The following is a 142,788-nucleotide window of genomic DNA, read 5'->3' on the forward strand; positions in this document are numbered from 1 at the left end:
ATATGTGAAGTTGATACTTGGGTGTACAGAGTTGAAGTGCTGCACAAACCGCATCAAGCTCTCTCTGCCGTGGGTCCATAGCAGCAGGATATCGTCGATGTAGCGTTTGTAGAGGAGCGGTACTAACGGAGAATCCTGCAGAAGCCTGGCCTCAACCGTATGCATGAATAGAATCGCAAATGGGGGTGCAAGATTGTTACCCATTGCAACCCCGTCCACTTGGTGATAGATCTGATGGCCGAATCTGAAATAGTTGTGGCTGAGAACAAACAGCAGCAGATTCCGTACCCCGCTCACACTCAGCCCAAACATGTCAATCCGCTGGGAATACTGCTGCAGCATATCCACCACTGCCTGAACGCCCTCCCGAATAGGTATGCTCGGATATAACCCGACTACATCCATGGACATAACAATGGTGCCATCGGGGGCGTTCAATCCCGGACATGCGTCACAGATGTGGGTTATTGCTTCCGTCGTGTTAGCCAGGTGGGCCGGGACAAATTGAATGAGCTGCTGTAGGATGCGCTCCAATACAATAGATACTCCAGTCGTTGGGCTGTCGCACGCTGCTACCACGGGTCGCAATGGTAAGTTCTGCTTATGGTCCTTTGGAAGACCGTACCACTCGGGGAACTTCGTACTGCTTGGTAGGATTGACTTCAGGAGTACCCTCACTTCCTAGAGTACAACGGCGCGCTCTTCTTCTCCGTGATGTGCACAGTTGCACCTTCTCTCTCCCCCCCCCCCCTCTGTATAGAGGTGACATAACTCGCATCATTTTATTTTTTGGCGCTACACTCTGCGTAACGCCATTCACAGAGCACAATGCGCGCTACCTTCTGCTGCTTCTCCTCCGTGATGTGCTAGTTGCGCCTTTTCTCTCTCTCTGTCTCCCCCTTCTGCATGCTAGGTGACATAATTCGCATCTTTTTTGGCGCTACACTCTGCGTATATACTGCTCTTGTGTGGCTTCCACGGTATTCATTGTTATTACCTGACGATGGCCAAGTGCCGAAACGTTGTAAAAATAACGGAACTGGTTCGGATGTGATGTGCAGCGCTATGGGAATGGGTGTGTCCACCCGAATTCTTTCACAGATGAAGCTGCAGGAAGCCTCAGCCCTTCTTCAAACATGACATTCGGTGCTGAATAAAGTGTTTTTGTTTTGTTTTTGTTTTTTTACCTCAGCTGTAGTCCCCTTCACTGATAGTCGATGTTAGCGCTATTAGCTGAACTCTTTTTCGCGCTGCTTCTCACACCCTCTTATGACAGGGGAGATGTTGGCCTTTATCAATGCTGGTTTGGGAGCTTGCACACCATTGTTGAAGGCAATTTGCCGAAACGTTGGAATGATTATGGTGAAATGTGTTGAACTATTGCAATATCAATGGAATAGAGCGTGTAGGCTCTACTCTGAAATGTATATATTTTAAATAGAAGAAATCAGATGAAAACGAGTTATGAAACTTATGAAGCAACTATCCACGCATACTATGCATCTTGTTACAGTCGTGGATAGTTGCTTCATAACTCGTTTCCATGTGATTTATTCTGTTTTAATTGTATACACGTATGTTCATGTAGGAGCGGAGCCATACCGGTCTAGAGAAGGGCAGGCACCTAAAACATTCCCGGAAAACGATCATCCCACAGCCCACACATGTCCAGTCTTTCCACTGTCTACCCGCACCGAACGCAGAGCGGCTGTACATGTACATGTACATGCCGTGTTTCTTATGACACTCTAACAGCATGACTGACAGCAACGAGAAGATGTCATTTACTTGAAATGTATGTGTCACTTTTATCCGCAAAGTAATCATCACTGACCGGGATTCCCAGTAATCCAGGTAAATGCCAATGTGAAATAATGACAACAAGGAAATGAACGTCATGAGGGTAACCGGGGGGGGGGGGGGGTAAGCTGGTTTATGTTGACAGTACTAGAATCTTAGGACTACGGATCCGCTTTAGGAAAGTGCAGTTACCTGTATACGGTATAATTATGTTTGGTGTATTTTATTCTATTTCGCAAGAATGAACAGGCATTGCTGCCTTCTTGCCCGGAAAAGTTAATTGTTCCAGCTCTCAAAGAATGACGAAGATTGTATGATAATCTACATATAATTATATTAATTTTCAAACTTTGTTCGAATGGCCAATTCAATAGGCATATGCGGATAATGCCGGGAGAAAAATTGGCAGAATTCGGTACTTTTTCAAGTAAGTTTCATGTAGATGTGTGTTTGGTATGTGGCTAAAAAAATTGATGAGAATTCGATGAATTGGCCGCCATAATGTTTGTATGGTTCTGCCAATTTAACTGCTTTTCGAGCAGAATCTGCCATCTTTTCGAGCATCATCCGCACACCCCTACAATTCAACATTGGCACGTGACTGGTGCCAATTGCATACTATTGTTAATAAAGCCGTGGGAATCCATATGTGTTGTGAACCCTGCAAGATTCTCTAAATTGTCAGGATCGTACGACCACACGGCACGAGGACAACTCTTTTCCTTTACACAGTATATTTCACTTCATCTGATAATTAACAATGAACACTAATAACACCAGCTATTTATAGCATGCAAAAACAGCGTACATGCAAAACATAAGCAGATAAAACTGGACATAACAGCGTATACAGCAAAACGCACACAACGCATATAGCGTATGCCATGCAGCAACATCAGCGGTACGGCGGAGTCGAAATACAACATTTCAACGAATACAATGCCATAAGCGCGAAGGCCTTTCCCAATTGAGAACTGGTGGTTTACAACAATATGGCTACTCAGTGTGATCCTGCAGCGTTGATCACACCTCTTACAATGTAACATGTACAGTACATTATAGGATACTCGTGAGTATGGTTAAGGAATGCAAAATCACCACACTGTTAGAATACTTTCTGGGGGTTTTAAAAATGACAAAATATTCACTGTGCCATTTACAATTGTTAAGCCCATGGATCCTTCCATGAGTGACATGCGAACTGTAACTATTGTTACCGTCAATCAAGATCTTCAACAATTTCTTGAATGGATAAATTATAAGAATAATTTATGATATTGATAGTTCATTCCTCGCATGTTCGAAAGCTTCTTTTGAACTTCGTGACATGATTTTGAGTGTATTAGCTACATGTTCAAGTAGATAGGATAAATATTGAAAAAAACTTTTTCACATTTCAAAACTTATTCAGGACTTGATCAGAAAAATGGCATGTGCATAAATCACGTCTGTGAGCAGCTTTGTCACTTAAACTTATTTGCTATGATCTGTTTGCATAGTGTGGTCGAGCCGTTCGTGGTGTTGCAGCCGGGTGGGGCAGTTTCGTTTGCGCCTCATTGACGGTGGTGCGCCGACCATCAGCTAGTGTTGCAGTGTTGTCCACGAATCCACTATGGCCATTGAATGTTGGCTGTTTGAGCTGTGCCGGCTGGGCATGTTGCTGAGGACATTCAGATGTTTGAAAATCGTTCTTCACATCCACCGGTGCAGTCATATGTTGACCTAGGTGGTACTGGTCGTACAGATATGGTAGAACAGCTGCCCGATTGAAATATACACTGGGATGGATGTTGCCAGACATTAAGTTGTACAAGGCTAGATCAGAGAACTGCGGTCGTTTCTCTTCTCCTTAGATCTTTTATTCTGAAACCATACTTGCACCACTCTCTTCGTCAAGCCAGTTTCCTTGGCAACCCTTTCCTGAACATGTTTGGGGGGCTTGGGATTGCATTGAAACGTATTCATGAGCACTGAAAGCTGTTCTGGTTTGATGTGTGTGCGAGGACCTCGTTCTTTGTTCGCTTCATCTGACCGAGATCTCTCCGAATTTTGAAGTCCAGGGGAGGCGCTGTCACTCACTGTGCGAATGTGTCCTTCGCTGGTTGTTTGGCCCTTTGGTGAAGATGCTTCTGGTGATAAATCGAATTCCGCGTCGTTTGTGTGACCAGACCACAGATCTGCAATGCCCATACCCAACTGTGCCGTCTGGTTTTGAGGCAGAGGTGATGACACATGCGTTGAGGAGTGTTGGTGCGATGTCGGACTTAACTCCAATGGCGGAGACATGAGCATGCCTACACAACATAATGCAGAACACAAAATTAATATGCAATAATAATTAATATGCAATGATAATTAATATGCAATAATAACGCGGACGTGTGATCAATGCACCATGATTGTAATGTGTTCTCCTGTTATTGTAGCAGAGGTGACTCTCATTCAGACGCATAGCGACCCAATGCGTACATGTAACCATGGCGTGAGATCAGATTCCACAACCGCGAAACGGGTGCTCAGCATCAAAGATGGAGCAATGACACACAAGATATGGAGCGATGGATAGAAATGTGTGATTTTTACACTAGTATAATTATATCTATCGTCAATGTCTTACTTTGTAAATCTTCTGTTGTAGCAGGCATTGTTGAATGAGGCACCACACCGGAATCTCGCTCAGTGGCTGGTGTTGTTGTAGTACCACTGGCACACCAGAAGCATTTCATCACGGCGTTGGGCTGCATAAACAAGGCGTCCGTTGCGGCTGGCCGCGTGTTACACACTGCACACATGCAGCACTGCTGATGGATGGCGATATTGCCGAATGTCTGACAGTACGAGCCACCAGTGATGTCCTTGCTGCACAAGCTGCAGCTGTGAGGATTGGACCAGAAGGAAATAATTATGGGACACAAAATCGATTAACTAAATATCCTGGCAGATACAGCTACAATTGAGTGATTTTATTCGGTTACATGGTTGATATGAGTATATGGTTGATATCGTAGTTCTGATGTTTCATGATGTTTCATATCTGCATTTCGGTCTTTCCTAGTAGCTGTTTGTCACACCACTACCACCCGTCCCCTCTTCCTCCCGAAGCCTGCGCCCAATACGTTTGCATACATGCTTATCTAGCAGGCAGTACACAACATGACTGGTTGGATAACTTATTATGGACAATGATTGCTGTTTTCCGGGATGTACGTGACACATGTAATCATGCGGAACACTCTGCCGAACCGGAAAACTGAATATCTCTCGTCGTAACGTCTGTCAGGACTATACGGAATTCGTATTCACTACCTAATCACCTGTCAGGACATATTTTGACATCGCGTTACTTCACAGTTGGTTTCTGGTGTAGCATCTCCCTCTCTCTCTCTCTCTCTCTCTCTCTCTCTCTCTCTCTCTCTCTCTCTCTCTCTCTCTCTCTCTCTCTCTCTCTCTCTCTCTCTCTCTCTCTCTCTCTCTCTCTCTCTCTCTCTCTCTCTCTCTCTCCTCTCTCTTTCTCTCTCTCTCTCTCTCTCTCTCTCTCTCTCTCTCTTTCTCTCCCTCTCTCTTCTCTCTCTCTCTCTTTCTCTCTCTCTCTCTCTCTCTCTCTCTCTCTCTCTCTCTCTCTCTCTCTCTCTCTCTCTTCTCTTCTCTCTCTCTCTCTCTCTCTCTCTCTCTCCCTCTCTCTTCTCTCTCTCTCTCTTTCTCTCTCTCTCTCTCTCTCTCTCTCTCTCTCTCTCTCTCTCTCTCTCTCTCTCTCTCTCTCTCTCTCTCTCTCTTCAGTCATCTCGCCCCCTCCTCCTCCTCCCCTCCCCCCCCCCCCCCATGGTGCTTGCTGTGTACGCCGATCCCGAGACCCTTGGTGAGGGGAGTCCACCGCACCTCACCAGCGCAGCTCATGTAGCGCCTGCAAACCCATTGTGTTTTTTTTGTTTTGTCTTTGTTTTGTTTCCCTTATTCCGTAGGTATGTGCACTGTGATAAAGAAATAGAAAAACGAATGCCCGATCTTGCAGTACAAACCCTCACCTCTTGTTGCATTGTGCAGGCGCCTTCACCACTAGTCCTTTGATTCCCATAGGTTCACTGATTGCCTGACCATTTTGCAGCAGTGGATTGGGCTGATCGAAGCCTGATTGGGAACTGGGTACACGTACATGTTGGACATGTGTTTCAGACGTGGTAGAGGAGCTGTGTGAGACAGTAGCGTGGACACGGTGTTGTAATGCATGGCTGAGAAGCGCTGCACCTGTGTCGCTGGGACTCCAGCCGTGGCTCTGCCTTGCACCATGCGTCGCGCCATTTCTCAGTGATGATGTCGGCGGATTGTGCTTGGTTTGGCGAAGGTCTTGAAATACATTCCCATGCTGATAATGCGTACGCACACTACCCAGTTGTTGCCCATTTTCTGGAAACACAAAAAAGGAAGCACAAATAAAATTTGTTCCTAAGCATACTTTATATAGTCAGAGTGGGTTTAGGTTCTACGTACACTACAGTACAGTAGGTTCGGGCCTGGTTGAAATCTGGCTTTGGAAATTTTTATTTTTCATCGCTATCAGGTTCGGGCTCATTTCCTCTGTGCTGCGCTGATGAGTCCACAAAGGACGAAACAGTTCTGTCCGTAGATTTAGTACATACAGTACAGTACGGCAAGCTACTTCAGTGCGTATTGGAGGTGATGAAGCAGGCGCAAGCACGAACCTACACCGGCTATCGAACACATTTTAAAGTGAGAAAGAGGGCACACATGTGTGACTGGTACGAACAAAACAATTAATGCCAGGGCTTTGCATGCAGTATGAATTTTCCTGGAGTTTTCCGCCCTTGTCATAGTGGTGGTTGAGGATGGCAACTGAGATATCTAACGGTCATAAATACCATACATGTAGCTTGACGTTCTCAATATAATGTTGAGGGTACTCATTTACAAATTGGTGGAAATCGACCTTAGCCCCGTCTAAAGTTGTTACTTCCGTTGCAAGTGCAAGAGAAGTTGAAGAAATCCTGAACGACAATGAAGCGCTAGTTTTAAATTGTTAGGTCAGTTATCCATCTGTTCTGCATAGCTGAATGCGTTGTTTCCACTTACTCTTTATCTTAGTTCTCACTTTTTGTAATACTTACGCGTCATGTGTCACACTTCTTTGGATTTTTAACCTTTGTTTTTCCCTTGATCACATACCGTCGTCAAATCATCAGTCTCACTACTTTTCACAGATATGTTTTCCATCATCGTGATTACCTTGCTGATTTCCATTTCAAGATTACGAATAGTGAGCGACGACCAAATAAAATCATTCTTCCCAAATTTAAATCATTGTCTAAGTCTCTCTTCATGTTCCGAACTGCTATTCTATGGAACTGTTTACCCCCCAGTCTAACATCGGAAGCCTCGCTCTATAAGTTCAAAGCTGCCCTCAGGAAATTTACAGCTGACTATGCTTATGCAATCAACGGAATTCCGCCACCTTGCAGTTGATTTTCCCCATTTCTCTCCTCATCAATCCCTACTTCTCTTTGTACGTACATCTACATCTACTGTTCTTTCAATCAAATGAACCCCTCGATAGGCACATTGCCTTTGGGTCATTTCATAATAATAATAATAATACATGTACATGCCAGAAAGTACAGCCTTATCTGGGCGGGGACATAACCTAACACTGACCTGTAGCCCGGTCCAGGGATCCCCATACATACCATCACTCATACATACCATCACTCATACATACCATTACTCATTCATAGCATTACTCATACATACCATTACTCATACATACCATCACTCATACATACCATTACTCATACATTCCATTACTCATACATACCATCACTCATACATACCATTACTCATACATACCATTACTCATACATACCATTACTCATACATACCATTACTCATACATAGCATTACTCATACATACCATTACTCATACATAGCATTACTCATACATACCATTATGTGTGGGGTTCCCTAGTCCGGACTCAAACTGGTCCTGCAGTAGTACAGGCATCCAGACACCAACTATTCTATTGCCTGCCTAGTTATCTTCTACCTCGGGCTCCTCCCACAGATGCACTATCATCTTATTAGCCCAATCTGCTGTGCTGCAGTTCCATGGTAGATTTTGCCTGATGATTGCATGATGCATGAAACTCCGAGTTGTTGTTGTTGTTGATTTTTATTTTGCTTCGCAAGGCCAAACGGGCAATGGTGCCCAATTCTATGGAAGCGAATTTCAAAAGGGAGAAAGCTACGGGGAGAGAGAGAGAGAGAGGGAGAGAGAGAGAGAGAGAGAGAGAGAGAGAGAGAGAGAGAGAGGGGGGGGGGGGGGAGGGAGGGAGGGAGGGAGATGATAAGCAATTTTGGAGCGTCAACAGAGCGATTTTGCAGTGTCAATAGAGCGATTTTGAAGCGTCAACAGAGGGAAGTGCAAAATGAGATCTTGGTAGCTTTGTTGTTGAACGGTTTTAGAATTAATAGCTCCATCGAAGATGGTATTGAGCACTTTTATCCAGTGGATCGCTACCTGCTTTTGTACATACTTGTATATGTGCGAAATAGCGTACGCATTGTGTGCATGAAGGGGGTTACATCAACAAAGTGCGTGGTGTCACGTTCTCTTTCTGTGAATCCGTGTGAGTTATTATGGTAGGGTTATGGATGTCTGCGCGCGAGTGACCAAAGAAAGAGAGAAGGTGAAATCAGCAATGGAGAGTATGCTCAGATGCTACAGACAATCAGTGCCCCAGAGCCAGTTGCTGTGACGCAAGTGGCATTGGACCTTGGTCTTCGTCTTGCAGACATAGGCATTTGACATGCCTACATGACATGCTTTGTCGCGCTTGTACTAGATATGGAGTTAGGGCTTTCCGTACTGCCGCTCGCAGCTGGCTGGTTGCGCCACGTGATGCGATCTGCCAAACAGGTGCTATGGTTTAGGTACATTGAGTCACAAGCTTTGAGATGCAGGACTGGTGGACTGGTGTAGCTCAGGAACCATGTGAGCTAGTGGTCTATTCCATTCGTTCACTACTCCATTTGTACGCGATGGGCGGAGAACGTTGGGGGACGTGGGGGCAAGTCAGACAGCAGCTGATGCTGGTTTGAGCGTCGTGTTGTGATCGTGGGGACGAAGCACAATTCTGCTTCCTGCCTGTCGGCATGAGGTCACAAAGATCCGCAGGTTGCCGCAGGCGTATAAGATTGTACGCATTTGTCAGAGCAGACACATATGATGGCGGGCGGCTGGCCTCCCGAGGATACCTTTTAAAGAGGCTCAACACCAGCCACGGCCTTCTGCTGTACCGTGCGGAGGATTAGCAAGTGGGAGGTGGCTGCACCTACCCGCACTACTGCTAGTACTGGTGCCTACTCAAGTACGAAGCCTCTGTACTTTGGTATGCGACCTTGGAGACCAAGGAATCGCGATGCCCGCCGTGAGAATGCCAATCTGGTAACAGCCCGAAGAGTTACAGAACACTATACATCTCACAGTACGATGAATCAAGGCCTTTTACTAGATCAAGGAGGTTTCCAATTTCGTGAACATTGTCTCCAGATGATTGCTTCAGCAAGCATGAAACTCGAGTAGAGACTGAACGTTCTAATTCACTGGAGTTTCGTTAAGTTTACTAACTCCACAACGATAAACTGAAAACAAATGATAGCTCAAAAGTCTATAGATCCTGTTCTTCTTGCGCAGAAGCAAGGATCTAGTAATATGCTACCGACCCGGTCGGCATTTGGAGAGTTGTCGACAAGCCCTCCGAGAATTTATTTTCGAATCCTTGGAGGGCTTGTCGAAAACTCTCCACATGCGGAAAGGTCGGTGGCATATGTGTGTCTGCATGTTCATGGTCCGGTACCTTTACAATGGTATTCGCCTCCCTGTATCGCCGCAGTCGCACCAACCTCTTCTTCACATTCGTCTTCCTGTTGCGGAATTTTGGTCTTTTTACACCACTCAGCCATGTGTAGGGTGAGGCGTTTCTGAACAAATTGTAACATTCACCGGTCGTGTCATTGACTAATGAACTCACTGTGATCTTCCTAAAGCTGCATTCTATAGTATTGTTTAATAATTGTGCTTATTGTACTCGACTGTCTCTCTCTCTAGCTCCCTCCAGCCTCTCCCCCCCCCCCCCCCTCCCCGATACTTGCCACCTTGATTCCCACTACGCACAATCCCCATCACAATTTTTACCACCCTAGCCCTAGGTCACAATGCAATGCAGCACAAATCTATACTGATGTGTTGCCAGAGAATCGCACTATTCCTCTACCCTATGCTCTATACTCTCAACATCTCTTTCCTCTTATAATCACGCTGATTTTTGTCGCCTCCTTTTCCTCGCGCTATTGGGCGCTTTCGATTACACGCATTTCGGTCAATTCTAGAATTAGTTATTGTTGATGTACAGTTCGATTTAATACACAAAAAGTGACAAAATCCGTCGTTAGAATTGATTTTATCCAATTCCGTCGAATCCGTCAATTCTGAAGAGAGGGCGGAATTTCTCTAATTCTGGCGCCAGAATTGCACAGTCCGTGTGTTACTGGTCTGGTCATGACTCAAGCGCGCGAAGAGCCTCCCTGGCCGGCGTGTGCGCGATGCTGGGTCCACGTGCGCGCGAGGGTGTACGTGATCTCTTTTTTACGATTCATCAATTGTGTTTGTGACATGACATGAATAAAATGCGTTGTGAATTTCAGTCGTTCGTTTACAAGGCCGGAATCCGCTCATTCTGGTCATTCCAGAATTTAAAAAAACCAGTTCCAGAATTGTGTAAACGTGTAATCGAAAGCGCCCATTGAAATGTTGTACCCCCATCACAACTGCCCTCTTTTCTCAAGACCCTCCGTATAATAATTATTCTAGTGATTGTTAGTCTTGGTCATATGCTGTCTGATGAGTGTTTCACATGAAACTCCGAGTAACAGCGGCAAGAGATTTTTTTGCCTCATTGCTGTGTAATCATTGCATATCTTTTTTAAGTAAAAGTGGGGAGGCTTCCTGCGGTTTCATAAGCAGTTCGGAGTAGAGCCTACACGCTCTCTTCCATAGACACTGCAATAGTTCAACTCATTTCACCATAATCATTCCAACGTTTCGGCAAATTGCCTTAACAATCAGGTTCACAATGGTGTGCAAGCTCCCAAACCAGCATTGATAAAGGCCAACAACTCCCTGTCAGTAAGAGGGTGTGAGAAGCAGCGCGAAAAAGAGTTCAGCTAATAGCGCTAACATCGACTATCAGTGGAGGGGACTACAGCTGAGGTAAAAAATAAAAAATAAAAAACACTTTATTCAGCGGCGAATGTCATGATCCAAGAGCAAGCTCTACCTGAGTCAGACCTACCAGCAACTTTCTCACAATACGCAGACAACACTACTGCCCATCAGAACGAGCGATCATCGGTGGAAGAAACCGTCCGTGTGTGTGAACCCGTTTCTCGGATGACAATTTGAATCTTAACGTGTCAAAAACTCAATAGTCAATACTTCACTGTGACCAAGGAAGATGATTCCTGGAAATCGGTGAAGCTGCTGGGGAGTATGCTAGGCACAGCAGAAGACATCGCAGCCAGAGTGTCTGCTGCCAATCGGGCATTTGCAAGCATTCCATGGAAACGCCACAACCTGAATTCCAGGCTGTGTATGTTTTCCTGCCTGATATTGCCTGTCTTGCTGTACAATTGTGCGCTTTGGACATAATAATTATTATTATCATGACATTCGGTGCTGAATAAAGTGTTTTTGTTTTTTTTAACCTCAGCTGAAGTCCCCTCCACTGATAGTCGATGTTTGCGCTATTAGCTGAGCTCTTTTTCGCGCTGCTTCTCGCACCCTCTTATTTACAGGGGAGTTGTTGGCTTTTATCAATGCTGGTTTGGGAACTTGCACACCATTGTTGAAGCAATTTGCCGAAACGTTGGAATGATTATGGTCAAATGAGTTGAACTATTGCAGTGTCAATGGAAGAGAGCGTGTAGGCTCTACTCTGAACTGTATCTTTTTTAAATAGAAGAAATCAGATGAAAACGCGGTATGAAACTTATGAAGCAACTATCCACGCATACTATGCACATTATCTTGTTAGAGTCGTAGATAGTTGCTTCATACATGTAACTCGTTTCCATGTGATTTATTCTGTTTTAAATACTTCAAGTACACGTATGTTCATGTAGGCGCGGAGCCATACCTGTCTAGAGAAGGGCAGGCACCTAAAACATTCCCGGAAAACGATCATCCCACAGCCCACACATGTCCAGTCTTTCCACTGTCTACCCACACCAAACGCAGATCGGCTATGCACTGTACATGTACATGTGCATGCCGTGTTTCTTATGACACTCTAACAGCATGACTGACAGCAACGAGAAGATGTCTTTTACTTGAAGTGTGTGTGTCACTTTTATCCGCAAAGTAATCATCACTGACCGGGATTCCCAGTAATCCAGGTAAATGCCAATGTGAAATAATGACAACAAGGAAATGCACGTCATGAGGGTAACCGGTGGGGGGTGGGGGGGGGGGGGTAAGCTGGTTTATGTTGACAATACTAGTATCTTAGGACTACGAATCCGCTTTAGGAAAGTGCAGTTATCTGGAGCCGGTATTTGTTTGGTGTATTTTATTCTATTTCACAAGAATGAACAGGCATTGCTGCCTTCCTGCCCGGAAAGGTTCATTGTTCCAGCTCTCAAAGAATGACGAAGATTGTATGATAATCTACATGTATATTAATTTTCCGAAGGACGTACCCAGAGTGCTGACAGTGCTCAACACCACAAAGGCAGAGCGTAGTACACAACAGAACAACAAGGACTTCAAGGAGCAGAAAACAAGCCTTGATTGTCCTTGTTGTTCTGTTGTGTATATTCATTTTCAAAATTTATTCGAATGGCCAATACAACATCGGCACGTGACTCGTGCCAATTGCATACTATTGTTTATAAAGCCGTGGGAATCCATATGGCTACTCAGTGTGATCCTGCAGCGTTGATCACACCTCTTACAATCTACATGTACATCTACAGTACAATATAGGAATCTTGTGAGTATGGTTTGGGAATGCAAAATCACCACACTGTTAGAATACTTTCTGGGGTTTTTAAAAATGACAAATATTCACTGTGCCATTGTCAATTGTTAAGCCCATGGATCCTTCCATGACTGACATGCGCACTGTAACAATTATTATTGTCAATCAAGATCTTCAAACTATTTCTTGTATGGATAAATTATAAGAATATTATATTGATAGTTCATTCCTCACATGTTCGAAAGCTTCTTTTGAACTTCGTGACATGATTTCGAGTGTACTAGCTACATGTTCAAGTAGATAGGATATATTATATTGAAAAAACTTGTTCACATTTAAAAACTTGTTCAGGACTTGATCAGAAAAATGGCATGTGCATGATGTGTGGCGTAAGTTGACTATAGTGAACTGGCACTCAATGGCAGATTGTATGATGAATGTAGTCTATGAGCAGCTTTGTCACTTAAACTTATTTGCGATGATCTGTTTGCATAGTGTGGTCGAGCCGTTCGTGGTGTTGCAGCCGGGTGCAACAGTTTCGTTTTGATGAATCTAGTCTGTGAGCAGCTTTGTCACTTAAACTTTTTGCGATGATCTGTTTGCATAGTGTGGTCGAGCCGTTCGTAGTGTTGCAGCCGGGTGCAACAGTTTCGTTCGCGTGTCCGTGCCGGTTGTGCGCCGACCATCAGCTAGGGTTGCAGTGTTGTCCACGAATCCACTATGGCCATTGAATGTTGGCTGTTCGAGCTGTGCTGGCTGGGCATGTTGCTGAGGACATTCAGATGTTTGAAAGTCGTTCTTCACATCCACGGGTGCAGTCATGGGTTGACCTAGGTGGTACTGATCGTACATATATGGTGGAACAGGTGCCCGATTGAAATATACGCTGGGATGGATGTTGCCAGACATTAGGTTGACAAGGCTAGATCAGAGAACTGAGGTCGTTGCATCATGCGAATTCTCTTCTCCTTAGATCTTTTATTCTGAAACCATACTTGCACCACTCTCTTCGTCAAGCCAGTTTCCTTGGCAACCCGTTCCTGAACATGTTTGGGGGGCTTGGGATTGCGTTGCAACGTGTTCATGAGTACGGAAAGCTGTTCTGGTTTGATGTGTATGCGAGGACCTCGTTCTTTGTTTGCTTCATCTGACCGAGATCTCTCCGAATTTTGAAGTCCAGGGGGGGCGCTGTCACTCACGGTGCGTATGTGTCCTTCGCTGGTTGTTTGGCCCTTTGGTGAAGCTGCTTCTGGTGATAATTCGAATTCCGCGTCGTTTGTGTGACCAGACCACAGATCTGCAATGCTCATACCCAACTGTGGCGTCTGGTGTTGAGGCAGAGATGATGACACATGCGTTGAGGAGTGTTGGTGCGATGTCGGACTTAACTCCAATGGGGGAGACATGAGCATGCCTACACAACATAATGCAGAACACAAAATTAATATGCAATAATAATTAATATGCAATAATAACGCGGACGTGTGATCCATGCACCATTATTGTAATGTTTCTCTTGTTTTTGTAGCAGAGGTGACTCTCATTCAGACGCATAGCCACCCAATCCGTCATGTAACCATGGCGTGAGATCAGATTCCACAACTGCGAAACGGGTGCTCAGCATCTAAGATGGAGCAATGGCACAGAAGACATGGAGCGATGGATAGAAATGTGTGATTTTTACACAAGTATAATTATATCTATCGTCAATGTCTTACTTTGTAAATCTTCTGTTGTAGCAGGCATTGTTGAATGAGGCACCACACCGGAATCTCCATCAGTGGCTGGTGTTGTTGTAGTACCACTGGCACACCAGAAGCATTTCATCACGGCGTTGGGCTGCAACAACATGGCGTCCGTTGCCGCTGGCCGCGTGTTACAAACTGCACACATGCGGCACTGCTGATTGTTGGCCATCTTGCCGAATGTCTGGCAGTACGAGCCACCAGTGATGTCCTTACTGCACAAGCTGCAGCTGTGAGGATTGGACCAGAAGGATATAATTATGAGAGACAAAATCGATTAACTAAATATCCTGGCAGATACAGCTACAATTGAGTGATTTTATTTGGTTACATGGTTGATATGGGTATATGGGTGATATCGTAGTTCTGATGTTTCATGATGTTTCATATCTGCATTTCCGTCTTTCCTAGGAGCCGTTTGTCACACCACTACCACCCGTCCCCTCTTCTTCCCGAAGCCTGCGCCCAATACGTTTGCATACACGCGTATCTAGCAGGCAGTACACAACATGACTGGTAGGATAACTTATCATGGACGATGATTGCTGTTTTCCGGGATGTACGTGACACATGTAATCATGCGGAACACTCTGCCGAACCGGAAAACTGAATATCTCTCGTCGTAACGTCTGTCAGGACTATACGGAATTCGTATTCACTACCTAATCACCTGTCCGGACATATTTTGACATCGCGGTACTTCACAGTTGGTTTCTGGTGTAGCGTCTCTCTCTCTCTCTCTCTCTCTCTCTCTCTCTCTCTCTCTCTCTCTCTCTCTCTCTCTCTCTCTCTCTCTCTCTCTCTCTCTCTCCCTGTCTCTCTCTCTCTCTCTCTCTCTCTCTCTCTCTCTCTCTCTCTCTCTCTCCCTCTCTTCTCTCTCTCTTTCTCTCTCTCTCTCAGTTCTTTCAGTTCTCTCTCTCCTCTATCTCTCTTTCTCTCCCTCTCTCTTCTCTCTCTCTTCTCTCTCTCTCTCTCTCTCTCTCTCTCTCTCTCTCTCTCTCTCTCTCTCTCTCTCTCTCTCTCTCTCTCTCTCTCTCTCAGTTATCTGGAGACGGTATTTGTTTGGTGTATTTTATTCTATTTCACAAGAATGAACAGGCATTGCTGCCTTCCTGCCCGGAAAGGTTGATTGTTCCAGCTCTCAAAGAATGACGAAGATTGTATGATAATCTACATGTATATTAATTTTCAAAATTTGTTCGAATGGCCAATTCAACATCGGCATGTGACCCGTACTAATTGCATACTATTGTTAATGAAGACGTGGGAACCCATATGGCTACACAGTGTGATCCTGCAGCGTTGATCACACTTCTTACAATGTAACATGTACAGTACATTATAGGATACTCGTGAGTATGGTTAAGGAATGCAAAATCACCACACTGTTAGAATACTTTCTGATGGTTTTAAAAATGACAAAATATTCACTGTGCCATTGTCAATTGTTAAGCCCATGGATCCTTCCATGAGTGACATGCGCACTGTAACAATAATTATTGTCAATCAAGATATATAACTGGTTGTTTTAGTGATTCTTATTATGTGACGATGTCCCACTGATGATAGTCACACGAAAACGTTCTGGAATTGTTTCATTTTAATTGTTTATACATGGTTATGAGTGCACAAATGATATTTTTCATTTCTATGTCAATCAAGATCTTCAAACTATTTCTTGTATGGATAAATTATAAGAATATGATATTGATAGTTCATTCCTCACATGTTCGAAAGCTTCTTTTGAACTTCGTGACATGATTTCGAGTGTACTAGCTACATGTTCAAGTAGATAGGATATATTATATTGAAAAAACTTGTTCACATTTCAAAACTTGTTCAGGACTTGATCAGAAAAATGGCATGTGTATGATATGTGGCGTAAGTTGACTATAGTGAACTGGCACTCAATGGCAGATTGTATGATGAATCTAGTCTGTGAGCAGCTTTGTCACTTAGACTTATTTGCGATGATCTGTTTGCATAGTGTGGTCTAACCGTTCGTGGTGTTGCAGCCGGGTGCAACAGTTTCGTTTTGATGAATCTAGTCTGTGAGCAGCTTTGTCACTTAAACTTATTTGCGATGATCTGTTTGCATAGTGTGGTCGAGCCGTTCGTGGTGTTGCAGCCGGGTGCAACAGTTTCGTTTGCGTGTCCTTGCCGGTGGTGCGCTGACCATCAGCTAGGGTTGCAGTGTTGTCCACGAATCCACTATGGCCATTGAATGTTGGCTGTTCGAGCTGTGCCGGCTGGGCATGTTGCTGAGGACATTCAGATGTTTGAAAGTCGTTCTTCACATCCACGGGTGCAGGCATGGGTTGACCTAGGTGGTACTGATCGTACATATATGGTGGAACAGCTGCCCGATTGAAATATACGCTGGGATGGATGTTGCCAGACATTAGGTTGTACAAGGCTAGATCGGAGAACTGAGGTCGTTGCATCATGCGAATTCTCTTCTCCTTAGATCTTTTATTCTGAAACCATACTTGCACCACTCTCTTCGTCAAACCAGTTTCCTTGGCAACCCTTTCCTGAACATGTTTGGGGGGCTTGGGATTGCGTTGAAACGTGTTCATGAGCACGGAAAGCTGTTCTGGTTTGATGTGTGTGCGAGGACCTCGTTCTTTGTTTGCTTCATCTGAACGAGATCTCTCCGAATTTTGAAGTCCAGGGGAGGCGCTGTCACTCACGGTGCGTATGTGTCCTTCGCTGGTTGTTTGGCCCTTTGGTGAAGCTGCTTCTGGTGATAAATCGAATTCCGCGTCGTGTGTGTGACCAGACCACAGATCTGCAATGCTCATACCCAACTGTGGCGTCTGGTGTTGAGGCAGAGATGATGACACATGCGTTGAGGAGTGTTGGTGCGATGTCGGACTTAACTCCAATGGCGGAGACATGAGCATGCCTACACAACATAATGCAGAACACAAAATTAATATGCAATAAAAATTAATGTGCAATAATAACGTGGACCTGTGATCCATGCACCATGATTGAAATTTTTTCTTGTTATTATACCAGAGGTGACTCTCATTCAGACGCATAGCGACCCATTGCATACATGTAGACATGGCGTGAGATCAGATTCCACAACTGCGAAACGGGTGCTCAAAGATGGAGCAATGACACACAAGACATGGAGCGATGGATAGAAATGTGTGATTTTTACACAAGTATAATTATATCTATCGTCAGTGTCTTACTTTGTAAATCTTCTGTTGTAGCAGGCATTGTTGAATGAGGCACCACACCGGAATCTCGCTCAGTGGCTGGTATTGTTGCAGTACCACTGGTACACCAGAAGCATTTCATCACGGCGTTGGGCTGCATAAACATGGCGTCCGTTGCCGCTGGCCGCGTGTTACACACTGCACACATGCAGCACTGCTGATGGATGGCGATATTGCCGAATGTCTGGCAGTACGAGCCACCAGTGATGTCTTTGCTGCACAAGCTGCAGCTGTGAGGATTGGACCAGAAGGAAATAATTATGGGACACAAAATCGATTAACTAAATATCCTGGCAGATACAGCTACAATTGAGTGATTTTATTCGGTTACATGGTTGATATGAGTATATGGTTGATATCGTAGTTCTGATGTTTCATGATGGTCCATATCTGCATTTCGGTCTTTCCTAGTAGCTGTTTGTCACACCACTAGCACCCGTCCCCTCTTCCTCCCGAAGCCTGCGCCCAATACGTTTGCATACACGCGTATCTAGCAGGCAGTACACAACATGACTGGTTGGATAACTTATCATGGACAATGATTGCTGTTTTCCGGGATGTACGTGACACATGTAATCATGCGGAACACTCTGCCGAACCGGAAAACTGAATATCTCTCGTCGTAACGTCTGTCAGGACTATACGGAATTCGTATTCACTACCTTATCACCTGTCAGGACATATTTTGACATCGCGGTACTTCACAGTTCGTTTCTGGTGTAGCGTCTCCCTTTCTATCTCTCTCTCTCTATCTCTCTCTCTCTCTCTCTCTCTCTCTCTCTCTCTCTCTCTCTCTCTCTTCTATCTCTCTTTCTTTCCCTCTCTCTTCTCTCTCTCTTTCTCTCTCTTTCTCTCTCTCAGTTCTCTCTCTCTCTCTCTCTCTCTCTCTCTCTCTCCCTCTTGTCAGTCATCTCGCCCCCTCCTCCTCCCCCCCCCCCCCCCCCATGGTGCTTGCTGTGTACGCCGATCCCGAGACATTTGGTGAGGGGAGTCCACCGCACCTCACCGGCGCAGCTCATGTAGCGCCTGCAAACCCATTGTGTTTTTTTGTTTTGTCTTTGTTTTGTTTCCCTTATTCCGTAGGTATGTGCACTGTGATAAAGAAATAGAAAAACGAATGCCCGATCTTGCAGTACAAACCCTCACCTCTTGTTGCATTGCGCAGGCGCCTTCACCACTAGTCCTTTGATTCCCATAGGTTCACTGATTGCCTGACCATTTTGCAGCAGTGGATTGGGCTGATCGAAGCCTGATTGGGAACTGGGTACACGTACATGTTGGGCATGTGTTTCAGACGTGGTAGAGGAGCTGTGTGAGACAGTAGCGTGGACACGGTGTTGTAATGCATGGCTGAGAGGCGCTGCACCTGTGTCGCTGGGACTCCAGCCGTGGCTCTGCCTTGCACCATGCGTCGCGCCATTTCTCAGTGATGATGTCGGCGGATTGTGCTTGGTTTGGCGAAGGTCTTGAAATGCATTCCCATGCTGATTATGCGTTCGCACACTACCCAGTTGTTGCCCATTTTCTGGAAACACAAAAAAGGAAGCACAAATAAAATTTGTTCCTAAGCATACTTTATAAAGTCAGAGTGGGTTTAGTTTCTACGTACAGGACAGTATGGTACGTTCGGGCCTGGTTGAAATCTGGCTTTGGAATTTTTTTTCGTTGCTATCAGGTTCAGGCTCATTTCCTCTGTGCTGCGCTGATGAGTCCACAAAGGACGAAACAGTTCTGTACGCAGATTGAGTACGTACAGTGCAGTATGGCAAGCGACTTCAGTGCGTATTGGAGGTGATGAAGCAGGCGCAAGCACGAACCTACACCGGCTATCGAACACATTTTTAAAGTGGAAAAGAGTGCACACATGTATGACTGGTACGAACAAAAAATTAATGCCAGGGCTTTGCATGCAGTATGACTTTTCCTGGAGTTTTCCGCCCTTGTCATAGTGGTGGTTGAGGATGGCAACTGAGATATCTAACGGTCACCAATACCATACATGTAGCTTGAAGTTCACAAATATGTTGAGGGTACTCATTTACAAATTGGTGGAAATCGACCTTAGCCCCGTCTAAAGTTGTTACTTCCGTTGCAAGTGCAATAGAAGTTGAAGAAACCCTGAACGACATTGAAGCGCTAGTTGTAAAGGGTTAGGTCAGTTATCCAGTGTTCTGCGTAACTGAATGCGTTGTTTCCACTTGCGATGGTTCTCGAAGTCTGCTCGAACCCTGCCCCAGCATTCCATGCACCTGTTTGGAATTGCACTTGCTTGCAATCGTGTAGAATGTTACGGCTGATGGATCACATTCTGTCTATATGGCCGCGTATCCTGTCGCTCTATGCGATCGATCAACTATCATAGCAGGGGCTCGGGAAGGCCTTGCATTCGCTAGCCTACACTCGCAGGCAAGATCACAAGACGCGCGCCCGGATCAGATCGAATAGAATCGCTTCTTGTGACACGATTCGATTGCATACACAGTTTGTAAAAACACGGAATGGCACAAACTAAAACCCTGCTGCTTCGCAATTTGTACCTACTTTGTTTCGTTTGCCCCTGTGTATGTGTTCGGCTACACGATGAGGCACAGCGGATGAGATTATTGCTGTTCTGCGCGCACGCTGCTCGTAGCGCAGATACTCACAATCGACTTTGAGATAAAAATTATTATACTGCCCATTCACGCATCCACTATTGCACACATCTCTATACTGGACATTTCAAGTACAATGTCTCTGCACTAAAGCTACATCTAAGTTGACAGGCTGTTGTGAGTCGGATGACAGCTGACATGTACGTCTTGGGGTCTGTTTCGCGGAAGTGCTGCCAAAGTGACAATGCTAGCTTGTCATGTAACACATTATTTTCAGAGTGTCTGTGGAGGCCTCGGACGGCTTGGTGAAAGCCCAGTGAAGGAACTTCCTTCAGATATTGAAGGAAAACAGAACGGCTGATGGCTCTACCCCGATCCCAAGCCCCTTTGGAAGCCATTACAATTCTTACCTTGGTAATGCCCGTCAGTCTGCCCGGCCAAATGGGGTGATATCGGTGTGTGTGGAGTGTTACCGATGGTTAAGTCCTGGCTGCCGTGAGAGTGATTCAAAGACAGTTGAGACGGGAACGGTGTGACATTACCAGTCGCATACTGCAAGTTCGAGTAACTATGACCGAGTGCCGAAATGTCAGCACTATCCAACAGCGATGATGCCGCACCTGTGCCTGAACTAGCATCGGTCAGGCTAAGCAATGAATTGGTTGTTGCCACTGAAGTTGAATTTCCCTGTGAGGCATACACTGGTGAGGCATGGTCACCCTCGAAGACACTATTCAATAGCTCTCTAGGCTGCATTTTTATCTGAAAAATAGAAATTTCTTCTCAAAGGGTAGAAGTAATAATTGAACACTTTCAGAGCACGATATTCGCACCGCCTCTAAAGCAGAACAATATCCTTCCTCCGCTCAGAACTCAGTACGCTTTCAGCTTTGTTCTGCAGTCAAAGTGCAATATAATCTTTCAAGTCTCTGATGTCAATTATTGGTCGTTTTCAAGTTGGTGCACAAAGTGACCATCATACCAACCCAAGATAGACTGAAAGAAACGAGCAGAGACGGGCAATATGAGACCTAGATTGGTGGCCGCGTCGAAATTTCTCGTTATTGAAACTTGAAATTATGCTTCTCCAATTGGTGCTGCCGTGCGGCGTCCACTGCCTCATATAGGTTATGTGATGTGGCAATGATGAGTGTGGCCACGGTGCGGGGTAGCCTGTCTAAACAACGCACGGTGGACCCGTGGCCTGTACTAGAACAGTGCGTTCTCTTTCCCGTTCATGATGCTAACCCGGCCTTGGAGTGTTACTGCTGGCGCTCCTGCTGCTGCTGATGCTACTGTTGCTGTTGCTCTGGGAGAAGGTGAAGGTAGATTCTTTTGTGATTTTCAAGTTCACAGAGTCAACGTCACCAGCAGAAGGAAAGTTGTTTGAGTTATGACGCAAGCGGCGGTGCTTAGGTATTGGCAATTTTCCGCGGGACCACCTTAGCCCTGCACTGGTTCGTGTAGGGTCCACTTAGACACTACACGTCCTATATCGCGCTTAGCTGCGCACAGACAAATCATGCCTTTTTCCAGGCCTGTGGAGTGTAAGATAAGTAATGTCAGCCCAGGTCATGCTTCTCCAAAATGCCTGTGACTGTGATCTTCTACTGCTATTCTCTGAGCAGTGTGTACTTCAAGTAGTATTTTAGTAATGTAGAGCTGTGCAAAGTTGGAGTGACATTTTATGCAGTCTGGGTGAAGGCGGAGAAGGCATTACTGTACAATGAATCATTGCGCGATCTCTGGGTGTAGGCGGGGAAGGCATTACAATGAATCATTGTGCGATCTCCCTGACTATACCACTGAGCAGTCTCATGGTTTGCCACAAGAGAAGCTCTTGTTACTACGCAGCAAGCACTCACGGAGTTGTGAACATTGGGACTGAGGTCGTTTGAGTACGGGTGATGCGGGGGGGGGGGGGATCTCTGCGAGAAAAACGCAGAAAGAATGGAACTTCCTCAGACAGTCACAGGAACACGCCTATGCATACCGAAGCTCGATCCGATGAGACAATAGATAATTGCCTATATTTCATATTCCGTATTTCCTATCCTGATGTGGTTGCGTCGTCTGTCAGACAATATCACGGAAACCCCTAGCATGACACTTTCTTATGATTATTCCATTACCTTGTACATATCACGCCTGTCAACGCTGTCTCGCTTCTGCTCGCAACAAACAGTGGAGTTGTACTAGCAACGGCTCCAAAGTACATGTATCTGGAGGGGGGGGGGGAGGTGAGTAGTGTTATGTGATTGTGTGGTGACATTCATCCACACGATGTGGTTTGATTTGGTGTGCACATAAGCAGACAGTGTTGAGCAGTGGGCGATTGCACCATACCCTTCGCTGACACCTGTATTAGCTACAGCATTGCAAGTGCAACTGATAAAAGATGACCGCGTCAAAAAAGTAAGCTCTGTGTGCTTCATACATTACCGATGCTGAGACAGTGGTAAAGAGGGAGTGTGAGTGTATGTGGGAGTGTGTGTGTGAGAGAGAGTGTGTGTGTGAGTGTATGTGGGAGTGTGTGTGTGAGAGAGAGAGTGTGTGTGCGTGTGGGTGTGTGTGTGCGTGCGTGCGCGTGACTGCGTGTGTGTGTGTGAGAGAGAGAGACAAAGAGAAAGGAAGTGAAAGTACATATAGTGTAGATGTACTCGTACGAACATGTACATGGTTATTGTAGCGAGGAATTTGATATCAAGTTCTCATCAAGTCTCTGTTCGATGGCACACCAATACATACCGGCCGCTCCTATCAAGTAGGATATGACATGGCTGTTAGCTGTCTCAGCATTCACTCGCTTCCTCAGAATACTTATGATTGCATTTGATGAGAGGCACCAAACCTGGACGGCTAATCGCAGTGGGGATGGGACGATACCAGATGCCTAAGAACATTTGTAATAATTGCAGACCTGGTGTTGGAATCGTTACCATGTTCCACGACACCAACAGCACCCATTCCAATTTATCACGGAATGAAGAGAGTCGAAGCGATAAAGTACCAATAACGATTACTCGAGTACAGCCAATGGTATCCAAGACACGTAATTTACGGCTGTGGTCGGGAGGCATAGCGGAGAAATTTCTTCGCAACAGAGAGCTACTAACTATTGCGTCGTAGCATCGCAACATTGTCAGCATCGCGGGGTAGGGGAGGGAAGAGCCTGTCCTGTGGGTCCTAATGGCAGGCTATGCATTCTTAGGTGCCGTAGAGTCGCAATCTTCACATCAATGATCCATATCACACAGGGCGAAAGATAATGCACGAAATCTGAAGAGCTTGTTCCACGCATATCTGACTGATGGTTGATGGTTTTCTTCTTTTTCGTATCTACTTGAGAGCAGGAGACCACTAAGAAACATGAGTTTGAACAGAAGCAAAAGCTTAATAGGAAGTGAGATACGAGGGCAGCTGGGTCAGTGAAGGAAAGAACAAACATTGAATGGCCCTCGGTTGGTACTAGAACATTCTACCTCTCCAGAAAGAACATGCATTGCTACCTTCTTGCTTAGCCCAGTGCATCTCGCAAACCCTCACCCAAAGATGGCGAAGAAAGGAAGGAGGAGTTACTACATGGTATTGTGAAGTAAGCAGGCATAGATTAAAGCAGCGGGTGGGAAGTATGAATAGGATTATATCTCTGGTGAATGCAAAGTAGGTTCAGTCTTGTCCTATGGTGAATAGAGTAAAGATACGGAGGGATGAACACTTAGGACGATTAAAACTGTCTATCATCTTTCGAGATATTGAGTAGATCATAACCGCTATGAATGGTCGTGGACCGAGCAAGAGGCTCCATCACACCGCTTTATGATGGGAGTTTACGTTGTTGTTGTCTTGTATGGACATCTTGGTTATGAAAGGGGCATATGATGACACAAATAACATATTTCCAAGTCTGTGTTCCTCTGCTGAAAGTATCGATGGCAGAGCTCTGAGGTTCATCCGACTGGTGACCATTGCTCCTGGGTTGTGCAGCGGGTACTGAATACTCAGTCACCTGTTCATGAGTGGGTACGGTAACACTATCCAATCGTATTTGTCCCTCCGACTCCCATCGGCATAAATGTGATGCCGATCATGCCCTTCCCAAGTTCCTTTTGCTTTCCTTACCCTTCACATGCATCACGTAAAACTTAGCATGCTCCGACACGTCTGCCTTGAACTAAATTGAATTGGTTTGTTCGCCTTCTATGTTTGTGTGTAACCCTTTTATTGATAAGACATTTGTTCATCTTTTGTAGAAACCATGGCAATGGTCTGACGGGAAGACGTTGTGACTTGTGCATTAGATGAAATAAAAATCACATGCGAAAGCATCATCATCATCATCATCATCATCATCGCCATGGCTTATTCTCGCCGCCATTCTAAGACGATCATAATATTATACTATGACGAGGTTCTGGAGAAGTCGAACTGTGATGGAAAAGATTTAGGGCCACTATCTTTCCAAAAATAACCATCGATTTGGACAAGATCTAAACCATCCTGGCTGACGGATATACAGTGTATCACCAATGCCAAGGTAATTTGTAGTGATTGAAAACAGGATACGTAACTATATTGAAAAGGATTTGGACACAAAAGTACAAGTGATCTAACCACTTGTGTAGTTTGTATTAATCGGAAGAGAGCCAGCTATAAATAAGACAGTTAGCAGTCTTCCAGTGTCCAGTAACGGGTTCAGAGTGAATCAATACGAAGCGTTGGAGTGAATGAGACCAGTCGATCCCCTTCGCCTCATCATTTTGATCCAAAGGGACTGCGCACCCGTCCACCATGACTCCCATCACTCTACATCATCTCAACTTTACCCAATGGAAATGGACTTCCTTCCGCTCACCCTCACAGGTCTCGGCCACACAGGAAGTACGTGTGTATTCTGAATGTATAATATTATGTATGACTGTGTTGAAGTTGAGAACATGACAAAGGATTTGCAGGCGTGTGATGTCTTTTGTCTGAGACTCAGTGAGAGGAAGTACTCGAGATAGATACAACGACATATTTATGTTTGTTGGAAGCGCGCAAGCAAGTCGGTACATTCCGCACTGGGACAGCATGCTAAATATCTCTCTGACATATCCTTGTCACAACACGATCCCGACCAAATCTGTCCAGTGCGTGGCCAGGCTATTTTGCTTGCTTGGACGTTAACGCCTACGCATTTTCCCCATTAAATGCACACCATGTCTCCAATACTATTACGTCTCCAATGCTTCACGCTGGCGGGCTAGATCTGCAAACTCCGTGAATTCTCCCGCCTTCTGTGTTCACAGTCCCATACTCCCCTTGGAATAGTCTGCACGGCGCTGCTGCTGCTGCTGCTGTTGTTGTAGTTGTTGTTGTTGTTGTTGTTGTTGTTGTTGTTGTTGTTGTTGTTGTTGTTGTTGTTGTTGTTGCTGCTGTTGCTGTTGTTGTTGTTGTTGTTGTTGTTGTTGTTGTTGTTGTTGTTGTTGTTGTTGTTGTTGTTGTTGTTGTTGTTGTTGTTGTTGTTGTTGTTGATGATGTTGTTGTTGTTGTTGTTGTTGTTGTTGTTGTTGTTGTTGTTGTTGTTGTTGTTGTTGTTGTTGTTGTTGTTGTTGTTGTTGTTGCTGCTGCTGTTGCTGCTGCTGCTGCTGCTACAGCAGCTACTGCTGTGGCTGTAGTTACAGCCCCTCTCGTTGTCAGGAAATGTTTGCTTGTGCTACTTCTCATCCAGTTGACTTCTTATTATGACTTTGTACGTTATAATTTTGTTGAGCTCCGGTTTTCCCGTTCATTCTAACTCAAGTGCAGTTTAGCGTGTATTGGCTTGTGATTTCCTTTCTTCTGTTTGCTTGGCATTTTATCGCTCCACAGGTACCCTCGGTCTCAGGTGCTCTCACATTTGTGCAATTGTTGATTTTGGTCCTGAATTGTCCTCCCTGTTGCTTTGCTACCGTCCTCCTCCTTCCTCCACCTTTTTTTTTCTTAATTGGCCTCATTATGGCATTCGCTTCCATGTAATTGGGCTTGTAGCCCGTGTGTACTTGCGAATTCAAATACAAATACACATACATACAATTGTACATGTAGTACATGTTGAGTGTAGAACGAAAATATAAAAGGACAAGTCTCTAATAATAGTACATGGCGGAATGATGTGATGGCCATTACCGGGGTACAGGTACCAGGATCCACCTTACTTCGTTTTTCTTACCCGTTTATCACCTTCGTGTCTTTCTACACTGTTTCTTACCATGGCTGGATGTATTTACAGCCTTACAGTATCATTATCACGAGTTGTTTGCCACCCAACTCAGGCAATCAATCTTCCCAGAAACTATAAAAGTACACGTCTCCAATACCAGTACAGTCTCCTTCTATAGTAGTAGAGGTCTAACCGCCTTTGAAAAAATAGATGTACTGTACATTTCGAAAAAGTGGTTGCGACTTCGGCGATGAATTTTTAGGATTGAATTTGCTCCCACACCTTCTTGCAGGCTTGCCGAGTCGAAGATTCGATGGGCTTCGCGTGTGCTCTGGATGGCAGTCGTGAGTCAGTCAAGTGTCAAGTCAAGCGGCGGAATAGCGCGAGCTCCAGTGTGGGAGCAAATTCATTCCTGTACATCTATTGAGGAAAATACGATATGTTGCCCAGAAGGGTACTGGAGTTCCCGGATGTACCTTCTGGTAGGCCCATGCAGGTGAGTGTCGACTGCCATTGTGTAGCTCAATTGCCGTCTGTACACGGATCATGTAGAAATCACACAGGGGTGAGATGGTGTGAAAGCAATGGGGAAGTGTGGGATAGACCATGCGACGACTGCATGTCGCTATCAGTCATGTTCACGCAAATGAGCGCATACGGCATAGCGTGTGAGCAAAGCTAAACACAGCAGGGTGGGTCTGGAACAGGGTGCTTGAAAGTGTGCCTGTGTGTTGTATGCACCTTGTCCTTACGTGGAATAATGAAAGACAGGCAATGCATTGTCTTTACACAAAGAGTAATTCGACCGGCGTGGTTTCAGGCACCAACATGGCCGACTCCTTCCTTGCATGGTCACGCTACCAGCACTGTGTATGCATGTACATGTACATGTTATGCCAGACGTGTATCTATTAACACAGACGTGCCCTGAGGTGACGATGGGGAAGGAGGCGAAGAAAACAATCTCCCACTTCCTCACCCGCAGGCTTTGAATTTTCAGGCCATCAGAGAGCGTGTGTAAATGATTTGAGGAGGCTTTTACTTTTCCCCTAGAGCTCCTGACATTTATAAACACGGCAGTGAGGATCTGCAAAAGGAAGCCAAAAGGGCCGTCAACATCCCATAGGAAACCTCAGAGAATACTTCCGTTCTAGATTCCTATGCAGCAAGGGAATGCCTTCTCGCCTTGGCATCCCATAAAAGTTACAAAAGAGATTGCGGTCCCTTCCCTCCTTATGGCTGGACCTTCTGCAGCCGAGTTTATTTTAGGTCTCATGCACTAGCTCAGTAGATACTGGGTTTGATAGCGGTAACAGCAGTCCTTGAGAGGAAGGTGAAAACTTGTGATACAGATAGCGAGTCGGTAACAGACAACCCAAGCCGGTGGAATCCTGCCGTTCTCTCGTCACATTCTCTTAAACGAGCGATACGAGTACTTAGCCGTGAGCAGCTCATGCAGCAATTAGACAGGCTCGCAGTGTTCCATGCACAGGAGGGAAGCGGGGGGGGGGGCACTCATCAACTGAATTCATACCCACTTTTTTATGCATGTACTCGTATGGGGCATGTGGCAACTTCCTCCCGTCGGTGATGTTCTAATTACTTCAGGATACACACATACATCTTGTGTACATGCCATGGAGAGAAGGAGAGGGAGAGAGAGAAAACGTGTGTGTTTGTTTGTGTGTGTGTGTGTGTGTGTGTGTGTGTGTTTGTGTGTGTGTGTGTGTGTGTGTGTGTGTGTGTGTGTGCTCCATTAGTGTCTCCCTTCCCCTCCTCCTCCCTCACATACAACACGTTCATCTTGTAGGTAAATATGGATACTGAACTTGTAAAAACACGAAATGGACTCGACGCTCCAAGGTCCGCATCAGTACTGCTGTATTGGTACAGTGTTCCTTGGAGTTCACTGATCCGCACTACAGCTCGTGCACTCATAGCCCGTGAACTTTGATACCACCACCTTGGTAAGCACAGCATAGACGTATGTATGGACAATGGTCTTTTTTCACCTTCACGCCTTCACGCATGACCAGTACGAGATGATGTGAAAGAGATGGTCACTTTCCAGCAATCTAGTGCCAGGCACACTTGTACATGAAGTCCCTGAAACATGACCTCGCAGCATGGCGTTAGGGAGTGCACCATTTCCAACATAATGTATTTGCCCTTCTTCAATAATGCATTTGCAATCTTCTAACACGGGAGCACCGTGTAATGTTACATTGATTTGCAGATGTTCTCACTTCTCCAACAGGTGCCACGCACAAACCCATTTCCTTGTCGGCCCCTGGACTCACACCAGCTAATTGGTCGTACATCAGTTCTTGCCCAACACAATGTCATGTATTTCTCACGGGATCACGATGGAGCAGAGGGGAACGCGGCTCGTTTTCCGCTTGCAACTGCAGCACAACGTGCACATGTACATGATCGCTGCTTGGGGCACGGCTGTCCAGCAGTTTGGGGCACGGCTGCCCAGCAGTTTGGGGCACGGCCGGCCAGCAGTTTGGTACACGGCTGCCCAGCAGTTTGGGGCACGGCTGCCCAGCAGTTTAGATTCAGTTTGTGTGCCTCGCAAAGATGCTCTACGGAGGGCCACCCAGTGCCTTTTCCGATGCAGCCGACCCCATAGCCACAGTAGCAGAAGCAGAGGGCAATTTCGATGAATCCATGAGCTCTTTCTTGATCATCCAAATTAAGTTGAGTTTAGTTCACACGATCGCGCTACCACCTTTCGGTTCCCAGTTCCTGATCATTGTGTCTGCTGACTGTTGACTGTTGATTCACCAACCCGGTTTTAGTCGATTGTCTTGGGCACTAATTAAAGGTATGAGGTATAGTCACGAGCTCTCCCGAATCTCTCTTACTCGGACTTGTAGATGTCCAGAGGGAATAACGGCTTCAATATCTCAGCTGTTGGCCTGTGGACAATGTGGCGTTACCCTTGCAGCATCCGTACGTGCAAGTCAGAGAAACCTCCTTCACTTCACGGCGATAGCGGCAGCAACGACGAGTTTGGAACTACATGTACTTGCTGTCATCCCGAGAACGAGCACAGAAAGTGCCAGTGATTTTCAAATCTACATGACATTGTATTTCATTGGACTTAGAAAGATTGCTACAGGAGTCTGGAGTCTGTGTGGTACACTCTACCTTCATACTACAGGTGACACAATTTTTTAAGTACTAGTATGTATCAGTTTGGCTTGCATTTTTCTCGCTTTGCGCACGTAATCGTAATTATGCATGTACAGGAATGAAAACATACACGAATAGGCGCACACGGTCGTACACGCACACGCGCGCACTGCACCACTCCTGTGCTGGGAGTGCGAACATGAAAACGCCGTAAATGCACTTGAAAGTAGCGCTCAGTACACGCGAGGTGTGAATAGTTGTAACCAATATACTGAATAAGTACATGAAATTGCATGAAACCGCTCACAGGAACACCACACGTTTGCACTCAATGGCTGTCCTGTATGCGCAATATCTGACATCAATAACTACATAGAACCAGTGAGGGCTTTACGACGGTGTCAATGAGAACTCTTGTGCGAGCTTATACGAACGATCCTGAGGGGGTGAGAGAGGTTCTTTCTTTTTCTGACCAGTGATACACGAATAATGCGTATCTTTCGCCGTTCCTTCGACATGTTACGATACGGAACTCAGGGGAGGAACGTATTTGATGAACAACGTGCCGATAGGATCTCCGGCCATCCGTCGCCTTCTGGTACAGGTGTAACCATGTTCTCGCATGGCCTACGATTTTCTCACCCACTTGTAAAAACAAAGTAGCTTTGAACTTGGAACATTGCAAGAATCGTGCGTATGTCCCTGGGGTCACACAAAAGGCACGATCTTGAAATGCCTGGCTCTGTTCTGCAGAAGCTGCCGTTTATGAAGCCAGAAATGGCCACCGGAGAGGGTTTGCCAATTGAAGTTTCTCATCGGGCGGAACACAACGCACTGGAGCCTGTTTCCCTCTCCCCCTGCAAAACACTCAAACACTTTCGCTTTCTCTCTTCTAGATCTATTTACATTCGCCCTTATTCGCCCGATATAGACGAGGCTCGGTGTAAATGGCAGCCAGTTCGACAGTTCGACAAATCCTGACTTCATGTCTTCTCTTCGGTCGCGAAGCCGGGAATGTTCTCGTTCACTTCTCTGAACCTGAAGTCACTTGTGTAATATATTATACTGCTGTGTGACTAACTACTGAACGGTCACATGCCTTTACTATCCCTGACGACACCAACTTACACCTTCCGTACTTACCTTAGCTCGGTGAAGCTGTGTTCAGTACCGTCCGTGCATGTGATTAATTACAGTGGGGATGTGACGATACCTGATGCCTAAGAGTAAGAACATTTGAAATAATTGCAGACCTGGTGTTGGAATTGTTTCCATGTTCCACGACACCAACAGGTTCCCCTCCTATTTTTCACGGAATGAGGAGAGTCGAAGCTATAAAGTAGCAATAATCATCATTCGATTACATACAATGGTATCCAAGACACGTAATAATTATAACTGTGGTCGGGAGGCATGGCGCCGCCATGCCTCCCTAGAAATTTCTTCGCAACTGAGAGCTACTGACTACCATCAGCGATCTGAATCTTCCGATTCGCTGGCCACTCGTATGTTATACCGCTTCTGTTTCCTCGCTTGCTATTGCGTTGTAGCATCGCAGCATTGTCAGCATCGCGGGATAGGGGAGGGAAGAGCCTGTTCTGTGCGTCCAAGGAGCAGGCTACTAGTATGCATTCTTAGGTGCCGTAGAATCGCAATCTTCACAACATCAATAAGTTAACCCATATTACACAAGGCGAAGGACAATGCATGAAATATGAAGAGCTTCTTCCACGTCCACAATATGATTGCTGGTTTATTTCTTTTTCGTATTTACTTGCGAGCAGGGGACCACTAAGAAACATGAGATCGAACAAAAGCAAGAGCATAATAGGAAGTGAGATACAAGGACAGCTGGGTTAGTGAAGGAAAGAACAAACATGGAATTGCGCTCGGTTAGTATCAGAACATTCTACCTCTCCAGAAAGAACATGCATTGCTTAGCCCAGTCCATCCCCCAAACCCTCACCGGAAGATGGCGAAGAAAGGAAGGAGAAGGAGTTACTACATGGTCTTGTGAAGTAAGCAGGCATAGATTAAAGTAGCGGGTGGGAATTATGAATCGGATTATATCTCTGGTGAATACAAAGTAGGTTCAGTCCTGTCCTCTGGTGAATAGTGTAAAGGTACGGAGGGATGAACACTTAGGACGCTCAAAACTGTCTATCATCTTTGGTCATATTGAGTAGACCTTACCCGACATGGATGGTGTTGGACCGAGCAAGAGGCTCCATCACACCGCTTTATGATGGGAATTTACGTTGTTATTGTCTTGTATGGACATCATGGTTCTGCAAGGGGCATATGGATGACAAAACAAGACATTTCCAAGCCTGTGTTCCTCTGCTGAAGGTATCGATGGCAGAGAGCTGAAGCTCGTCCAACTGGTGACCATTGCTCCTGGGTCGTGCAGCGGGTACTGAATACTAAGTCACGTGTTCATGTGTGGGTACGGTAACGGTATTCAATCGTACTTGTCCCTCCGACTCCCCATAAATGTGATGCTGGTCATAACCACTCCCTTCCCCTGTTCCATTTGCTTTTCTTATCCTTCATATGCATCACGTACTTGGCATGCTCCGACACGTCTGCTTTGGACTAAATCGAATTTGTTTGTTCGCGTTCTATGTATGTGTGTAACCATTTTATTCATCTTTTGTAGAATCCGTGTCAATGGTCTGACGGAAAGACGTTGTGACTTGTATATTTGATGAAGTAAAAATTCACATGCCAAATCATCATCATCATCATCGTCATGGCTTGTACCCGCCGCCACTCTAAGACGATCATAATAATATTATGATCGTCTTTTAAATTAAGATAGTGGCACTACATCTTTTCCATCGCAGTTCGACTTCTCCAGAACCTCGTCATAGTATAATATTATTACTTGTATATCTTTCCAAAAATAACCATCTATTTGGACAATATCTAAACCATCCTGGCTGAATTGTATTGTCAACAATGCCAGGGTAATTTGTAGCGATTGAAAACAGGATACATGACTATATTGAAAAGGATTTGGACACAAAAGTAAAAGTGATCTAACCACTAGTGTAGTTTGGATTAATCGGAAGAGAGCCAGCTATAAATAAGCAGTCTTGCAATGCCCAGTAACAGACTGAATCAATACGAAGCGTTGGAGTGAATGAGACCAGTCGCTCCTCTTCGCCGCATCATTTTGTTCCAAAAAGGGACTTTTCTACCCGTCCAACATGACTCGCATCACTCGACACCATCTCAACTTTACCCAATGGAAATGGACTTCCTTCCGCTCACCCTCACAGGTCTCGGCCTCACAGGAAGTACGTGTGTATTCTGAATGTATATGTACTTCATGACTGTGTTGACGTTTTTTGCGAACGTGATAAAGGATGTGCGAACGTGTGGTGTGTTTTGTCTGAGAGGAAGTACTCGAGATAGATAAACCTACATATTTATGTTTGTTGGAAGCGCGTAAGCAAGTTGGTATCTTCCGCACTGGGACAGCAGGCTAAATATCTCTCTGACATACCCTTGTCACAACACGATCCAGTCCAAATCTGTCCAGTGCGTGGCCAGGCTATTTTCCTTGCTGAAACTTACTTAACGCCTACGTATCATCCATTCACCTACATGTACATCTAAACTGTCATGCATCCTGAGTGAGGTTATTTCGTATTTGGAATAGATGCCTTGGGCACTGCTACATGTAAATATTAGTCCCTTTCCAAGAACACCGATCAATATTTTAGTACATGCATTGGCTACATAGCCCAGGAGTGTACTGGAGTTCCCGGATGTACGTTCTTGAAGGCCCATGCAGGCGAGTGTCGACTGATTTGTGTAGCCCAGTTGCAGTCTGTCCACGAATCATGTAGAAATCACACAGGGGTGAGATGGTGTGAAGGCAATGGGGAAGTACAGTGTGGGATAGACCATGCGTGGTGTGAAGGCAATGGGGAAGTGTGGGATAGACCATGCGACGACTGCATGTCGCTATACAGTCATGTTCACGCAAATGAGTGCATACGCATACGGCATAGCGTGTGAGCAAAGACAGCAGGAATGGGTCTGAAACAGGGTGCTTGAAAGTGTGCCTGTGTGGTGTATGCACCTTGTCCTTACGGGGAATAATGAAAGTGACAAAGCACTGTCTTCAGGGTACACAAAGAGCAATTCGGCCGGCATGGTTTCAGGGAGCAACATGGCCGACTCCTTCCTTGCAAGGTCACGCTACCAGCACTGTGTATGCATGTACATGTACATGTTATGATAGGCGTGTATCTATTACAGGCGTGCCCTGAGGTGACGATAGGGAAGGAGGCGAAGAAAACAATCTCCCACTTCCTCACCCGCAGGCTTTGAATTTTCAGGCCATCAGAGCGTGTGTAAATGACGCGAGAAGGTTTTTTCTTACCCCCTAGAGCTCCTGACATATTTATATACACGGCAGTGAGGATCTGCAAATGGAAGGCAACACGACAGTCAACATGCCATAGGAAACCTCAGAGAATACTTCCGTTCTAGATTCCTCTGCAGCAAGGGAATGTCTTCTCGCCGTGGCATCCCGTAAAAGGTAAAAACTCGATTCCGTTCCCTTCCCTCCTTATGGCTGGACCTTCTGCAGCAGAGTTTATTTTAGGTCTCATGTACTAGCATAGTAGATACTGGGTTTGATAGCGGTAACAGCAGTCCTTGAGAGGAAGGTGAAAACTTGTGATACACTGTAACAGATAGCGAGTCGGTAACAGACAACCCAAGCCGGTGGAATCCTGCCGTTCTCTCGTCACATTCTCTTAAACGAGCGATACGAGTACTTAGCCGTGAGCAGCTCATGCAGCAATTAGACAGGCTCGCAGTGTTCCATGCACAGGAAAGAAGCGGAGGGGAGGGGGGGGGCACTCATCAACTGAATACATACCCACGTTTTATGTATGTACTCGTATGGGGCATGTGGCAACTTCCTCCCGTCGGTGATGTTCTAATTTCTTCTGGATACACACATACATCTTGTGTACATGCCATGGAGAGAAGGGGAGGGAGAGGGAGAGAATGTGTGTGTTTGTTTGTGTGTGTATGTGTGTGTGTGTGTGTGTTCAATTAGTGTCTCCCTTCCCCTCCTCCTCCCTCACATACAACACGTTCATCTTGTAGGTAAATATGGATCCTGAACTTGTAAAAACACGAAATGGACTCGACGATCTAAGGTCCGCATCAGTACTATTGCATTCGAACAGTGTTCCTTGGAGTTCACTGATCCGCACTGCAGCTCGTGCACTCACAGCCCGTGAACTTTGATACCACCACCTTGGTAATCACAGCATAGACGTATATATGGACAATGGTCTTTTTCCACCTTCACGCCTTCACGCATGACCAGTACGGGATGATGTGAAAGAGATGCTCACTTTCCAGCAATCTAGTGCCAGGCACACGTTTACATGAAGTCCATGAAACATGACTTCGCAGCATGGCGTTAGGGAGTGCACCATTTCCAACATAATGTATTTGCCCTTCTTCAATAATGCATTTGCAATCTTCTAACACGGCGGCAACGTGTAATGTTACATTGGTTCGCAGATGTTCTCACTTCTCCAACAGGTGCCACGCACAAACCCATTTCCTTGTCGGCCCCTGGACTCACACCAGCTAATTGGTCGTACATCAGTCCTTGCCCAACACAATGTCATGTATTTCTCACGGGACCACGATGGCGCAGAGGGGAACGCGGCTCGTTTTCCGCTTGCAACTGCAGCACAACGTGCACATGTACATGATCGCTGCTTGGGGCATGGCTGCCCAGCAGTTTGGGGCACGGCTGCCCAGCAGGTTGGGGCACGGCTGCCCAGCAGTTTGGGGCATGGCTGCCCAGCAGTTTGGGGCACGGCTGTCCGCAGTTTAGATTCAGTTTGTGTGCTTCGCGAAGATGCTCTACGGAGGGCCACCCAGTCTCTTTTCCGATGCAGCAGACCCCATAGCCACAGCAGCAGACCCCATAGCCACAGCAGCAGACCCCATAGCCACAGCAGCAGACCCCATAGCCACAGCAGCAGAAAAAGAGGTCAAGTCTGTGTGGTACACTCAAGCTTCATAGCACACTGTACACTGTACACGTGGATTGCAAGCCAATTTGTTTAAAGTACTAGTAATTATCAGTTTGGATTGCATTTTTTCTCGCTTTGCGCATGTACTCGTGATATGCATGCACAGGAATGAAAACATACACGAATTGGGTTTTTTTACACGAATAGGCACACACGGTCGTACACGCACACGCGCGCACTGCACCACTCCTGTGCTGGGAGTGCGAACATGAAAACGCCGTAATTGCACTTGAAAGTAGCGCTCAGTACACGCGAGGTGTGAAGAGTTGTAACCAATATACTGAATAAGTACATGAAATAGCATGAAACCGCTCACAGGAACACCACACGTTTGCACTCAACGGCTGTCCTGTATGCGCAATATCTGACATCAATAACTACATAGAAGCAGTGAGGACTTTACGACGGTGTCGATTAGCACTCTTGTGCGAGCTTTTACGAACGATCCTGAGAGGGTGAGAGAAGTTCTTTCCATTTGAACAGTGCTACATGAATGTAGCGTATCTCGCCCAGTTCCTTCGACATGTTACGTTAAGGAACTCAGGGGCAGAACGTGTTTGATGAACAACGTGCCGATAGGATCTCCGGCCATCCATCACGTTCAGTTGAAGGTGTTCTCGCATGGCCGACGGTTTTCTCAGCCACTTGTAAAAGCAAAGTAGCTTTGAAATTGGAACATTGCAGGAATCGTGCATATGTTCCTCAGTCACACAAAAAGCACGATTGTGAAATGCCTTACTCCAATTTTGCAGAAGCTTCGATAGCAATGGCGACCGGAGAGGGGTTGCCAATTGGAGTTTCCTATCGGGCGGAACACAAAGCACTGGAGCTTGCTTCCTTCTCCTCCACAAAACACGCAGACACTTTTGCCTTCTCTCTTCTAGATCTATTTACGTTCGCTCTTATTTGACAGATATAGACGAGGCTGAGTGTGAATGGCAGCCAGTTCGACAAGTGCTGTTTTTCTGTCTTCTTTTCTGCCGGGAAGCCGGAAATGATCACCTTCATTTCCCCTCAGCAATCGACCTAAACTGTAAACTTGAACCGACACCACCACCACTATGCGTGTAACATACTTCTGTGTGACAAACTAACTACTGAACGCTCGCCGGCCGTTACTATCTCTGACGTTAACAACTTACAACTTCATTACTTACCTTAGCTCAGTGAAGCTGTATTTCGCACCGTGCACATGCTTGCATGGGATATATTGTTTACATGATTGTGTTGTATTTCGTGTCGCTACTCCTCTTAGCACTGCGTCAGCGTCTTGTCTCTTCATCCTCGGTGAGCTATCCGCAGGTGTGCAGCGCTGTGCATGCACGTTTACAAAACTCTAGTATTGCCTGTATGTTCCTGCTTCTCAACTGGTGCAAGACGCAGAAGACATCGCTGATAGGAATTGTATTACGATTCTTCGTTCCCCTGTCTTCAGATGTATAGCTGATTCTAAAGTATGCAGAAGCTGAAAAGCGGGCGTCTTTCTCAAAGAGCAATGACGAAAGTAAATGGTGGTAATAGTATACACTGATACGTGCACGGGCTGCAATGGGTTGCGTGAAACATAGAACAAAGACTACTATTATTCGTAAATTTGCACTTTGTCGGGAATAATAGATGATTGAGAACACTTTCAAACCAATTTGTTGTCAGTGCCACGACTTCCTGTCGATGCCATACATGCCGCGATGGTGAAATCATCTCATTCTCACTGCTAATTATTATCAAACTATAATGAGTGGCAAGCCTCCACACCAGTCTCCAGGTATGCAGGTGCTAACTTTACACGTATTCCACTTCATGAGTCCTGCACTGCACATTTCCTCCCAGTGTTTATTCTCTGTCACCTAGCTATAATCCCGTCAGCTATGTCACTGAAGACTACCAAGGGAGTTGGGAGGAGAGATGATCTTAGACTTAGAGGTGTTGGCGATTTTACACCATCGATTCACTCCCACTCAGTGTGCTAATTTTGTCATCCCCGCTTTCACTCTATAATATGCGTTCTAGGACGCAGTCCCAGAAAGTAAGGACGCATTGGTGAGAAATAGTTTGTGAAAAAGGTAACCAGAACCGTCTACCAACTTCGACTATTCCGCCAAGTCAAGGGCAAGAAAATCATGCTGGCTCCGGCACCTGACATTCCTGGTGTTAAGGTCACCTCTGTGCTTGGTCGAGGAGGTTTCGGTGACGTATGGTTAGCAAAATGGGATCAGCCAGCTCTGGGATACGGACCTCCACTCAACGTCGCCGTTAAAGTCCCCAACATGGGGGCACGATCAAGCAGTCGATTGAGAAGGTCATTCCTCCGAGAAAGTCTCATTGCCGTCAATCTCAAACATCCTAATATCGTGGAAGTACATATGGCATCGGAGTACCAAGGACTTCCTTTCATCATCATGGAGCTAGTTGATCAAGGTAGCTTCAAGGAGTACGTCCGCCGACTCCGAGGTCGAGCCATCGTGTCAGGCGGTCAGCGACGATGTAAGATGTGTGAAGGAATAGCGGAGGGCATGAAGTACTTGGAGTCCAAGCGGATGGTGCACCGCGATTTGGCAGCGCGCAACATTCTCGTTACACGTGACCTAGTGTGCAAAATCACTGACTTCGGCCTAACTCGACAAATGACTGGACAGGTGCTCTCGGCTACGACTGGGCAAGCCAGCAGCTCGCTAACACGCCGTGTATATTCTTACGTAGCCGGTAATCCTGAGACGACTGCCGTACCGCTGCTGTGGAGCGCACCAGAGAGCTTCTTCGGTTTTTCCACCACCAAGTCTGATGTCTGGAGCTTTGGCGTGGTCTTGTGGGAAGCCATGACATTCGGGGAAGACCCGTATTTGGACATGGCGGGTATCCGGGGCGCACAGGGCCAGGTCAGTCCAGTGGAGTTTCGCAGACTTCTCGACAACGGCGTGCGACTGCCGCAGCCTCCCGGTTGCAGTGAAGCCATCTATAAAATAATGCGAAGCACCTGGGAACTGGAGCCACACAAACGGCCAACCTTCAGCAAACTCTCAGATCATCTGCGATTCCTCACAGATAACTGGGCTCCTTTCGTCCGACCTGATGGATGGAACCATCTAAGAGATCAACAGGCATAATCTTGAACATGGCAGCGCACTCTAAATTCCACACTTAAAAAAATTGACAACAGAAAGGTTATGATCAATTGCCATATCGATTTCAACAGAGAATACCCCCCCCCCCCCGTTCCACCGATAATTGAATTCCTATTGATTCCGACGTTGATTTCATACTGACTAAACGAATTATTTTTCATCTTTCACGCTACCTGTTGGTGACTAATTGCATGCTTTCTTTCCCTCCGCCTCATTTCTTTCCACGAAATTTGCGTTGGGAGTAGTCACAACACGAAACTTCACTACAAGTCATGATTCGTTTACTTGCTCGCGAGATAAGAGAGATTGCGCTCTCCAGTGGCGTTCCAACACATGGCCGAAATGCGAGTAATAGGCATACTAGTGATTGGCGGTGATTTCCGGGCTGAGATGTTCTTCTCTCTTTCTTTGTCTGTGTCTGTGTCTGTGTCTGTGTCTCTCTGTCTGTCGGTCTGTCTTTCTCTCTCTCTCTCTCTCTCTCTCTTTCTCTCAACCCTCTCTAACCCTCTCTAACCCTCTCTCTCTCTCTCTCTCTCTCTCTCTCTCTCTCTCTCTAACCCTCTCTCTCTCTCTCTCTCTCTCTCTCTCTCTCTCTCTCTCTCTCCCTCTCTAACTCTCTCTCTCTCTCTCTAACCCTCTCTAACTCTCTCTCTCTCTCTCTAACCCTCTCTAACTCTCTCTCTCTCTAACCCTCTCTAACTCTCTCTCTCTCTCTCTCTCTAACCCTCTCTAACCCTCTCTGTCTCTCCTGGGCAAGGGCAGGTTAATGCACGTAAACTGTAGGAAAGCAGAGTTCGTGTTCTTGAACAGCCGCTGTCTTGAGTACTCGAGTAGCATGGACTTGTGAGACTGCGTCTAATGTGTTATTGGAAGTGATGCTGCCTGTTGGCCAATGTGTCGTCCATCAGGGCCAGGATTCGATCACTTAGCAAACATGTGCTGAATGGAGCTTCTTCGGGAATGTGATGACCATCACGTACGTAACATCGCGTATGTACGCGTATGTATGTATTATTAGAAAGTTCCAAGTGGTACAAACCTTGACCTCCCCAGTTGTCCTCTAGCTCTGTTCACTGCAGGTACACACGAATATTGATTGTACAGTGTGAGCATGCAGTTCTCGCCTTCACACTCCATTTCACGCGGCATGGCGTCCACTTATCACCAAGCCATGCTACAGATGTAACATAATCACCACCTTCACACCGCTCACACTCGCTGACACTCTTCACACGGCTCACACTCGCTAGCAATCGTTCACAGCACACGCCGACATATTTAGAGACCCCATAGATCTTCTTCGGGGCACTGTGCAGATGTCCAAAGTCAGCAAAAGCCAAACAAAGAGATGCTACTCTCACCACGACGACCACCACCACGGCACTGGTACAGTCATAATCATGCAGGGAGTCGCGAAAGCCAGGTTTTCATGACTTCCTGGTCATACCCATCATGACAGGTAAACAGCAGTTATTTTTTACTATGTTCACATTCCCAGCTCGAAAATAATAAAGGAAGACAATGGTACTGAGTTACATCCAATCATATGTACATGTACATCCTGGGGAACCCTGGAACAGTACAATCATAACTATAGCGGGCTCAAAACGCAAGTGATCAAAGAATGTAAAGCTTTCCTTTTGATCTTGTCTCTTAGTGTTGTGACCTTTCCACAATATTGTGTTGCATTGTTTAAAAAAAAACCTTTGAGCAGGAAAAAAAATCAAAGAATGAGTAGTACCCAATACATCGAAATAAGTATGTGTATGCACATACACAAACGCATGTGTGCCAACACATACGCACACGCACACATGCAAACGTTCACACATTCGTATATATGCCAGTGGATCAAGTAAACACACACACACACACCATGTAGTGTATGTACCATGTTTACACCCATCGCAAGAGAAGCACGCAAATCTGCAAATGCACTGGATGTGCACCCACAGATTTCCTCTTATAGCAACGATAGTGAACAAGATCTGAATGAGACAGATCAAGACTTGCGCCACATAACTGTCTAATCCACATCACTGGCGAAGCCATGTGAATCGACCACCAATACGACAAAACCATCAAAGTTTTTTCTCCAAAAACAACAAAAATAACTCCAAAGCACGAAAAAGGCCAAAAACTAAACCAAGAACATATGCAATAACATGTTATTTAGAAAGACAGGACAAGTGAATAATTAGTCAGTCCATTGTTCATGATGGTCTCCGACGGTTACGTCGGCAAGCGAGCCTCCGCCACTGCCAAAGCAGCGTGGGACCACCAATGCACACCTGGTCTACACCACACGGAGTACATCGGCATAAAACGGCCAAGACAGTTACCTATGCACACCCTACACTTGCTGGGGTAACCAGTATAGACAGCACGCTGTTTGATAGAAGCAGACACTAGAGGCACTGGTACCTTGAAGTGAAATTGGAGTTACTTTACCAACCAGCCTCGGCTACTGAGTACTGGGAACCCAGAGCCAATAGACATACCAACAACCTCAGCCATGAAAGCTATTATAGTAACGACACACTGGATTGTGGAGCCGAAACCAGTCCAACACACACACACACACACACACACACACACACACACACACACCTTGGAACCTTGCAACTGCCACCTAAAGGTGCTGCAGTGCCTCAAAGAGACAAGGAGGGCAGAGTTACTTCTTGCATTTGTGTTGAGCCAGGTACTGGAGACGTGTGAACTTCCCAGAGCAGGTCAGGCATGGGATGGTGCGGCGCTCGGAGCCAGAGCTGCATGTTCTGCAGTTGCAGTTGTGCCGGCGGTGCCCAGCTTTGCTTTGCTCCGGAAATAGCGGTCACAGGTGTGGCAGTGGTACTGACATTGGCTGCAATCAGGTGGGCGAGGTGCAACTATCTCTGGAACTGGAGCGTCACCAAGGCTGGGGGAGCAGCTGTGCACAGCAAATCCACCTCGGCTAGCAAACCAACGATGGCACGTTTCGCACAACACAGCACCGGCCTGTTCATGGATTGGCTTCAGTCGCTCTTCCCTGCATTTGTGCCGCCGAAGTCCGCTTTCACTGGCGAAGAGTCGCTCACAGATCGCACAACACACTGACTTGGCTGTCGTTTCAAGGCGTAAGCGCCGTGCAACAATGGCATCCGAGATGGACTTGATCCACTCGCCACGTTCAGCTACGAGGTCGTAGAGTCTACCAACCGGTTTATAAACCGAACGCCTTGAGGTCATCGCGTACCACATCACGCCATCGACGCAAATCCACCCTTGCTCCGGAACCATCTGTCGCACTGGTCGCAGTGACAACTTGCTGTTGGCTTACGGGTAGGGCACGCATAGCTGTACACTTGTGTCGCTTCCTGTCACTTACACGACTGAAGGAGCGGTGACAAGTTTGGCACACAACCGGTGATGGTCGAGGTCTGTTCTGCTTGTCTGGCAGACAACGGTAAGCCTTGCGCCATTTGGAGCGAGAAGAGGTGGCCACTTCATACCAGTCGTCAAGTGGTTTGACGTCACTCCGAACACAGTCTCGCCACCTTTTCCGCGGACCATGGGCAGGTCTCTTGTTTGGCAACGAACCGAACAGTAGAGCCTTCGGGATGCGCTCATCCTCCATCCTTGCCACATGACCAAGCCACTCAAGGCGACGTCTGCTGAGACGACACTCCATGTCCAAGTTATCTCCCCAGCGCTCCAGAACTTCAACATTAGTTATCCTGTCATTCCATACATCATCTTGACGACTGATGCCCAGAATCGTGCGGACACAACGGAGATGAAAGACAGACAACGCATGAACATCAGCCTTTAGCGGTACCCAGCATTCGGACCCATAGAGCAGAGTCGACAGCACAAAAGCATTGTACACTGACCGCTTAATGGATATTGTCAGTGTTACATCGTGGAGTATCGGTTTCTTCAGAGCGCCAAACGCTTTGGCAGCTTGTGCAATCCGGGATGTGACATCATCATGACATCATCATGACATCATCATGACATCGGCCGTTGCTGTGTATATGTATGTTGGATCCAAGGTAACAAAAAGACGACACATGGGCAATATCCATAGTTCGAATCGCGAGCGGCTCTAGATCGTCGTTAGAGATGTTGGGGCCAGAGACCATGAACTTGGTTTTGGTGGCACTGACGGTGAGGCCAAAATCGCTGCATACATCCACAAATACCTCCAAGGCTGAAACTGCGGACTGGCGTGTCGCGGCCACAAGAGCGGAATCATCAGCAAACTGACACTCTGTCAGCTCCAGGGATCTATCACGGCGGCTACGGTGGTGGAGTAGCTTCCCATCTGGCTCGAAGAAGACCTATGCGCCTACCCCATGGATAGGCTGCACGCGCTGGCGCCAACAATGCATCACTGCCCACATAAAGATGTTGAATAGGACATGGGCCATGCAACATCCCTGCCGCAAGCCGTTCGTCACAGGGATGCCATGGGGTCAGCTTCAACATTCGACAGACGGAGAGTTGCGGTCATGCCGTCATGGAATGCACGGATAACAGTGATCAGCTTCTCAGGGACGCCAGCTTTTCGCAGTACTAACCACAGACACTCTCGCGGAACTGAGTCATAGGCTTTCTTCAGGTCAATGAAGATAAAGAAACACTTCTGCTCCTGCTCGTAGCTCTTTTCGATTAGTCGCCTTGTCGCAAAGATCATGTCAGCACACCCACGTCCTGTGCGGAAGCCACATTGAGAGTCTGGTAGCACATCATCTAGTTTATCAGCAAGTTGATGATGTGCTACCAGACTCTCAATACACACACACACACACACACACGCGCGCACACGTACACACACACACACACACACACACACACACACACACATTATTCGAATAGCAGCTGCATGCTTCGCTATGAATGTAAAAATGCTTTTCATTCAAGACTAGTAGTGTGTAGGCTTTGACAAGAATCATCAATCAGCCGATGGGATACTGGTCTTCGTGAGCAAGCTGGCTATTGGTGTTCGAGATTCAACATGCATAATACTATAAATGTGAGTAAAGTGGAGCCAAATACACCACCGGAAAGGACGTACGTGGATACTTGCATCTAAACAAATCAGAAATGAAAAGCCAGCAATGAATACTTGTAGCTGTATGAAATCTAACAGGGAAAAGCATCTCGTGGCATAACAAGGTTCACAGACCTTGCCGCAAGCACAAGCCAAATAGGAATCGGAAAATATCTCTAATAAACTTGAATGAAAAATCAAGAGCCTCATACAAAATGGCAGGGAAATTGTAAACATTTTCTCACGATGAATACGTCTAGGAATATTTAGAAAGGCGGCGAGAACGCTACAATCTATTATTATCATAGCTTTCTAGGAATATTATCTAGAATTATGCTACGATAATTGCCAAATTAACTTTTACAGGGCAAGGTAAACACGGAGCAGCGAGTCAATCCGGTTATCTATGATGAATATTCACACCCAGCAACTTCTCCTTCCCTGCATCGTGAACCATGCATGAGGTGAACATGTAGTTGAAATGTGCTCCCATGAATACGATTACAACATTGCTTATGCAAAACAAACAGCCCAAACACCCAGGGATGAAAAAAAGTTTGGCATGAAAACTGTCATGCGCACACACGTCCAATACACACATCCAGTGCAGGTGGCCGTGAGAAGGTCTTTACCACACTCGCACTCACATACATGATAATTTTATGTAGATAGGATAAAAATGTACAGAATTCGAAAACAGGACGAAGAAAATACTATCTTGACATCCACCTTACTTGGTGTCGCACAGAATGGCAACACCACGCCTAGTCCAGTGGTCAGGCGACGCAGTGGTACGTAGGTACAACGTAGTGATGTAATTCAGATCGGTGCGATTGGGTTTCTTGTACACTGGGCATTGATACAACTTGCCATCGCGCTGTACGCTACCGGACTGCTCCGCGTAGATGTGAATGATTGGCATGGGTACAAACAACACCTGGAGGGAAATGAACAGAATGGTAGTGCTGTCAGGATGCTGGCTGAACCTGTGGAACATGTTTTACAGAAGGCATGAATATGTACTGGTTAATCCTGCTGTGTAGCCTCTTTGCTCAGGAGTGACAAAAGCAACACGTGAACATATCCATCGAGAAGCTGTTTTTTCGCCTTACTGGCTAGTAATGTGTTGCACTCACCTTATTCTGCTGTTCACAAAGACGTTCGTGTCTCCTGTCCCAGCCGGCTCCATCCAAGAAGAGTCCACGCACGTACACACCCTCCGCTGGGACTTCCGTCACCTCGTTCTCGTTGTACATCTTGGTGACACGGTTGTTGAGTACCACACTGTCCAATGCCCAGTTGGCGGCCTTGTGAGCGCGGGTCACGTCCTACACAATGCATAACACAACAGCCGCAATGATGCTGTAATCATGTGCTCATCGGATGAAAGCAATATCTAAGTAAGCCTCCCATGTGACCCTGGTATTCCATCGCTCCTTATGACGGGGAAATCCCACAAGCCATGAGTGTGAACTTCCCGTGGCTATTTAACTCTGCTCATGCTGCCACAAATAAATCAATCAGAGTGCCCCGGACAGAAAGAGGCCAGTAAGGCACAATGCACTGGAATATAGTGCAAAGAACGTTAGCTCTGCCTGCCAAGCCTAGGGGAGTGCAGCATGCACCACCATCAACCAACACAACAACTGTACTGGAAGCACAATACCGAGATCCACACCAGCACATCAGCGAGATCCACACCAGCACAATACCGAGATCCAAACAAGCACATCGGCGAGATGAACACAAGTAAAGCACTGAGCTCCGCAAACTTGCAGTTACTGGAATGGTACACACCTGTCTCATTGCCGTGAGGAACCCTTGAGGATTGAAGAATCCTGTCATCCAGAAGACATTCGGTCGGCCTTCAAAACACCAAGATTGTAACTGATGATGCCGTTCGAGTAACTCAGTGAACCAGAATCCCAGGGTTGATGACCGCCAAGAAATCTTTAGGAAGACAAAGTAATCGACAGCAAGTCAAAGTCTAATCTCTGATACCAGCAAAACACAGGGCAATGAACTTAGAGAGAAACGTCCTCAAGAGTGACAGAAATGAACAGGCGAGGACAAAAATTGTATGGTTGAGTAGATTTTGGAAGTACTGCCTGTTCACCACAAATGACATCTGCCATCAGGCTGCAGACTTGAAAGACTTCCATAAACTACTTGAGTGCCCACAACAATTTTTGGAGAGGTTTTCCACACTGGAAGGAGAAAAGAAAGCCTGTAGAAGTCAGAATCCTCCTTCATATATTATAACTGACAGATGCTGATGATCCGTCTTGGACAAGGAAAGCGTTTCCATTATACATTGGGGTGTCATAGTATCTTCTTAGAAGAATGGTTCCTCGCACAACCAGCATCATCCTCTTGACCACCACACCATCACTTCATGTGACGGAAGGCCTACACCTGTTGACTTACCTTGCTCCACGTAGCAGGCACCCTGGCATCATACATACAATCCAGGGCATCTCGCAAGTTCTACACACCGAACAAAGCAGATCAAAATAGTCAGTATACAAAATACACCACTAGTTTTGCCCCTCATCAATCTACCAGAGGAAGATAGCAACATGTAACAAGCTCATAACGCAGTATGAATAAGCATAACATGTAAAATTGCCCCAGTGATTTTGAATATATTCGTTTTGGTCAGTGATACAAAATGAAATCAACAAAACAACAACAAGATCAAGACAAAGCAAGTGACTGGTGGATGGAACTACCCTTTCCATCCCTTTACGATCCACATCAAAATTGCCAGCTTGCCAGTGCAGTAATCACCTGGTCCACAGCACGAAACCCAACATGTGCTGAAGAGGTCATCCATGATCATGATGTCGTACTCAGACTTGACTCACCTCACTCATGATTATAGTGCCGTCGATCGCCAGTTTAACGTCTTGCAGTGTTTGACGCACTGATGTGATGACACGCTGCAAGCGGTCAATTTCCTGACGTAGGAAGATGTTCATCGGTGCCAGAATGCCCATACGTCTCAAGCACGCTTTCACCTAGTGAAAACAGACAATAGAACACAATTTACATGTACATGTACATCATCGATATTCTGCTGTCAGTGGCAGGACTAATCTGCAATGTGTTGGATGTGTTCCTCTGTGGCTGCGAGCAATGCTATACAGTCTCACGGTAATGCGATTATTTTTCTGCAGCGAAATTGCAGTAAACTGACTACACCGCCAGCAGTGTGTTCTGTGGTCGACCACACATACTTGTAGATTACATTCACAAACTAACGAACGGTTAAAACCAGTGTACACACATGTACACATATGAATGCATGCACACAGCCGCTACTTTACTATTCTGCAAAGACACACCTCGTGTGAAACAAAGTTCCCTGGCAGCTTCCCCAGCATGTCGTCTGCAATCTTCTGCACAACGCTCTCTCGTGTTTCTCCACCGCCACCACTGCTGTCTTTAGGTTGTATGCTGAGCATGGTGTCAAGGACATCACGGGCACGGTTTGTTTGATATCTGCAGCAGCAGGGAAGCAAAGGCAAGCATACCTGCATGTTTACACAATCTGGACAAAAATGGAGCAAGCAATTTGCTGTGACTTCAAGTTTTACGACACAAATCGATCACTCAGATAACAATAGAATGGTTTCACATCTATCACAGGACCGTACGGGACAATTCCGCTCAACCCCTGCATCTATGGGTCACATGATGTCGGCCATGTTGGTTCCACTGTCCACATGCCATGATCACTTCCTACACAGATTAAGTCACATGACCAAGATGTGAACACCATTAGTACTTATGGTTTGGTTTTGGTTTGGTTTGGTTTTTATTATTTCAGTTCGTTGCCTCAACAGTACAAAGTACAAATATCAAGAGGGACGAACGAAAAGAGAAAATAAAACAGAGCAGAGAGGAAGATGCAACTGAAAGGAAAGAAAAACGGAGAGAAACGGAGAAGGAATGTGGACTGGGCGGATTCATGAACCATTACTAGAGAGAAACGGAGAAGGAATGAACTGCAACTCATTTTCAGCCTGAGTTTGATTAGCAAAAATGCTGATTTTCTATGTGCGTGATGGCCTGCGATTGCTGGCTATGGAAAACACATCACATGTGAGTGATTCTTACTTAAAAATGCAGCTTCGCTTAAAATGCAGCCTCGCCAGTGGCTTGAGCATATCGATATAGGTTACGTTGCGGGCAACATGGCAATTATGAGAATCTCCTGTACGCAAAAGCACCCTGGACTCACGTTATGTCAGCATTGGGATGCAGGCCGAATGCCTCAGGCGAGTCCTTGAGCGGTAGCTGATCAACAAAGTCAACGTAATTAGCAACACTCTTGCAAACCGGTATGCTGTAACCTTTGAAGAACTGGAATGATGTCTGGAAGATATGCTCACCAAACCAAACCTGATCACACGCATACACACATACACGCACACACATACACATACAAGTAAACGCACAAACTTACATGTGTGACACCAACACGCATGAGGAAGTATGTGTGAGATGCCAAGATAGAATGAGTCATTGACTGCAGCTGAGTGCCCTAGATGTAACCAACTACACAAGAGGCGACCTCAACTGCTCGCGCATTGCTCAATAACCAGACGGGGGGGGGGAGTAAAGCTTTCTTAAAAAGGCATAATGATTTGGTAGTTGCAAGTCGGAATTTCACTCACAGCGATCGTCTAGCAACATGTCTACCAACAATGGAACATCAACAAACAATGATAAGTGAAAACATCACAACACATGCCACACTTGGTCAACCCACCTTGCAGAATGTATTGAGCAAGACTTTGTCGAAGTCATCCGTCACACGCCCTCCATAGTGAACCTCTCCCAGCATGTACCGTACTGTGCTCCATGAGACACCCTAATGCAACCACGGAAATACATCATGGCAGAGTAATAATATTATAATACAGTGATTGCCAGTGCCAGCATAAGGGCACACTAGATATTGCAAATGCAGCACCATGGGACATGAGCAGTGTACTCAATAGGCAAAGTCTGACATCATCAATCAATCATCTCTTCAACACCTTCACACACAAGGTCTTCTACTGCAATTTCAATTAATTAGTCACCAAATTTTTATCCTTGGTGCTTCATTGAGGAATCATCAATCAGTGCCGAGACAAAGGTTGGACATTTGGAAATGTCAAAGTGCATTACTCATACATTACTATGCAACCCATTCTTACCTTTTTGATGTCCATGTCATCCAAGTGATTCTGAAAGAACTGAACGCTGGCTGTGTAGTCCGCTTGGTTGAACTCATACGGGATATTCCAGCCAAGGGCACCAAACTTGCGTCTCTCCTGTACAGAAGCAGTCCGAAAGAAGATTGCCAAAGTTGATGGAATCAGAAAGTATCTCATACTTTTGGCAAACATAAAAAATGACAGTAGATGGATGATTGGTGGAAACAACATAGCGGCCACAGCCGCACCTGCATAGCGACAGCGGCAGTATGAGCAGCGATGGGAACAGGAGCAGCAGCAACAGCAGTGGCAGCAGCGGCAGCAGTGGCAGCAGTTAAGTAGGACCAATCGCCTGTATACGAGTATGGACTTTGTCTGTTAGTGCTTACCTGGACAGTTGTGTGTAGAAATGCAATAGCATAGAGCACAGGCTTCCACTGCGGCATGTTACTGACATCCAGTTGCTCTTGAGTCATTCCTGAGCCGGCAATGCATTACACGAGTACAGTAAATATCAGAGATAGAGAGCAAACTTAGCACTGGCTGCGGAGCCTTGTTCACTAATACCATACACTGTATATGATTGCACCACATTCACTTCTGACTGCGAGCCCAGCCTTAAGATTTAGCCCGCATTACCCAATCCAAGTATATACCTGGCTTCATTGCACTCATCCCACACACATTTCACTCATCCCAAACACAACTCACTCATCTCACACAAAAACTCACCCATACATTATAGTATGAGATGAGTGCAAGGAAAAATCACCAATGCATATTCTTGGCAGTGATGAGAGTGAAGACTGAAGAACAGGACTGCTACAATAGCGCTTTATGTAAACTTCACGCAAAACAAAATAATACATGTACCATGGCACATGCTACTAAATTCTTACCGGTGTAGGTCCTCTTCAACCCAGCCTTGACACCCTGAGGTGGCTCATTGGTGAACTTGATAGAGATTTGCAGAAGGCTGATGGAGAATTTGTCATGATACTGCAAAAGATGGTGCATAGTGCAAGAAAGATTTGATATCATAAAACCAGTGATACTACGGAAACCCACTTGAAAATTGAAGAAACAGAAGTCTTACAGCAAAAATCTATACTGCACCAAAGGAGTTCAGATATAGCGGGTGAAATGGGAGTACAATGGGTAGCCATTTTGTATACTTTTGTACACCATTCCAGGTGTCCAAGGTTATCTCGGTGCGGAAATTTACACCAGACAAAAAGCAGGGCAGACCTTTGCCCACCTCTATCCAGTATGACATTTACTTCCATACACAATTCTGGTCTTGGTCAGTGCATAAAACATGTCGTGCACAAATATACTTGGTGACTTACCTCCGTTGTAATCCAAAGCCTGAACTGTGGATCAATGTTGGGAGTGGTTATGACCATGTCGAGAAGCTCATCAAGAAACTCCAGGCCAAGATGGCAGTTTTGAAGCATAGCCCAGCCACCCTACAAATGAACATCAATGCAATCTTGCACAACTTATCACCATAAACCACTACCCCAAAAAATGGAGAGGGACATATTTCGCCTGATGTCACTTATTGGATGGCAAGGAAAACCAAATTGAATACTTGTATGTTGTGGAGGAAAACACATGGCCAGACTCTGCACTTACACCAGCCATGAATTGGTTGAGTAGCCGTCTAGCATGGACCTCCTGGCCCTGGCCCATGGACACTGTGCGGCATTCTGGTAAAGCAGAAGAACGAGAAAACTCAGAAAGTACAAACCAAAAGGACGAGTCTCACACTCCAAAGAAGAGGAGAAATTTTCTGTTGAAACTCCAAGTTTCACCCTACTACAATCATGAGATGTATCTCACCGGATTTGATCTTACGATCCTGACTGATCATTAGAATGGTACGTGCGTCTGCAGAGTTTTCCTGCACATAGATTACATGCTCATATTCAGACCTTATATGATTCACAAATGTCCTATGAAAAGTTCCCTTTACATTCCCTCAACTAGTGAATAGAAGCTCTGGTACACACGATAGAAGTGCTAAATGCATGGAAACTATGAACGTCTACTTACCGATTTCTTCCTTCTTAGCAAGTGCTTCAATGGCATTAGTTGGATCTGATCCCAGGGACAGCAGACACACCATGGGTGTTCGAACCGTGCTCTCTTCGACCATCTCCTGTAAATCCAGAATGACACCCTCGGCATACGCTGGCCCGAGTGATTGGCTGATGTACTTGAATGCCTGTGGCAGAGTTCTATCTGGACACCAACACCTGCACAGAAGTAGAAACACGAAAATCTATGCAAACATTCCCATGGGAGTGTGTGGCTTATGATACTAGAAGGCTCTCCATGAGCCAATCCGACCTGTAACTGATAAAGCATCATTCAGAATAATGGAATCATCAAGCTGAAGAAGAAAACAGTCAAACTGTCTAAACGGATCACCACAGAATACGGCTGTAATGGTTTACATCCATAAGAACAATGTGAGCAGACTGTCAGTGGTGTGTTGGGCATACAAGCATACCTGATGAGCAGCAGTCTTCGGAATGTGTCCAGTGAGAGCTCGTAGCCATCGGGAATCTGAGTCTCCTCCGGTGCATCAGTGTCAAACCATGTCTTCCATGCCTTCTCGTTCCTTGTGACCTACGCACACAGGAGAAGAAGAAATCACATCTTCCTTGTAGTCATGGGACAACTGTATCAGTAAAACCTGATAGTGGAACTCGATCTCAGACACAGCAATAAACATAGACCTGTAAAAGAGAGCAAGGGCTGGCTCTGTCAGCCTTTGATCAGTGTTCTCAATGCACAGCGCTTTCGCACAATATTTTTTTCTCATTTAGATACGAAGTGGATGGCTGCTCCTTCCCCTTACCTGAGCCAGAACATCTTGAAATTGCGACAGCTTACTCAACTCAACCAGGTTAAGCCACACCATATCGGTTATCCACTTGAACGGCTTGGGCTCAACAGCATTGTAGTCAAGCGCAGCACCACCTAAACACAAGAAATTAACACTTATGTGACGTTGACTGTTGTGGCCATAGATTATGGCAGACATATGCGACAGGTGAAATGCCCCTAGACAAAACAATGTACAATGTATCTGGTCCTTCTTTGTAAAGCATTTCACTATATTTGTAGTGACGCAAAATACCAGAATCACAGCTTCGCTTATGCCAAATGAAAGCAGAGAGACAATCCTGCAAGGAAACAATAATATACCGTGCAAGGAGAAGCAACTACATTATTTTAAACTGAAATCAAAAAGACAATAACTACTTTGGAGTACACCACCATGTTGACACAACTATTTGTACAAACTACAGAGTCAATACATGGAAAAGTGGAAAAGGAAAAACAAGTAATGTCGCACTTTGGGATTGCATTCATAAATCTGCTAAAACGTATCAACTGAGACAATACCCAGATGTAGACGTTACCTTTGATGAATGTCAGGAACTCCTTGTGTTTGACTTTGCCATTGACCAGGTCAATCTTCAGTGCCAAGAGCAACGTGAACAGGAACTTGTCTGTCTCGTAGAGACCCCTCACGGACCACTTGAACACGGCAAATGTCAGGTAGTCGATGATGTTAGTGATTCGCTTTGCCGTGATGGGTGACTTGCCAGACCTGCATACACAGTGTACAGATAGATTGACATGAGGAAGGACAAGATACAAGATTGGCCTCATTCATTGTTATTGAAAGGAAGCAATAGCCGGGACATTCGTCAAGATGGTTGCTTTGGTCACACCGAAAATGGGAGCTCACGTTTTTCTTGCTGACTTGTCATCAAGAGTGCATGGGAAGCTCATCGAGCAATTAGCCTGTGGACAAGCCATCGAGAGTCACTCCCAGCTCAACACTCACCGTTTCATGGAGAGATCAAACAGTTCCAGGAACTGTGCCAGTGAGGTCTGATACATACAGTTGACCAGTGACATGTCAGTGATCAGGAAATACAGGATACTGCCACGTGTTGCAACTAAACAAACAAAGAAGAATGGCAGCAGACAGACGAGAGGATTATAGTAGTATGTTCGTAATCATACCAGCATCTTATGTTCAATTTTAAAAGCGATCATCGAACAACCATAGACATCAAGTCATACCATAGACAACTGAACCCTAGATAACTTAATCCTGGATATCTGAAGCCTGATAAGCTGAAATCCGGTTAGCGGAATGCTCCAATTATCCAAAATGCGCAAATCGAAATCCCAGTTAAATGCCCGTTGTGACTTAGAGTACTTGCACTTTCGCAGACAAGTATCAGGTCTTGTTACTCTATTTAAACTTATACATATATCTCCAGAACACCTCCAACATGTTCACCTTTCACTGTCTTCAAGTCCAAGAAGACCAAACAAACTTTTAAAACATCAATTATCACGGTGTGCGTTTTTCTTCCCTCTTTTCCAACAAAGCTGCAATGCTATGGAATTGCCTACCGCCTTCTCTTACCTCTATAACCAGCCTCCCCGAATTCAAGCATTCTCTCTATCAGCATTTTCGCCGATATATTCATTACACTGACGGTATCCCAACTCCTTAATTACCAGATGTTGTACGCCTCGATCTATTTCCTTAGCCTATCCTCGATTAACTGCTCCCTCTACATAAAGTTGTCATTTCATTCTTCTTGCAGGAGATCCCCTCGACAGGCCCAAAGCCTTTGGGAAATCCTTAAAATATCATAAAATACAAAAAATACAAAATCTGTGAATTTTGTACTGTGCAATGTACATTGCGTACTGCACACCGCCCGTACATAACTGTGCAGTGTACATTGAGTACTGCACACCGCCCATACATAACTGTGCAGTGTATGGTGTTTTGTGTAACTTTGGTTGTTGTTTGATTGTCTGGCTTATAACATGATTCTGTATTTAGCATATTTGCAGCCTCATACAATTATAAGTAATAAGCAAAAGTTGTCTAACAATGAGTGGGCTTGTAAGTGCCGGCAATGCCGGCGCTGTAGATCACTTGTTTTGGACACATATTCCCTACCAGGTCTAAACTCCTCTCTTGCTGTGTTGATCTTCAGTTCGGTCTCCGCCGCCACTGTGAGCTTGCGGCTGACGTCCTGGGAGGTAGCCTTGGTTGTGCTCAGAACTTCAATCAGAGACTCGTCATCTACAAGCGAGCCCTATGTAATAGGAGCAATGACAAAATGAAGCGACATGATCATTACTAATACAGTAGCTGCTTGCCCCATGACCATTGGAGTCATCAAATTGAGTGAGAGCACTCGTTATGTATATGTATGTGTACTACTTTAATCTCAGGTCACCCTCCCCCTCCCCTCTCCTACTCATAAGGCACAGAAGGCCAGCCAATGAGGTATGATCCACCCACCCAAACACACATACACATATACCCATGCACGCAGCACATTCCCGCCGCACAAACCTGGGTGCTTGTCAAGCGATGGAGTAGGTTGTCTTCAAGCTCTTTCATCCTGCGCTTGTTCTGAGCTACATCTTCCATTAGCTCAGTGCGTTCAGACTCCAATTCCTACAAACACATACCGTGACAAATGCAATAGACTTAAAATAAATAACATGAAAATAACAACACACATGGCTATCGCAGCTTTTTAAGCAGCATTTCTTCCAGGCTCGATTCAGGCACCATCCCATGAATTCACTCGGCGCCACACACAATAACAAAATTCAGACTCCCTCAAACCAGGCTAAGGATACAAGAATTTAGTCAATGGCAGAAAGGGGAGATTGCTCACGTTCTTCTCAGCTAGGATGACGCGTCCAAGGAGCTGATCCTCCAGGCCTTTCATTGTCACCGTGAAGTCAATGATGGCTGTACGGGCACTGACCTAGTCATCAGAATGATGATGTACAAAACAACAGCAGAATAAGCTAGGACTGTTCGTACCATTACATTATCAAGTATGGGGGTGAGGTGCACTTGTAAAATTCAACAGTCTGCATGGTATAATTGCCCTGAATAGAATTCACCTTGTACGTACATGCGATATACATGTCTGTACATATTCTGCTCAGAGTGAAGTCACTAATTGATAATCTACATTCTACAAAGTGTTATCCTTGTGCTCGCTCTCTAGTGTCGGTGAACATTCGAGAATAGTAATTGTTTCATTGTTCACATCTAAAACTAGAACATTAGCAGTGAAATCTGGACTAGAGAGAACCAATCACCGTGGGATGCAATCTAACTTACCTCTGGTGTGTAGGACGGGTTTGGCAGCTTGGTGGTGATGTACAGACGGAAGCCTTTCATCACGTCTACCTCCTTGTCTCCAACTTTGACCTGAAAACAAACGCATGACGAAGGCAATGTGCACTGGTGCAATACTCCGCCAGAAACACACAGTTCAAATGTCTAAGTAATGATGGTTTCACTCTACCCTGTAAAATACTGAAATCATCACATGGAAAGTAGTCGGCAGAGGACCCTGAGTGGAACTTGGCGTACCTTGAATGTGCTGCCAGACTTGATAAAGTTCTTCTCCAGCACATTGTCCAGGGCTGGGTCCAGCTCCTCGGCAACATCTTCGATAAGCATGGGCCGGCCGAGCGACAGACTGTCCTCCAGCTTCTGGCGGAAGAACTTGTCATTGAGTGTGGTGATCTTCGAAAGCAATGGGAAACGTGATAAAGAAGGATGAGAAACAAGGAGCCAGTTAAGTCTGACCTGCTGCTACACATCCCTAGGCGATTTTCAAGCAATATCCTTACACGTACACTCCATTTCTGAAGCTCAGTGTTGAGTGTGTGCCAAAATAATGGCTTCTGGAAGCTCAGAAGCACAATGAGTAGAACGGATAGATGTACAAGGTGGAGTTCGCCAACAGCACACCATAGAAGGTAATGATGAAAGAGTGTTGCGAATAGAGCCAGAACAAACCCACTCTACCTGCCGGAAAAGAAAACTTACACACATGTCTTTCGTCTCCCGGTTCTTGACCCACCGCTTGCCCTGGTTCTGCGGGTCGATGAGCAGGGGGAACCGAGTTGCCGTGGTGACAATGATTCCATTCTGCAATGACAGCTCATCGTTGGGCAGACCTTGAACGTTCCACTCACTGATCTATCAAGATACACACAGTACAGATTGCAAATACAGAACGGAATTAATGAAAGCATTCATAATGAGTCCATGAGTAGTCACAGCCATAGTAACGTTACGGCAGACAATAATTGAATCCGAGTGATTAATATTTTACAGTATACATTGTACATGACTATTCACGAGTGTGAATATTCTCTTTTTCAGTACAAACTCCAGGTCATAACCTCAAATCATGATATCAGATCAGAATGAGCTCCAAATGACGGTATCAGATCATCAGGATGAGAGATGCAGAAATCACTTACGGTAGCGGAGTCGGTCAACATGGTAACCAAATTCAGGTTGTGTGAAACCGGTATGTTTCTCGTGCGCACCTCCTTCGTCCAGCTCTTCAGCAGCAGGGAGCGGAAGTCCTGATTGAACGGCCCGGCATAGGACAAGAACGCCGTTCCCAGCAGTACATCGCCCACAAGCCGACCAACCTGTGCCTCAAACTCCTTACTCTGCTCTGTCCAGCGATCTCGCTCACCACTCAGGCCGTCGATCAACGCCGTGGCTGTCTTCATCTTGCGACGACAGGTTTCCGCATCCTCAATCAGACCCTATGAAGAATGTCACAGAATTCTCCATTTGTCATTTTGTCTTCAATATAAATGAATGAATGTCTTCAATATGTTCTTTTATGATACCTATTGACTCGCACACCCTAAAACATGTGATACACTCGTTGCATCGCATTGAGATAGGGAACTCATTACCACAACCATAAATTTAGACACTAGTATACCATATATGCCCCATTACAGACTTATGTTGAGTATAGTCAACACAGCGTCTCAAGCCACATGCACAAGGTGAGGTGCCAGTCCCAGTACCAGGGTTCTAGCCAAAGGGGGGTAGGGGGGCGCAGCGCCCCCTACTCCGTTTGTGCGCCCCCCCCCCCCCCCTGTGAAAATTTGCCGCCCCCTACTCATTTTCCGATTTTTGTGTTTTTTCACGCCATTCAACGAAAATACAGTCGATAGACACTACTAGAGGGTTCATAAAGGCACATTTGTGAGGGGTGAAGCCGGGGTTCACTCTGTATGTTACATTTTGCATGGCAAGACAATTTTGGACAATGGAAAAAATGGGTCATGGGGTAACTTGTTCCCATGCCCGCCCCCTACTATATTGACCTGGCTAGAACCCTGCAGTACGTTGCTATGGCTACGGATTTCTGGTATCGGTGACTTGTACATGTACTTGCTAAGGTGTGTGCGTGCTGACCTGCTTGGTTCGAACGGAGTTCTCGTAAGCAGCCTTCACTTCAGCCAGCTCTTTCTCTTTCTCATCCAGCGTTGCCTGTGCTGCTTCTAGCTCGGCTGTGGCTTCATCGAGTCTTCCCTGCTGTTCAGCAAGGTTAGCCTGAACATTCAACACCAACAGAGGTGCAAACACATAAGTCAGGCGGCGAAGACAAGAGAAACAGAGCTACACACATTCATAACTGGAGAGACGTTGGCCTTTGTGAAATTGACAAGGCGTTATTTGATCAGTTCTATGAGCGACGTTCAGACCGTTAGCAAGGTCATAGGCGACATCAAACGCAGCGTTCTACTTTCATAAGATATACAGCAATGGGAAACAGAACTGTGTAGATCTACCAGGTATACGGTGCACTTGTTTTTTCAAACCCAAGTGATCATGGACCGGCAAACCCCTGCTCCGGACAATGCCCATACATGACAAGTGTTCATCTTATCAGTGGACATAGTACTGGGTAGGACTCATTGGACCCAGATAATGTCAATACTTAAATCAGAGCAAGTAGCACTGGGTGGGTTAAACTGTACCTTGAGAGGAAGTACTTCCTTGTTTACACTGAAGAACACAACCATGGAGCGGGTCCACGAGCATAGGCCTGCCACATCGCCGCACACTTGCTGCGCTTTTGTCGAGTTGTAGTCCTCCATACCAAGGTAAGGGGCCATCAGCTCTGCCACTTCTTCATTGATCAAGTCCTTGTTGAAGGTTTGCAGGCTGGACAGGAAGTTTGCCTGGGCCATGAGCTGTGGCAAAGCAAGGGCCAGAAAGCCAAATGAAAGAGCATTGAGTTGAGCATACCAAACTGCTTAAAATTGGCAACTCTAAGCAGGAAAAGGAAGCGACCCCTTATGGCGATCAGGTGTACACAAAAAAGAACATCTACACACTGCGTTCACCAGTCTATAGTGTTAGAAGCGATCACACAACAGCAATTATTATACCCTCCCGGAACTTGCGTAGCACTCACCACAAGTGACTTATCCCATGATGGCTTGTTGCACTCGGGACGATTCGGGTCCAGTTCCCATGCATTGACCTTCTTACTGAACAGCAGAAGTACACAGTCCATGATGCGCATGATCAGGTGAGGCGGTCGACCAAGACGCCTGACTGTGGCGATGTGACTGGGGTGAATAGTCTGTAGCAGGTAGACATGGCAAACAACACAGCATGGAACATACACGAGGAAAATAGCACGGTATAGACTACCAGCACTGTTGTAGTGTAGTGTGTCATGAATGCACACATCAAATTACTTATTTATATTACACAATTTGCCTGTGGCCTGTGACATACTAAGGGGGGGGGGAGGAGAAAAGGGACAGATACGGGAAAGAGATGAAAGTATGAAAGCTCTTTGCCAATTGGTTAATTTCTGCACAGAACACTAGAATACAGCAGCTTGCCTCATTGATGTGATGTACTAGCACTCCGATATTGCTCGGATGTTTGCCTGGTTCTAAAGAGGTGCATGCAGCAGTTCAGGCAATTTTCTGGAGCTCGGATTACATTTCGTCAGAACGCAATGATGCAGAACTAACTTCCTGTGATGTGATGCCAGATCATAGTGTCGGGCCTAACTAGATTGCATGGCTAAGAACTACTTTCCAATACACAAAGGTCTATGCTCTTCATATACAGGCAAAGAATTGGAATTCGAATGGAGCAATGGATCTCACCTGAAGAGCACGTTCAGCTTCATCCAGCGCCGGTTGTGCAGCGCTAAGTTTCTCCTCTGCTATTGCCTTGTCAGTCTGTGCAGCAGTAGATATTCAACACAAGCATCACCGTCAGCCAGGATTGCTAGAATTCGGGTCTCACAATTCACATGCACGAATAGAAGATCATGGGATCAAAGCTCCGACTTGGTCATGAGTCTTTTTTTATTCAAAGCCCCACATTAAGTGACTAATAGCAAGAAGGTACAAGAGAAGAGCTAGAGAGAAAAGGGAAACCAAGGAGGAGTCCAGGTGGAAGCTCAGACTTGGCGGGATAGCCCAGACCTAGTAACACTTACTGATATGGCATCAACAATCCTCTGTGCTTTGTCCTTCACCGTCTGCACCTCCGACTTGATCTTTTCCGCCGCTTGAGCTTTCTTAGTGACCTCCTTCAAAACCTGCACAGGAACACACCAGATTATCACAAAGCTCATTGTAAACACAGTTTAGCAGAGACCACATTCCACAAGGTGACAACAAAGAAGGCATACTGCAATAATTGGTGAGCGCATGTAGCACCCCTGTAAAACATAATCTCTTTGTAGAACAAGATGAGAAACTACACTTCAGCAGTAGACACATAGACAATAGTATAGACAATAGTGTAGACAATAGTATGCAGCATAATGTGTCACTTGAAGTCTCACCTGGTCTGCAGTAATGGAAGCCTCGGCTAGCTCCTTCTCCTTCACTTCCAACTCAACAGACAGCTGCTCGACACTCTTACTGGCTTCAATCAGCTTTTCCAGGCCTTTGTTCATTCGGTCGGCCAGTCCTCCAATTTCTTTCTTCTGTTGGGCGTAAACAGTCTTGTAGCCATTGATGAATGAGAGATAGGATTTGGGAGTTACATGCGCAGTTCGACGGTACCTACATGTAGTGCATAGCAGAGAAGGAATTACAATCTGCATGCGAGCATGTGAAGCGCTTTCTTTGCATGTCTATTGAAAGCCGAGAGTCTTAGAATACTGGTATTCTGATGCTTGCTTTTGAGCATGAACCTATGAGTTGAGATATACATTTTTTGTTCCACTGGATATTTGTTATCACAATAACAATAAACACCTTGTACACACTCTCTCTAACGGTCTCTAGGCTACACTGCAATTGATATACATTAGCTCAAATTTTCGGGCCTTGCCCGAATATTTGAGCTAATGTATATCAATTGCAGTGTAGCCTAGAGACCGTTAGAGAGAGTGTGTACAAGGTGTGTGTACGGGATGTATGGATTCAAGTACTGTACAAGCAGAAATATTCGTCTGGAATTTAATTTCGTCTTTTTCGTCCAACGACCTGTTGGACTAAATTAAATGCTGGACTAATATTAATTTGTCCAGCTTTTCAACACACTCTTATGATCCATGGACGAAATTTACAACCGGACGAACTCCCTTTCTTTGGAGTTGGACGAAAATATTGACCGACGAAATTTTCTGCTTATACAGTATTGGCTACAGTGGAGTCTCCAAACCTTAAGAAAAATAACAATAAAAATAGAAATAATATTATTACTACACAAGGCACAACAACAGAGACCAAAAAGCTTTCTTGTTACTCCTAGTTTCATGTTCAAAAACACTCATCAGATGAGATAATAACTATGTTTCACAAATCAAACATAGGTACCTGTGGAAATAGTCAGCACAGGCCTCAGCCACACCGTCCTGGAAGATACCCATTGTCTGTACCACCTGCTGCTTCACCTCGGCCGTGCATTCCACCTCAAAACTCGCCAAGAAATGCTGGGCAACGGCAATGAGTGCGTCCTTCGGCCAGCGTGAGAACCAATCCATTGTACAGCCAGAGATGAGAGCAGGGAACTTGAGTGCACGATTGCGGAACTTCTCTCCAACCTACAGTGTTTGCAACGAGGAGGGAACAGATCATTGAATGCCAGTGAGTGTAAAACTATTGAAGCTATACTAGGAAGTAAACAAGCGAAGATAAGTGAAATCTAATCACCGACTTAGTTCATCATGGACTGGCATCTTGGAACGTTCGACTACAATCACCAACCTGCTCACAACATACACATGAGCCCAGTGATCACTACTGAAGCCTCATGCACACTAGTACAGTCTGCGATGCAGCTAATCAAAATGAATGCACTACCCACCATTACAGCTACTCACCGGCGAGAAGCACAGGGCAACATGAAGGTTCTTGCGCACTCGTGAGTAAAAGTAGGCCAGTAGATTCTCAGGTGTAGGTGGGCGGCGGGGAAACTCTTTCTTCATGACCGGAATCAGCTCGGTGCTGATTTCATCAATCTCTTCACGGGCAAACAGACCACCAACCTAGCAACAAGGCATTGCATAAACACAGTGTCCTCCAGACAGTGCAGAAACACTGTGTATAATAGGTGTCAAGAGTGACCAGAATCATTACTACAATGTCACTGTAAGTAACTGAGATCAACTTGAATGGGGTAATAAGCTGCATTATCCATAACCATCGAGAAACGTGCTAAGGTAGCTCTGTGTCTAATGTGTCAAGCACCATTCCTGAAGCTGTTCCAAAATGTATGACAGCTTCTTGTACCTGTATTCTTTCAAGTGACATCTCCCAGGCATACGTAATTGAAACCCCATTCCAGTGGCAACAACTAGTCATGATTGGTACTGGCCCTGGGATACATACCTCACCAGATGACAAGACTTGGTTCAGATACTCCAAGAAGCCTTCTTCTTTGATCTCTTGATCGGTGAAGATGAAAGTGATGCCTTTGCCTTCCAGTCCAGCTGTCTTGTACAAGACTTTCAGATCATCCTGTAGATTGCTTGCGTTGTATGCTCTGTGAATGAAGAAGCAGGAAAAGCTCTGGTTTTGAAGAGATGCCACATCACAATGAGCGAGAGAAATGAGAGAGGAGAGAGAGAGAGAGAGAGAGAGAGAGAGAGAGAGAGAGAGAGAGAGAGAGAGAGAGAGAGAGAGAGAGAGAGAGAGAGAGAGAGAGAGAGGTGATGAAGCTGCTGAGCCAGTATAGCGAGGCTGAAAGGTACCACCACGAACCACAAGAGGAGTGTAAACGAGAGTGCCACGACTGTAGTTGCTAAAATATAGTGCAGGGATGTATACCTTGTCAGTGTGATCTGGAATATATTGTATCCAGCGATGAAGGATGCCAGTCGTGTCAGACTCTGTTTTCCGGATCCACCAACACCGACCAGCAGTGCATGCCCACTGTCCGTGCGAATTATTCGTGAGATCTGCAACAGAGCAAACATATCAAGTGCAGAAGAACTGGACTATCAGTCACGCAGTGGATTGGAAAGGGATGGGATTTAAAAATATTCTGAACTGCTAGTAAATTCCAATGCAGCCACTTATAAATGTTGAACTTCTTCTGTTCACAAACGTTCTGTTCCCTGCGAATAATAACTGACCATACATTCAACCAAATTACGATCTTGACCCGCCATCAGGATTGAAATAGAAGTAGAAAACGTTCCCATTTTCACCCTGATGATGGTCGCTAGGCCAGAACAATTGGTTGAATGTGAAGGGAATTATCACTTGCAGTGAGGAGAACGTTTGGGGGATGAAGGGGCTTCCTAAAAGCTTTCAGGGTGGTGGTGGGGGGGGGGAGAATCCTGTACACAAGACACAAACAAACAAGCACACACACACGCACCTTGATCAGGTTGGTCATTGCATCCGTGAAGAAGACCATATCCATGCCAGAGCCACGCACGGTCTCATTGTACTGCGTCAGGAACGCGTGCAGCTTTTCCTCCAGGTCCGGAAACGATGGAATCTACAACAAAAAGCAAGAATAAGAGTAAATGTAACTAGCCTTTAACTTATTTCATTGCAAAAACAGGGTATTGAAATCACTGTTGAATGAAAATGAGGTGTTATGTCAGAAAAGATTTCTTCAGGATGCTCGTTATTGTACCGTGCATTTGTGCATTCCCTAAAGTAAAGAGGGGAGGGGAAGAGGAGGGGGCACCAGAGCTGCTTTCTTCTCCTTCCTTTGCATGGTGAGTGTGTATACTTGAATGTAGCAACAACAGTTACTTTGATTTCTACAGGCAGTGTTGTGTGAGACCAGCAATACTTTCGCTTACCTCTTCATAGATCTTGGGTGCATCCATGTCGGCATCGTCTGGTTCATCGCCAGTCGCCTCTGGTGCTTCACTGTAAAGTACCAGGCACACATCAACATCAACATCAGCATGAAACTGTTATTGAAGATGCCTAGGGTACACATGCATGTTGATGCTTAGTCGTCACTGACCATGACACATAAAATCTTGTATCATTTCTGACGTGAATGTAACACAAAGGGCTATGTGTGTATTTAATGCTGCAGGAACCAGGGAATAAGTGCGTAACTGCTACAGTTCATGAATACAATGGAAATGATGATGGGCGAACACAACTTCACAGTTCAGGAATCACGTCAGTAGACTCTGAGCCGTAACGAAAGGGCAGTACGTACCGCAAGAAATCAACAAAGTAGGGTTCATCTGGGATGAGAGAAGACACGTCCGTGCCAATGTCCTCTGCCACGACGCCAGGTATACACTGGTTGAACCAGGCCTTGTCCTGGCTAGTTGTGAACCGATCGGCAATCACACGACAGCACTCATGTTTCCATAGCGACACAAGAACACGCGGTTTGTTGACCACTTCAGCAACGCCATGAAGGATTCCTTCCCAGACACGTGACAAATCTCTCAGGTTGAAGATGTAGTGGAACTTGGCAGGCGTTGGCAACATCTTGATCTGGAAATGCAGAAGTCCAAAACATTACCAAGCAATGTCATCATAATGTCATCATCACATCACATAACTGGATTGTAACACATCACTGCATTACATCACTGCATTACATCATTGTTTTACATCATTGCATTACATCTGTTAAGTATATCTTAGACCCACTTCTCCAAACACAACGGACGATGGGACAGCAGACGGAGCGAAACGAGTTCGAGCCAAGATCGTCAGTCGGTAGAGTGAGAGCGAAAAGGCGAGCAAAACACAAGGCTATGAAGGTCCTGGGTAGCTATGGCAATGGATGTAAAAGAGCGCGAATGTAGCTACCCAGGCCCAATGAATAATACGGGAGTGCGAGAAAGGGTGCATGCCGTGTGTACGAGTGCGTGTGTACATGCATATGTGTGAGAAAGGTCGTTGGAGGTCGTTGGTGTGAGAGTGCGTGCATACATGAACTTGTGAACCTAACACATCCATAATAGGGATCGCAAACATAGCGAGACTGACATACATGTACATAGATACTATCTATGTACATGTATGCAGCAGCTACATGTGCCCACACTGTCAAACACACAAGCCGTTAGATCTAATCTTCATGATCACATGATGGGTGGGCTCTATGGAATTCTCCTGAAGAGCCCTGAACAAAAGCAGTCCTCGAAAGACTACTTGTGCATGAATGAAATCTGAATACAACATGAGCACAAAGAGTTTTTGGCATCTCTACTATTGTACTTACCTTAGTTTTCTGCCAAACAATACGTGTGCAGCGGACCAGCTGCGTTGCCAGTGTCTGAATAGCCTCAGTGAAGCCACGTTGCTTTATGAAGTAGCCAGCAGCAATGCAGCCTGGGGAAGCACACACAGCACACATTAGAAAGAATCAGAAAAACCATGCACACATCAGAAGAGAGAGGGAGGTGAATAAAGCAGAGGTTTGAGCAGCCACATTCCTGCACCTACATATCATACCCATCCACCGGAGGATGCACACAACGTATCACACCAGAAAACTAAAGATTATGTAGGCCACAACCAAAACTGCAAGACAAGTCACCCTGAACATGATCACACACTTACCAAAGACCTTGTCAATAGACGCATTCGATGGCAATGTGCAGTTGAAGATGGAGTGTTGTCGCTTCAGTCGGCTGGGAATATCATTCCTACCACCGCCCGGGTGGTTCATTGCGCAAATGAACTGGATGTCGACGATGTTGATAAAGTCTCCCGGCTTGTCCAGGCTGTAGAATCCACGCATTTCCATTAGCTGACGTACTATTTCATTCGTAACCTGAACACAAAATAAGCAGATAAAGCATACTCACACCAAGCCCACAGGAAACAAGCTATCTGCCATAATTGGGATTCCTGTAGCATAGATAGCAAAGACAATGTCAACTGGATTCAGTGAACAGCTCTATAACCATTATGCCCAGTACCACTTCAGGCACAGATCCATATTTAGTTCAGTATGTCGGAGGAGACTATTTATAAATGTACTATGTTGGCGATGTGACCAATAAGTTGGAAATTTCAAATAGCTTGATAAGAGACCTCAAGCTGAAATGATTGGCAAACTCGTTGGGCCACATGAGAAGAGTGGTCACAGAATGCAATGAGCTCTCCATCCAAGTTCCGGTGTAAATGCTGCACAATGGAATGCATGTCAGGATTGCTGAACTACCCACCTGATCACCCCACTCGTTGATGATAGGCATGTTAACATCATCCACGAACACTGTCATTTTCTTGCCTGCTGGAGGACCGTACGTTGTTCCAATACGCTTGTCAACAAAACTCTCAATTGATCGCTGCAACAAATTAGTCATGGTAAGAGAGGCAGTAAAAGAAAGAGTCTAAACCTGAGAGTATGCAAATGTGAGCAGGGTCCAGTGCATGACGTGCTGCCTTCAGAACATAACTTGCCTGCATCACGCACTCAAAACCCACAAACTATCGAACGAGCATAATTTGTATGCTTGATTTCCTTCGAGTCTCAGCATAATCATCCCTAAATCTTGTGCGCACGAATTACTTCAATCCTGCCCAATGGTTTGTTTTCAAGCCACAGGGCTTTCTTGATTTTTGATACTCTGTGCAAAAGAAGCTGCATAATGAAATGTAGGTGGCATTTGGCGCAAATGGCCCATAGCAGTGAGAAATTAGCTGAATACTCTTGGTCATGGACTATTGGTAAAACATTTCAAACCCAACGAGAACTTTTTGAAGGCATGTGCACAATAGGAGTGCTAAGGCCATGACACATCTTTCTAAGACAGGGCTGACCTGGAAGAGGTTTGGTGTGGATGCCGACGAAAAACTCAATGTTTTGTTCAAGTGATCATCAGGATTGTACTTTGCCAAGTAGCCCTTCACAATGACGGTTTTGGCTGTTCCCTGCTCTCCAATCAGCAGCACACCCTGCAAAGTGACAGAGAATGGCAAGAAACATACAGTGAATTGTCCACTCCAAGCAACAGCACCATCTCTAATAGCAATGTCATGAACAAGGTCACACGAGAGAGACGTTATTGACTAGCTGTGGTAACGGACATGCCATCAGCTGTGTACCTTTCCCTGCTTGGCCAGAGTGTTGATGAGGAAGTCTGCTCTGACGTTGTCCACATTGGGTACCAGTATGGATGAGAACTCTGGTATGCTGTCCACCGGGTAGTGGTAGTCGGGTACTCGCTCAGACCAATGCACCCAATCACCTGCGCACATAAAGTGACACAGTGATATATAGTCAATAACGTGCAATACACACACACACAGGCGCACACATACACACATACAGGCGCGCACACACACACATACACACAGGCGCACACATACACACGGGCGCACACATACACACAGGCGCACACATACAAGCATGTGCACACACTCACACAAACACGTATGCACATATACACACACACACACATACGTTCCGTCAGGAAACCATACAGAAAAGCGAGTGTAAGAGCAAACAAATGTAAATGTTAGCGTGAAAAGTCAGTCAATAATGCAGTTGGGAATGCAATAATGCAGGATATGAACAAACATCTGCTGCAGTAGCACAGTTCCCCGACATTGTGCACCCAGCAGGTAGATCAGTACTTATGTAAAAGTTGGTATAACTTGAGCTAGAACATTGAGAGCATTACCAGCATGGCACTATCTACAGAGTAACACACACATCTGACTGCATACCATTTTCATCCACCACGAATTCAAATATCGTGTCTCCTTTCTCAGGGTCTGTTTGCGGCAAAGCTAGCTTGGTTGTTTCCTTCATCCATTGTTCCATCTTGGCCCTGTCCTCCAGCTCAAGGAGGGCACCGACGCTCCACATCAATGCAAAGATGAACAAACGTTCGATGTGAATGGGCTTCAGGATGGTGACTTGTTGATCTTTGCCTTGCGCAATCGGGCTCGGTAACAAGCCCTGGAGAAGATCCAATGCCTGTCAGAAGAACATAGCAGCAGTACTTGACTGACATGGATGCCAGGACATACATGTATACCAGTATTGGTGTTGACAGCTCTCCACCAAAGGTAGGTGAGCAGGCAGTGCACATTACGAAAAGAAATCAAACATCCTAACTAACAATTGTTTCGTAAACATCCTCTAGCTGGAAGGAATTCTTGAGGCAAAGCTGCAAATGGTCATACCGCACAATGCAAGTCTTGGAAATAACAATAATATAGCCCGAAGACCCAGAGGACAGTGTGCACATATGAACAGGCTGGTACAACGCGGCATGAACAGTGATTAATACCAACAGGGAAACAGCTTGCTTATACAGCATGGGGAAGAATAGATAAACCAACTGCTACCATGCATATCAAGTTCAACATGGCAATGGACAGGTGGGAGCTATCATCGCGTGCCCAGCCTTCTTACCTGTGAAATGTAGTTACATTCCAGGATGTCCATTTTGGGCTGCAGCTTCTGCACGTGGAACTGTAGCAATTGTTCAAATGTGTCATTGAACAGCTCCCGTATGGTGGAGTTCTCAGACACGTGCCGCTGTAACAGCCACCCCTAAGCATGGTAAAGGAGCATGTGAAGAATCATTGAGATACAAGCCTCTCAAGAGTCATGCTATGAATGTAGAGGTCGGAGACCTACTGGTGGTACACATGAAAGATATACACATCGAAATATGGGCAACGTTCAGGGAAAACATACGTTCCAGCTTTCAAAAAACAAGTTGGCAACAATGTCAAATAGATACTTGGTCACGAGTGCGAAGTTTCTTTGCACTGCACTCGTGACTAAAATGCAATGTCGTCATTTTTCGGGATTTTCGGCAACTTTTCATGAAAGCTTGAAGGGTTGTTTTCACTGAACGTGGCATGCATATAGCAAAACAGTACCAGACTACGTTAGCCTACGAGCATCTTGAACGGGCTTAGCTACAGCTCGAGGTTCGATGTCTATCTGCCAATTAACTGTTATGGGGTAAGTTCAGTGCTCTTGTTCTCTGGGTGAAGAGCGCTGCTTCTACTAGTAAAGACTCAGAAAGCATGGTATTCAGACTGTTAATTCCAGAGTTTGAGGGACAAAGAAAGCCCCCCCCCCCTCTGTTGTTGCTCTTTGTCTATGCATACTCACTTCCATAATTGGTCTCCAGTCTAGTGCCGAAGAGCTCATGAAGACCATTCCATTGCGTGATACAGTGGCTGGTGAGGCATTGTCAATATTGTGCGGCTCGAAGATAATCTTGCAATTGGTAGCCATTGGTATACGATCACCATTGGCCAGCGTCAACGTCTTGTTGTCGTCCAGCACACTGTTCAGATTCTCAATCCACAGTGTGTCCACTGGACCATCCAATACCAACCAGATGTGCTCTCCTGACATGGTCGCAAATACACAGACAGAACACTTGAGATGTATGTAGAATGCATGAGATGTATGTAGAATGCATGAGCACAACTTAAGGTGACGTCACCTTGTGGTTGTGCACATATTTCTTGCAGTGTAAATAATATAAAATAGCATAGAACCTGCTGGTACAGGTATAATCAGTCACCCTGCAAACATTATGGCCTTCATGTGTCTATACTAGTGGACTCACATGATATAAGAATGGTACCCTGTTTGATAGTCTGTTCACCAACTGGGGTGGGGGCTGAGAAATGACACTCTTACTCAATTGCACTCCCCGATGTACGCATTTCAATCAATACAAAGCCAATTTGAACAACTAAACACACTGCAGCGTTTTGGCAGCGCTCTCCAGCATCCATACCTTTCTTGGCCTTGTGTGATCGCCGCCAGAGCGTAGAGAAGATCCCATCCGTCCAGTCGTTGGTGGCGACATCCAGCTTTCCAAACATCTGCGGTGCCGTGATTGCCTTGGGGTTCATTCTCATTTCACGATGCGGCTCACCGCAGTCCGCCATGGCCTTCATCAGAATGTGGATGCACTTGGTTTTACCCGCTCCGCTTGGCCCCAGCACCATCATGCCGTGACGAACACGCTGGGTTTCAAACAGCTGAGCCAAGTGGGACATACACAACGAAGGAAACATACATGTCTTAGATACCACAATCACACTGATACGGTGGTACCTCAAATCAAACACTCATTTTTGCGTGAAGTCTGTAAGTGCTTAGAAAACCTTACTATCACAATGGTGAACGTAGGCACATTCAATGACCTATACACCTCCTTCAATGTGAACAGTCAGGGAAGAGTGACCTACCGGAAAAGTTAAAAATTCCTGGTCCTGCAAGGACTCGAAACTAAGACCTTCTTTGTCATTAGCAATGTTCATCATACCCTTCCTTAGGTTATCTATAAACACAGGTCACTTGCTAAATCCCGAAACTTCAAAGGGATGCGTGATTTGACTCACACTCCATGCAAATTAACGTCATCCATGTCATAATCATCTTGCACAACAGCACAGTGAAAAAAGTCAGGAATGCACCTCCAGTAGCCTCATGATATACTCTCCCGGCACAGGTGTATGCCTGTACGCCTGTACGCCGCAAGGAGGGAAGCGCTCCTGCGCACGCAGAAGTCACTCAGTCTTACTATGATGGGATCTGTAAAATTCACTGAGCTTTTTTCAGTTTTTAGGCCCAAGGTTAAAAAGTTTCAACAGACAATCATTTTCTCTCTACCCAGTTGTGCATGCTGTATTGAGTAGATACTAATTATAATTGAACTAAAATCCCACACCACCCACCTGGATAAGCTTCAACTTCCATGCGGGATGATTTATGAGCTTGGCTTCATCAACTCTGGATGCAATGGCCATCTCCAGATCCGGGTAAGAACCCTTCTCTAGAGCGATGCCAGGGAACATGTCGTTGATCAGACTTTCGAAAAGCGGTTCATCCTCGTCCACCTAGCCACAGAAAGAGAATATACACATTTCCGACTCTGTGTTCCACATACTTGAGTGCACATACTTCAAAGCATAACCTCAAGTATGCTCATTCAAACAATTTGGCATGCTATAGATAAACAGTTCTCGTACGAAAGACACATTGGTGTTTTACATTCAGAGTACAACTTGGTATGACCAATCTGCCATACAAAAGGCCTACTGACAGAACAGGAGCAAGATGGTGGTAGAAGTAGGCACCTTGTCACATAGACCAGATATTCCCATTAGACATTATGAATCATTTGCCTGCAGTAGGCTTTACGTATCCCCTTAAAGTCTCTACTTGCACACGACTACCAGAGCATGCATATCTGTGACCCATGCATATCTGTGACTAATGCCAATAAAAACACGTTTCCGTCCTCTTGCATATCTGTGACCGAAACATACCAGTTTGGACAAGTTCATGTCAAAGAGCACTCGCATGACAATCTTCTCCTCCGGATCATCAGGACTCTGCCGCTTTGCTGCACCGAGAGTCCGCAACACTGATAGGATGTTGCGCAATCCAAAGTCATAATGGACCTGGACACCACAAACAGTATAGCAAAAATTAATAAACAAAGAAGAAGGAAATTAAGATTGCTCTCTTCCTTTAGCTCTCACACCATCATAACTATGTCCCGTGCACAACTCCACCCATGTAATTGTGTGAACGTATCCTTGAAAACCAAGTAATACGCTTCAGAATACAGAAGTAATCAGCCCATACGTGAAGAATGCAAATTATACGACTACAACCAGTGGGAGCAGAAGGCTACAGGAGCAGAAGCCTGCACAGGTGGAGCAGTGTGAATGCATACCTGTTTGGAGAGCTGCTCCTCGCATAGCTTGTACAGGGTGTAGAACTTGCATGCCAAGACCACGTTCTTACGGAAACCAGCGCTGGCAAGTTTCACACGAATAATGATCTGCAGCAAGAACAGCAGAACAAAACGATGGATTCATACATAGCTATGAGTGTGCTATCTCAGAATGGACTATGATAGGCTCATTTTGTTTAGTACTCTTGTATAGCACATGCCATTACTGGTTTTGACCTCGGGTAGATAAGTATGTGTACATATTCTCTTCCGGTAAGAACCTAATCGCTCTGCTAAAATGCCTCGCATAGCTAGATATGTGCAGGCATCACACAAACCCACGCACGAACGCAAGCATGCATGTATGCGCATGCATGCACGCATGCACGCATGTACGTACACACACATACACACACACACACACACACACACACACACACACACACACATCTAACCTGTCTGTCTGGTACCATCATGGCCACAGTTCGGAAGTTGATCTTCAGATTCTCTGGCAACTCCTGTCGACCAGCATAGCCAGGATTCTGACACACAAAGGGACGCAACATCAACGTATTCCAGAATCACCCGGGGTCAGTGTGACGAGCCAGTCTGGGACTGCAACGTCTTTACAAAACTGCGTGATTTATATTTCTGCAATACAAGGGCTGAAGCCACCATATAAGTAGTACTTACCCAGGCTTCTGCCTCTGAAGAATACAGTAGTACAAGAGCTTGGCATCCCTATCAAGAAAGCCGCCAAGAGAGCATGCTCCGCTTTGATAGTCGACCCCGTTACAATTGCCTGTGTTGACTTTGAATTTTTCTTATCATCTTTACGACCATGTTATCATGGATTTTCAATAAATTTCTTTATCAAGAGAGCATTAAATAAGGTACCACCCCCACCCCCATCCTCCTCCCTCTTTCCAAAGCCTCGAGAGGGGCACAGTATCATTATACGATGTCATGTGTGCATGCGAGGGAGGAAGTCAAACCTCCCCCCCACCCACACACACTCACACAACCCAAACCCTGGCTGAGTGTTGCCAATAACTCATAACACCACAACAGCCACCACTCACCATTGTCAGGAACAATCCAAACTCAGGGTTCATCTTGACTGTATCGCCGTCGGTGAAGATGAACTGCGACTTGCGATCTTTTTTGCAGGCCAGCACAATGGCAATCTGCTGTGCGGCCACGGACAGGACTGGCAGTTCAATACGGTTGAACTCGTCAAAGCAACCCCAACTGCCGGACTGCGCAAGGCCTGCACAAAACACACATGTGAGAATCAGATTGTCACATTGATATGTGTGTGCGTGTGTGGTCTGTGTGGTTTGCTTAGCCATAAGGGCACATGCATTGTTAATGGAAGAAGTACATCCGTTACTCTAAGGCAGTATTCACAGGTTTCGAGTACAGTGGGAAATGACCATGTCCAGCATGTCTTTGCTGAGATCAATATAACCTTCATGATGTCCACATTGTACACGGAACTTCTATGTGTGCCTTGAAAACATCACTGAGGATGTTTAATGCAGATGGGATATACATGCATAGCTGCTTGCAGTACAGAATAGCAAAGGCAACTAATTTAAATTGGAAGCATGGGAAGAACGTACCTTTGAAGATGCGACCTAGTCCTCGAAAATCCATCTGATCAGAGCAGTTGAACACCACGACGTACTTGCCCAGTGTCTTTCCCATGTCCTTCACAGTCTCTGCAGCAGTGCACAGACACACACACACACACACACACACACACACACACACACACAGACACAGACACAGAAATAGACAACTGATAGTCTTCATAGGTCCTCATAGCGCTAACATATTGGACTTCTATTATTAACCCCGTCATAATGGATAGACAGACGAGACCTGCTTAATGCCATATACCGGTGTGCATACACATCACCTACTACAAATACATGGTGCAATATGCGTCAGGACACAATGAGGCTGCGAAGGGTTCCCTTGTAATGTTCTGCAGCTACTCTGAAGTACAAAGCAATGGACAGACAATACAAACCTGTTTTGCCTGTTCCAGCCGGACCAGCTGGCGCTCCGCCAAGGTTCATGCCCAGAGCTTGAGCTAGGGTGATGTAACACCTGCATATGTGCACGAGTAGAAAACAGACTAAATGACGATATAAAGGAGTGCAGTAAGTACATTCTCCGACCTTAATAGCCTTATTCAAACCATCGCGAACATAGTTGATTATCAAATTTCCGACGGACTTTTATAATTTCAAGGAGATCTTTACCATTAAATATCTTTGGTACATACGAGGGGTAGGGAATATTGATCACATTTTAGACCATGACTATACGCTGTGTTAATTAACTGTATCATGAACTGTGAGCAGCAACAGCCAGACTAACTGCAAATACCAGTAGAAACATGACTTGAACTTTTTGCTCAAGCGAGCACACACACACATACCTGTCAGTTAGAGGTGTGATGACAAGTCGGTCAGTGCAACCCAGGTACTCGTTCTGATAGATGAAGTTCACGTCTGTGATGCTAATCACAACCTGGTCTTTCTCGTTGGAGTAGAAGCGGCTCTGCTTCAGCCACTCAAAGTCCTGCGCACTACGTATGTGTTGCTGGACCTGGACAAGACAACATTGCACACCATCACTAAGCATACTAGTAGCCATTTCCTCTGCTATGCTAGTGCTACCAATGCCAACATTGGACTGGGTGTTGTCCCTGGGGCCCGGAGAGGATGGAGCACAAATGATAGTGCCGATACTTACATATACACTGCATAATCAAAGTAACAAAGCAGATGATAACCAAGGGTTTTATTTAGATATAGTGGTTGCGACTTCGGCGATGATTACTAGGAAAGGTTTTGCTCCCCACATTGGAGCTCGCGCTTTTCCGCCGACTTGACTTGACATTTGAGTGACCCATGACTGCCATCCAGAATACGAGAAGTCCATCGACTTCGGCGGAATAGCGCGAGCTCCAGAGTGGGGAGCAAACCTTTGACTTACTAAGGTACTTACATAAATGGCATGAATAACTGGTTCCAGGAAACTAACAGCAACAGGGACTGGGACTGCACAGTGTACAAGGTACCTTCATCCCCTTACCCTGGACCCTGCATATATCCTACACCAGGTCATGTTTGATCATCTTGCAAACTCATCTTTATATTAAAGGCATATGAGCTGAAACAATGAGTACCTTGCCCATAGCATAAAGAGCACCGCCTAGGCAAGTACATACCAAGTCGTGGAAGATATCACGTTGATGAACGTGGATGGTGATGAGTGTCTCAAAGCGTTTACGCTCCATCTTTGTCAGGTTGCGAGTGGTCGTATCGATCAGGTCGTCGAGCAGGATCTGAAAGTTCTTGTCGGTGGCAGCCATGATCTTCTTATCAGACTTGGCATGTGTCAGTGCATACTGTGCGTCACGGGTCCAGATCAGCTGAATGCCCAGCAGACCAACCTGCAGGTAGAATGACATGGCAAACACAACACATGCAGATGATCACATACATGTACCAAAATTAGTAAATACGTCAGGAAAATTGGACAATGCGAAAACATTCACCGCTAACTTTACCTCATTTCGATTAAGTACCCGTAGAATAGATGCGGAATGATCAGCACCGCAACATGAACTGAATGATGTACAGTAATATCTTCAATTCTTCACATTTCAACACGGCATACAGTAAAACCTGTCAAGGTGACCACTCGAATAAGGCGACCACCTGACCTAGAAGACCACTGCAACCAGGACCAAGGGATGCTATTTACAGTCAAATGATCCTGGATAAGGAGACCACCTGGTAACAGAGACCTTGAGCGGTCGTCTTATACAGGTTTCACTGCCACTGTAGTTCTGATACAGCTGACAGGTACACAGTATGCAGAGCAAACAATCAACCGATGGATTCAACATTAAGAGGGTACCTGGGCAGGATACGCCTCCAAGAAGTTCATCAGATTGAAATCTGGTTCAGAGATGGTCAATGCTGCATTGCGAATGACGGCAGCTACTGACTGGCAGACCATGCGTAGAAGATGCCCAAGCCAGGTCTCGACATTGTTCTCTGCCCTGACTGGCTTCTCCAGCTGTACATGGAGCAGTGGAATAGAATCAAAGGGTGTTGAAGTGGAGAAAAGACAACATGAACCATGATTATTGGGTTGTATGGATCAATTCTTCTTCAAGGACATAAACACTCAGAAGATACGAGCAACTTCAGCCCGTGTTGAGCACGGAAGTCTATATCCATGAACTATTAGACAAAGTTTGTGTCCTGGACTTACATCAATACTTTCTCCTTCCTGCGAGTGAATCTTGATGATGCGATCACGGTCCTTCTCGTGGAACGTAACTGACTTGACATTGTCAAAGACACTCAGCAAGTGAGCCTGTCAGCAAGAAATGCATGCATCATTTCAGCAATAGAATGACTACAACAGCAGTATGGTTGATAAATATGGTGGCTAACACACACCTGGCAATATGGCGGTAAACACACGCCTGCCCACACACGCTCTCTAGGCTGCAAAGTTATTCTGGCACAGAGCTCTCCTTCTGACCACCACCAACATCAGTTCAACTTCATTCTTACAACAACAGCAACAACAACATATTACTTCTCATTCCAACAACAAGGTACAGTGGACCTAAAACATTGTCCCTGCATGCCATGGGACTTCCGTGGTACGTGCACTGCCCTGTCTAGAGTTTGACAACATTGAGAGTGTGTGGAATGCAGGCCAGCTTCTCAAGGAATGAAACGAGTGCGATAAACAGTACAGAATGCACAATCCCAGTCTTAGAAAAGATCATGTAAATTGAATGGATTTGTATTGATGGAGGAAAACACACGCCTCAAGAGATGCCTGTATTATTTAGGTTAGGCTGGAATACAGTAAAACCTGACGTAAGCGACCTCTGTGTTTAGCGACCACCTGCTCTTAACTCGGATGGTGAGCCAAAGCTTAACGACCGTTTATCCATGCACCGACAGTTCTACACAGACACTGTGGGACCTGGTTCTAAAGACCACCTGGCTTTAACGACCGCTTTTGCTTGCACCGTGGGGTGGTCACTTACACCAGGTTTTACTGTATATATACAGTATAAGTGGAGAGGTGAGCATGGTATGCGTTTCTTGACTAGCTACTAACCTGGATGGTATGGGAATCGCTAGCCTGCCCCAGAATCTCCAGCAAGGCCGGGTCAGACACGAAGAAGAAACGAGGAAAGACGAGACGCTTGCGCTCCAAGTACCTGAGCAGCAGAGCATAACCAGAACGCAATTTTGGCTCCATTGATCGATATCCCAGCTACAGTGACTTACATGTACAACACGGTGGCTCATTGGAAATGTAATCTGCTAGCTGCTATTGTATCCAAGGATGTCATAGACTGATAGCCTCAGTCAATGTCAGTGTCTGCTCTAGGATTGTAGGACAGCCGGGTACACGTGCACCTGGCGCAACCATTTCAACCGGGTCAGAGCCGGGTACACATGTACCTGGCGCTGTCTCACCAGCCGAGTCACATGATTTAACTGGTTGGTTGGTTTATTTTAATTCGGACCGTAAACGGGAACTAGGCCTAATGATATAAAAGCGAATGGATAAGCCGCATTTAGAAAAGAGAGGACAGGAATTAGAAAATTACGAAAGAAGAAGAAGTATCTGACACATACAAGCCATGTAATCAGTCCTTTCAAAGTTCGAAAGTGTAAAGTACCAACCGGGTCACAGGTGACCCGGTACTGTATTTTCAACCGGGTCCAAGCGCCGCCCAACCGGGTGGATTACCCGGCTCACCCGGCGCTGGAGCAGACACTGAATGTGTGGAATAGATATACAGGGGCGTAGGAAGCAGTTTAATATTGGTACGGCGAAATTGTGAGAGGGGGTCCGGGGTCCTCCCCTCGGGATTTTTTTGAAAATTGGGCCTAAAAGGCCATATTTTAATGCCACAGAATAATATGAGAAATAAGAATATGCATGCTGATGATACACCGCATTGTCGATGTAAAACATGGTACCTGTACAAGAGTCGACAAGCCATCAACAAGGTTGAAAAATGAAAAAAAAATCGAAAATTATTGGTCCGGCGACGGCCGGGCCTGCTGGACCGGTTCCTACGCTCATGATATATGCAACCTGAGTCAATGTGTGGAATAGATACAATTATGCAACCTCAGTCAATGTGTGATCGGGTGTTAGCGGCCGTCGTGAGTTCCCTTCGGGAACGGACACGATAATTTACTTTTTTTTAACTTTTAGTCAATGTGTGCAATAGATATATGCAAACATAGACCAAAGCTGCCATGGTCAATAACCCATGATGTAGCCAAACTAAGGTGTAGATGGGTATACTCACACATGCACAACATCACACCTCCACACATGCACCATCTGTGTACAGGCTTGTGAGATGATGAAACCAATACCAACACTATCTGTCTAAAGTGGGAGTGAACTCACCCGCTGAGAGACTTCTGGCATAGCTCAAGTTGTTCCAGTAGATGTGGAAGCAACTGCCCCAGCATCTCATCACCAACACAGCACTGTACAACATTACTCGTTTCATGAGCTTTCGTCATGATCTTCACCCAGGACTTGTCAATATTCTGGAAGCGCTTTGCCTCCTGCAGGACAAAGAAAGCAAAATTACACCAAGGTTTTGTCAATGTACTACCACGCATAGATAGACCATGAAGAGGAGAGAGAGGGGGGGGGGGGGGGGGGGGGGCGAGTAACGAACTGAGGAAGAAGGAGAGGATGGTTGGAAGTGAACTATGTCTTGTACTATCAAGTCAGGGGTGCAATTTAAGCTTAGCGTAGTACAAGCACAGAAGGACTAGTATGGATGGCATGCATAATTCCAGAATGAATCTTCGATGTTACCCCTCTCCCCCCCCCCCTCCCCCTCAGTATATGCAGGCTTTACCTTGGGTAGTTGACGTGCGATGTCACCACCGACAAACACTGCCTCAAGGTAGATCCAGAGATTCTGGACTTGCAGCCAGTTCTCAATGATGTCCGTTGTGTCACTGAGCTTCCGTACCCACAGCTGGATCTGAGATTTGAAAGGGGCGTTGTACCTGAAGCAGTGAGAAACCAGGTGCATAATATAGTTAATGTTATCATGCTACCACTACCCTAATGCAACTGCCATTCAATAGCATTACCTGCATGGGGCATGGTTTATATAATAAGATCCGATTGTATGTCAGAAAGATATTTCAGCAAGGAAACAATGGTGCAACCTACACCAGATACCTCTACACAGACCAAAATATCAAGACCTCCTGATGATGGTGAATGAGTGTGAAACTCTGAGTTGCAACACGGCTTCCTTTCTCTATCATGTGCAAACCAAGGTAACATACACATGGCTTGCACTACACGGCCGCCCAATGTAATCCTATACCGGCTCTCATCCGCACCCTGAGTGCGTACCTGTTACTCAGCAGTGAGCTGAGCACCATCAGACTGTCTTCCATGATGGACACTGTCTCAGCTGTCTCATCACCACGCAGCAGTAACTCTCCACGGCTCTTGAATGATGAGAAACGTAGCACCTGAATGGGGCACATGATTACATAGTGTGTAGGGAACATAAGTATACTCTGAATGGAGGTGCCAACTCAGAACTCTTCACAATATGCTCCCCGTACAGCTGAAGGAGAGTGTGTTGTTGATCGAGATAATGCTGCAGGAAGGCAAATTAGCGCATATGGCACAAAGGCCACCGGCAAATTTGATGACGCCATTGGACCGCCCACAAAGCTGGATACAAGAACTTATTAGCTGCTGCTCGAATCACAAATGCACCAATTATGAAAAACAATGGTGCCTAAAGCCTCATCTGATTCACCAGTGGCTTATGTGCTATGTGTACAGTTGCCAAACATAGCAAAATCTAATCAAAGTGTTTCAGTCCCTGCCATGCTCTATTCACTATAGACTACAGCTCATTTGCACGTACTCCACAAGCGCACAGAACAGCACAGTCTGGTATGAGCTGAAGCAGACATATCGCTTAGTACAAAGTTTACTACTAACACACTCTAGTTTCCGAAAACCTCCCTGCCAATGATCTAGGCGATGGCCAGTCAAACTGCTATCCACACAGCAGTATATGGGAACAGATGGTAGGAAACAACAGGCAGTATCAACTCAATAAAACCTTTGTAACATGTCGCTTCAGCTGATACCATCTTAAAATTGTTGTCACCTCGCCGCCTGTTCAAGTATCAACTGACTTAATGTGTTAAAGTTACCTGTGTCTCCCAGTCCAAGATGACTTGCTTCAGCTTTGCCTCGATGTCCTTTTCTTTGCGAGCGGCAATACAGGTGTCCTAGGACCAGTGACCAAGACAACAGCAAAAACACAATGAATATAGAAAAGTACACTCACTGAAGAAAAACTGATAAGACCATTATTGAGCTACCTTATATTCACACAGATACCAACAAAATTAGGCAAGGTTTCAGAGTAATCCATAAAAAATATGTGGGGAGCAAACCCTTTCTTTCAGAGTAATCCATCAAAAATATTCTTATATTGTACACGTGTCCATGTGGAGTCAACAGCCAGTGACAACCGGTATATTCACTGCACAGTCACACTAAGAATCATGTAAAATCCCTGCAAACTTAGCGTACCTCTATATCTTCCTGATTCTCTAGCAACGGGGCTTTCATCACATTGCGCAGAGAGAAAGCCTCGGACTCAAAGTCGAACTCGACTCCGGTGATCTCCTCCAGCTTCTTCCAGTGACGCTTCTTCATCGCCTTGTCCGACATCAGCTCAATGATAGGGCAGGTCAGGCTGAAGTCGTCAATCTTCTTTTTCAAGTCCATGAAGGCTGGCCATGTCTTCAAGCCCTTGGGCAGCTTACGACACCTGAGTACCGAAAAACAATGTTACCGCACAAAATACTAGTAGTGCCACAGAAAAACAACAGTTGCTTCAAATACAAATCTACCATGCAGTATTCTATAAAAGAACCAAATGGCTACATTCAGGCGTTGGAAACCCAATGGCTCAGAAAGTAAGTAAACGCAGCGCATCAATAAGCATCTATTGGTGCTCGTGTACCACATAAGCAATGCAAGGCATGGATCGGACATGAAACTGACCCTACAAACATACCTTGCTTGGAATTCCAGCAGCTCCGCATTGATCTTATTTGGGTCAACGTCAGACCACAGCAAATCAAAGTAACTATTCAAACAGCAAAAAGATCAAAGAAAGCCAGGAAGAAGGATACATCAGTCACGGTAGAACCCAACAGCATTTTATCAGACCTGAAAACACTCCGATAATTTCAACTTCTATAAAGTCATTTCTATATGAGCTGTTGTAGAACACTGGATAGACGTGAGTCCGATCTCGGTCATTCTTCCTCACGGAGTTGCGTTCATTTTAACATCCCTTCTATAATGTCACGGAATGACATTTTGACACAATCCGACAATATCAACATTGGAGTCCTGGGTACAAAACAGGTGATGAGACACTACTGAATCACATACCCGTTGATCGTGTCCAGTACATTGTTGTACAGGCTGTAGAGTTTCTGCAGCAGTGCCAGGTCACGGCGAATCTGCTGCAGTCGAGGATAGTCGGTCACTGACAACCCAAACAGTTCTTCGCCCTCCGAGTATGTTGTAAACTGTTTCCACAGAGTGTCAAAGTTGTTCTGGACGGAAAGAAGAAATAGTACTGTCAGTACGACGTAAGCTACTGGCATAAGCAACAGCGAGAGGAATTGACAGTATAGATTTGCTGGGAAAGATACCAGTGTATTTGATTTCAGTGGTACATGTGATATAAAGGGAAAGCAAATCATTGATCTTTGTGCAGTGTGCAGTGTGACTGTATTATTATCAATACCTGATACATGACAAGCCTGTCGCTGGCATCTTGTGGGGATAGTCCCTCCACCATTGGTCCTTTCTGCAAGATCACAAGTTATCACACAGAAGCTCAGTAGGCATAGGGTCAACATGATCCAAGCAGTAGATATCATGAATACTGATTGCCCTTACACAAAGCAGGGGCGTACGCCGCTCGCCGCCAGGAGTGGTTCCCATGCCAACTGATGAACCAACATTCCACACAATTGAAGTGCTGTTTTTCGTATCCTACGGAGTTTCTGCATATTCTCTTCAGACTGGGTGAAATTAACATCCACAAGCTGCTGGAAGATGTCATTGCTATGCATTTTTGATTTTAAAAGACTGAACTTTCCCCGTTTTATGGATGTTTTGTTCAGCATGACGATTGCATGCAGTCTTGAAAGCGAGCTTAGTAAGTTTCGAATCATCTGGAGCAAACATCACACAGGGCAAGCAGAAGCCACCATTGCACGCTGGTCAAAAGACTACGCAGGGTAACTCCTCCAACAAGGATAGTTGAAAGCGGCGCTGTTTGCCATCCGTCTGGAAACGCCCTGGAAATGAAATCCTTCGCCTTCGGTGGCGCACAATGATTGTCGATGACGGAAATCTTTTCCGTGTCCGGCACATTTCGGGGGACTGGATTCCACTGTGGACGTAGACTTTCAGAATATCCCTTCAACACATATACCTTCCAACACGCTCCCATGTCACTGAAGTAAGTTTTGGATGATCCAGCAGCTTCCGACAACGGTCACTCTACAGCTTCGCCGACGATTTCTTCCTCAGCGCTGCTCGTTGCATGCAGACTTCGCTTGCAAGTCAGGTGCGTCTGCATTCTCCGCTATCGCTTGACCTGAATAGAGCGCTGGCCCTCTGGATGTTGACACTTCATTTTTCTTTTCCACAAAGCGAAAGCATCGTCGAAAACACGACCAACTTTGTCAAAACAACCTGCAAAGGAAAATTTGACTCGGAGATCGAGGAATCCGGCGATGTAAAGTAGCGACTTTGTTGAACCCAGTTCAGTCAGTACACCCATATATCCATGGCCCAGTCTACGCTGTGTCCCAGTCCCAGCACCACTTTTACACCTGGGCAAGTCACCGACGCCTTGGACCATCAGGCGGACTCCAGGCATGCACAGCGCTGGGCCTGGGCCTAAATCAAAACATTCTCCGTACCCATATCGAATTTTTTTTACTGGTTCCCGGGCATCCCGGGAACCGCCCTATGTACGCCCCTGCAAAGGAGTAGCAATTCGGCAAGACGACATGACACGCATCCAACTTAGGCTTTGGTGGCTTCAAATGGCATCGCTGGCAGATTCCACCTTGATTAGCCTAGGCTAACCCCACCACTTCATACAGTAATCGAGGACTGCGATAAAGTTATGAAGGACCCACTGGAAATGCTTTGGCAGAGCTCTGAGTGACAGTTGCCGGCTTCACACTATGTTCATACCCAAGTCTTTATTCGTGAATTCACCCCAGCAGTCTGGCTAGCGGGGTATTTACTAGTAGGCAGAAGCACACAGTCCTTCCAATTCCAATTTACCGAATCAAAGTCACCGATGTAATCCTGTACGTCTGTCTGGAAGACATCAACTCCAGACACGAGGTTCCTGTGGAAGATGGGCTGTACATCCAGCAGATGACTCTGCACTTCTGTCACCAGAGCCGTTAGCCTTGCCCAGGTGTAGCGTAGGGTGTCAACACGCTCAAACTCCTCAATGGTGACAGGAATGCTAAACTTGGTCAGGATAGCATACGACTCCTAGACACAAGAAAGGGGCAAGTGTGAGGAAGGTAGAGAGGGGGAGGAAGAGAAAGGGAGAACATAATTATTGTGTGTAAAATAGAAAGGAACCATACATCCACATCATACAGAAGTAAAATTGAACACTTGGGCCAGGCCGTACACATGAAAAACAATGTAGATTACACAACAAATAGAATATGGGCTTGAAGACATTCCCTGTGTGATGTCCGACTGCCTGACAACAAAAGGGCAATCTCTCACTGACCTCAACATCTGGCAATGCCTGATCGATCTCCACTTCTCGCTCTCTGATGTCCTTCAGGGCGGCCATGACAAAGCGGACGTCATCCAGATCCTTGACAGGGCGTTGCAGCCGCTTAGCAGCATCCTCCATGAAGTCCATCAGCTTCTCCATCACGCCACGATACTTGACATTGCAAGCGCGTCCATATCCCAGCATCCAGTTCTTTGCCTCTGCTGATAGAGCAGCCTTCAGATTCTCTGCACAAATCCAAAAATACATCCATGGAACTTTCAGCAAATGACATTTAGAATCCACTATGGTAAGCTCAGACTTTGCATGATGAATGCAATCATACCAAGACAGGAGTGGTGAGTAACTATGAGCAAATGGGATCATTGGTAAATTGTTGCCATCAAACACATTATCTGAAACGAAGGTCTTTGCTCAAAGATGGAGGCAAGGAGCAAGTCAATGCAAGAGAAACAAGATACGAAATTTCCTTTTCCGAATATTTGACACAGGCTCCACTAAGTTGTCAATGCCTACTTGGGAATACTTTGATGCGCACTTCAAAGGGTGGAAACGGAAGACATTTGGTGAAGTTGCGCTTTTTCTTGCGGTCAGAAAGAAGGGATGTGCTAAAAAGGATAGAAAATGGTAAGTACGGATTATTTCACTACACTCCCCAAAGGTCTATCCGATATAGGCTATGACTCCACAAAGGTCTATCCGATAGAGGCTATGAATACTCGACCACCATCAAAAAAAAAAAAAAAAAAAAAAACCGAAAAGCGCAAGATAGCCAAGCATGTAGTCTGCCTTACAAACTCATCTGCTTATTCAGGCTCTTTTCACCCTTTGTTAGAAATACCCGTCGGAGCACCCTACCCCACCCTAGGTGAGGAGAAGACATGTCATACCGTTTTCACTGCTACAATGTATAGATATGGAAAACCGGGCCAAGACCTAAGAATGTCTAAACAGCTAGCTGTAAGAAGATTGAGTAGTTATGGAATACAACACAAGAGAGAGTTTGGAAGCTTTGTCACAACTCCTAGTTATGGAATATATCAAGTAGCATACACATTACCTACCAGTTAACAATTGCACTGGCCCAACGTAGAGAAATTCAGGCTCGGCAACGATGTCGGTTTCCAACGCCGTGTAGTGCCGCATTTCACTTCTGAAGTCGATCAGCAGCGGATTGGAGTCAACAAATTCTGCAACAGTGTGGTTGCATTCCCTGCTCCAAAGCGGTGAGTAGTGCGTGAACATATCCAGGGCGGTTTTCAACGTTGGGCTGAAGCCTAGGATCATGGAAGACATATGCGACAGCATCTTGACTATTTCCTTGTTTTCCGATATCGTCGAACCGTAGTTCTTACGCTGTGGCGCAAACGACACCTGTCTAGCCATGTTGGTTTGAGAGCGACGCGTACGCGGCGAGTTCAGAGAGGTAATGACCTGCGACGCTCGGAAATCGACCATGGATGCCGTCAGCTGAGCAGACGTGGAAGCGATGGATGTCTTCGAGACCCTGCCATGCACCGTGGGTAGGTTGAGAAGCGGGTGAGCCTCGCCCCACTTCAGTACCGACTGTGCAGTCTCCACTATCATCTAACACCGAAAACAGACAACATCATGTGGAAACATGTACACTTACACATGCATGAAGATCTATGGGTAAAATGAAAGTCCCATCACTTGGACATTTTCTCACTAGCAATCACAGCATGGTGAGGTGTTGAAAAGCAGAAACAAGATTTGTGATGCATATAGCAGGCCCATACAATTGCATTGATGTGTGTGTCCGCTTTTCTACAGCCAGTGTACATCAACGGCCAACCAGCATACTCTGCGCTTCTGATTTTTGCAATAACGAACCAGAGATTCAATATTGATACAAGTGCATCAAGACAACAACAACAACAACAACAACACAAGGCGACAATGAGTACCTGAGATGCCATGTTAATCGCACTCTGTAGATCCTCAAGACCGGGTCGCGCGATAACGCTCGGCAAGGCCAGTTCAACGTCCGTTCTAAATATCACATCGTAGTTCCTGGGACCGGTGGGGTCTTGAATGCCCGCCATCTCCTCCGACTGCAACAAACCCTGGCGAAGATTACCATGTATCCGCTTGCGCAACGCCTCCAGAGCATACTTGACACACTTGAACAGTGCATCCACAGTTCGTCTCTCAAAATGAACCAGAACCTCTTCTCTGGCCTAGTGCAGGTACAGGAACAGAATGAGTGAGGGAAGACGAGTGTATCAGGTGACTAGCATTGACTACGCCGACTAGAACAGTGAGTAGAGCAGGTGGCCAAACTACACAATAGGAACAAGACTTGACTCTGAAGACGACAGAGATGTATTGAAACTTATAAAAAATATCAGTATTCATCTAAGTCGAGTTTTCATGCTCTTGTGCCTATCCGAAGACGTAATGCAAAGCATGGATAAAAATGAGCCACATAAATATTCCATCCAAGTTTCTACTGCATTGCTTAGATTGTCATCTCCACGCCGCCGTTTAGCATAAAATTGATATTCCTTTTTTTTTTTTGACGTGAGGAAATAGACATGGGAGTAAGACCACCGTGAAGCGAGCTGATTAGCACTGAACCCAGGACAAATGAAGTTGGATAATGAGACCACCTAGTAACAGAGGCCACGTTTTGAAGGTCCTTTGAACGGTCATCTCAGATCGGTTTCACTGTACTTCACGTACCTGTTCCATTTCCTGGTGCAGGTCCATCCTGCGCAACACAGTCAGAGTACCAGGTGGCAGCTTTCCCTTGGTGTGCATGTCATTCCAGATCTCCTTCTGCAGTGATTGTCGTGTGGCGCTGGGCTTCAGCAAGCTCTGCGAACCAGGACTGTCTTCACTCAGCAATGCTGCATCAACTTTTTGATTGGCTAATGTAACACCTGATCAGAAATAAACACATAAACACACACACACACACACACACACACACACGCAAACACACACACAAACACACACACCTCAGACGTCAGCCCACAGACATGCCCATCGCGGAAGCGATGATAGCGAACAGCTATGTTAGACATAGCAGCTTGTGCTGGGATTACACCATTCAAGTGATTGATTGAAGTGGCACACACACACACACACACACACACACACCTTTGACCTTGACCTTTGACGCCCATCGCCGGAGGCGCACACACACACACACACACACACACACACACACACATACACACACACACACACACACACACACACACACACATGAAGAGAATACTACGAGCGCTAACACAAGTAACGGGTATGGTGGTCTGCCCAGTCCGGAGACCTGAGGCATGACAATCAATGCAGAAGGATTGTTGCAACAATACACTTACAATGCATATGGCCGGACGTGTGTACGTAATCAAGCATTGAAAAAGCAGAAGGAAGACTTAATGCGAATATAAGGCTGGATGTGAAAACAGCAAGCTAACACGAGAGTGCCACTGCATTTCACTATATCTGGCATTCCATGTCATCTCACCTCGCATGACTTCTGCATCTATTTCACCCTCTTCCGGCATTGCTTCCATCAGGATGTCAGTCAATTCGTGAGTAGCCGTCTCCACTGATATGTTCTTGGTCTCCAGGAGAACGGCACCATCGACACAACATTTCTGCACCGAGTGGAAATGCACAAAACGGCATGTGCACACAAAGTGTAATGCTGTCAGACCGTCGTGACATACACTTGACAAGGTTAACACCATGCCAGACTCCACTTCGTACCATGCGTGTTGTCATAACATTATGCAGTATGCAGTATGACGTGCACAGCTTAGACACCAAAATTCCGGCATTGCTTCCATCAGGATGTCAGTCAATTCGTGAGTAGCCGTCTCCACTGATATGTTCTTGGTCTCCAGGAGAACGGCACCATCGACACAACATTTCTGCACCGAGTGGAAATGCACAAAACGGCATGTGCACACAAAGTGTAATGCTGTCAGACCGTCGTGACATACACTTGACAAGGTTAACACCATGCCAGACTCCACTTCGTACCATGCGTGTTGTCATAACATTATGCAGTATGCAGTATGACGTGCACAGCTTAGACACCAAAATATTTGATACCTTGTCCACTACATCATAGTTATAACTATTACATCGTCCATTACATCATCCATTACATCATCAGTTTGTCACGTGTACAGAAAACAGAGAAGAGGTGTGTAGAGCTGCTGGGCCGCTGTGCACTACCACTGGGCAAGGAGACAACACACAGTCTGCACTTAACCAATGGAGAGAATCTCGAGGAACAATAAATACACAGCAAGTTCTAACCTCTGTTGTGACCAGGAACTCTTCGATTGTCCATGGCTCCTCATCGGGCAGTGTGACAAGCGGACAGGCCACCATATCCGTGAGAACCTTGTCTATTCTAAACCGCACCGTTTCCAGTGCTCTGTCCAACAGCAGGTTACAGATCTCCAACTCAACGTTGCACTGACTGATGAACTTCTCAATCAAAACACTCGTCCAATTGATGGATGTCAACCCCGGCTGGAATGCCTCGTCAAGTTTTTCCACAAGCGGCCGGGAGATGCGCTGCAGAACCTCTGGAATCTGTGACAGGAGTGCTTCTCTTTCTGAGATAAGACGCTATCATTAGCAATGAGAGAGAGAGAACACAAACACGCATTAACACAGCCAATTTGCTCAAGAATTGCCTATTTCAACTCTCAATACTACACACATACCCGTACACCCTGTACACACTAAATGTATGTCACGTTTAAACTAGGAAGTAGATCTGAAGGCTGACCTTGAGCTCATCAGCCGTGTTTTTCAGCTTTTCATCCATGCTCAGCAGTCGCACGGCAGCCTTGGGGATCTCCAGGCCGTGAACTCTGTGCAAGCAATCGGCTTCACGTAGTCCTTCCAGAATCCTCTTGTCCAAGTTGACCAGCATGTTATCGGTCTCTGGAACTCTCAACAGCAGTGGTGCATGGAGACTACTCAGCAGAGATGACACCTGGGAATAGCACAGAGACAAGGGTAATGACAGAAACAGCACAGAGACAAGGGTAATGACAGAAATAGCACAGAGACAAGGGTAATGACAGAAATAGCACAGAGACAAGGGTAATGACAGAAATAGCACAGAGACAAGGGGGATGACAGAAATAGCACAGAGACAAGGGTAATGACAGAAATAGCACAGAGACAAGGGGGATGACAGAAATAGCACAGAGACAAGGGTAATGACAGAAATAGCACAGAGACAAGGGTAATGACAGAAATAGCACAGAGACAAGGGTAATGACAGAAATAGCACAGAGACAAGGGTAATGACAGAAATAGCACAGAGACAAGGGTAATGACAGAAATAGCACAGAGACAAGGGTAATGACAGAAATAGCACAGAGACAAGGGTAATGACAGAAATAGCACAGAGACAAGGGTAATGACAGAAATAGCACAGAGACAAGGGTAATGACAGAAATAGCACAGAGACAAGGGTAATGACAGAAATAGCACAGAGACAAGGGTAATGACAGAAATAGCACAGAGACAAGGGTAATGACAGAAATAGCACAGAGACAAGGGGGATGGCAGAAATAGCACAGAATAAAGTGTTTTATAGGCCTTTCTGTATTGCGCTATGTCCAGTTTCCACAAACATTGTACAGTTAAACCTGCAACTAACGACCACCCCTTGGGGCCAGAGAAAGCGGTCTATGGTGGCAGGTGGTCCTTAGTTAGAGGTTTGCACCGCACAACCATAGTAAAACCTGCAACTAACGACCACCCCTTGGGGCCAGAGAAAGCGGTCTATGGTGGCAGGTGGTCCTTAGTTAGAGGTTTGCACCGCACAACCATAGTAAAACCTGCAACTAACGACCACCCCTTGGGGCCAGAGAAAGCGGTCTATGGTGGCAGGTGGTCCTTAGTTAGAGGTTTGCACCGCACAACCATAGTAAAACCTGCAACTAACGACCACCCCTTGGGGCCAGAGAAAGCGGTCTATGGTGGCAGGTGGTCCTTAGTTAGAGGTTTGCACCGCACAACCATAGTAAAACCTGCAACTAACGACCACCCCTTGGGGCCAGAGAAAGCGGTCTATGGTGGCAGGTGGTCCTTAGTTAGAGGTTGGCACCGCACAACCATAATATAATATGAATGTGAGACCGTCCGTGCCTGCCGAAGTGGTCAGTAGTGCCAGGCCGGTCGCTAGTCACGGTGGTCAGTAGTGCCAGGCCGGTCGCTAGTCACGGTGGTCAGTAGTGCCAGGCTGGTCGCTAGTCACGGTGGTCAGTAGTGCCAGCCTGGTCGCTAGTCACGGTGGTCAGTAGTGCCAGCCTGGTCGCTAGTCACGGTGGTCTTCAGTTACAGGTCTTACTCTACATGTATTGTATTGTATTTATTTAAAAGGATTCTCCAAAAGCAAATGGATGCTTATCACGGAAGTCTCCCACATAAATATCGCAAGAAAAATGGGGAAATGGGGTACATGTACATACATGCACATGCGAACATGATCTGCATTCCCCACCATCACTGGCTACGTAATCCTTTATGGGACAAGTCATACAAACGCCTACATGTAGTTTTGAGTAGCAATAAGCGGACACCGTACTATCACATCATTTCATCAAGTCCGATGGAGAAGGAACATGGGGTAACTTCCAATGCATGCATTCATCATCCATTAGCCTAAGAAGGAGCTGTAAGTACACCCACTGTACAACAGACGAAACATTCACCCACATCAACCATACAATCTCAACATACCCTCTCTTCAAAAGCATTGTAGAAAAGGATTTCAAACTTCATCAGCACCGTGCAGACACTGTTGTATTTGCGGATCATTCGCTTGGCGTCCATGCCTTTCAGGAGCATGGGCCGCTCCTTGAACACTTCCATGGGATCTTGAAGTTGGCGGCGCAGCTGTCTAGCCCATGCAATGCGACCTGCAAGCCAACAGAGACACACATCGCAAGATAACCCTGATAGCACTTCCTGCATATTACCTGGGTTGATCCAGGCAAGCAACATAGGTACAACTTGAGCACATCAAGAACCCCTTTATTCTATAGTATAACATGGGTCAACAAAACCAGCTGCAAGCTCAGGCAACACATGCATTCATACACACAGGGTTCTTAGGCTCCACTGGAAAGCTGATGTCAACAGGTTTTGTGTTCTTCATTGCACGCACGCACAAAGAGACTGTATATTTTCCTCAGGAAGTCACCCCTACCTGCCAGCGGAGGCATATCTCTGTCAATCGGAGGTCCGTCCTTCAGCTCCATGTACAGCTTCTGCACGGCGATGATGTCCTTCTCGAAGTGAGTAAGGACAGCTTTGTAGGCTTCGTCCAGGCCGATGTCATCCATCTTCAAACTGCATGCACACGCCACAAGAAATCATGCGAGCGAGCGCACAGCCATGCTCAAGACCGTTCATTTCCTCGTACATTGCAAGAAGTCGGGTAAGCAAAGACATGTGCACACAAGAGGACTACGAAGTCAGTGGGTCTTAGTGCTAACTAATACTGACATCAGGGTGTTTAGGCTACGATTCAAGCAAACACAAAATATGATCTGATAATTGGTACAAGGACTTTTAAGTCCTTTGCAGAGTGACACACCAATCCGAAACAGAGAATCCACATGCTAGTTTGCAGTACTCTGCTCGCTTTTTGAACAAATACAGAAATCTAGTAGAGAAATCATGCTGGGCAGCTTACCGACTGTATCTTTCAAGAAGACGCAATGACCGCGGTGTAGACTGGATGATGGAGAATGACTGGGAGAGGACGTGGCATAGTCGATTCTAAGAAAAGAATGATCGGGAGAAGATGTGGCAAAGATGATTCTAAGGACAAAACTACCAGGACTACAAACCAGCACAGAACGTTTCCTTAAGCCAAGAATAGAAAAGAAAAAAGACCAAGGAACTACAAGTTACGCTACAATGTCCACTAACACCACCAGTAACTTAACGATCAACAATCCTCGACTCTCCATCCGAGTCCATTCTTTTAAAAAAAATTAAATTTCACGGTTCGCGTGAGACTCAGCTGGAAGCCGAGTTTTCCGCATCCGCCGTGGGAACGCCACCACCCTCTAGGATCAAGGCGCAGATGCAGCGCCTAAACGCTGGGAGGTGAGTAGATCAGACCCACCACCAAGTGGTAAAAGACCGAATCCCATTAGCTGCATCTATGCAGGCAAGCATAGTGGGATGGTCTAAGACTATGATTGAGAAACAGAGGGTACCAGGTTCAAGTCCTGCTTGGAAGCGGAAGGAATTTTTCCAGCCGTGCTGCGACCCACAGTTAATTGGGAACTCGTGCCCTGGCACGAGGGTAACATGGTCCATTCTTAATCCAAGCATAATGACATTTTGCCTGGGAATTGCATTTCGAGATGACTCAAGTTCATTTGTGTGAGTATTTGGCAGTGACGGATTCATAAAGTTCATCATGTAGCTCCATGAAGGCTTCATTGGAATAATATTATTTGCAATATCAGCAAATGTTGTTGTAGTGTGAGCCTTTCCATACTAACGTGTTGATCAGCCATTTTGCCCTTGAAGTCGTCGTAGTCCTGATCGAACTCAGGGCGGCGGTGATCCAGAACATCATACGGCCGCTTCACCAAGTTGGTAGCAGCCAAGTTCACCGCTTTCCAAAGACCTTCACTGTCAATCTGCAGAGAAATCACACACAGAAACAACAATAGCATCAATAACAACAAAAAATGGCATACGAGTAGCGTGTCACAGTAGGGTCAAAAAGAAGTTTAAAAATCTATCCTGATGACCATTATGGTAGTTATGCTAAACTTCCCCTTTGTATTTCTACTCCAGGATAATTTGTTCAGGGCAGAAGCAACCTCTTTTGGGGTGGGATGGCTCAGTGTAGGGGCTCGGCGACAGTCCTGTAAGTAAGAAAGGGTCCATTTCCATGCCAACTGATAGGAAAGGGGCAGTTATGGCTGCCTGGGCCACCCACAATTTTAATGAAATATATCTGAACTGGCCCAGCTCCATTAAAGAATATCAGGGGCCGAATGAAGTGCCAAAGAGGGACATGGTCACACGCAATACCTGCTCTATACGGCAATTCTCCAGCACAGAGTACTTGGTGATCGAGGTCATGACATCCCTGACGCGATTCAGCCTGCAACATATAACCAAAAAAAAAGAAAGCAGTCAGTTTAATAAGGCACAAAACAATGCCTAGAACAGACCGGAAGAGGTGGATTGGAAATCTGGAAACACTGACCATAGGAAGACGTCTGGTAGAGGAGTAGCATTCATATAAACCTTTGAAAATAGTTTTTCTGTCAATTATTGCTCCAGAATGTATGGTCCAAACACAACGCGTGTTCTTTCATGGTGAGCAGCTTACCGCTTAACGAACGTGGTGAACTTGCCGAAAATGTACATTTCACTGAAGTCAAACGGCTTGTCGTTCCTGCTCTGCTGCAACTTCTCCTTTGTGCGACGGAAACAGACCTGATACTGGTCGTTTAGATTGAGGCAAGCTGCAATCTTCTCACACATCATGCTGAAGTCTTGGTCCCACACACGCTCCATGCCTTCGTGCGTCAGATAGCGCTTGCAAGCCGTGATCATCTGGTTGGTCACCTGGTTTCGACATACAAACAGACACACACGCACATACACACACATACACACACACACACACACACACACACACACGTATGGACACACACACGGACACACACACACACAAACTGTGACTAGTTCTGTGATGGTCATGTACCATAATCGCACATGGCAATGAGTTCTAAGGAAACGTTAAGCATGCACAATCTCTCTCTCTCTCTCTGTCTCCCTCTATTATATGAATGTATGTCCAGGTCTATGCCATTTCCTGCCGTACGTTGCCTCTCTCTCTCTACCCTTACACACCTTCACAAACAGTGCTGTCATTCTCTCTGGTGTATTGTAGTGTCGTGAGTAACTGTTGATCATACGAATAGAGTTGATCAGGCCGGGAATCGAGGTTACCATGGATACCTGGAGAACAGAAAAACGACATCATGAACAGGGTAACATGAACAAAGAGTTTTTTCAGCATTTCTGCCTGCTAACTGGCCTATTTCCTTTTCCAAGGTGTAACATTTTATTCAGAAGCTACAAATACGTGATTCAGTAGTCTAAAGAATAGAGTACAGGCCTTTACAAAAATCGGCCCGGAATCACGTTCTGTCCGGATCACAGTGAAATTGATAGTCAAACAAGGATGAAAGCTCAGTACACAATGTTGGCTCAAGTCGGCTAAACCCAGTTGAAGAATTATCATGTGAAACACACCTAGTGCACAACATATGCATAAAAGCCACTCTAAGTGAACAACCCCTCAGACCTTCGGCCTCGCGACACAGGCAGATATAGCACGTCTTCACAATGGCATGACTCACTGGATCGCTCTGGTAGAGTGGCTCGCAATACTTCTCCAACGTGTAGAGAAACTTGACATTGTCCTTGGCTTCACTGCTCCGTTCAGTGATGGTCGTATCCAAGACTCTCCATCTCTGATAAAGAACAGAGGGACAAGCACGCACACACAGAGATGATTTTCTCTGTGTCTGGATATGCCGTGAAACTGTGAAGCCAGTGCACCGGACGACCACAATGCAAGTTGTACTATGAGGGTACTCACTATGTGAATCAACAGAATACACACCAGTGACAAACAGACGGCAGAACGAACCATCATACCTTCAACATTCTGGATTTCGCAACAGTAAGAACGCCAACAACAACTCTACATTGCGGACTGTTGATGTGATCAACAAGACAGTTGAACTTGGCCAACCGCTGCTTCCAGTGCTCCAGCTCAGCCTTAGGACCGACATCATCCGCTTCTTGTCGCATCTGTTCATTCTGCGTCAGGATCTGCAATGGACAAGGACAGAGAGTGTGATGTGGAGAGAATAGAGCCTTTTCCATATGCGATTGGGTTCCCAAATGTGCTCTGTATAGGGAAGCGCCGTAACCCGGGGAGTCCAGATGAAGGTAGTCTACCTGTACTTCATGTGGTATTGTTCCTATTGTTTGAACTTCTGTGCTCAATTTCTCCTTTTTGAGGCTCCACCATATTAAATGCTGGCTTGGGATAATGACGTACAATGTTAGACACTGGAACAGTACACATACCCGTAATGCCGCGTAGAAAAGCAGGTGCTTATGGCCGCATAAGCCGGTGTTCAAACCATGCTTCTATTCAAGTTATGCTTCTATTCAAAACATGCTTCTACGTCAACATCATCAGTCTACACTGTGCAGTGCATACTGGCACGTATGTACGTGCACATGTACTTTGCAGGGAGCGGCTTCTATTCAAACCATGCTTCTGTGTCACGACGCGCTTCAAAAAATCGGCGTCTATTCGAGTCATGCTTCTATACAGGTCATGCTTTTATACGCGACACTACAGAAACACAAAGCGCAACATTCGTTCTGGAAATATACCTTGAACCACAGACCATATTACTTATTTCAATTAAACAAAGCATATGAATCCTATTTGCCAGCATGTTTTGCATTGCATGTGCCAAGTCCAGTCATGGGTGACTCAAAGCAGCACTCACGAGATTAATCTCATCGCACCACTTAGTCAAGCACGTCTCCAATGCCTGTACCACCTCGGCAGAGCTAGCCAGTTCACGGTACTGCAGTGGAGTAGCACCGTTCACCAGCTGATGAGGTGAGCTGTCCGAAAGCTTGATGACATCATCCACGGACGCCTGCGCCGTACCCAGCACGGCCACAAAGGAGTCCATTATCGAGAGGAAGTCATCGCGCGGCGTTGATCGTGGTGCACCTGGACACATCGTCACACAGAGACATATGGCAGTAGCGATTTTCAATTTTTAGAGAAAACCAGATGAATTGGAGAAGTATGCAGATAGATGATGGATAAACAAGACTCTCTAACACAAAGGGGTGGCTACATGTCTCTTCCATTACACTGCTTGATAAACGGAAAACCCAAGGAGGTTTACAAAAGGAAAGCCCAATCTGACAATAACTATACACTTCATGAAGCAGTCAACGTCCAATGGTGACACAAGTCCTGGACAGCAAACAGACTCAATCAGTGGAACAAAAGGCAGGGTGGAAAACAAGGGGGGTGTTTTTCCTCACCTGGAGGTCCACTGCTCTTGTTGGCTGGCTGAGCAGCACTTTTGGCCAAGTCACCCCAGGAAGCAAGACTCTGATTCTTCAATGACAGAATGAATACTTCAACCAGCAACTCTTGGATGGCGCCGAGAATCCCACGGCCGCACAGTGTTCCAAAGTTAATCTCCTGTCAGAGAAGAAAGAATCACAGGAATCATGAGAATGGGAAGCATGGAAATGCAAACAAGGCCACACGACAAAAATATAGCTGCATCATACCGGTAGGCCTGCTGGTGCATAATTATTGTTTCTCGATTTATTCCAGTGCATTGAAGCTAAATTAATCCTGCAGACAGATGTGTTAACCCCATAATTATGTTTCATTTGGGCTACATGCAAACCGTAAATTATTATTGAAGGTGCCAAGTCCTCATTCCGCAGGCTACTTGAAAGCACGTACACATCAGTGGCAGTTACACCATTGTTGGTGCTACGTGATGTTGATATACATGGGATATAGTAAAGCACATGTAGGTATTGCACTTGTGTCACACAACGGCCTAGCAAGGCCAAGGCTGTCGTGAATATGCATCACGAATCCGCGTTACGCTCATTATGTCTTTATTTGTTTATGTGTTACATCATGTTGACGTCATGCTGATCTCTTGCTGCACGCATCGCGTGCACCGTTTTGCAGCTCTCAGGCCAGAGCATGCGCAGCGAGCCTGTGGCTCCTTTTTTCCTGCCTTTTCCCTTTGGCATGCTTCACTTGTCTGAACTTGTTTCAAATAAGGTTTTCTGGTGACACTCTTTTTCAAGTCACCTAATCCTTTCAAGTAACAAGTGCAATGTCGTTCCGTGAACCGGAACCCCTCCATATTTGAGTTACCAAGACGTATTTGTGCGTGGCTATACAAGCTCTCCCACTCAACAGTTCAAAGTTGCGCACAAAGGCATTCACCATACCTGTGCCATGTTGATAGTGGTGAGAGGTTTGCTTGTTGTGCGGATGAAGAAATAGCCTCTACCCGCATAGGTGATATCGCTGCCATCAGACACTTGGAGCTTGGGCTTCACAGGAGGTGCTTTGCTTTGACGGGTCCCTACCTCTGCAAGGATAGCAGGTACAGAACAGTTTACTCTCGGTTTGCTCATGGATTTGGTGAATGAGATAAAATTTTGACATACAGTTTTCAACTCCCTGGACCTTATGAATATTTGACAATTCTGGTAAAATGTAATGGTAGTGTGTCTTTAGAGAATTCAAATACAAGTACATGGGTGCAGTACCAGAATGCGCAAGAGTATTGTTTCTAGTTGATCAGTAGTCAATATAACAGAGCTAATAACACAACAATGGTGTATCATCTAATCAAACCAAGTCTGCCACTCAAATACCTGGGCGAGCATCCTGTCCACCATACACTTGCAATGAACTACTCCACCCTCACCTCCGCCACCTTCCGTGTCCTGTTCCACAGCATCAGCCCGGTAGGTAGTCTGGTCCATGACAAGAAGATAACGCTGGCCTTCTCCAGCAAAGAATGCATCAATCCGGGTCAGCTACACATCACACACGAGAGCAAGGGAGAAAGAGCATACATAACCATCACCAACAGATTTGCACGTACACAGGCAGGGGATTACCAAGTATACTACGATGCTATGATTCATCTTTGCAGATCTAAATCTTTGAAGGGTGGTGGCGTTCCTACAGATGCTGAAAACTCAGTCTAACCGAGTCTCAAGCGAACCGTGACATATTTTTTATGACACAAGGAACTGCCGTCCGGAAGCAATTCGGTGCTGGAGCATTCAAGGCTGAGCTCTGCGGTGCTGGAGCATTCAAGGCTGAGCTCTGTAAAACATCATCTCCACTGCTTTACAGTGCAACATAAGATAGATAAACAGGTGGCTAGACTATTGCACGGAAAGACAGAAGTGATCGCGACAAAGTTGACGTTTCGACCATACTGGTCTTCTTCAGAAAAAAATTTTTGTTGGTGGAGGGAAGACACTAATAAAAGAGCATGAGAATTGCAGGAAAGTGCCAATTTGCGATGTCAATTAACAGGATATCAAATTTGCAGTACATGTATATGAACTTTAGCAAGAGACCGAAGCATATAGCAGCAGCAGACACAGCAGTAGCAGCAGCAAGCGCAGTCTTCGGCGATGGCCCAGGTGCCAAAATTGACTGCATTGGCACTATAGTGCAAATAAGGGGTGTGTAATGGGAAGTTGAAAACAGGGTGGTGTGATTCAGAGGTATATCTGTGTGTAGGACCACTGGAAATGAGGAACGATACGAATGATTTATAAGGCTCTCCACCTGATACTTATAAGGCGAATTGATGTAACGCTGAAGTTTGTGAAAAACCTAGGTTTGCTATGGGATCGCGATACGTTGAGAATGGTTGTGCAAAAGCTGCGAAGTAGATGCCACTAAATCACGCCAGACACCAACCAGGCATATGCAGTACAGTAAGAGTTCAACGTACAAATTGTGTGGTACCAGGCTGGGAGTGGCTCGGGTTAACATAACATCTCGATGAGAGGCATAAGGGATGTCGAAACCTGTTTTACAATGGTACTGCCAATCCCAGTCCTGTTTGTGTTAATGAAAGTGGCCTACAGATCCCATACTTTGTTGGTGCTATGCAAGATAATAATTATAACATTGATACTTATGCTGATGATCGTCATTTCTGAAATATTGGTGCGGGTTTTGCAGCATCTGTCGCACAGGCTCCGACATCCTTGGCATGAACTATCATGCTATCCTTCTCCTCCTTTCTTTTATCCTATTCTCACCACCCATTCTTTTCACTTTCCTCCATAATTCACCCCCTTGTTATTGAGTGATCTCTGCTCGTTTGGTCCTGAGAATTCAAATACAACAACCAAACAAACAATACAATGCTACTCGGACAATCATCTCACCTGGTCACCCTCCATGAAAGCATCCCGCACTGGGTCTTCCGGAACACCCATACGCTCAGCCACCGTCGATATCAAGTAGTCATGCCGGGTGTCCAGACGTGCCAGTTTAGCCTCGTACTCCTCTTGTGCACGAAGCTGTGAACGAATATGGCCAACAAGAAAAGTTCTTCTCAGCTTCTAGAATGTATGGTGGAAATTGTTATCTGTCAGTATCTACAACTGGGAGTCATGTTGCTGGTGTGATGAAGTCAGCCAGAGAGCCTATTTGGTAGAGGTGGAATTGCTTCTTGTAGAATGGACCCTAACTCGTGGTTGATGGTGCTGTAGGACATAAGTTTAGTTCACTAATGCATCTATGCAGAAAGGAATAAACCGGTGTTCTTCTCACTACCCAAGCAAAGCAAATATGAAGTAGCAATACGGCCAGCGCAAAGTATGGTGTATGCGTTACGGGTTCAAGCTCCGATGTGTGCTGCAGCCGCATATGGCTGGTTGACTGGCGAGTTCAGGTGAGTTCCGGCGTACGCATGTTACATGCCACCACAGCGTGCATGTACGTGTTACTTGACATGCATCAATGAATAGCGTGGGATCTGCGGGCTCTTTGGAAGCCGCTGGAGCGCGTGTGAAGTGGTGGCTTGTGCAATGTGTTAACCTACATTACCGCAAGCTCTAATGTGCTATAATAATAATAATAATAATAATAATATGAAGTAGTGGTTGCGACTTCGGCAATGATTTGTAAGAAAGGGTTTGCTCCCCACACCGGAGCTCGCGCTATTCCGCCGACTTTACTTGACACTTTACTGACTCACGACTGCCATCCAGAGCACACGAGAAGTCCATCGAACCTTAGACTCGGCAAACCTGCAAGAAAGCACCACTCCCTGCTCAATACACTGTGTATTGAGCAGGGAGTGGTGCTTTCTTGCAGGTTTGCCGAGTCTAAGATTCGATGGACTTCTCGTGTGCTCTGGATGGCAGTCGTGAGTCAGTCAAGTGTCAAGTAAAGTCGGCGGAATAGCGCGAGCTCCGGTGTGGGGAGCAAACCCTTTCTTAATAATAATAATGTTTCCGTAAAACTCTCAGACTCCATTGCAGCGTAGTTTTCACATCGGAAAATATCTCCATTGCACACCGTACATAACAGGCTCTCAGCTGCATCGAATAGCTTTCCTAATGCCAATATTTCGCCCATTGGGCATCATCTGGGCATGTTCTTAGTTGGGTAGTAAAGACACACGCACACACAAGCTTCTGGAAAACAAATCAGATACATTTATGGTGTCAGTCGAATGCATTATCCATCGTAAAGATGAAGCTTCAGTCATTTCAATTCTTGGATTTCTCTCCGAGACTGCATGTGTGGTATGAAATCGGACCATCCGGCTCTGGAGGGAAACAACCCATGAGTGCATCTACCACTTGCTATCCTAGCTGAAGGCATCGAACATCATTAGTGAATGGAAACCAGACTGGGCCGCCAAGCAGAACAATGGCCGACAAGAGAGTCCAAAGTTGTGTGTGTGTGTACAGTAATATTACCTGTTTGTCGCGGCTGCTTTCTTGCGGCTGTCCGACCGCCCTCGCACGACGTCCGGCCGCCTGCCCTCTGCGCACATGTTTGCGAACATGAGCGGGTCGCAGCCCTGGTGGTGGGCTGGGAACAGCCAGGCCTGGTACCACCGTAGCGGCCGTAGCACCCACTCGTACCAGAGGAGAAGCTGCCGGCGCACCTTGATCCTCCGCCATGTTCGTACCCTCCGGTTCAATGCCGATTCTCGACTCGGCTACCTTGTCGGTTCGGACATGGTGTATCACTCGATGTCCACCTCTTCAATGTGACCCTGGGTAGACGTCAAATATCTGTACTAGCCTGCACGTACAAGTCCAGCACCAATGCTCTCCAAACCACTAAAATCACTGATCCAAAGCAAGCGAGAGAACTCGTCCGAATCTTTCCCCTTTCGAATGAATGGTGTGGCAAAAATTCAAAGACAAGTGACGGAACGCGGTGAATGAACGGTGATGATCACAACACTCGAAAAACAGGTAAGAAATCACCACGTGTGTGATCCGGCCAGAGCTGGCCGTTCGCTTGGACTCTTGAACCCTGCTAGCCACCACCACCGATTGTCCTTCAGAATATCAGAGTAGTCACCTACATGTACATGTAGACCTAGGCCACCTCTGACTCTGTACTCGCTGTCTCCCACCGCACACCTCAAAAACTCCTTTACTTCTTTTTGGTACTGGCACGGACTCAGTGGCAGTCAACAAACCAAATTATTTGCATCACGTCAACATGGTCAAGGAGCTGTGCTTCTGCCAGACTACACAGTCGAGTTCGCACCCCAACGGCCCAAGCACTGAAATGTCATGTAGATCTACCAGATGTAGATCTACCAGATATTTCACCGCGGGTTGAGTGTTGCTGAATGAGAGTTGTTTACCGAAAGCACTACGTAAAAGATCCCACCGCTTGGCGCCACATGGACCATGCCATGGTGGTGAAAGACTAAGTCAGTAAGTGTCAAGGCTCAGACAAGTCAAGAGTCCACATGGTCAAGACTCAAGACAAGTACAGATCTACATGGTTGTACCTGTAATCATGGTGATAAATATACTAGTATGTCACCATGGTCACTGCACGTATGCGGTGTGCGGGAGCTCCAGCCATTCTACATGATTGTATGAGTATGAGTACTAAGACTAAGTCTATGACTCTGTCTGAGCGCTCGCGATACCATGGAATACACTTGCCATGCTTGCAAGTACTTTTTGTCTTTAGTTGCAGCGCAGTTCAATACAATGCCAATGCATGGCCTGTACTAGTACTATGCCTGGGCCCCTGCAGCTGTACCCAATGACTGTGTAGGTTACATACGCAGCTGAACCCCCCCCCCCCCTATGCCATGGCCCATACCATGCATATGCACGACTGCATCACTGACCTCCCATCCTCAGAGTCATAACGAGGCATCATAATCACAGTCTGTCAGCGCCGCCGTGCTGTCCATACTAAAATAGGAACAAGCCTCATAGGCAATCGATCACACAACATGATATCAATGCCAATGGCCTGACACAACTAAAGAAGAGGCAAAACAAAATTAATAATATTATTTAATACAAATGTGATAATGATACTGTGACAGCAATACAGAACGCAGAGCACAGTAACATAAATTGTTGCCTGACGATTGCGAGAGCATGAAACTTGAAGTAGCAGCAAACAAGCCTTGATTGTCCTTGTTGTTCTCTAAATTGGGCTTATACAAACGTTGAAATGCTCATTGTGGCCATGTTTAGCCATTACTGTGCCCCGCGTTCTGTATTGCTGTCATCATTATCACATTGCAGTGGATGGGCACTTTGTTAGCACCCAGGTATTTTTTAAGAAAAAGAAAATGAAACTTGACAATCTGTACAGAGTGGTAACTCCGATTCATGATAATCTCTGCTAGATCAGTCTGTATCTGTGTTACCTAGTTGCCAACAAGCCGGGCTTCGGAAACAGGAACATCGGGAGATGCGTCATCCATCCCCCTGTGCCAGGGAAATGGCGAGCCGGCCACGTGCAGGCACCCAGGTATTTTTTAAGAAAAAGAAAATGAAACTTGACAATCTGTACAGAGTGGTAACTCCGATTCATGATAGTCTCTGCTAAATCAGTCTGTATCTGTGTAAGCTAGTTGCCAACAAGCCGGGCTTCGGAAACAGGAACATCTGGAGATGCGTCATCCATCCCCCTGTGCCAGGGAAATGGCTAGCCGGCCACGTACAGACACATGATGTTGGCACGCAGGAGAGCAAAGGCCGGATGGCTCCGGATGATTGAGATATGGGTATGATACCCAACCGTTGAGCAACCATGCTCTCTTTCTCTTTCTCTCTTTCTCTCTCTCTCTCTCTCTCTCTCTCTCTCTCTCTCTCTCTCTCTCTCTCTCTCTCTCTCTCTCTCTCTCTCTCTCTCTCTCCCTATCTATCTATCTATGTACAGTCACCTTCGCTTATAACGACACTCGGCGGGGCATCAAAAAGGTGTCCTTATTCGCGAAGTGTCGTTATACCCGAAGTCTCATTATAATGTATTACAGTGGGATGGGACTTTGCTCTGGGCATGGAAGTTCTGTCGTTATTCGCGAATTGTCGTTACATCCGCAGTCGTTATTAGCGAAGTTGACTGTATCTATAAAACAGAGAGGTTCCAGGCTGTCCAAGAGAGTGCTCAATACCGAGAGGCAGAGCATCTATCTATCTATCTATCTGTCCATCTATCCGATATAGAAAATAGTATTTCTCTCTCTCTCTCTCCCTCCGTCCCTCCCTCTCTCTCTCTCTCTCTCTCTCTCTCTCTCTCTCTCTCTCTCTCTCTCTCTCTCTCTCTCTCTCTCCCCCTCTCTCTCTCTCTCTCTCTCTCTCTCTCTCTCTCTCTCTCGTTTATTGAGGTGCGTTGAAATTTATTCTCTTTATCTTATTTCTTTTCTATAATTTCCCCATACATTATGAGTTCCTATCAGTTGCTGTGAACACCTAGAATGGAGAGCGCTTGCTCGAGCGTTGAACCGAGTTCTTAATCCACCATACCCAGTTTGCAAGGCTGGGCGGGGTTGTGAGCAGGCTTTCATTTAATCTTTTCTTATTATTTCTGCTTTTCATCTCATTACAAAAATTCTGCGCATTTTTTCTCCATCTGCGCATAAAATCTAGACTGACAACCTGCTTGTTAAATCATGCACCTGCTTTCAGGCGCAAAAACCCTGTTGTAGAGGTCTCTGTCCTCATTTGTTAGACTTACCTGTCTTTAGGCCAAGTAAAAAAAAAAGCTAGATGATCGTCCCCGTCCGCCCCAGTTTTTGTCAGGGCCCCAAGAAATATTTTATTTTTTAAATCGTGAGTTTTTGCCGAAATCGTTGGTTTTTTACCGATCGCGGATGCAGGAAACATGTGCACGCTTTGTTTAATACTTTCTTTACTATATGGACCACATACTACTAGTATATCACAACGTCAGTATCGATCTGCTGAAGAAAGAAAAAGAAAAAAAGAAAAAAAAAGAAAAAAAGAGAAAAAAAACCTTGATGTTGTTGTGTACACTGTGTGCATGAGAGGGTAAAAAGTAAAAAAATAAAAATAAAATCCTCCCGCCCTCCCCGATTTTTCCAAAAAAAAGGACGATCATCTAGTAATTTTTTTTACTCGGCCTTATAAATGTAACTTTCTCTCTCTCTCTTTCTTTCTCTCTCTCTCTCTCTCTTTCTCTCTCTCTCTCTCTCTCTCTCTCTCTCTATCTCTCTCTTTCTCTCTCTCTCTCTCTCTCTCTCTCTCTCTCTCTCTCTCTCTCTCTAAGACTGCCAGGGACCTACGTAAGCTGAAGCTTGATCAATCTATATTATTTACTTTGTTTTAAATCTTCTTTCTCTCATTTCTGTTGCATTTTCAGATGCCCTCATAAGCCTCTGATTCATAGTACACCCCCCTTGGCCCGCACAGTCCGTGTTCATTCCGAGACCGGAATGGTCGGAGGAGTACACTGCGCCTGACCAGCACAGCTCTTGTAGTACCTACTACACCTTTGTTGTCTTTGTCTCTTTTATTACCCCTATTACTTTGTAGGGATGTGCACAGCACTCAGTGACTACCCATACCACCAGTTGTTCCAAGGACAAGAGGAGTGAAACCCAACATCTCCGCCTCCCGCACTCGTAACAGAGTCGTTCATCATAGTGGCGTCTCTTCTCAGCTTCATGCTTGTTGAAAGCTGATTGGATGTGGGCCGACCGGTTCGAAGCTGCATATGGGTTGAATACCCTTACATTAAAAAAAAAAGCAGCGTTCAAATCGTCCGCCCCGCACCCCGCCTGCCACAATGTCAAGCCATGCCTATTCAGCAGTTATAGCCGTCCGATGCCGAAACCAATCACCAGTGGTTGGATGAAGGCGGGGTTCCACTACGACGTTGTTTGCCACTCTCCGGAGCATGCTAGCGGTGACGTCACACACCTCATTGTGATGTATTGCAGGAAAGCCACCCTATGGGCATGACAAGGCGTGGCATAGATCAAAACTGGCTATACAGGCACAGCTACGGGGAAGACCAGTCAATGGTCAGCCATACCGAAGGGCGATGCCATCCCGGAACTCACCATTGGTCCGTGCGAATCCGTGGCGCTTCACTGGTCGGCAAGTCAGCCAACTGGACGCTCCGGGCTGCGAGGTCAATTGACCGCAATAAGAAAGTTCTGCTGGCGCCGCCGCAAGGAAATGAAACACTCTGTTCTTAGCAGCATGTCTGTTTGAAGCCGACAACTTGCGCTTGGTGGAACGAATGCAATCCAACGAATCACTCAGGGAGCCTGAGAAGTTGAGAACGAATGCGTTCCACCAGAGGTGCAGTAATGGCTTTTGATGTTTTATACTGGTGGCCTAGAGTGGTGGGGACTACAATGCCCAAACCACCATGTCGGCAAGGGAAGGAAACCATTGTCCTCTCCATTTCATGTGGGTGGTATACACTACTATTCAGTTACCATCGGGAGGAGCTTGTGATGAATATCCTCCTCCAATGGCTTGAGAACTTCTGCAGCACCCTCCACCGTCCGGCAGAGAAACGTCCATCTATTCTGCAGCCCATTCACAAAAGCATGGTAGGCTGCCTGCGGTTGCGACTCAGCAAACTCACACAACTTGTTCAACTATCGGGGTATAATCCGAGGAATCCACTCAATCTTTCAGCCAGGAGCAGAGCCGAGGGCTGCGCCAGGATGACAGCAGCCATCCATCCTCACTTGAACGCCAGTGTCTGCGAATAGCTCAAGCGCTCCATGATACTTGTCTGGCTTCACCAGAAGTACCGATTTGGTCGAATTCAAATGGTACCCGTAAGCTTCCCCAAGGCTGCTCAGGGAGTCTCACCATGCACGAACTGCCGGCAATCGACCTGCTCCGGAATAATCATCTGCAAACCATGATGATTGTTTGGATGATGTCAGCCGTTGAGACACCCTCAATCAATGGCATGACCCCCAGCCCATACATGGCCATTGATAATAATTAATGATAGGGGATCTACCTACGTGATACCCTCTGCACGATTAAAGGGGAAGTTAAGGCAAAAATTAAAATTTCACCAGTTGTAGTCTTCGGGGTGCTGAGTCGAATGGTCTTTGTCCGAGGAAGCTGAGACGCTCCCTTCCTACTTGAATCCCAATTGAACTCGCGCACTTCCACCGAAACTGGGTGACTGCGCCCTACGAGATGGGGATTTGTATGCAAAATGTCACTAAAAGCGCCATTTCGTTCTTATAAAAGCACGGATGACCGCGATTGGCCCATATGTTGTAGTCTTTTGGACGCTGAGTCGACTGGTTTTGGTCCGAAAAGGCTGCGATGCAGCGTTCCTCCTTTATTCCCAATCGAACATGGTTGAACAAGTGGTCACGTGCTCCTGGGTGCCCAAATCACCTGGTCACCACGCCAGCAGGTGACAACTTTCACACCAAGGTTCAACTCGAGTTCAACTCGAGTGACAGGACTGCACTAGGGCTTGGCGGATAATGCCGGCAGAATTTTCGGCAGAAAACGCCTGTTTGGGGGGTCGAGCATATTTCGGCAGAACGGGGGCTGAAAAAGCATTCTCTGCCATGTCAAATGACAGTTACCACGGAATTGGCGTGCGACGTTCTGCTTTTGCAGCAGATTTGCCGCGTTCTTCGACACGCAGTCCATCCATCCACCAAATGTGGCCGAAGCTGTTACTTTGTGGAAGGTAGCAGCCTTGAATGGCAGGCCAGTGGCAGAAGTCTAAGTAAGAGTCGTAGATCTACATAATATTGCCCAGTTGCAGCGATTTTCGACCTTCGGTGAAAAAGCCCGCTGTGTGAAAAGATTCAAATCGAATCATCTTTTGCTGCGCAAGCCGGGCCGCGGACGGGTATTCCGTGGATCACGACACCAGTGAAGTCAGACTTGAAAATGTTCGCAAAACAAGCATTTTGCAACGAAGGTCGAAAATCGCTGCACCTGGGCCATATTATGTAGTGTGGCTAGCCTTCATACGTTATTGCCTTTTAGCAGCCCCATTTACCTCTTTGTGTGATATTTCCCCAGCCTTCAGCACAGCCATTTCCTCTGGCTAACGCAGTCAGTCCAAATGAGAACTGATCATAAAGGCTAGAATGCCTTGTCTAGTATTTCACATGACTCATCTTTTTAGATCCTGAACCCAATTATGTGTGCCAAGTGTATTTTTACATAACTGGATTTCAGCAGAAATTTCAGCAGAAAATGCACTTTCATGAGCAGAATATTGAGCAGACCGAAAAGCAGAATGAGGGATTTCGGCGAGCATTATCCGCCTAGCCCTAGACTGCACCCAAAAAAGGTCAAACAGGCTAGTAAGTTGTACCCTGCAGGCACGGTGACCAGGTGACTGGCGTACGCAGGAGCACGTGACCACTTGTTCAACCATGTTCGATTGGGAATAAAGGCGGAACGCTGCATCGCAGCCTTTTCGGACCAAAACCAGTCGACTCAGCGTCCAAAAGACTACAACATATGGGCCAATCGCGGTCATCCGTGCTTTTATAAGAACGAAATGGCGCTTTTAGTGACATTTTGCATACAAATCCCCATCTAGTAAGGCGCAGTCACCCAGTTTCGGTGGAAGTGCGCGAGTTCGATTGGGATTCAAGTAGGAAGGGAGCGTCTCAGCTTCCTCGGACCAAGACCATTCGACTCAGCACCCCGAAGACTACAACTGGTGAAATTTTAATTTTTGCCTTAACTTCCCCTTTAATGCACGATCTCACCATCAATATACAGACGGGCGGGACTACGGTACGTGTTAAAGGGGAAGTTAAGGCAAAAATTAAAATTTCACCAGCTGTAGTCTTCGGGGTGCTGAGTCGAATGGTCGTGGTCCGAGGAAGCTGAGACGCTCCCTTCCTACTTGAATCCCAATCGAACTCGCGCACTTCCACCGAAACTGGGTGACTGCGCCCTACGAGATGGGGATTTGTATGCAAAATGTCACTAAAAGCGCCATTTCGTTCTTATAAAAGCACGGATGACCGCGATTGGCCTATATGTTGTAGCCTTTTGGACGCTGAGTCGACTGGTTTTGGTCCGAAAAGGCTGCGATGCAGCGTTCCTCCTTTATTCCCAATCGAACATGGTTGAACAAGCGGTCACGTGATGCTGCGTACGCCAGTCACCTGGTCACCGTGCCTGCAGGGTACAACTTACTAGCCTGTTTGACCTTTTTTTGAGTGCAGTCCTGTCACTCGAGTTGAACTCGAGTTGAACCTTGGTGTGAAAGTTGTCGCCTACTGGCGCGGTGACCAGGTGATTTGGGCACCCAGGAGCACGTGACCGCTTGTTCAACCATGTTCGATTGGGAATAAAGGAGGAACGCTGCTTCGCAGCCTTTTCGGACCAAAACCAGTCGACTCAGCGTCCAAAAGACTACAACATATGGGCCAATCGCGGTCATCCGTGCTTTTATAAGAACGAAATGGCGCTTTTAGTGACATTTTGCATACAAATCCCCATCTAGTAGGGCGCAGTCACCCAGTTTCGGTGGAAGTGCGCGAGTTCAATTGGGATTCAAGTAGGAAGGGGGCGTCCCAGCTTTCTCGGACCAAGACCATTCGACTCAGCACCCCGAAGACTACAACTGGTGAAATTTTAATGTTTGCCTTAATTTCCCCTTTAATGACCGCGGAAGAGAGAGAAGGGCATGAATGACGGATATTTTGTAGACAGTATCCACGATTCAGTCTGTTAAATGCATTTAACGCATAAGCAATCATAATTCCATCAACGTCTGGTGAGTGAAAGACACCACACATTGCATGAACTGCAGCCTCGACACCGCATTCCCGACCGGCACAAAGCTGAAGAGAACCTGCTACTTCCTGGACTTTATTGCCAAGAACACCCATAATTATTGCTTTCCCGATTATGCGTCGCATTACCTTGCCTATCCCGATGGGCCTCACGCCTAGATTTTTGTCCCGAGGAATAAGCCTGCAAGCGGTGTAGGCTTCTAAACTGACTGGATCAGCACAAGCGGTGGCGATGCGAATGGCACAGGTGGCGATAGCATCACATAAACCACCAGATGCCTGACCGAACGAAGTGAGCATACGCCGCCAGATGCCTCCACTCCAGATGGTCCTGTAGCTCCCTCGACCTTCAGAGCAGTTTGTCGAATGCTATCTCTTGTTATAGCTGCAAATAGAAATGGATGTGGAGGCTGTAGCGGGGCACCATCAGGTACAGATCCGGGATGAATAGGCGTTGCCTCCGGATGTTTACCCTTCAGAATATCACGCACCATTTCACCATCAATTTCATCGTCAAGTCGCACTTCCCCGCTCATTACCATCCAGCATTCGCAAAGCTGACTTGAGTTTGCCTGATGTCACCGTTGAGGCAAAATCTCTGGCAGGATCATTCATATTGGACGGACGAGTTCTTTTTGCCCGATCATCCAGCTGCTGGTGGATTGTTCAGTTCAACTTCTGCACTCATGAAGGAGCTCCCGAACCTCGCCCCGGCTCCATAACTCCATTCGACGTTTCAAACATGCTGCTGCAGAGTCAGGCCTCACGCCACATGGTTTTTGAAACAAGAGCTGTTGATATACCATGGCGACCTTTATAGCAATTCCTTCGTAAGGGCCGTTTCACACGAGGTACAAAATCGCGTACATGTCACGTTTCCGGTTATGTTCCCTAGGAGATGGAGCACTTTTGGCGCGAAATGTGAAACGCATCGTGTACGTTTTCAGCAAGACCAGGAGGGGTGTAGAAAGCAGGATATACCCAGCGTTCTACTGACAAACTTCGTTTTCCTTGCATTGTGATCTGTCGTCGTGTTTGCTTTTTTTGCTTCTGTTTGCTTTCATTGCTGGTTGCTGGTTGTGCCTTCCGTTTCGGACAATGCCTCGCCAAATATTCTCTGATGACCTGGAGGCTAGACTTATTGAGTTGTGGGCCGACTATCAAAAGTCAAAAAGTGGCCAGATGGTGAAGCGTATTGTGAGGGAAAGGGAGATCGCCGAGAAACTCAATGCTGCGTTCCGCTCAGGATGGTTGAATCCAGAGAAAAACTTGAAATTACACTTTGAACAAGCGAGGGCAATGTAGTCCTTCTACGCCTCGCCATCCTTTGCAACCTCTCTCGTCCGTTCATCTTTCTCTCCTTGTGGCGATCAAAGAAAACGAGAATCAGGGAGAGAACATCTCCTTGCCAAACTAATAATAATTATTATTATTTTGTGTTCAAAACTCCCGCGTTCGCGTGCGGATTCCGTATTTTACGACTTCTGTGCGAGGCAGGTCAAAGCTGCCATGGCAACTGCTCCTTGAAAAGCATGTTGCGACACTCGTGTGAAATCACGCGCTGTGTACTAGACTGTGCCTAGAAGTAGAACGCCCATTCGTGAAAAGCCATGTATACCTCGTGTGAAACGGCCCTAAGGCCCGGCACGACCGAAACAGGATAGGTAAGTTGTTAGTTGTGTCACGAAAGAGTTTTCCTGTTGGTACTTGGAAAGCATTGGGACGAAAATGAACAAGTTCATCATAAGTGTTCTGAATCAATTCGAACAGGTGTTAGTTAGACCATCATAAATTTTATGATGAAACCATCGAAAGTAAGTTAGTTGCTTCCGTGTGCATTAGGGCTTGGCGGATAATGCCGGCAGAATTTTCGGCAGAAAACGCCTGTTTGGGGGGTCGAGCATATTTCGGCAGAACGGGGGCTGAAAAAGCATTCTCTGCCATGTCAAATGACAGTTACCACGGAATTGGCGTGCGACGTTCTGCTTTTGCAGCAGATTTGCCGCGTTCTTCGACACGCAGTCCATCCATCCACCAAATGTGGCCGAAGCTGTTACTTTGTGGAAGGTAGCAGCCTTGAATGGCAGGCCAGTGGCAGAAGTCTAAGTAAGAGTCGTAGATCTACATAATATTGCCCAGTTGCAGCGATGTTCGACCTTCGGTGAAAAAGCCCGCTGTGTGAAAAGATTCAAATCGAATCATCTTTTGCTGCGCAAGCCGGGCCGCGGACGGGTATTCCGTGGATCACGACACCAGTGAAGTCAGACTTGAAAATGTTCGCAAAACAAGCATTTTGCAACGAAGGTCGAAAATCGCTGCACCTGGGCCATATTATGTAGTGTGGCTAGCCTTCATACGTTATTGCCTTTTAGCAGCCCCATTTACCTCTTTGTGTGATATTTCCCCAGCCTTCAGCACAGCCATTTCCTCTGGCTAACGCAGTCAGTCCAAATGAGAACTGATCATAAAGGCTAGAATGCCTTGTCTAGTATTTCACATGACTCATCTTTTTAGATCCTGAACCCAATTATGTGTGCCAAGTGTATTTTTACATAACTGGATTTCAGCAGAAATTTCAGCAGAAAATGCACTTTCATGAGCAGAATATTGAGCAGACCGAAAAGCAGAATGAGGGATTTCGGCGAGCATTATCCGCCTAGCCCTAGTGTGCATGCTGTGGCAAGTCCACGGTCCGCTGTTCATCCTGGTTTGATGTCACAGAGGGCGAACAAGCCAAACCTAGAGCAGAACCGAGGGACTGAGACGCCGGATTGCAACACTTTTCCGGGAGTAGTAATGGCGCCATTAGTAAATTAACATTTTAATAGCACATTATCACCAGACACCATAGTCAGGGCTCACCACGACCATACAAAATTCAAAAAGCGTCGACCACCATTTTGAATGCCGCCAAAGCCAGAGTTTGTGCAGTCATAGCGGCTACGCACCCGAGTTCATGCTCATCGATGTACAGCGATGTACAGTCTAGTCGTAAAATACCGGTATTTTACGACTTCCTGGTCTACTCTGTACAGCGAAGGGCCAGTGCCGAAGCGAATCTTGTTGTTTGATGTCGAGAAAGACACGCGGAGAAGACGTCCTTTCTCCAAGCAATCTTGGTCATTTTTCTCAATCCGCTGGTGGATGTCGACCAAGATATGTCCGTGGGGTACTGGTGAACTTGAGTCCTGGCATCTACAAGAATTTGCCGCGCCTAGCTAACCAATGTTGTCAGTAGAACTCAGCGTTTCCTGATCGCGACTCGGCACACTCTTTTCTGTTTGGCCTCGCAGCTTTCACGCTGCGAGTGGGGAGTTTCCTTGTCACAAATGAATCCCTTAGTCATGACCATGATGAGAGGTGACTAGTATGATCCCTGATTGGCATGAGTCCTTAGCTTGAGTCAACACGAAAGTAAACTCTTCACTTGGAACGCTTGCTGTCTCCTCCGCCCTTTCTTGTTGCACTTGCAGATATGCGCACGGCTGCCAGTTTTTGTTGGTGCGCGCGGCGACGCACGGCCGACCTTGATGTCTTCAAAAAAGTAGAACAGCGGTTCTCCTTGGCCGATTCTCATCATCGATAGCTCATTTTCAAGGTCTTGGAATTCTCTATCGGTTTACCGTCCCCGATTTCTAATTTTCTCTTCATTCACTTGTTTGCACGCCTTCGCGTTTGAGTGATTTCACCATCCGATCTCAGCCAAACGAAGGCCAAATCGAAAAATTCGAGACGGTAACCCCCCAAAGACACACCTTCTGAACACGAATCCACAATGGCCTAATGTCTAAAACCAACGAATACAGCCAAGCTCCACTCAGAAAACACCCCACAATTGCAAGAAACAGCCCGTTTTGCTGTGCGCTGATTGGTCAAATCCAAATGACCGTTATTGACGCTTTGTATGGTCGTGGTGAGCCCTGATAGTTATCATGACAGGATGCTGGTTGCCGTGGGAGCAAATCATCAGGTGCCATAGGCTGTCCATACTCGCATTTGCACACATGCTGGCAAACTCAAAATTAATAAAAAGCTCAGACTTCACTGTCTTTCCCTCTGCTCAGTCTGCTGACAGTCTGACTCTGACAGATACCAAATGGATACTCACGACTGACTGCAAAGACAGCTAGGGAAGAAAACAAAAGCTGGTCTTCCGCGGCAGAATCCTTTGGAGAGTTGAGGTTGCTGTGCTTGCGATTGGCTTTCCCATTGCAATCAGCAGGGCATTGATTTCGGTTTCTTGCTGGCTGTTTTGACGGAATAGCGAGTAGGGAGACCAGCACTGCAGGAGCATCAGTTAGGTTAGTGCCGAGCATGTCAATCTTGACAGCAGTACGGGGGACGGTGGTCGTCATCGGGACCTCCATTCTCCTGATCGCTGCCGTTCAGAACTCTCTGCACCGGTAAGCACCTCTGAGTCCAAAATGATGTGCAGCTGTTTCTGGTTGTTTTTCAAATGAATTTATTTCTCTGCGGTATTGGCAATGGGCGTGCGTAATGTTGAAAGTTTGGGCGATGGCGATAGCCTGATACAGTGATAGTGTGGCTAGCCTAGTGTTGGTGTTCGGTAATGTTGCAGTACTCATTTCCCCGTGTCCATGTGAACGTCTGTGTATTTTGCTGGAGCTCGAGCTTGACCACAGACTCGGCCGTGTTTTAGTTACTTTTGCATGTGAAGCGTGCGCCTACACTACTCGGCTGCAGCGCAGGTTACTCCATGTTGCGCCACCCGCCGCGATAAGATTGCTTGTTCTTGCTACCGCTGTACTATCTACTCGAGATGTTTGGTTTGCTCGAATCGTCAACTCAGCCAACTCGAATCGATGCTTGTGCCCGAGAACTTGTGGTTGTTTTCTAATACCGTGAAGCTCTACCAGCGACTCTATGAAAGAACTGACTAATTATGTTCGGCCTCATTTCCTCTGTGCTGCGCTGACGAGTCCACAAAGGACGAAACATTTCTGTCCGCAGATTGACTAATTATTATTTTAGTAATTTTTGTGTCCGCCTTGTCGGTTGTGAGATTGTTCTGGTTCCGGCGGGCGCATGCTCCTGCTCGCTCTCGATGTGTGGTTGCACATGTTTTTCATAGGCCCGGCGTATGCTGGCATGTCTTGTTTGGGCTTAGCATTTTTCAGGCAGTGCAGTGCGGGACAGGGTCGTCTGGACAAGGAGTACTCGAGTCCTTGCTGGCTGAATGAATGCATGAGCTGAGCCAGTGCAGGGGGGCGGACTCCCTGCCCCTGCACTGGCTTACAGTTACCCTTACAGAAGTTACAGTAACACTGATGGCGGGTGAGGGCGGAGGGCCAGGGGAGTGTCTCGCCAGAGCGCTCAGTGCTCACTCACGCATTACATCACTGACGACACGCTCAGCTAGCTGGGCGGCGGGCGCACTACAGCATGCATTGTACTATTTGTAGTGTGACACAGACTGTGTCAGCTCTTGTGCCATAAACTGTATACATCATGTACAGCTCCGGCTTGTACAGTCATGAGTGTGTGTGTGTAGCTACATGTAGATCTACATGTCATGGACCAAGACATACAATATCTGTCACAGGCTCTAAGGGGCCGTCCGTAAATATCGATGTTTTTTTAGAGACGATATTGGTGCGTCTGGGGGGGGGGGGGGGAGGGGGTTTGAGCCATGTGCGTCTTTTCGAGCATCAGAAAAATATCGATGTAAATATCTGAAGTTTCGCCGATCCCTGCACGCGGACGTCTAAATGGCTATACAAGAAATTTGAAACCAGCTTCCGTTCGCGGAGCTAAAACTCGCGACACGAGAACAAAATCAAAAATTGGAAGCTGTACGCCCATGGCGAATTTCAAGAGCAAAAGAATGAGCTATTGATTGTGGAAATCGGCCGAACGATGCCTGCAGGAGACCTTTTTCAAGACGTAGAGGCAGTGCGAACAAACACGGACGAACTCCACAAGAGTTTCCAGTCTTCACTGTCTGAACAAGGATTTGAAAAAATTCAAGCCCGAGCGTAGCCGCTTTGTCTACACCAGTACACGATTGCTGTGAGCACTGCAGCGCCAACCCGGTTCCCTCCCCCCAGGCGATGCAGCTATTGCGTGAGTGCGGCGGGATTTTCACGCCTACACCGGACCCTCAACATCCTGGGCACTTCATGAGCATCCAAAAATATTGATTCCATGATCTAGATGTACATGTGCGTCTTCTGGGGGGAGGGAGGGGGGTCAAGGGAGAGAAGCACCAATATCGTCTCTAAAAAAACATCGATATTTACGGACGGCCCCTAACTCAAGTTGAGGTGTGCTGTATGTGTAGCAAACCCCTACAATTAATATTAAAATATTAATTGTAGGGGTTTGCTACAGATACAGCACACCTGAACTTTGCTCATGATTCTCTGTGTGGATATTATCATTTGACAGTATTGTTTTTTATTGCCGTCGCTATGCAAAAGACGTTACTTCTACTTCAGTAACTCTGCTCTGGTGCTAGCCAGGGTCCACAACTCTTTAATTCGGTTTAGGTATGTGTGTGATGGTGCCTTTCACGTGACGTGCCACGGTTGGCGAGGTATCCCGTACATGACCCGTACCGTAAAAGGACTATCATACTATGTAGTGCGTACCGAAGCTTAGATCTAGACTGAGCATCTGAATGCAATGTGAATGTGCATGTCAGTTTCAGAAAGACTTTTTGACGATGTCACATTATCGTTCGAATGTTTAGGTGTGTGCTGCTCCCATGAGCCCCTACTAGTCCTCGCTACTAGTATCTGCCTGTTCATGGAGTCACCCACCTCTGTCGTTCCCTCCTCTGTCCTGGTCTAGGTCTCTCACTAAAGTCCATATAAAATATACATCAGGAGCATCGGCAGCAGTTTTTGATTGGTCCTGCAGTAACATGGCCTTTCATGATTTGTGTGTGATACGGCGGCGGGTACACATGCCCTCCGCCGTAGTAAACACGTGACATGCGTTGGTGGCCAACAAGTTGATCCGATGGTAACCTGACCTACCGGACCGCTTCCGGCCGCCGGCCTGTACAAGTCATGTTTGCAGCAGATCCAGAGGCTCTGTGATCATGACACGTTGATAATGTCTCGTTGTATCGTGGACCGCGTACCCTGTGTATTGCTACTGTTTCCGCAGGCACATGACAGAACTCTGGGGTGCATCGAATCAGTTCTGGCAGCTCAGATGGAACCAGCTCTATCACGATATAGCGGAAGGCAATGAGTTTCTTCTATATACCCGTAAGTTGGGTTTAACAGGACACGTTTCTATTCTGACCTACCGCTACGAGTTTTATTACAGGTCTTTTTGGTCTAGTGTTTGTCTTTTAGCAGTTGTCAAGAGTACATAACCCCAAGAGTGTGCAACTCTGCATATGGGCTGTGGCGCGTCGCGCTGCCCACTTAACGTAGCCACAGGCTGTGGGCCATTGCGTCATTATTCCTGTAGCAATGTTTCCGTGCATCTAAAAATCCGGTGACTGGATGCGCTTGTACGTGATGTGCTTGCGCCACTGGCCCTGACTTTAGCCAAAGTACTGCATCCATGGTCAAGTGCCTGCTATGGCAAAGTTCAGGGTTCCACAAGATAATACTCCTATATCCCATGGTATGTTATAGCCAGAGTTCTCTATATTTTTTTAAGGGGTCAAACGGGTGTACCTTTAACTAACGAACGGGTAATTTTCTTAATGGGCGGGTTAACGGGTACCCTTTAGCAGCCATGTTTAATGTTTTGTGCAATTTTCACATAAATCAAGATTTTAATTCATCTGTGCTCGGGTTGCATTTTGATATCACATGATTCGCAAATCGATTGGTGTCTGATAGTTGCAGGAGTAGATCTACTAGGTGCGAAATGCAACAACAATGCAGACATCCAGCGTGGAGTTGTAAATAATTGACTCCCGCCTGGAAGACACGATCCCAGCAGTGTTGCTCCGTACCGACTGGTTCATCAAAATCCAAACGGGTACCCTTTTACTAACGGTACCTGAGATTAACGGTCATGTACCCGGGTACCCGGTACACCCCTTTGACCCCTATTTTTTTTAATTTTCATTGTACTGGTGCAGCAGAAGAGAGCTGGAATATACGGTATTTACCTCCATGACAGGGATGTTTGTGACTGGTCTTGTCGTTGATACAGCTTGTAGGCTCATCCCTTTAATCCTATTGGCAATAGCTGGTGTACTGTCCTGTCATGTCATCAAATGACCTAATGGTGACTGTGTCGCGTGCACGTGTGTGTGTGTTTGCAGTTCAATATGTCTCCATGGTCGTCTTCTTTTGGCTGTTCAACATATTCTTCCTCTTCCTGGAACTGACTGGAAACCCTTCAAACATCTTGCAATACCGTATCCAACCTAACCAGAAGCCACCAGTGGTCAGTCATAGTGTTCTGTATGCCAGAAGTTCTTCTCGGTGCAACTTGTATATTATACTAGTCAACAGCTGTGTGTGTGTGTGTGTGTGTGTGTGTGTGCGCGCGCGCGCGCGTGCGCACGTGCATGCGTGCGTGTAATATTGTCAAATGTGTTTGCATGTACACACAACTGGGTTCCACGCCAGCTGCTCAGGCCTGCTTGATTCAGGCACGGAAAATGCTCCAGTGGGCAAACATCGATGGCCTGTGTTGGACGTTACATTTGAAACTACAGTCGTGGCCAAAGAAATCCGACCCGCGAGTCAAAAGCAGCGCCTCTTTTCCATTTCCATTTCAATTATATCATGCATGTTCGTAGTCCCAAAGCTGATCTGAGGGCCGCAGTGGCCACATGAGCCTTGGTGCCGCTTTGGGCCCATGGGTTGGATTTCTTTGGCCACAACTGTAGTAGCCCAGGGTTGGACACTGTTAGCTCAACTTCTATCAATCCTTGGTCTTTGTGTGTGTGTGATTCCATACAGGTGGAGTGGCGGGCGTTCAAGAAGTGCGTGAAGCTTGTCCTCTTCAACCAGTGGGTTGTGGGTTTTGGCGGCCACTTGGCCCTGTATTGGGTCTTCCAAAAGCGCGGCGGATTCTTTGCCGAGACCCTGCCGTCCTTCAAGTGGTGTTTGGTGGAGGTGGCAATCTTTGCCTTTGTCTTTGAGGTGTTGTTCTACTATCTGCACCGGTAAGGAAGGAGTGCAGTGACATGAAGTTGCTTTTTACGCTAAGAAGAAAATAGGATGGGGTGCGTGTCCTCCATGGGTCGAGCCTGCATGATATAACAATGCATACAAGATAGGAATTCTATTTACATATCTTTAGTCTTTCCCGTCTTCTAAATCTCGGTAATATCATACTAATATGCCAATACTTGGGTACAATTAGCCCTGACTTTGTGGAATTGCGTATTGAATGCCATTGGTTGCATTGTTGACACTCAGTGTTTCTCCTATTCCTTTGGATCCGTGGCCTTCAGATAACCTACTGGAATAATGGTATCCTGGCTCTCGTACAACTGAATGCCATATCGATAGTAACAGAGTAGTTTCTGTTATCTTGTCTTTTGTCACTTGCCTCCTTGTCTTAGAACAGTGCTGTTGGTTGGTGTTTTCGAGCGATCTCTCTTTTCTCTCTCTCTTTTTCTCTCTCTCTCTCTCACTCTCTCTCTCTCACCCTCTCTCTCTCTCTCTCTCTCTCTCTCTCTCTCTCTCTCTCTCTCTCTCTCTCTCTCTCTCTCTCTCTCTCTCTCTCTCTCCCTCCCTCCCTCCCTCTCTCTCTCCCTATCTCTCTCTCTCTCTCTCTCTCTCTCTCTCTCTCTCTCTCTCTCTCTCTTTCTCTCTCACACTCACTCCCTATTTTTGTTTTGTGGCTGTAGTGTACTTCACATGCCTTTCTGGTACAAACACGTTCACAAGATTCACCACGAGTGGACGGCGCCGATCAGCATCTCGGCTCTGTACTGCCACCCGATCGAGTACCTTCTCTCCAACGTGGTACCCGTCGCGGCCGGTCCCGTCCTGCTCGGCTGCCACTTTGTGTCCTTGCTACTGTGGGTCTACATCGTGCAGGCGTCCACGTCCATCTCGCACTGCGGCTTCCACCTGCCGTTCATGCAGTCCAACGAGTCCCACGACTTCCATCACTCACAGTTAGTAATGTGTTGTGTCCAGTAGACGCGTACGCCCAAGAACGTGGCGCCCAAGAACGTCCAGGCTGGAAATCTAAGAACGCCGCAGCCTGGATTTAAGAACGAACTCCAAGATTTTTAAGAACGCGACATTTTTTGGTATTGCACCCTCATGATCTTGTCCGAGTACACGAAAAACAAGTCCGCAACCACAAACTCTTGTCGGGTCCTCGCGAAAACATCACCCAGTAAAGCGCTACATACTACACGTGCATGTAAAAAAAGTGTACAACCGGTACATGTAGCGCAAAGTGCATTGTCCATGAGCGTCACGATTGTTGGACGCGTAAGAACGCGAAATAAGAACGTAGCCTGGGGCGCTGTAAAATAAGAACTTTGCTAGGCTGGCCCTCTGAAACCGCGTTCTTGGCCGTACGAGTCTACTGTACTGGTTGTTAGCTGTACTGCCCTGCACACGGGAGGCAGTGAATGCAAAATCTGACTGAAGCTCACACCCTTCCCTCCCCAGATATTCCCCCTGAAAAAAAGGGAAATCCCCCCCCCCCCCCGAATAAAGTAGTATGTCTGACTGCATGTAGAAGTCATGTGCAAACTATTCAAAAACTTTGGGCAATGAATACTTCTTTTGCCAAGTACGCCCCAGTCACACTGTGTCTTGACTGCATCGCCCCACGTCAACGCCAGCCATAACAATTGGTTAAGACTGGTCACATTACCCATTGGAGTGTATCGTGCGTACCGCAATTGTACCGTGTAATGCGGGCCCTCGGTGCCGAATGTCAGCGGACACAAACATGTGCTGAGCCGCGACTATGTTCAGCTATGGCGCGATAGCCCGCGGGTGCATCTCTCAAGATTCTGAGAGGCAGTGTCGCTTGTGTACATGACTTTACCGTTTGGGTTCCGTCATGTATATAGCTGTTGTCACATGACCTGATGCCGCTCATCATGCTTATAGCATACTACATAATTATAGTCATTACCATGAGTGTCAGGACCGCCAGAAGCAGTTCTTGATTGGTCCAGAAGTTTCAGTGCATTTTATACTCTGTGTATGATGTGGCCGGTACACATGACCTCCATAGCAGTACGAGTCTCGTAGACATGACTGTATCGGTGGCTAAGATGTTGGCCCGGTGATAACCTGACCAATCGGACCGGTTCCGTCGGCCCTGCGTCTGTACGCACACTACTGTAGTGTGCAAGTCTGATCTCCAAGCTAGTATGGGTGCTGTGCATGGTGATCTCCAAGCTAGTATGGGTGCTGTGCATGGTGATCTCCAAGCTAGTATGGGTGCTGTGCATGGTGATCTCCAAGCTAGTATGGGTGCTGTGCATGGTGATCTCCAAGCTAGTATGGGTGCTGTGCATGGTGATCTCCAAGCTAGTATGGGTGCTGTGCATGGTGATCTCCAAGCTAGTATGGGTGCTGTGCATGGTGATCTCCAAGCTAGTATGGGTGCTGTGCATGGTGATCTCCAAGCTAGTATGGGTGCTGTGCATGGTGATCTCCAAGCTAGTATGGGTGCTGACTGCTGTGCATGGTGCACGGCTGCCTTCAGTGGTGATAGAACTGCCAGGGGTTTGAACTTTCCTACGGTTTAGCCGCAACGATTTTACATGCAATATGGTAGGTTCAAAAGCACTACCTTTGCGCGACGTATCACGTACAAAACCATTGGAATTTCTCAAGAAAAGCAAACTTGGGGGCAGAAAACCATTGCAGACCAATATTGACGCAACGACCCACCTGACTCCATGTGCACGGTTCGTGGCTACGTGCTGTGGGTAGGGGCGCCACACCAGTCCCCAAGTACATAACTGTATACTCTTGGGGTTACTTATGGACTCCCTATTATAATTATGATAGTAACACTCCTCACTTAGATGACATTGAGTGTGATCTATCATATGATCTACTAATGCACTGCTGCCATTTTTGTTGGTCTTGGTGGCTGCTCTGCAGGTTCAACCAGAACTTTGGCATGCTGGGAATCTTTGATCAGCTGCACGGCACTGACGACCGCTTCCGTAAATCCAAGGCGTACGAGCGTCACTCCGTGCTGCTCAGCACCACGCCAGCCAACGTTCTGATTCCGGACGAACGGAAGAAATGCCAGTAGGCAGACAGTGCATGTGTGTGTGTGTGTGTGTGTGTGTGTGTGTGTGTGTGTGTGTGTGTGTGTCTTGTGTAATCAATGGTGCTAGTAGAGCTTATATCAGATCCACTCTGATTTAGCCACCCACACTAGTAGCAAGTATTACCTTCACTGGGGGCAGGGGTAACTGCAGTTGGATCCCTGGACGGATACCCTGATGCCGTCAATCCTTTTTCTGCGCCTTGTCCTTACCCACTTACTGAGGTGTGGTGAGCCCATAAGTGGGATCATTTTCAAGTCCACCCAGAGTTTTGGTGATTTCAGGGGGTGTCGGCCGTTGGGCGGTTCAATAGACAATTGAGTCATCTTTCCAAGATTCCTTTTGAGTCTCTCTCCCCTCTCCCGGGGAGACCCACGTGACCAATTTGTTAGTGAGCAACAAGTACAAGTACAAGTGTGTGTGTGTGTGTGTGTGTGTGTGTGTGTGTGTGTGTGTGTGTATGTGTGTGTGTGTGTGTGCGTGTGTGTGCGTGTGTGTGTGTATGTGTGTGTACGTGTGTGTGTGTGTGTGTGTGTGTGTGTGTGTGTGTGTGTGTGTGTGTGTGTGTGTGCTTCATCGCTGCTGCCGCTGCCTTCGTCGCACTCCACCCTTGGCCGTCACCTACTCCCCAGATTCCCGGCTAATATTGTGCCTACTCTACATGTATGTGAAGTATACCGTATGGGCCATCAATGATGTTTACGGGGCTACACTTCACACTAATTAGCAGCCTGGCATGACTATGCCAGTTTAGTATTACCCCACACAGCCAATGCTGCTTTCTGTTTTTGCCAGCCAAATCCCCTAGTGCCGTAGTCAGCCCGCCGGTGTGTTGTGGTGTGTGCATGACGACGTCACACTGTTAACTCTGCCAGCGCTATCAGTGAAGTCCCACGTAATCAACATGTCGTTATGAGAGCCATATCCGAAAACATATCCGAAATGCTACATCTTCTTTCTACATGTACTACTAATCATGTTTACAATTTTTTCACGTTCTTCTTCCCATCACTCCACCCTGGAAGCTTGGAAGTAGCCTGTATTATTAATTAATTTACTTGTATAATTATTTTAAAAGTTATATTAAGCAGGATATTTTGCTATGACGTCTGTGCTACTTGCTGCTATCATGATTGCCCCTATAAACAATTATCTACTCCAAGGAGGCTATTCAATCGCGTCACTATTCGAGGTGCTTGGTACATAGTGTTGAAAACCGCGGCCTGAAATAACATGCGGTCGATACGTGCCTGTACGATCCCGACACGGCTGCGGATATTCTCCCCGCTAAGTAAACGGACTCAAGTGTGTATTGTGGTACTGTGCTTGTGGTAAATGAATGCTGACTCTGCATGATCATCCGCTCCAAGAGGGATTAGCCCCCTCCGGGCCCGAGGGCATCACGTACCATTATTTTGTTCCTAACCGTGCCCAGTGTCCACTGACTGTAGGTGGAGTATTGACACAGCATGTCCGTGAAGTTTCCAGTACTAGCCTTCTCCACTTCATCTAGTTTCTACAGTTCTTCAATGGACGATTCACTACAGACTGTAGGCTGTGACCCGTGTGGGCTAGTGTAGACCAAAAACTGTAGTGTAGTGGAGTGTAGCAAGAAGAACCCACGCCTGTGTGTGATCCCCGGTAGCCTCATCCGTAATCATGGTAATCGGTAGGGCACTGTCCCGGAAAGACAGGGGTGCCCGATGTACTTCAGGACAGTGGTCGCAGAGAACTCAGTGACCATGGTCACCAGTCTCTTCAGATCGAGACTCCAACACTGGCAACAGACCAAGCACTTCTTTAGAGGACTGGCCCAAACCTTCTTCCAGAAATTTCCGGTAAGTTCTGATTCACTTGCATAGTGATCGATTGTCCGTTTTTTTGCTGTCGACGACGTAAGGTGAACCACAGAGTGCCACTGTGGTATTACATGGTATGTATGGCAAACGATCGTGTCAGTCGGGTTTGGTTTGATCGCGTGAGAAAGGTTCGAGACCGGCCTACAACTGTACTCTGTAGTTCCAGATCCCGAACCGTCCAAATCTTCAAACTCAGAGCTATCCATTCAAACTGTCCCTTTGGATCAGAAGGAAGCTCACCCACCTTCGCTCAAAGTTCATCCAGAAGAAAAGAAAATTTAATACATTCAAGCCAGCGTATCGTGCCATTCGAGTGTTATCCGCAACTCTACGGCTGGGTTCTCGTGGAGGTGAAAAGAGGCTCCTGCTGACGAGACCTGAACCGCTGAAGTGTGGCGGTTGGCTACAAGCACATGTGGCAGAGCTTCGCCACAAGTAGTCGGCACATCAGGGAAATGGAGCGGATCAAAATAGCGTTGCTAGTCGTCTGCTGTCTCTGTTTCGTCTCGTCCAGAGAAGCCAACAAGAAAGTAGCGAAGCAAAAAGTACGCGACGGACCACAGCAGTTTGATGACGATACACCGCCATTCTTCAAGTCTTTACAGACGGTGAAGGTCACTAGCGATCTCTCAGTGGAGTGGACGCAGTTTGGTCCCGGCATGTCCGGTAATAGCGACCGTGGCTACTGGCATCCAACTGACCCAAACTGGACGTACCAGGGACCCAATATGTACAATGCTTACTATTCGTCCAACAGAGGTACAACGTATTGGGGAATCTTAGATTGGGATGCGCCGCAGAACGTGACAGATACAGGACCGATCGAGCTGAAAGCGGTGGCGTTCTCCTACCAAGACGAAAATTTTGGATTCTGTTCTTCGGACCGGTCGCAGGGCCTCTGGGCCACCAATGATAAAGGCCGTACATGGACATATCACTATGAGCTGGATCCTGTCTGGAATAGTTCACACATCAATTGCATGCAAGCTGATCCCACTAACGACTCCATCTGGTACGCTGGTGCTGGTGACGCTACGTACATGGACAACTTTGTGTACACACACGACCACCCACACGGCGTCTATGCTCATCGAAACACTGTGAACGCATCCAGTGAAGTACCTATGGCAGCAAATCAGTACACGAATGAAGACCCAGCTCCGGTGATGAACGGCTCAACGAACTCCATCTGGCGTTCCATGGACAAGGGTGTGACCTGGTCCAAGCTGAAAGACACAAACATTCCTCAAGATGCCAACATTGTTCGAATCGTTGTGAATCCCCTCGTGTCCAGTCATGTATTCGCCGCCACCACATACGGACTGTACAAGAGTATAGATCATGGTGATACGTGGACACTACTGCATGTAGATAATGACATTGTCAGGGACATGGACGTCAGGGTGGACAAGATCAACAAGAAGTTTGAGATTTATGTCTTAACCTTGACTATGTGGGAGGCAGATGGGGCTGGTGGAGTGGCCTCCAAGACCGGTGGTATATTCAAGAGTGTCGACGAGGGAGTCACCTGGCAGAGTCTAGTCGGCGATATGCACATCAATATGTCTTTGCTGGCAACTGATTATCAGGTCAAATGGTACTACTATCAGTTCCTGAGCATTTGGTTTAGCATCAGCATTGATGAAGCCATGAAAACATATCCGAACATACCCGAGCATTTCCTGGATGGCTTGGTACGAGTACGAGTGGACCCGAACAACGCATCGCGCATCTACGTGATGAACGACTACAAGTCCCAAGTGTCCACGATGCCCGTAGTGATGTGGTGCACACATAACGGCGGAGTACACTGGGACTCGTGCTGGCGTGGCGGCAAGATCTGGGAGAACACAACGGGAGAGTCAGTAGAATACTGGAAGTCACGTGGCAATCCCATGGGTGTTAACGTGCACTTGGCATACCTGGAAAAGATGTGGATCGAAAAGCAATCGGACTACTTTGTCAAGTCAGGTGACATCCTGGATTTCAACGCCGATGGAACATTTCTAATGGTGCAAGTAGCCAAAGTGGTTACAAACAGTACAGACAACGGACTATCATGGTATTCGTCCCAAGAACAAGAGACATCACCAAAAAGTGGACATTGGGTTGGAGCAGGGAATAGCAACACGCCATGCGAAGAACTCATGCAAGACAAACGCTTTCCGGAAACTCTCTTCATGTGCACCGGTGAAAACTGGCTGTGGTCAACGACGAACGATGGAGATCTAGTACGGAAGAATGCCCAGGCCGGCATGGCCAGGTTCATGCCTGCGGAAGCATCCACGTCTTCTGTGGCAATTGATCCACGCGACACAAAGACATTCTATACGCTACATTTCCGACAGTGGAGCGCGGGATGTCTGGTTCGTTCCGTAGATGATGGCGTCACGTGGGAACCGGTCTCGTGCCCGGTAAAATTTCCTGACATACATGATCCAACTATTGTACAGAATAGTTTGATGTTTGACCCGGATAACTCCAGTACCATTTACTTTTGCATTCCAGCTCTGCGAGTTGAGTATCACATCCCGCAGGCGAAAGGCTTTGACGACTTTGGTGTGTACGCAAGTACCGACGGCGGAAAGACTTTCGGCAGACGCAACAACGGTCTTCCTGGTAATCGCAATGTCAACAAAATCCTCTTCAATCCAAACAACAGCAGAGAGTTCTATGCTGCAGTGGCGTACCTAGATCAGCAGCACCCTGCCCATGACCCCACTGGAGGGCTGTACATGTCCACAAACAAAGGTTTGCAGTGGAGCAAAGTCGACATACCAGCAGGAATTGGAGGAGTGAATGACGTGGAGGTGGATGAAGATGGAAACCTGTACATTGCATGTGGCTACAGCTATAGTAATGTATCTGGCGGTGGTGTGTGGAGAAGAAGTGCTGGACACGACAGCAAGTGGGAGAAAATCTTCTACATGCCTTTTGTGATTGATGTGGAGATAGCAGCATGGGATACAACGACTCTTCTGGTCGCTAACAACCCATCGCATACCGTCAACTTCCTGAACCCGGGTGTGTACCTCTCACACGATGCTGGTGTGTCTTGGAAGAAGGTCAACAGATACGTATGGCAGCCGGGTCGACTTCGTGATTGCGCAATAGACCAAGTCAAGAGAGGCGTGTACTATTGCGCAACCTACGGCAGTGGATGGTTCAGAGGTCTGGAGAGCCCATAGGCACAACTGGTATTATGTTCCATCAGTTGCTTTCATCACTAATAGGAATAAATCTACGTGCATTTCCCTGGAATGATTTTGCCTAATTGCGTGAGCGTGAACCGCGAGTCGCAATGCGACCTCATTCTACCTTATTTGTAAGGAACCTCTGCATTGCCTTAGTGGACTGGTATTGGTGGTATTGGGTACTGTGTGCATAGAGGACTTACTCTACTGTCTTTCGCCTTATACAGGAATGATGATAAGTATCGCCAAGAGTTATGTACTCTTGGTATTGCAGAGCCAGATATTCCGACATCAAGTTCAACCACTGCCCCTCGCCGGCTTGGAACGCATCCAGCCATGCTGCTGCTTCTCGCCGCCGTTTCTGTGCAAGTGGAATGAATTTCTTTGTTACACTTGATTTCAAACAAAGCTTCGGCAAGATCTCTCTACCCTTGCACTAGCATCTTCTGTGTGTGTGTGTTGGGGGGGGGGAGGGGTAGAATGAGCTCTTGATTGCCTCTGGCCTGCAGGATAGCGCATAACTACAGCAAGTAATACCGTAATACGCCATGTCTTACGAACCCGAGTATCACCATCCATGCGGGGCTAGAATGATCATGGTTGCGAATTGACACTCATTACAACAAAACATCCCATGCATGGGTGCATATGCATGGGTCCACTCACTTCTCTGGTGATCAATTTGTGAATTAGTCGGTAGTTGTTTCTGCACCACCGGTGTACTTTAATTCAAAGTACACGAAGTTGTAAAGCATACCGGTACTCAATCTGCAAAACATAAATAGGAGAACGACATTTTAATCTGACTTGCTGGACTTACTTCAAGTTCAACGTTAACATCCACCCAGTATCTGATCATCTCTCCCTTGTCCGTCTGAAGATAGGCAAACTCACTGGTAATGTCACCTTGCACAGCTACCCGGCCAAGAAGTGGGTAGAGGTGAAGAGATGTCAAGCATGACATCTCTTCTGCTCTTATCGGCCCCTGGGGTTGTACAGTGTTTAAAGCATATTAGCGCTACAGGTCCGAGAAGGGAATGAGGAGAAACTACCAAAGCCCTCTGGTAGAGCCATGACTGTGGTCACTATGGAAACAAATTACTTTCCTGCACTCCATGCAACATTCAGCAGCACACACACACACCGACAAGCAAAGCAGCGACAAGTCACTGAATAACAACAATTACATCATCGTTCCACCACTCCATCAACTATGAAGTACAGTTATACCGATTATACAATAATAATCAACAGCAGCCTACTTCTGGGAGTAATTTAAAAAGAATCCACAAGCAAAGCAGCCAGCGAATCAGGGAGAGCACCAGCACCTATCATCAAGAGTACATAACCCCCAGAGTGTGCAACGCCGATCCAGCTCTGTGTAGGGTCTTGGTCGAGCGGAATCGGATCTTCTGATGTCATGCGTACACTTCACACCAGCGCAAGGCCGGTCTCGAGGCAGGGCACCATTGTTTTTGATCCAAGAGTACCCGCGACTCCCCGGGTTCCCCTCAGATGTGTACGGTATTATGACGCAAAGATCCGATTCCGCTCGACCAAGACCCTATGCAGAGCTGGATCAGGCGTTGCACACTCTGGGGGGTTATGTACTCTTGCTATCATGGAGCGTGCTTCCAGCTTCAAACTTAGCGGCGGAGTATAGCAGCAGCACTACAACTTAATATAAGACGGAAAGAAAAGAGGACGACGGGGTGAGGGAGGCGGATGAAGAACAGAACACACCAGACACCATGATGTGTGTATGCGTGCGTGTATTTCGTGAGAGAAAAAGTAGACTTTGGTAGATGCAGATACAGACAGGAGCAGCAGGCAAGCGTCCGGGTACATGTTACACATTGGGGGATAAAACAACAATGAAGCACTTCAGTATTACATCGTCATTGAGCTAATCATCAGTGGTACTGGTACGACGGGTTACTACTCAATAGAGCTGCTACCTGTACTAAGGAGCACTGCCACAGGATGAAGTATTTCCAAAAAGCAATCAATGTGCCCGCATGCACGCGCACAGACACACGTGCACACACACACACGCACGCACACACATACACACGGATACGGAATAAAGCGATGAGCACCCTGGCATGATGATAATTATAATCCACTCTACTTCAAGCAGAATTGTGTCTAATTCAAGCAGAGGTAAATGAACAGAACAAAATGGAAAGCAAAGGAAAAGCAAATCAAGCACACGCAACAGGAAAACCGCTTCGAGTTCTGGAGATAATGCAGTGCCCGTACAATCAACAAACAAGACATAGACTCCGGTCAATAGAAACGAAGATACACACAACGTTGCCAACAGAATATGACGTACAATGTAACCTTGACAACACTCAGTGTCAGCGTCGATTCTGGGGACCGCCATTGAAATTCATCAAACTCTGAGGGGCTCCACTGTTCTCAACCGATAGGCCGATGGCTGACAAATTAGGAGAGTGACGTAGTGTCTCTGATGCCTGTAGCACACAGAAACACATAAACAAACACATAATAACAATGTGTATAAAGTGGTTGCACATCTATCACATGACCGTAAGGGGCAGCCATGTTGGTTCCAACTCCACTCAACCCCTGCATCTATGGGTCACATGATGTCGGCCATGTTGGTTCCACTGTCCACATGCCATGATCACTCTCGGCAAAAGTTTAGTAACATGACAAACTGATGTGAAGCCACTTGATACAGTCATGTCTCGTCGCTCCGGGGACATGAGAACACATGCAACCAATCATTGCAAGTGAGTGTACATGCTGCACTCAGTCACTGGGTATGGAGCAGAGACACATCACACTGCACTGTGTGTAGCCCATACACCGTCCACGGTATATCTCCCAGTGCTGCCAAGCACACTTCTCACACTTCACACACACACACACACACACACACACACACACACACACACACACACACGCACACAAACACACACTTGTACACACACACTTGTACACACACACTTGTACACACACACTTGTACACACACACACACACACACGCACACCCAGGAAAGATGTGCATGATGAAAATGGTCTTACGCGAATGAATGCGCCGCGGATAAGTTTCATGTTTTGTTTCTGGTTCACAGCTCTTGAAACATTGCCGCCATCCAGAGGATCTATGCATATAGAAACAACACACATGCAAGCCCACACATACACACACATGCAAACCCACACAGCCACACACATGCACGCCCACACAGCCACACACACGCAAACCAACACAGCCACACATATGCAAACCAACACAGCCACACACATGCAAGCCCACACAGCCACACACATGCAAGCCACCACACATACAGGGAAAACAAACGGGTTGAAATATCATACTGGCAGTCTGGTGACCATTCGAGATCCTTCTCGTCGTGTACTTCAGTGATATTAGAACATTGAAAGACAACCATTCTGCCACACATTGAGCACGGGGGGGGGGGGGGGGGGGAGAGAGAAACACAAGCCAAGGCATGTTTGCAAGCTCAGTAAGGGAAGCAGCAGGTCCAGAAGGTCACGCAATGGATACCGCAACCTGAAGCCACATTCCACAATTACATGTGCGTCAGAATGTCAGCAGCACGGGCAAACTGAATGGCCGCAAGCTCTTTCGAACAACACGCCAATTTGACCACAGCCCCTGAACCACACCAATGGATCAGAGTAGTTCATCGTTTATGCCTAAGGGCCGGGTTCCACTGCGGCTCCGCTGCTCCGCGGCACTTGGCTGCATGCAGCGGAGCAGCGCGGTTCCACTGACACTCGCCATTCGCGGTACCGCGGTCGTGCTCCACACTTTTTGATGACGTTTCACCTGCCTGCGCGCGCGCGAAATCAAAAAAATCCTCGTGTTCTGGCCTGCGCAACGAATTTAAATTTGAATTTTAAAATTCTGGCGTACAAAACAATGCAAAGTACGGGAAACAGGTCGAGCCGCGACCGCGACTCGCAGTTTTTGGTGAAGAATCGTAGCAAAAGCTCGCGGTGAGCCGCGGACTCGCTGCTCCAGCTCGAGCCGCGGTCACTATGGTAATGATGACGTTTCAAGCCGCGAAAGACGAGCAGCGGAGCCGCAGTGGAACCCAGCCCTAAGAACGGCGAACATAACGTTAGACTAAGGATAGACCCATGGGCTCATACAGGCAATTCTACAGTGGTCTGGAGAGAGAAACAATTTCCCCCGGAAAGGCCCACAGTACAAGTAGGAACTCAAGAGCTGTAAAGGCTAAGGAGCCAGGAAACTCTGAATGCATTTGACCATGATCGGGTTGCTCACCTTCAATACATATGAGAGATCCCGTGTCAAAACGAGAGCCCTCTTCACGTGAAAGGTCTTTCGCTTGCTTTACGGACATGTAGTTTCTGCGGAAGCTGGTTCAGGCAGAACAATGGTACAACGACAATTAGTCAAAGCAGAGAGACAGAGATAGATGGAACGATCGGCACAACAGATAAATAGAATACATGAGGGGGGAGGGGGGAAGGGAGGGAGGGAGGGAAAGAGATAGGGAGAGAGAGAGAGAGAGAGAGAGAGAGAGAGAGAGAGAGAGAGAGAGAGAGAGAGAGAGAGAGAGAGAGAGAGAGAGACGCCCACTCACACCCACACCCACTCACCCACACATAATTTCGAAAAGATTGGGAACTGCAGAAAAGTCATCAGCAGAGTATTGGCTGGACAGTGGACATTGACTTACTTGTAATCCGACATGAAGAAGAAGAATCCACGTAAAAGGTCTCCGAGAGATTGGCGATTGGCGCTCCTGGGTACACACAAACATCGACACAAACAATTTAGGTTAGTGTCCTTGCAAGGTATGTACCAGTCACAAAACAGTGAGTCAGTCAAACATGCACGCAGAAACACACAACGTTCAAACTAAGCAAACAATTTGAAATAATTGTTGATGAATGAGCTTTTTAGAAGCCAGCGGTGTGGTCGACTCAAAAATAAGGACCACAACCAAGGAATTGCAACTTTGCGTGACAATGGTGAGCGTGCTGCAACATAATTTTATCAGTCTCCCAACCCCTGCCAGAGAACCGTATCAGTCTCCCAACCCCTGCCAGAGAACCGTATCAGTCTCCAAACCCCCGCCAGAGAACCGTATCAGTCTCCCAACCCCTGCCAGAGAACCGTATCAGTCTCCCAATCCCTGCTAGCAAACATTATCAGTCTCCCAACCCCTGCTAGCAAACATTATCAGTCTCCCAACCCCTGCTAGCAAACACTATCAGTCTGGGTTTGGGGCCTGGGTTTGGGATGGCTAGACTTGAATTTTCTTCGCATGAATTTTGAATTTTCTTCACCGGTGTACCAATACTTGACTTTGTTCTGCACTGCACACGCACACATTGTCTGTGTTGACTTTGTTCTGCACTGCACACGCACACATTGTCTGTGTTGACTTTGTTCTGCACTGCACACGCACACATTGTCTGTGTTGACTTTGTTCTGCACTGCACACGCACACATTGTCTGTGTTGACTTTGTTCTGCACTGCACACGCACACATTGTCTGTGTTGACTTTGTTCTGCACTGCACACGCACACATTGTCTGTGTTGACTTTGTTCTGCACTGCACACGCACACATTGTCTGTGTTGACTTTGTTCTGCACTGCACACGCACACATTGTCTGTGTTGACTTTGTTCTGCACTGCACACGCACACATTGTCTGTGTTGACTTTGTTCTGCACACGCACACGCACACATTGTCTGTGTTGACTTTGTTCTGCACTGCACACGCACACATTGTCTGTGCGAGTGTGACACTTTTACTCAAAGTCTGCAATCCGTACCCGTGGACTTTCGTATCGGCTGCTTCACGAAACACGCTGTTCTCAACAAATAGCCTTCAGTTCTTACCTGTGCGATGGTCCAAGTTTCCATTCCTTTTTCTCTTTGTGATCATACATGTAGTTTCTTTTCTTGAACTGTCGGCCACTGTCGCTAGTGAGAAGAGTCGGTAGCGTTGTCTTTTCTTCAGCTGGGATATGCTTTGCTTTCGCGCACTTCATTCGTGACCAGAGAGGTTCCGCACTACGTAAAGTTGAGCAACTTTACGTTAGTGGGTGGGAAAAACCCGTGAATTCGCGAGTTTGCACTCCACTTACGGAAAGTTGTTTACGTAGAGTACGAAGTTAGGGCTCTGATAACGGAGGTGCTCCTTGAATGGGTTGGGGGATAAGTTTATGACTCTCTTCCGCATCTCTCTCTCTCTCTTCCATTCTGGCTTTTGAAAGAAAAAGTGCAGTGTTGAGCATATGGTGACATGATCGATATCGATAGTTCAAATTGGTCACAACCACTCTCAGTTTACTTTCACTTCCTCCAAGCTTTGTGCTAGTTTTTTTTAGCCTTATCCTCGTGTGATTCACCTGTTTCATCTTCGCCTGTCTCATCGAGTGGCAAGTCCACTCAATTTCACTTTGGGGTTGCAGACGACTGCGCTGTGCTCAGGCAAATCAGTGGTTATTCAAAACCGTTTTCGTTGGCTCCAAAGCCTGGATGGAAATTTCAGTAGCCCTGCCAGCCGTCAAGCCGCAAACTATCAGGGAGAGGGTGATACACCTGGTTGAGCTTCACTCTGCTGGCGTGCTGGAGCTGACGACGCTGCTGCAAAATGTACCTGTGCTGGCACTAACCAGCGGCGCTTGGACGTCTCGGGCAACCCAGTCTTTCGTCACGTACATGGCTCACTGTGTCAGTGCCGACTGGACGTTGGAGAATTACGTTCTCTCCACAACCCTGGTCAGTGGCTCTCCCACTGCTGTTAGAATTGCTGAGCACGCTGTGGAAAAGTGCTCAACTGGATACCAATTGCCCAAGCACAAGGTGTCCACGCTGGTGCATGATGAAGCAGCAAACATGATGGCTGCCTGGTGGGTCACTTCCACCATAGTAGCAAAGCGACTGAAGCGTCGCTGCGGGAGCAAGGCGGCAATGGATTGCGGCTAGTCCAGGACTGTCCGACACGTTGGAATAGTTCGTACTATACGCTGAGTTCGGCTGCTCAAGTTGAAAGTCAACGTGATTGCTGTGTTGGACAGGAGTGAGAAGAGGGATATTTGGCAGCTTGTGCCCCACAACCACCACTGGGAGGTTGCCAAGGAGATTGTGACCAGGCAACTGATGTTCTTGGTGGCGCTAAGTATGTAACCGCTAGTCCGCTTTTGCCTCTTGTGAACAAAATGGAGAACAGGTGTGGGCCACGCCAGGCCGAAGACGAATCACGTGTAGCTTGCAAGTTCAGTAGTCTTGTTCATGTCCAAGAAACATCACGGAGGACGTTTTGAAACTCAGCCATAGGTACTGGACTAGAGTATTTGCATGTTGATGTTTTACTTCAGCAGTGCCCTTCCTCGTTGTGTAAAGTTTCAATTGAAATATTTCCAGCAATTCAGGAAATCTCTGGCATCTGGACTTCAGGATCCTGGCCTCTGCAATAGATCCGCGATTCCGTGCATTGTCATTCCTCCCCGAGTTCGAACGTGATGATGTAAAGAGGCACCTGTTGAAAGCAAACTTTCTTTGACTTAGTTTTCAACCTTGTGAAGACTGATGCTTCAGCTCATCGTTTTCCTTTGTTGCAGTAGCTTTCCAGGAAGCCAAAGACCTTGAAATTCGGAGAATGGTTTGCCCGAGTTAGAGACTTTTACGTGTGGTGTGTTTTCAGTAAAAATGACCCATTTTCGCTGGTCCTTAGAGCCCCGGCAGCAGCAGAACACCGCGACAGTCAAAGGATTGATCGTTTCACCCCTACTCCAAACCCTTGCTAGGAACACTATCAGCCTCTAAACCCTTGCTAGTAAACCCTATCAGTTTCCCAATCCCGGCCAGTGAACCTTGGACAACTCATGACGAAGTGGTCAGCATCTGAAGACAGTGACGCGACTTACGGCTTGAATTCAAACAACTGCGTGCAATCTTTCACCGTTAGCTGATTCACATCCGACAGCGGGCCAAACAGCTTGTCGCACACTTTCTGCATCCACACAACACATAGAAACAGCACGGTGCATAAATAGTATATACAGGCAACAAACAAGAAAAGAGAAAGAAAAAAACAAAGACGAAGAATGGACAAGAAGGAAGTCACCGCTGTGAAAAACATCAGCACTGGTTACAAGGTTATCTAGTTGTGTGAAGAGCAGGAAAGAGAGTGCTGCTGCTTGGGCAGCCGGGTCTGGGTTGGGCTATGCTTGCTACATGGAGCTATAGGGTAGCTACAATAGTCCAGTACAACTGAACATCATGTGTACCATGTGTAGCTTAGTAGCAATAAGAATGGTAGCACGAGTGTCAAATGATGTGAAGACTCCAATGCAGCAGCATCATATTATTGTGATAGTACTAGTGTCCTACCGGGAAGTCTCTGTGGATGCACGGGACGACGGGAGGCTTGCATGCTGTGCATACAAACGAACAGGCGAGCGCGCGCACACGCACGCACGCACGCGCGCACACACACACACACACACACACACACACACACATGGTTAACGCAGCACAAATGGAACAAAAAAAGACAAAAGCCCCGAATTGCATTCAAATGCACAAGGTTGATCTAAGAAGTGATGACCACCACTGCCGTGTTGACAGCAGATCACCCAGTACTCACACCAAGAAAGTAGCAAAGGAGCAGCAAACACCTAACACACAAGCCCAACGCCGCGTCCAATCACGATGCTCAGATACCAGCAGAGGAATATGTGACACCAGAGCCAGCACGTGGTAAAGCACGCAGAGCTCAGCAGGGCCCACAGCCACAGACGCAAGAAGAACGACGTTCTGCTAGAAATGCCCCGGCCAGCCGCTAGGGGCCCGTGGATCATCGTCACGACCGGCCTCCTGACAATGTTGGCCCCCACAGACAACGACAAGAACAACACCCCTCGCCACCACGCAAACACGCCGGCGTCACCTAGACAGCCTACAGAATATAGAATGGAATGAAAATATTTCTCTTTCTTGTAGACGACCTTGGATCCCTAGCCTGGTACAGTAAAACCTGTCAAGGCGACCACTCGGAGAAGGCGACCACCTGTCCTGGACGACCACAGGAACCAGGACCAAGGGATGCTATTTCCAGTCAAATGACCCTGGATAAGGAGACCACCTGTTAACTGAGACCACATTTCGCAGGTCCCTTCAGCAATCGGCTTAGCCAGGTTTTACTGTACTTGCTGCTGGTGTGTAGTACATACCTTGCAGGTACCGGACTAACATCATAATTAACGCATAGCTGGAGAGTGTGCCATCCGCCGCATTGTTGATGTTGTGTTTCTTAGCCCACTGCTTCAGCAATACGCCGAGGATAGACACACGGGGGTCAGCTGTATCGGACACACAAAACACAATGATGAGTAAGTGATCTACTGGACGTACACACACACATGCATGCAGCCACACATGCACGCACAAAACACCCACAAAAGCACGGATATGCATGCACGCACACACATAGAGGTCTTACAAGATCGGGGCAACAAGCTCCCATTTGCGGCTCCGACAAAGCAGCCATTTCACCTCACCGCCCATCGGAACATCTTATCAATTGCCCCCCTCCCCAACACACACACACACACACACACACACACACACACACACACACACACACACACATACACACATGCAAGTATGCACAGATGCAAAGACACATCCGCCCACATGCACGCCCACTCGCACACACGTAAGCGGGCGCACATGCGCACGCGCACACACGCACACACACACACACACACACACGCACACACACACATACACCGTAAATGCACAGATTGGCCAGTCACAGAAGACAAACAACACCAACTCACCTGCGGCATATACGCGTAACAGATGCGTATTCTGAATGCCCTGCAAGACAAAGTGTGAAGCAAAACAAAACAGCACAAGCAGCATGAGTGGACGGCTGCAACGTACACCAAGCAACTGCCATCTTGCACTATAATTATCATGTCTTTCTCAAAATAGTCGCTAAGGGAACGGCCCGCTCACACTGCGGCCGAGTTGCACTTGACCCAAACTCCACGGCTACGTTTCAAACCGTGACTGTGACCTCCGGAGGGGAGTGGCACGACTTGGCGGCAACATGACCGTAGACATGACGTGTATTATGTGTACAACCTGGCCTGAAGTAAGTTTGATTTCTCAAATTCTGGGCGTGTTGGTTCCTGCAACTGGGACATTGTCGAAGCAAGAGAGTAAAAGATAACAAGCACAACCGGGGTACTCAAACTCATGAGTACTACTCGTGTCAACGTTCTAGATAAAAGGAAAGAGATAAAAAAAGACGAAAAGCAGGGAGTCGTCAACGCGTCTTTTTTTTTGTAAGTATACCGTATTTCCCAGAATATAAGTCGCATGTTTTTTTCTTCCTATTAAAACCTCAAGTGCAAAGAAGGGGATGCGACTTAAAATCGAGTGTGACAACCCATATACGCGAACATATGGAAACAAGATGGCTCAGACCTGAAAGTGGGGGCGCGACTTAAAAGTGAGTGCGATTTATAATCGGGGAAATACGGTACAAAAGCACAATGCACGTCAATTTGTTATGGACTCAAGATGAAAAATATAGCCAGAGCCATTCGTGGTTTATTTCTGTTCTATCGGAGTCTCTAGGTCTTGTACTCGGTTGAGAACTATGAGATGGCATGATTTTGTGCGGCGTCGTCACCAGGCTCAATTTCTAGTTTCTACCATCGACGCATCCAGGACGACGAAAATGTGGAGGAGACGATCTGAATCCTCCAAATTTGGGATGTCCTGCTTTGTGAAAAACTCGAAAGTGAAGACAACTGCAGCCAGGGTACTAATGTACTCTTGTTTTCTTTTCTTTTTGTAACGTGGAAAATGTGGGCACAAGTTATCCGATCGAGTCAACCAACTAAACCGGATTTTGAACAGTCAGACGTGTACAATCTAGCACAAAACTGACAAGGAGTACTGAGACATTCCACGGCATGAAAGTCAGCTTGAGCATAACTTGTGCCTACATTTTTCCACGTTACAAGTTTTCCTTGGCTCACCATCTGAGTTATTTTTACGATGACAGCACGTTACAAGGCGGAAGACACATTGTATGGAAAACAGTGTTCCTGACTGCAACCAGAAACCGGTTGGTAGAGTCTCGGTCATGCGGCCATTCGAACCGTACGTGTTTTCCAATTCCATACAGTGTGCCCGCCGCCTCGTAACATACTGTCATCGTCCTACATGTTAACCTATCAAGCAAGGCATGCATATAACACTATTTCGTCTCAGTGTTGCCTGGAATAAGCTGCCAGAAGAAATCCGCTGTCTGACATCCGCTAGCCGATTCAGTGTTGCTGTGCGTAGACACTGCCTGCACCACAAGTATTCTGTACGAGGTCTACCGAATTCTTGCAAGTAGCTTCTGCTTGCAAGCCAGATATGAAAGAAAGAAAAAAATCATCAGTCACACCACCGGGACTCGAACCAGGGACCTTGCTATTTTCGGAGAGAAAAGAGCAGTAGGTGGCATGTGGCCTCTAATTTCCTAAAAACTTTGAAATTCTCCGTGAAGTCCAAATTTGAAATAGCTTCTGCTGTTCCTGCTTTGTATTATTTTTATTTTCCACCTTGTCATGTCCCTTCCTCCCTCTCTGATAACAGCCACCTTCACTTCCGTTCCCCAGGTGACTACCGTTGATAGGCATCCATTTGCCTCCGGAGAATCCTTGAAAATACCGGTATATATCTAATCAATATTGTACTCTTGAACTACACCTACCACAGTAATGGAAAGAGATCACGTCATGACAAGAAAGGATGGATACGGCACAAAACACACCAATTCTGCACTCAAAAGGAGGAATAAAGCCAAAACGAATGGCCATTCGTCGTTTCTTCCTGTGACTGTTCTTTCATAGTCTATAGTGTTTGTTCTCCGGTATCAGATGGACCTGTTTACTGCTCTAATTATGCTATTCAAAAGAAGGAAGGCATCGAGATGACCATCTGTTCAATTTAGAATCCTGTGTGAGCAAGAGTTGCAGCACCAGTTCTTGAGTGCACCGAGGCGTAGGCTATCCTGCTCCCTGCACCCGACCCCAGTCAGCCAGCAGCAGCAAGGTTTCTGGGAGAGGAACTGCCTGGGAAAGTGACTCAAACAAGCCAAGGAGTATGCCCGGCGTTCCCAGTGTTGCTCATAGCGAGGAATACTTAGACAAGAAATACGTCGAGTCATTTCGAGTTGACTACCGCCTTTTCAACTGGCTGCTGGTCCTGCTTATCAAGCCCCTTTCATTCCAGGACATTCACCTGCGACTGAGCATCTGCCCAGGAAAGCGTCTGGCTGTCCTTTTGCACTGGCTGGGGCATGGTTGTGCCCAGAGGCAGCTTGCGTCTACGTACCGTCTTGGCACATCGACGGTACACCTCATCATCCACCAGGGATTCGAAGCCATGAAGAACATTCTGCTACCAAAGGCAATTGTCTTCCCTCGTGGCGAGAACTTAGCGCAAACAATGGAGGAATTCCACTTGATGTCTGGCCTCCATTGCTGTGCCGGTGCACTAGATGGCACTTTCACGCGCATCAGGAAACCACGTGAATGAGGCGATCACTACTGGTGCTACAAGCAGTCTCCGGCGATCATTGTGCTGGCAGTGGTGAATGCCCGGGGCCATTTCATGTTTGTCGGCGCTGGCAGGGCGGGCTCACTTGGAGATGCTTTCACCTGGAATAACTGCGCACTGAAAACAAAAATTGAGTCGCGGCAGCTCCTCCATGAGCAGGTGAAAGAAATCAACGATGTCTGTGTCCAGCCATACCTGGTAGCTGACTGTGCATTAGCTTTGTCACAAACGCTGGTGAAGGGATATCATCCGTATTCACCAGTCCCAGGGAATGTACCCTTCAACAATGCTATCGCTTCTGCTTGCAAAGTGGTGGAGCAAGCTTATGGTGGAGCCAAGCAGCGGTTCAATGTGTTGGTTACGGCAAATGTCAATGATCCTTCCTTTGCCGCTGATGTTGCCTTAGTCTGTTGTGCGCTGCACGATGTCTGTGCACGTTTGACAGACCCAAGAGAGGCCACGTGCCTACCCGACAAGACAAGGAACACGACCTTCCTTGGTCCAGCTCTGGGTCCCGTAGGTAAGGTTCCTGATATTATGGCAGCTCTTGCAGCTAATGTGTGACACGACTGATACCTGCTTGTCAGTGGATGAATGTGGTATCACATGCCTTGTCGCTCTCAGCCCTCTTCTGTCTTTCTCTCTATCACCCTTTGCCTGTCTCCTTGTATATCTCTTCTTTCCCATTGTCCTTACCTCTATACCAGCTCACTTTCACCCTATTAATATTTCTCTTTCTCTGTAATGGTCCCTCACCCGTCTCCCTCGCCCCTTTCACTTTCCCTCACCCCTCTCCTTCACCCCTCTCCTCTTCACCCCTCTCCTTCACCACTCTCCTTCACCACTCTCCTCTTCACCCGTCTAACTCACCCCTCTCCCTCTAGTGTGTTTGCATGGATCTGGCTGCTTTTGTGCCTTCTGCTCAAAAGATAGAGTACCATACGATCTCAAAGCGAAAAACAAAGTTTGTTAATAGAGAGGTTTTGCAAGACGAAAATTCAAACGAAGTTTCGCGACAGGCCTTGCGAAAATGTGTATGAATTTTCACACGAACTTTGTGTTCTGCACATTTGCGTAGTTTGCGTGCGCCAAGTGCACGTACGCCATGACCCAATCTCACGAAACTTCCTACGAAAGTTCATTTTGCGCTCCCTGCAAGTTTCGCGTCCAAAGTTGCGAAAGTTCATGCGAAGTTTCTCACTTCGTGACGTAGAGCGAAAGTTCGTACACATTTTCGTTTTGCAGAACCTCTCTATTGTTTTTCTTGATACATACCGTATGTCAGCGCCTTGAAAGCCATGGTCTTACATTCGAAACATCGCTGCTTTCCTAGATATTTTAGATGCAAAATGACTCACCCACTATGCCAAGCCATAAAAGTCAAAGTCCACACAGAAATTTCAATCTAAATCCATTTGTTCACCCTTCCTGCTGGGCTATAAGGGCCTGGTCAGACTGCGGCAAATTTTGGTTGCCTGACGAAAACAGAAAAGCGTCCAGAATTAGAATCGCGATCACACTACACATGTGGGGAGAATGAAAATTCAAACTTCATTTCGAGCGTCAAGTGGTAATCTCCACGAACGACGTCAAATTCCTTCACCTTGGGGATCACCAACACCTTCAGTGCAATCCTTGCAACCATCCTTATGAGTTTTGTTGTTGTCCGTGGCCAATCAGCTCCTCGATATCGAGATGAAAAAATAAGTGAATATCAGCGTCAATGGCGTACCAGCGTCAAACTCCTGTTGGAGCGGAAAAGCGTGGTCCGTTCTTGCTTTTTTTTGGAGTGTCAATTCCCGCTTTTGCCACTCTGGCGGCAAGTTACTATGGAGATTCGGATTATAATCCTAGGATTATTTCGATTTTGCCGCAGTCTGACCAGGAAAATCAGCAGCGGAAAATCAACGAGTCAACAACATGAAAACTATAGCTTTGAAGACCTTTGTGTAGAATGTCTGATGACAGGGAAACACTCCACCCGTAAGATAAACACATTACAGTCAACTTACAACATGGTTTCCTACGTTGAGATCTACTTCAAAACGCCTATACAAAATCCAAGCAAAAGAAACGCAGACAAAAACCACACCACAGAAAGGATTACCTTAACATAAAGGCACATAAGGTCAGGTACTCAGCGGAGTGTGACCTTTGCAATACGACAATCGGACTGGTTCTCTTCTATATGGGCGGGGGCTCTATTTCTGCAACTACTCACCCATTGTACAACACATGGCGGAATTTGTGTCGATCATACAGCAATGAATCAAGCAGCACTTCAGCACGTACATACAGCACATTGCACACACAGAAGCTGCTGCTCCTCAAAGAGAGGCTACAGTATACCGTTCAAGCAGAGGCTACAGTATACCGTTCAAGCAGAGGCTAAAATATACCGTTCAAGCAGAGGCTAAAATATACCGTTCAAGCAGAGGCCAAAATATACCGTTCAATCAGAGGCTACAGTATAGTGTTCGATCAGAGGCTACAGTATAGTGTTCGATCAGAGGCTACAGTATAGTGTTCAATCAGAGGCTGAAGTACACCACTCAAGCAGCAGGAAGGATGAGCACACCTATACCAAGCTCAACAATTCTACAACACATCTCCGTGCTTCGTCACTCACCCGTAGCTGTCATAGAAACGCAGAATGGGTACCCTTGCAGGAATAACCTCAAGATGAGTAAACCATTCTGAATGGGTATAGCAATCGGGTAGAACAACAACCAATCAGCACAATCATAGAAGGCACATCAGCGCACAGCAGCACACATGCACAAACACACATACACACACACACGCACGCACGCACGCGCACACACGCAAAACCCACCCACCCACCCACTTGGGTGGGTGTGCAAGTATATGCAGTGTCCACTACTCAAAGCATGCACTCATGAAGCTGAGTAATGTACAATGAACAGCCACACTTGCAAAGCCTGCCAAGGACCTGGCAAAAAAGTGACAGGAAACAAAACGAGATCCCAGGACAACAGAACCGACACAAAGAAATGGATAGGGGGCATATGTTTGTTTTGTTTGTTTTTAGGCGTATGTTCTTGATTGCAAGTATCACGCTATCAATATCAAAACAATGTGTCTATGGCAGGATTGGATTGAGTATCTCCCAAATACAGCAATGAACAGACCAGGGAAAACATAGGGCAAAAAACAACAACATTGAACTCACGGTTTCTCGCGAAAAGTTTCTGTACTTTCTTGAGTATGAGAAGAGCCTGACCTTTCATCTGCTTTGTCTTTGACCAGTCTCCCCGCTCCATCTATACAGCAGGAGCAGTGCCGCGTGAAAGCAGCAGACAAGTGCATGAACACTGTCAGAGTGCAGCCATGATGTACTGGCAGACAGGACATTATCTCTACACTGTATGCACTATACAAGTAAACCAATAGTGACAGCAGCAGTAGCAGGTCCAGGCACGCATGTAGTCCGTCATCAGTGCTAACAGACTTCGGCCAGCCGACTACTAGTAGACCTTACAGAATGGTTGCGCATCAGGAGGCAAAGGTCAACGTCGCTTGAAATCCTGTCAAAGCCATTCTGGGACGAGCCAACTAAGTGCAGACTAGCGCCTGCCAGGAAAACACAACACGAGCATGCATGCAAACAAGACAGGCAATGAGTAAGTTGACCTGCCTGGACAGCCTACTTCACACACCTATGTTACAAGAGCCATACTGAACACTGTATGTTAATCAAATACCGACTCAACCACTTCCAGTGTACACCCAGACAGCAACACACATTATCGCCCCCCCCCCCCCCCCCCCCCCCGAGACACACACATCATAGCACCATAGAATGGGGTTGCATTTTTGTTGTTTTTGCCATGTGATTAAGCAATCACGAGTGTTGCCTGCTGCTCCTCGTTGCTAGTCTTGAAGAAGAAGAAAAAAAATCACGCCCATCTGCTGCTGCTGGCTGGCTGCCAATATTGATGCTGTCCCTGCGTTCGCCACCTCCAACTGCTGAGGTGCCTCGTGCTGTGGCACTACCACACCTTGGTCCGCCCTGCGTTGATCCGGCATTGTACTCTCGTACTCTGCTCATGCTGCCGTACTCTCGCGTTGTGGCCTCGTGGGTACGTCTTACGCTATTTGCGCTTGCCACGTGCTTATGCGGCCCGCCTTACCTGGTGGGCTCTCGCGCCTTATTTCCCATATAAGCATGGTGGTGTCTGTTATTGTGGACCGGGCGGCATCCGGGGACTTCGCCTCTTCCATACGTGGTATGTTTGCTCCGCCACACCGCCTGTTCTATCTTGCGTACTCGGTTAGTACTGTACCTTGGCTGAGGCTTAGTACGCGCGCGCGCTGGAGTCCTTTCGTGCCATGAAAGGAACTGCTTCCTAATATAGAGATTAGGCGCCATGAGCCCTGCTTGTAGTAAACATTGCATTAGTAGCGCTGATACCTTTATGGAAATATGGGGTAGTCTCGCCCGCGCATATGGGCGTACTCGTACTGCGGCCTGGGCTTTCCCCAGTACGGCTGCCCGCCATTGCATGCCAGACACCCCCATTGTTGCGCGCCTAGCCACGCGCGTGGCTTTTGCCTGCTGCTCGGTTGTCAGCGATAACTACGGTTTGCCGTACGCTGCAAACCTACATTGTTGCTGAACACAACTGCATCACCACTGATACCCCATACAGCAATGTCCACCAACGCCAAGAGGAACCTGGCATCCATGCATACAGGTACATGAAAATCTACGCTGAAAAAGAGAGAAGGCAACGCTACTTCACCAACAAACACACATTGTGCAGCTCCGTCGATAGAAGCAAACATTTACATTTTTATTCCACTTTTCGAGT

The 142,788-nt window shown here is 46.6% G+C and overlaps 7 protein-coding genes across 9 annotated transcripts in view; 2 read left to right on the forward strand and 5 right to left on the reverse strand.

Moving 5' to 3' along the window:
* Positions 1-12,773: 12,773 nt before the first annotated feature.
* LOC135810889 (pituitary homeobox 2-like) lies at positions 12,774-14,877 on the reverse strand. The gene is made up of 2 exons (XM_065324295.1): positions 14,564-14,877; positions 12,774-14,259 (listed from the first exon to the last, which is right to left on the reverse strand). The coding sequence occupies exons 1-2, from the start codon at positions 14,760-14,762 to the stop codon at positions 13,754-13,756; spliced, it is 705 nt and encodes a 234-aa protein (XP_065180367.1). The 5' UTR covers positions 14,763-14,877; the 3' UTR covers positions 12,774-13,753.
* A 995-nt stretch (positions 14,878-15,872) lies between these two features.
* On the reverse strand, positions 15,873-21,848 carry LOC135810160 (uncharacterized). The gene is made up of 4 exons (XM_065323629.1): positions 20,828-21,848; positions 18,970-19,348; positions 17,797-18,053; positions 15,873-17,498 (listed from the first exon to the last, which is right to left on the reverse strand). Exons 1-4 carry the CDS (start codon positions 21,171-21,173, stop codon positions 16,552-16,554), a joined length of 1,929 nt encoding a protein of 642 aa, XP_065179701.1. The 5' UTR covers positions 21,174-21,848; the 3' UTR covers positions 15,873-16,551.
* Positions 21,849-37,859: 16,011 nt separating this feature from the next.
* Positions 37,860-39,381, forward strand: LOC135810890 (ephrin type-A receptor 4a-like). The gene has a single exon (XM_065324296.1). It carries the CDS (start codon positions 37,946-37,948, stop codon positions 38,927-38,929), a length of 984 nt encoding a protein of 327 aa, XP_065180368.1. The 5' UTR covers positions 37,860-37,945; the 3' UTR covers positions 38,930-39,381.
* Positions 39,382-43,811: 4,430 nt separating this feature from the next.
* Positions 43,812-86,801, reverse strand: LOC135810161 (dynein axonemal heavy chain 5-like). The gene is made up of 73 exons (XM_065323630.1): positions 86,652-86,801; positions 85,862-86,061; positions 85,084-85,356; positions 84,220-84,742; positions 83,147-83,382; positions 82,678-82,896; positions 81,116-81,178; positions 80,755-80,921; positions 80,372-80,443; positions 79,882-80,122; positions 79,497-79,574; positions 78,673-78,794; positions 78,161-78,314; positions 77,695-77,858; positions 76,378-76,480; positions 75,508-75,612; positions 75,148-75,309; positions 74,453-74,677; positions 73,658-73,827; positions 73,244-73,323; positions 72,831-72,929; positions 72,288-72,475; positions 71,661-71,747; positions 71,206-71,313; positions 70,793-70,927; positions 70,199-70,360; positions 69,253-69,499; positions 68,613-68,854; positions 67,899-68,039; positions 67,205-67,457; positions 66,581-66,723; positions 66,296-66,430; positions 65,698-65,820; positions 65,087-65,300; positions 64,746-64,855; positions 63,723-64,009; positions 63,349-63,418; positions 62,913-63,035; positions 62,357-62,487; positions 61,919-62,072; positions 61,411-61,575; positions 60,901-61,131; positions 59,923-60,141; positions 59,572-59,673; positions 59,234-59,308; positions 58,522-58,692; positions 58,082-58,297; positions 57,516-57,653; positions 56,552-56,848; positions 56,112-56,264; positions 55,650-55,805; positions 55,395-55,484; positions 54,937-55,029; positions 54,606-54,710; positions 54,204-54,342; positions 53,061-53,175; positions 52,630-52,820; positions 52,062-52,183; positions 51,711-51,829; positions 51,251-51,453; positions 50,831-50,904; positions 50,542-50,661; positions 50,092-50,191; positions 49,582-49,670; positions 49,193-49,309; positions 48,760-48,861; positions 48,229-48,389; positions 47,330-47,486; positions 46,850-47,002; positions 46,410-46,469; positions 45,780-45,932; positions 45,119-45,310; positions 43,812-44,919 (listed from the first exon to the last, which is right to left on the reverse strand). Exons 1-73 carry the CDS (start codon positions 86,698-86,700, stop codon positions 44,713-44,715), a joined length of 11,343 nt encoding a protein of 3,780 aa, XP_065179702.1. The 5' UTR covers positions 86,701-86,801; the 3' UTR covers positions 43,812-44,712.
* A 106-nt stretch (positions 86,802-86,907) lies between these two features.
* Positions 86,908-99,996, reverse strand: LOC135810596 (dynein axonemal heavy chain 5-like). Its single transcript, XM_065324089.1, has 18 exons — positions 99,764-99,996; positions 98,219-98,353; positions 96,727-96,838; positions 96,242-96,384; positions 95,300-95,462; positions 94,744-94,976; positions 93,872-94,048; positions 93,571-93,684; positions 93,059-93,166; positions 92,532-92,770; positions 92,228-92,300; positions 91,687-91,827; positions 90,864-90,949; positions 90,375-90,517; positions 89,906-90,084; positions 87,936-88,145; positions 87,455-87,772; positions 86,908-87,060 (listed from the first exon to the last, which is right to left on the reverse strand). The coding sequence occupies exons 1-18, from the start codon at positions 99,968-99,970 to the stop codon at positions 86,908-86,910; spliced, it is 2,934 nt and encodes a 977-aa protein (XP_065180161.1). The 5' UTR covers positions 99,971-99,996.
* Positions 99,997-112,204: 12,208 nt separating this feature from the next.
* Positions 112,205-121,482, forward strand: LOC135810163 (fatty acid hydroxylase domain-containing protein 2-like). The gene is made up of 6 exons (XM_065323631.1): positions 112,205-112,472; positions 115,204-115,307; positions 116,327-116,451; positions 116,973-117,178; positions 117,869-118,141; positions 120,108-121,482. The coding sequence occupies exons 1-6, from the start codon at positions 112,384-112,386 to the stop codon at positions 120,262-120,264; spliced, it is 954 nt and encodes a 317-aa protein (XP_065179703.1). The 5' UTR covers positions 112,205-112,383; the 3' UTR covers positions 120,265-121,482.
* Positions 121,483-126,955: 5,473 nt separating this feature from the next.
* The window catches only part of LOC135810164 (pneumococcal serine-rich repeat protein-like), a 22,566-nt gene continuing 6,733 nt past the window's right edge, over positions 126,956-142,788 (reverse strand). For 2 of the 3 annotated variants that reach the window (XM_065323633.1, XM_065323632.1), the window contains exons 4-15: positions 141,456-141,547; positions 141,147-141,237; positions 140,583-140,649; positions 139,966-140,002; positions 135,166-135,205; positions 134,557-134,685; positions 133,715-133,758; positions 133,249-133,334; positions 130,043-130,108; positions 129,625-129,719; positions 128,391-128,470; positions 126,956-127,813 (exon numbers count right to left, since the gene is read on the reverse strand). In XM_065323633.1, coding sequence (XP_065179705.1) covers positions 127,697-127,813; positions 128,391-128,470; positions 129,625-129,719; positions 130,043-130,108; positions 133,249-133,334; positions 133,715-133,758; positions 134,557-134,685; positions 135,166-135,205; positions 139,966-140,002; positions 140,583-140,649; positions 141,147-141,237; positions 141,456-141,547 — 944 coding nt within the window. In that variant the 3' untranslated portion in view covers positions 126,956-127,696. The remainder of the gene's footprint in view (positions 127,814-128,390; positions 128,471-129,624; positions 129,720-130,042; positions 130,109-133,248; positions 133,335-133,714; positions 133,759-134,556; positions 134,686-135,165; positions 135,206-139,965; positions 140,003-140,582; positions 140,650-141,146; positions 141,238-141,455; positions 141,548-142,788) is intronic. The other variant, XM_065323634.1, reaches the window with a different exon arrangement.

Source organism: Sycon ciliatum, chromosome 2, assembly GCF_964019385.1.
Source record: "Sycon ciliatum chromosome 2, ocSycCili1.1, whole genome shotgun sequence".
In the NCBI taxonomy this organism is placed as follows: domain Eukaryota; kingdom Metazoa; phylum Porifera; class Calcarea; order Leucosolenida; family Sycettidae; genus Sycon; species Sycon ciliatum.

Excerpts from the sequence above, each read along its gene's own strand:
- LOC135810161 (XM_065323630.1), bottom strand. The coding sequence starts at position 86,700 with ATGGAAGCAATGCCGGAAGAGGGTGAAATAGATGCAGAAGTCATGCGA. Across the intron at positions 80,123-80,371 it reads CTGCTGGAATTCCAAGCAAG|GTGTCGTAAGCTGCCCAAGG; the intron begins GTATGTTTGTAG and ends TTCGGTACTCAG. Across the intron at positions 52,821-53,060 it reads TTTGATCTCTCCATGAAACG|GTCTGGCAAGTCACCCATCA; the intron begins GTGAGTGTTGAG and ends CTGTGTATGCAG.
- LOC135810163 (XM_065323631.1), top strand. The coding sequence starts at position 112,384 with ATGTCAATCTTGACAGCAGTACGGGGGACGGTGGTCGTCATCGGGACC. Across the intron at positions 115,308-116,326 it reads TGAGTTTCTTCTATATACCC|TTCAATATGTCTCCATGGTC; the intron begins GTAAGTTGGGTT and ends GTGTGTTTGCAG. Across the intron at positions 116,452-116,972 it reads CTAACCAGAAGCCACCAGTG|GTGGAGTGGCGGGCGTTCAA; the intron begins GTCAGTCATAGT and ends GATTCCATACAG.
- LOC135810890 (XM_065324296.1), top strand. The coding sequence starts at position 37,946 with ATGCTGGCTCCGGCACCTGACATTCCTGGTGTTAAGGTCACCTCTGTG.
- LOC135810596 (XM_065324089.1), bottom strand. The coding sequence starts at position 99,970 with ATGGCGGAGGATCAAGGTGCGCCGGCAGCTTCTCCTCTGGTACGAGTG. Across the intron at positions 91,828-92,227 it reads AGAATTGCCGTATAGAGCAG|ATTGACAGTGAAGGTCTTTG; the intron begins GTATTGCGTGTG and ends ATTTCTCTGCAG. Across the intron at positions 90,085-90,374 it reads AGATATGCCTCCGCTGGCAG|GTCGCATTGCATGGGCTAGA; the intron begins GTAGGGGTGACT and ends GTTGGCTTGCAG.
- LOC135810160 (XM_065323629.1), bottom strand. The coding sequence starts at position 21,173 with ATGCAGCCTAGAGAGCTATTGAATAGTGTCTTCGAGGGTGACCATGCC. Across the intron at positions 18,054-18,969 it reads CCTGCGCAATGCAACAAGAG|CTGCAGCTTGTGCAGCAAAG; the intron begins GTGAGGGTTTGT and ends CAATCCTCACAG. Across the intron at positions 17,499-17,796 it reads TACAACAGAAGATTTACAAA|GCATGCTCATGTCTCCGCCA; the intron begins GTAAGACACTGA and ends TATGTTGTGTAG.
- LOC135810889 (XM_065324295.1), bottom strand. The coding sequence starts at position 14,762 with ATGGCCAACAATCAGCAGTGCCGCATGTGTGCAGTTTGTAACACGCGG. Across the intron at positions 14,260-14,563 it reads TACAACAGAAGATTTACAAA|GCATGCTCATGTCTCCCCCA; the intron begins GTAAGACATTGA and ends TATGTTGTGTAG.